Genomic DNA, 139,177 nt, shown 5'->3' on the forward strand with positions numbered 1-139,177 from the left:
ATTATATGTGACACTAAATACATCTTATTCTCTTTTATTTTATTCTCTTCTCTTCTATTCATTTATCTCCCCCAACATGTCAACTCAATGAAAACAAAGATCTGTGTTCGTTTTGTTCACTGTTGTGTCCTCAGCCCCTTGAACAGCACTCAGCACATAGTAAGCAATCTCAAAACATGTATTAATTAATTTATTAGTTAAATAAAGTGCAGGTATTTCCCTTACTGTACACCAGCCACAGTGCTGGGTTATCTCATTTTGATGCTCACAAAAAACCCGTAAGATAAGGAGTATTATTCTCCCCCGTTTTTCAGATAAAGAAACTGAAGAGATTAAGTAGCTTACTGAAGATCGCACAGCTCTTAAGAGGTCAAGACAGAGCCTTTTCTCAGGTGTCCAACCCCAGGGTATATTCCCTTGTGGAGGCAGGGTGCCAGGCTCTGGAACACAGAGATGAAGAAGACACAACCCCTGTCCCCAGAAGTCTCTAGTCCAGTGGGAGAAACAGACAAGTAAGCAGACAACTATGACATGAGTCATGCAGGGGGCTCTGAGGGCTAACACAACCTTGGGAAATCAGGGGAGACTTCTCGGAAGAGGTGACATCTCAGTCAAGTCCTGAGGGACCAGGATTCATTAGTCATGGGAGCTTCTAGGCTGGGGAGGCTGGGGCAACATGTGCCAATTTCTAGATGAGAGACAGGGCTGGAAGCTGAAGGCAGAGTGGGGGCAGGGGCCATGGAGAGGGAACTGCGAGGGATGAGACTCAGACGTTGGCAGGGGATGGGAGGAGCCCTTGCAGGGTTTCGAGCACACCAACTGCAATGCTGACCGTGAACTAGAAGGCATCGCTGCAGTGGTCCAGGCAGGGAAGGATGCAGCCTGAATGGGCCACGTGCCACAGGACAGAGAGAGGTGGGTGGAGATGAGACAGGGTTGTCTGGCAAAATGATTGGGGCTTGGGGGCAGGACCCTTGGAAATTCTGAAAGAGGGGCAGGCTTGCTGGCCCATCAGTTTTGAGAATGGACATTTAGTAAAAGGAAATAATATGTAACAACTATCATCTGCCACGGGTTGCCTCCCCACCCAAACCCCAATCCGTGGATGTTCACACTCATGGGTGCTAAGGGGACAGGAAGACAATGCGAGGACGCATCCTCTGCTGCCATCTGCCCCCTGGGGGCCACGGCCTTCTACAGGCCAGTCCGCATCCATGCCAGACCTTCAGCCCTGGGAATGTCTTGCTTTCATTCATCGCCTTGGAAAGGCGTCCACTCTGTTCCATTCCTTTAAAGGCCCCTGGCTCTCCTGGTGCTCATGGGAACGGAATAAACCAGCAGTTCTCAACCTTGTCCTACAACAACCCAACTAGGAACTAGGGTCTTCCGTTTGCTGCTACCCACCTCGTGGAGAATGTGAGTCCTGCACAGACACGTCAGCTGCAGGTTACATGCCATTCCTGGTGCGCCTGCTACACCCCAGGACGTGCTGGGATCGACCACCCCTGGCATAGGAAGCTGCTGTGGGCGGACACCTGCACTGCCGTCCAGGAACTGCCCCGGGCTGTCGCTGTCCTTCCCTCCACCCTGCCCCTCCTCACTCCACCGCTGCTATGCTTTCAGCCAGCTCTGTTTTTTGTTTTTTGCGGTACGCAGGCCTCTCACTGCTGTGGCCTCTCCCGTTGCGGAGCACAGGCTCCGGACGAACAGGCTGAGCGGCCATGGCTCATGGGCCCAGCCGCTCCGCGGCATGTGGGATCTTCCCGGACCGGGGCGCGAATCCGTGTCCCCTGCATCGGCAGGCGGACTCTCAACTACTGCGCCACCAGGGAAGCCCTCCAGCTCTGTTTTTGATTCCTACCTATCCTCTAACCCAGGATCCCCTACAGGTACAGAGAATAGGTTGGCCCGGTATAAGAAAAATCCAAATTGTCCTGCACGTGTGTGGCAGGCCTTGGGTGGGCCTGGGAGACAAACTTGGCTCCACTTCATGGGCTGCATCCTGGTCATCCTTACAGAGTTGCAGTGAGGCTGTGCATAGATGATGCTTACCAGGGTCTGTATCACCTGCGGGTGATGTAGCAGGACAGCACTGGGGCATTGCTAAGAAACCGTACCTGCAAGCTAGAAGTTAGATCTAGGTGTCACCGTTTCCTTTTCTCAACCACATAAAGTAACTGTGCTGGGTTTTAGAAGGTGGGGCTGGAGGGCTAAGAGGTTAGGCAAACCCCACTTTGGGACTTCCCACAACCTGGCGTCTCTCACCTGGCCTGGCAGAGGCTGTCAGGAGGACCTGGGTGAAGCCACTACCACCAAACATCCCAGCTTGCAGACAGTGCTGTCCTTGCCTTTCTCACGTTCACCAGTAGCTGCCGCTCGGTGTGAACGTGAAAAGGCTCCTTCACCAGCCTCCGACTGCGACATCTGCAGATGTCAGCGATTCAGTGATGGCCTCTCTAGACCGGGGTAGAGTTGCAGACCACCCCCAATTTCCGGAGCAGCCAGAAAGCCTGATTTTCATGTGAACATTTCTGAATTTTTAAGGACATAATTTAAACATATTTTTAAATTAAAAAACGAAACAAGAACTAAAATGACACACCATGGGGCCAAAGGCTGTTTGGGCCAAACCACACATGTTTATGGGTCACGGGCCACCAGCTCTGCATCTCCTTTGACTAAAATTCTGCTCTCTAGCCCATTACATGGGTAATCGATGTCAACTCGTGCCTGGGTGGTAGTCACAAGTCTCTCCAGAACACGACTTCTGCTGTCTGCAGGACACCAATCACCCCTACCCAGCAAAGCAGGTCTCCAGGACTTTCCCCAGTCACCCCGCTTTAGTTCCTGGTCACCACACAGCTCCGGGGACGGAGACCGGTCAGCAAGGAGGAAACTGCACTTATTTTTTCTTGGCTGTTTTCCTCTCCTGGTTTTTCTCCGCTGGCTACATTGTTATTAGGACCTTTCCTTTCGTTCACCACCCCATGAAGGTCACTGGTGGCAGGTCACCACTCTCATTGGCAAGGCTCAGGTCTCTGGGATGGCATTTGTCACCTCTGCCACCTTAGTGACCTTGTCAAGAGAGGACAGAGTGGAGTCTGAATGAGACGTGCAGTTCGTCACCACACCCTGGTGATCCTGAGCTTCTACCAATGAGAGGTAGAGGCAGATTAGTCCAAGTATCTGGGAGGGACTGGGAGACTCCAGTCTCTGCCCACCTCATCCACAGCACTGTCCCTGACTGACGTGACTGAAACAGAATCCAGGGTGGAGAGCTCTGCTTTCTCTCCATCACCCTGCCTTACCCCTGCCCTTGCATGGGCTTGTCCCATCCATCACCGCTTGGCTTCTTACCCGATAGAAAATTTTAACAACCCAGATTTTGGTGGTATCTACAGCTTTTGCAAGACTCCATTTATTTTAGCTTTTAGCCTTCCTGAGGCTATTCTTACAAATCTTGGCTTGGGACAGTCTTTCATTTATTTATTCAACCAAAAGTTTATTGAGCACCTACTATTTGCCAAGCACTGGGCAGTCATTAGGTTAAAACAGTGAAAAGTTACACAAGCCTCTTCTACAAATAGTGCTGGAACAGCTGGACATCTGAGCCAGCAATCACACTCCTTGATATTTACCCAAAGGATTTGAAAACGCACGTCCACACAAAAACCTGCACACGGATGTTTATAGCAGCTTTCTTCATAATTGCCAAAACCTGGGAGCAACCAAGGCATCCTTCAGTAGGTGAATGGATAAATAAACTGTGGTCCATCAGACAATGGAGTATTATTCAGTGCTAAAAATAAATGAGATATCAAGCCATGAAAAGGCATGGAGGCATCTTGAATGTATAATCCTAAGTGAAAGAAGCCAATCTGAAAAGGCTACCTACTTTATGATTCCAGCTCTATGACATTCTGGCAAAGGCAGAACTATGGAGATGATAAAAAGATCAGTGGTTGCCGGGGGATGGGAGGGTGGGGGAATGAATAGGCAAAGCACAGAGGAATTTTAAGGCAGTGAAAATACTCTGTATGATACTGTAATGATGGATACATGTCATTATACATTCGTCCGAACCCACAGAACATACAACACCAAGAATGAACACTAAGGTAGCTATGGACTGTGGGTGATTATGTTGTGTCAATGTAGGCTCACCCTTGGTAAAAAAAAAAAAATTCTGGTGAGTGATGTTGATAATGGGGGAGGCTATTCATGTGTGGGGCGGGGCAGGGGGGCGGTTTGAGAAATCTCTGTACCATCCTCCTTATATTCTTATAAACCTAAACCTGCTCTAAAAAAATAAAGTCTTAAAAAAAAATTCAACAAGTTCCTTGATCCAATGACACTTCTATTCCACTGGAGGTGATAACTGGAAATTGAACGAGTATTATGTGCTCCGAAGACATTAAAACAGAGAGAGGATACTGAGAATCTAGTAGGCAACTGCTTAGATAGAATACTAGGGAAGGTCTCCACGAAGAGGAGACATTCCGGCTGAAATCTAAATAAAGAGAAAAGGCCACCCATGCCAAGATGTGGAGGAAAAGCTGTCTGGCAGAGGTAACAGCAGAGACCAAGGTCCTGAAGCAGGAAGGGGCTCAGCATGTGAGAGGAACAGAGAAAGCAGGTCAGTGTGGCTGGATCTGAGTGGACGTGGGGCTGCGTGATGTTGGAGGAGGGTAGGAGCCAGATGCCATGGGGCTTTTAGGTCAGGGTGAAGGCTGGCCCTTAATCCAAGCGCACCACAGGGCTCTGTGGAGGGGAGGGCTAAGGCCTGATTTTGATGTAGTCTGAGGTCAGTCTCTGTCAATCTCAACTTACTTGTGGGCCCTCTATGGTGCCACAAGCCTTGAAGTTGCCCCCACTTCCTTCCTCATGATAGCATTTGCATAATCTGAATTCATTTGAGAGCTTCCTGTGTCTCTCAGGAGCCCGAGCAGTGGTTTACCCCTAGTTCAGCCACCATGAACCAGTCATGCCCGGACCTCCCTTCCCCGCCTCCACTGGGCCTCAGTCTCCGCATCCACGAAGTGGGCGGGTAGGACCAGATGATGCATACGGCATTTCCGGTCCCATCACTCTAACTTTGGTTTGTGATTGGAAGAGGATGCAGCAGAAGTGGGATCCAGGAGAGAAACGAAAGTGAAAGATGGAAAACACTCCTCCAGCCTCCAGGAAAGTAGGCAGAGCTGGGGGTGGGGGCAGGGTAATGGGGGGGAGGGAGATTTTTAGAAAGCTGGCCTGGCAGGGTCCCTGTGACCCAGACTTTCGCTTCTCCTAAACACCCCAGAACACCATGTGACGCAGCCTGGCCACAGAAGCAGCGAAAGGGGAAGCTAGGGGCTCCCAGAGTTTCTCAAGGAGCAGAGAGCTGGACAGAGGCTGAGCCCGAAGGGAGAGGGCCTGGGAGGGGCGGCAGGGGAGGCAGTCTCGGGAAGGCGAGGAGTGGAGGAGACAGCGGGGCGGTGGGGGCACAGGGAGCCCCTGTGGGAGGACCCTTGTCTCCGGAGTGTGGGCCAGGTGTCACCAGGGGAGGGGACAACGGTTAAGAAAAGACGACCAACCGGAGAGACCCGCAGGAAAGGAGGGGGAGGGGCAGAGACGAGGAAAGAGAAGGGTCGGCAGTGAGGAAGGGTGCAGGAAGGAAGAAGAGTTAGGGGTGGGAGGAGGGGAGAGGAGAGAATTAGGGAGCGGGAAGTAGAATCCGGGTAGCCCCAGAGGCCCCAGGGGGCGAGAAAGACAGGGAGAGGGGACAGGGGAGCAGAGGGGAAAAGGGAGAGGAAGGGGGGACCAAAAGGGGTGAGAAAGGAGGGAAGGGAGGAGAAGAGAAGAGGGAGGCCGCGAGGGAGGGCCGGAGGGCTGCGGACAGGGTGGGGGTCTGAGAAGCGCAGCGGGGGCCCAGGATGTCCGGGCCGCGCACCCCAGTGGAGCCCCGGGAGTCCGGGGAGCGCCGGCCGCTGCTGGAGCGCAGGCCGCGGGAGCCCCGACGGTGGTGGCGGGCGGCGGCGGCCGCGGTGCTGCTCGTGGAGATGCTGGAGCGCGCCGCCTTCTTCGGCGTCGCGGGCAACCTGGTGCTCTACCTGAACAGCGCCGACTTCCACTGGGCGGGCGAGCAGGCGTCCCGCGCCGCGCTGGTCTTCCTGGGCGCCTCCTACCTGCTGGCGCCCGTGGGCGGCTGGCTGGCCGACGTATACCTGGGCCGCCACCGCGCCATCGCGCTCAGCCTCCTGCTCTACCTGGCCGCCTCCGGCCTGCTGGCCGCCACCGCCTTCCCCGACGGCCGCAGGTCCTTCTGTGGCGAGATGCTCTCCCTGCCGCTGGGGCCCGCCTGCCCCTCGCACGGCTGCCTGCACACCTCGCCCACCCCCTACTGCGCCCCCACCCTCTACGCGGTGTTGCTGCTGCTCGCCCTGGCCGCCAGCTCCGTCAGGAGCAACCTCACCTCTTTCGGTGCCGACCAGGTGAGTGACAAGAGGGCCCGCCCCGTCGGGAGGCCCGGGGCGTGCGGAGGGAAAGCGATGGACCCGGGAGTCAAGAGGCCCTGGCTGCCAGCCAGCGTGACCCCTCTCCGGGCCCAGTTTCTTTATTTGAAAGAAGCTATGGGGTTGGGGGTTTGGGGGTGCGGGCCCCTACAACAAAAACGATGGCACGATAGTGATAACCATAGTTGGCCTTTGACTATGTGCCACTTTCAGTGTTTTAACTCATTTCGTCCTCTTAACTACTTAGAAGGTAGGTAGTATTTTTATGTCCATTTTGCGGAGTAGGACACTGGAGTTTCAGGATGTTTATCGGCCTGGCTGAGGTCTCATAGAGCAGGTCGAGGAGCAGGTTAGGGTAGCTGTACATCAGGCCCCACACCTTGGGCCCCATCTTTGTGTGTTGTAGAGATCTAGAGGCAGGCGGGAGCCTCTTCCTGCCAGCTGTGCCGGAGGTTGAGTCAGGCCCACGTGTTCAGACCCCAGCTCTGCCACTCACCAGCAAGAGGCACCTGGGCCAATACCTTAACTTCTGCGCCTTTTTCTGTACACTTTTGGACAGAACATGGCACATAGGAGAAATTCGATAGATATTTGTTAAATGAATGAGTAAATACTGTGTAATAACATGGCTATATTTTGATAGCTCTACTCAGTGGGCTATTAGACAGTAATTTTTAAAAATATGTAACGTGACTTGAACAAAACCACATATGGTGTTAATGAGCAAAAGCAACGCAAAATTGCCTACAGAGTATGAGTACAGCCGCGTGAAAAGAGCAGGTGTCAACAAAAGGGGGAAACTGGAAAAAATTGTGACAGTAGTGTGATCAGGTGCCACTGGACTAGTTGTACTTTTTTCCTAATTGCTTTAAAATGTTCTTTAATTGCATGTATTACAATCAGAAAGGGGACATTTTGGAAGGAATATTGCATCCAGCTGGCAACCACAATGCGGCATCCGACACAATCTCCGGAGTCCTTACCCAGGAGTGACTCATCCAGCCTGTTCGGATTCCTTTGATGATGGGGGATTCAGTGCCCCCAGGACAGCCCCGTCCATTTCTCAGCCACCACTGACCTTCCTGCAGACCAGGAGACCCCCAACATCTGCCAGTGGGAATCTCTCAGCTTCCCTTAATTCTTCTGCTCTTTCATTGACATCCCACTCCGCCCCCAGGTGCCCTTGACTTCATTGACCTCCAGAGGGCCTCAGCCACCTACTGCCTCCTGTCTGTCCCTCCTCTTGGTGGCAGAATTGGTCTCTCAGAGGCTCGGCCACTGGGTAGCATGGACTCTGGGTGGGGCCAGGCCAGGCTGGAAGGCTGCCTGGGGGTCTGGCCTGATCCCTAGGACAGTTCAGAAACACTAAAATGATTTGAGACAGGGATGGAATCATTAGATTAGATTTTTAATTCTTTTCTTTTTTTTTAAACCCCACATTTGTTTATTTATTTTTATTTTTTGGCTGTGTTGGGTCTTCGTTTCTGTGCGAGGGCTTTCTCTAGTTGTGGCAAGTGGGGGCCACTCTTCATCGCGGTGCACGGGCCTCTCACTATCGCGGCCTCTCTTGTTGCGGAGCACAGGCTCCAGACGCGCAGGCTCAGTATTTGTGGCTCACGGGCCTAGTTGCTCCGCGGCATGTGGGATCCTCCCAGACCAGGGCTCGAACCCGTGTCCCCTGCATTAGCAGGCAGATTCTCAACCACTGAGCCACCAGGGAAGCCCCATTAGATTAGATTTGAGTTCTTTAAAATGGCTCTGGTTACAGGGTAGGCAGTGGATGGGGGTAACACGAGTGGGCACACCAGAGCAGCGAGGGGGCTGCTGCAGAATTCGGGGGGGGCAGTCAGATGGGGGGTGCAGGTGGGAGGGGCTGCCACCATCTGGCAGACAGCCATACCCAGGAACTGAGTGTTTAACACACTTGCTGATTTCAGAAAGGGCCATCCATCATTCTCGACAAAGTGGCTGCTTATTTTGGGAGAGCTCATTTATATCCTGAACGGGCTGCCTGGTCCTCCCCTTACAGTTGCAACTGTCATATTCATTTATATCCAATTAATAAACGGAGTGCCTGCTCCTAATGGGACTTATTCAATTTTCTGCTTGAAAGTCTACAGCAAGGATTTTCAGTGAGTGAGAATTCTCAGCGAGTGGACAGGCCCCTCCCTCCTCATCCCCAAGAGGACCCCTCAGAATCTCCAAGGGGATGCAGTTTTAAGCGCACCCGTGTGGACTAAAAGTTTACATTTGGAAAATGAACACAATACCTAGTTACCTTTTTCCTCATGCAACTACAGAAATTAAAGCTTGATAAAATCTTAACTAATGGATATATGTATCTCTGGGTGGAAGGAGAATAATGGATTCTGAGATTTGGGGAGTTATTGAAATGGTGATGGGGTACAGAATCAGTTATCTAGAGAGGTGACCTCCAGACATCACTGCTTTTAAAACGTACAGATGCCCGGGCCCTGCCCCAGATCTGCTGAGTCAGAATCTGGGACCAGGGTCTAGGAGAGGTATGGGCAGCCAGTGCAGTTGATCCAAGCCAGCAGACCGGAAGGGGGCCTGGGGCCTGGCTGTCGCAGATTGATCCAAATCCTGGGTAAAGATTTTCAGCTTTACTGCCCTTGCTGGGGGGCCCACATTTTTTTTTTTGCATCAGGCCAGAACCCGCTCTTGGGGCCGTGTCTGGGACCACTTCTGCTTTCCCTGATTATGCCAACTTTGTCTGACTGGGAGGCAAGTTGCGGTGGGAGCACAATGGAAAACTCCATTTGCATCTTCAAACTGCAGAGGAAATTTTCAATTAGACTTTAACTGTCCTTTCAGTAATATGCACAAATCCTATTTAATAATGTGGAACAGACCTGAGACCTTGAGTGGCTTTTTTCTGACTATGAAGGTGACGCCCAGTATGGATTGCTCAAAGACAAAGGGATAAATCAGCTAGAAATGAACAAAGGGGCACCAGAGACATCTGTTGTGTGTACTAGTTAGTGACAATAAACAAGCAATGTGTGAGCTTCCCTGGTGGCGCAGTGGTTGAGAGTCTGCCTGCCGATGCAGAGGACACAGGTTCGTGCCCAGGTCCGGGAAGATCCCACATGCTGCAGAGCGGCTGGGCCCGTGAGCCATGGCTGCTGAGCCTGCGCGTCCTGAGCCTGTGCTCCGCAGCGGGAGAGGCCACAACAGTGAGAGGCCCGTGTACCGCAAAAAGAAAAAGAAAAAAGCAATGTGTGTCAAGGGCAGGAAGAAACAGCTGTGTCAAAATGTCCTGATCATTAACAGGTGACTCCCAAGAGAAGGGTTTATTCATTCATTCAACAAATATTATTGAGCATCTATTTAGTGATCAGGATGAGGAAAGGGCCAGAACACCCACCCACTGATCCAAGAAGTGTCTCTGTGGGAGAGGGGGTGCAGGCGCGCGGCAGGGCGCCCTCGCACCTCCTGGGGCCTCACTCTCACCCTTGCCCGGCAGGTGATGGACCTTGGCCGCCACGCCAGCCGCCGCTTCTTCAACTGGTTTTATTGGAGCATTAATGTGGGTGCAGTGCTGTCGTTGCTGGTGCTGGCCTTTGTCCAACAGAACATCAACTTCCTGCTGGGCTACAGCATCATCGTGGGCTGTGTGGGCCTGGCCTTCTTCATCTTCCTCTTCGCCACCCCCAGCTTCATTACCAAGCCCCCCACGGGCAGCCAGGTGTCCTCCATGCTCAGACTTGCTCTCCAGAACTGCTGTCCCAGGCGGTGGCGCCGACACTCTGCCAGGTAAGGGGAGGGCTCTGGGCGAAGAGGCCACATGATCCAGTTTAAAGACATTCTGGATCAGCTCCAGGGGTAGCCCTTTATGATGACCAGCTCCCCAGTGGGCTAGAGCTGCCCGCCATGACTGAGGATGCTGACGTAGGTCAGGGTGATGGTGGTGGTATTGGCAGTGGACTCACTGAACTCATAGAAAGTATGAGGATGTTAGTGGTCTTGACAGTGATGGTGGCGAGAAAGATAGGGATGGTGGTGTTATTAGCGACAATGAAGATAAATGCTGGCAATGGTGATAACCATGGCAGTAGAGTGGTGCTTATGAAGATGATCTGCCAGTGAAGGTTGTTGGGATAGCAGTCTACGCTACCTGGGTATTAAGTATAAGAAAGGCTAAGGTGTCAGCCAAACTGGCTCCCTTTCCCATTAGCTGGCATTCAAGGGAGGAAGGTTCTGAATGGCCTTGCATGTGCACAATGGCTTCCTTTTGCCCCTCTCTTCCCTGAGTTAATTGACTACTTATGCTAAGCAAACCTGTCTCCAGACCTTGGACCCAGTTACAGCTCCTGTCAGTGGGATCTAGATGGAAAAGGTATAGAACATGCTTTCCCCCAACCTGGTGCATTGCTGTAAGGTTTTGTTTGAATGGTCCATTGCTGCCTAACTAACTATCCCAGAACTTAATGGCTTAAGCAACCACCTTTTTTTACCCTTCAAAACCTTGTGGGTAACTGGGCTCAGCCGGACAGTTCTGCTTCTTATGGTATCACGGCGGGCTGCAGTCACTGAGGACTTGAAAGGGCTAGAACATCCAAGACGGCCCACATTCCCGGCTGGCAGTCAACGTTGTCTGTCAACGAGGACACCTCGGCTCCCCTTCGTGTGCCCTTGCCCCCCAGGTGGCCGGAGCCTCTCCCGGCAAGGTATCTGGGCTGCAAGAGGAGGGAGCATTCCAAGAGGGAATGTTCCAGAGGGCAGGAAGTGGAAGCTGTCGGTCCCTGAAAGGCCTTTTGGAGGTTTGGAGTCCCAAAGCATCACTTCCTCCTCATTCTGTTGGTCAGTGCAGTCACAGCCCAGCTCAGATTCAAGGGCAGGGCAGCTAAAATCCACCTGTTAGTGGAAGAACAACGTCACAAACTGGGTGGGGAGAAGCTGATGGTGGCTGTCACACCACACCGGTATCGTCCCTTTTGGAATCTCAAAGGATGAGGCAAGGCTCTTGGGCAAGTAGGGATTAGAAGCCTCTCAGGACAAAGGGCAAAGGGTAAAGGGTAAAGGTTGATCTTTCCTGTCTCCTGATAATGTTCCCTCCACCCCTACCTCTCCATCCCTTGTTCTGTAGGGAGAGGGCTCCCATGTTGCCTGTTGAGGAGGATGGACTTGGAGAGTGCGCTGGGGGGACTGGAGTGACAGCCTCTCTCTCTGAGTCAGGCACGGACTGGGGCTTCCCTGGCTCCCATGGCACACCAACACTACAAGCCAAAAAATCCCCCAAGACTCTGCTCGCCACAGCCTCTGGTCTTACTTCCCCCAGGACCCGAGAGGCCACAGCTCTAGGATGGAGTGGGTCTTGATCGCCAACTCTGCCACACGGATGGCAGTGATAGTATTGACAGTGGCAGAAAAATAATGGTGATAGAATGAGAACTCCACGGAGGGGATGGCTTTGGTGATGGTGATGACGGCAAAAGGGATGCCGATGGTGGAGCGGAGGACATGAGGGTGGGATTTCTGAGATGATGTCTGTGATAGGTTGTGATAGGTTGTGATAGGGGAGTGGGATTAAATAGCGGATGATGGGGGAGGTGGGAAGGCGGCCGTGGTGGTGGTGACGGGTGACGGTAGCAGCCATCTTATCTGCTGCCTCTATGGCCCCTCAGAGACCCTCCAGGCGCCCAGCTGCTGCCTCATCAGAGGTCTCCCCGGGCTGGCCCTTCCCCCCAAGAGGACATCGCCAACTTCCAGGTGCTGGTGAAGATCTTGCCCATCATGGTGACCTTGGTGCCCTACTGGATGGTATACTTCCAGGTCAGCACCCCCGCCCTTTCGCTCTGTGGGGACTCGCTCCCCAGGCCCCTCACTGGTCTCATCTCTCATGGTAGATGCTCAGGGTATGTGGAAAGGGGGAGGGGCTCACAAAGTGAACGGCTGCCACGTAGCAGCTGGGGTGGCGCCTGGAGCTAAGCCGTCCCAATAATTACACTCTGGGTGGTAGAGCACAAGGAACTCTGGAGACAGGTCTGAGGCCCAGTGACTGAATAAGTCACCCCATCTCTCCGGGCCTCAGTTTCCTGTTAGACTAGAGGCTCTAACAGTTCTGCAGCATTCAGATTCTCCGACTGGGCAACGGAGGCCCAGAGAAGGTGTGTTGGTTGCCCGAGGCCCCACAGCAAGTTAGGGGCAAGCTTAGTCCCCCGAGTGCTTTGCAACAAGTGGTTCCCCACCCTGGCCGCGCCTCAGAATCCCCTGCAGAGCTTTAAAAAATACAGATTCCCAGGTCCCACCGCAGACTACTGAAAGAGAATTGCTGGAGGAGTCTCCAGTGTAATAAACTTCTCAGGTGGTGCTGACGCTTAGCCAGGTCTGAAAACCGCTGCTTCCCGCCCACTCCCCAAGGGGAAGGTTACTGCAGTGAATGTGTGTGCGGGTGTGTGGAGGGTGGGCAGCAGCCTAACCCCAGCCTCTAATCCCCAGTCCACAAGGTCACTGCCTCTCACACACGCTCTGCAGGAACCTTGTTGCGAGCTGCAGAGGGTGAGGGTCATGCAGGGCCAGCCTGCTACGTGGGGGTGGCACAAAGGCAGAAGGTGTCTATGATGGGACATGCGTGTCCATGGTTGATCCCTAGTCGTACCAGTTGTCAGAATACTGACATCCTTCCATACCAGTCAGCAAACAGCTGCTGCCCTGAGCACCCCAAGTGCCCTCCTCTGGCCCCAGGCCCTCCTGCAGGATTCTCCCAGAGCCCCCTCCCTCATACAGCAACGAATGGGATAATGGCCGGTATGGCGGGGAGCCCTGGAGCCTGCCCCTGCTGCTGTCCAGGGCCATTCTGGCGGGTCAGTGCCTACGCAGTCCCCAGTTGTGTCAACCTGTGGGGCTCAGCTTGGCCTCAGTGTCAGATGAGCGCTCCCTGTGGGGACAGCCATGCATTATCTTCCCCATGTCAACAAATATTTATCCACACTTACTCCGTGCCAGGCCCTGGAGACAAGAATGTGAGCCAGACCAGCTGGGCCTGGGCTCTGGAGCAAAGCTGCACGCACAGCCCTCAGGCCTGGGAACAGAGCAAAGGAAACTCCCGGGGAGGGAGGAGGGTGGGAAGCTGGACGAGGGGACAACTGCCCGGCTGCCCTGTGCTTGCTGCTGCGGAGGAATGCCTGCCTTGGAGCTGGGAGCATCCTGGCATGGAGGTGAGGCGGCCACCTCTGTTCCAGCCTCACCTCCAGCTCTCTCGGCAGATGCAGTCCACCTATGTCCTGCAAGGTCTTCACCTCCAAATCCCGGACATCTTCCCAGACTACCCTGCCAACAGATCCGCGGCTCTGAGGGCCCAGGGCAGTGGCTACAAGGTAAAAGACACACATGTGATCAGCCCCCACTTCAGGCCGGGCCGGGGGCTTCCTCTAAGAAAAGGAGGAAATGAAGCTGCCGCCACACTCCCGTCCCCCAGCGGCACGGCATCCTCGGGATACAGGAAACGCACCTGGAGGCCCAGACATCCTGCCAAAAGGCTCAGGTGCATACAAGACTTCAGGTCAGCTTCACTCCCACCCACTGCTGCTCTGAAGCGGGCCTCACTGCCCAGTTTGCACCAGGCCCTCAGATCAGGCACATTCGGGGCACTCTCAGCTCTACCCTGCTCCCTCCCTCTGTGGGACTCCTGGATGCTCACATCTCGGCCTTTCTCCAGGACTTACCAAACCAGTTCCTTGGCATCTCAGAGACTCTTAAAATCAAAGACCTTCAGAGCTGGCAGATAAATGACATACCTGCTACTAGACCTCCCTTCCTTGCCCATGGCAGACATCACTAATCTATCATGGCATTCTTTCATGCTGAGCCCATGAACATTCCAGGCAGCCACTACCAACTGACAGAAGTTGAAGGAACCTATTTGCCATCCCTGATCTAATCCATCCCCTAATTACACAGCCAAGGAGCGTGTAATCAGGGGAGGGGAAAGGACTGACTCTGGGTCGCCCAGGGACAGTCTGGATGGAGTCCAGGTCTCCGGACTCCAGCCCAGAGCTCCTCCTGCTCTGCTAGCCTGCCTCTCTTGGTTCCTTCTTTCCCAGATCCCAGAAGCCTGGCTCCTCCTGGCCAACGTCGTGGTGTTGCTGATCCTGGTGCCTGTGAAGGACCACCTGCTCGATCCTTTACTGCTGCGCTGCAAGCTGCTTCCCTCGGCTCTGCAGAAGATGGCGCTGGGCATGTTCTTTGGTTTCACCTCGGTCATTGTGGCAGGTATGTCGGCCTGAGTGGAGGGCCTTGGGGAGGGGGCTGGCCTTTGTCTGGGGCTGGGGGGAGGCTGGCCCCACCAGGGGGCTGATGCTGAAGCTGTGGGCCTGGGCCAAGTACACCCTCCACCCGTGGGTGCCAGTCTTGGCTTCTGGAAGATGTGAGCTGAAAGAGACCCTCCTCCTTGAGTCCAGCCTCCCCTCGTTTTGACAGATGAGGGAACTCAGGCCAAGAGAGGAAAAAAAGATTTTCCCCAGTGGGATGTACGCTTTCTGAAGGCAGGGGATTTTTTTCTTTTTTATTCACTGCTATGAATAATGCACATGGGTGCTCAAAAAATGTGTTGAACGCATTTTCCAAAGACACACAGCCATTTAGCAGTTGGGGGACATTTTTCAAAACGTATCTATTATTTATTCTCTTCCCTCTTCCATTTCAAAAGGATTTGAAGGCTCTCATAAGAAAGCAGCTCTGGTAAAGAAGGCTTGCATGCTACTGCACAGACCTCAGCCCTTTTCACTTTGCAACTTAATAATCCTGAAGTTACTTAGTGTCTTTGAGCTTCATCTTTCAAATGGGGAGAGTAATTCATTCAGACCCTGTGCAGAGGCCAGGCTCCACCCTCATGGAATGTGGTCTAGCAGGAGTGTTGTGAGGATTAAACACGATGAAGTCAGTAAAGCACCCAGCACCATGCCTGGAACACAAGGAGCCAGAGGAACTAAAACTCAATAAGCAGTATTGTGTTGCCAAGTATGAAAACCAAACTAGATTCTTTTTCAGCTACGTGCTTCAGTGCATTTTGTCCTATTTCATCCTCACAATAATCCTGGGATTTTGATTCCTACTTCTTGCATAAGGGAACTGGGTCTCAGAGAGGTTAAGTGATCGGCCCAGGATCACACAGCTAGCCAGTGGCAGGACCAGGATTGGAACCCAAGTCACCTAATTCCATATCTGGTGTTCATTCCACTAGAGCACAGCTGTCTTCTAAGCAATGAAGGGGAAGGAGATAAACTAAACTTGAAAGCCAGGTTAGAAACGCTATTGTAATACTTGACGCTGCAGTAGAGGAGTCATATGATATCCTGGGAACGGGGCTGGCTTTGAAACTAGACACGCTGGGGCGCAAATACAGCCCCAGTTACTTATCAGCTGTGTGACTCACGGCTGATTGTTTAACCTAAATTTCTCTTTCTTACTTATAAGAATGCATATTAAATGCCTCGCCTATAACAGGCTCTCAGTTAACGAGAGCTGTTACGGTTATTGAGTGCAAACCTAGTTCTGAGCTTCCTAGCAGCCAAGGCAAAAAGGGAAGAGATGGAGGGCCAGTGTTCTTTTCCTTACATGCTGCCTAGTCAATGACTGGCTACTTAGCGAATACCCACTACATGCCAAGCTCTGTCATGGGCTAAGCTGCCTACAGTGGGCCTGACTGTAGCCCCTCTCCCCACCACCAGGAGTCCTGGAGATGGAGCGTTTAGAGTACATCAGTCACAACCAGACGGTGTCCCAGCAGATTGGGCAGAACACATATTATGCAGCACCACTGTCCATCTGGTGGCAGACCCCTCAGTACCTGCTCATCGGGATCAGTGAGATTTTTGCCAGCATCCCAGGTATCCTGGACCCCTCCCCTGCTCTCGCATGGGTGCTGGGCTCTGCCTGGTGGTGCCTCGAAGTCAGAGGTCTCACGGGCACAGCCTCTGGAGCTTGTCTGCACGGAGGAAGGCAGGGTTTTCTGAGCGGGGCTGCAGTCACCCCGTGGGGACTTACCAGCACTGGTTTGTGCCAGGCACTGCGACACGCAGTGGGGATTAGAGGTGAATAAGACATTCCCCACACCACCTGTCCCCACAGTCCCCCTGGTGCCATGTTCCCCACCCTCTGTGACTTTGCGGTTGCTGTTCCCTTTGCCTTCCCATTTCCCAGATTGGAAGTGAACTCCCATCTCCCCTTGAATTCCCAGTCTAACTGCCCTCTCCTCCATGAGGCCCTCTCCAAGGCCTCTGAGCAAAGGGGGTCCTCTCTGTCTTCCCTTTGTCCATGTGGCCCGGGGCAGAGGGAATGGGGCGGGGGAGACACTGGGAGATTTCTGAGGTTGAATCAAAATGATTTGATGATGGGGCTTCCCTGGTGGCGCAGTGGTTGAGAGTCCGCCTGCCGATGCAGGGGACAGGGGTTTGTGCCCCGGTCCGGGAAGATCCCACATGCCCCGGAGCGGCTGGGCCCGTGAGCCATGGCCGCTGAGCCTGCGCGTCTGGAGCCGGTGCTCCACAACGGGAGAGGCCACGACAGTGAGAGGCCCGCGTACCGCCAAAAAAAAAAAAAAAAAAAAATGATTTGATGATGATGCTGAAGGTGGGCAGAGAGGGTGGGCAAGAGTGAGGATGAGGACGGGGCTTCTGTCACTGAAATGGGAGACCCAGGAGGAAGGGGAAGAGGGGTGACAGAGCAGTGTGGGAGCATCCAGGTGGAGGTGTTCAGGGGGGATGAGCAGGGCAGAGGCAAGGGGTCACCCAGGGGAAGCCAGGAGGGAGGCTTGGCTGGGGGAGGGGAGGGCTGTGGCCCAGCAGGCTCTGCTCCTCCACCAGCCCCTTGGGTCGTCCTTCCTCCCTCTCTGCAGGCCTGGAGTTTGCGTACTCAGAGGCCCCACGTTCCATGCAGGGCGCCATGATGGGCATCTTCTTCTGCCTGTCTGGGGTGGGCTCGCTGTTAGGCTCCAGCCTGGTGGCACTACTGTCACTGCCGGGGGGCTGGCTGCACTGCCCGGAGGATTCTGGTGAGTGTGGGGGGCCTCCCCAGGAATGGGACATGGGTGGAGGGCGACTTGGAAAGGTGATGCCAACTGCCAAGTGCTTTGACCCCAGGCAGATGGAAATGGCACGCTAGACTCAGTACGGGGCACTCGCCCAAACCTGGCCCAGCGCCCACAGCATGGTCCTGTCCTGAGCCTCAGGTACCCTAACCGTCCAAAAGGAATCAGTGAACTCAGCAGACCTCCAAGGCACCTTCCTGCTTCCGGAACTCTGCCATTCTGGCTAAGGGTCACCTCTCTCTGTGGTACTTATGTTTTAAGCCCCTGAAAGAACAGCAAGCTACCAGGGCATTGTAGACACCACAGGAGACACCCAGGGCAGCCCGATGCTAGTGGGCTATCTGCCCTGTGTTTTCAGACCCCACCCGCTGCCCACTTTGGCTTCAGCTGCCAGCGCTGGGGGAGCCCTGCCCTGACCCGAATGCCAACCCTCCTTTCCCCAGGGAACATCAACAAATGCCGGATGGACCTCTATTTCTTCCTGCTGGCCGGCATTCAGGCTGCCACAGCCTTGCTGTATATCGGGATCGCTGGTCGCTATGAGAGGGTGGCCCAGGGCCCAGCCTCCCAAAGCTGTCCCAGGAGGGACAGTGGCTGAACACGGCCCCCACTCCCCGCTTGCCTCTCCCCCACAGACAGCCGCAGGCCCAGCTGGGGTTTCCTTCTCAGTTTATTCTGTGCCCAACATTAGGATGAAATGGTTCTCATAAATACGGGCCATGAGCCCTTCCTCATGACCATGGTCCATGACAAGGGGCAGGGCAGAGGGGGCCTGGGTGGGAGTCCTTGCGAGGGGCCAGGCAGGGGACTCGCATCAACAAGCACCAGAGGATGAGCAGGAGGCTGCCCAGGCGAGAGGCCGACGGCGCCGGGCCAGGCAGGCCGGGGAGGGTCAGGAGCTGCCCCGGATCCGCTCCATGTAGCTGCGCAGCTCCTCGGGGTCCTTCAGCCCCATGTCCTCACACACCCAACGGATGTCCTCCTCGCCTGCCACCAGGATGGACTGCACGGCAGGGGCCCCCCCGGGCTCCTCGGGCAGCTGGGCTGGGGGTGCTGGCGCAAACGTCACAAACTCTACTCGCTTCCGCCGCCCCCCCGCTTCCTTCCTGGCCAGGGTGCTCGAGGAGCTGGGGGTGCCCCCGGCAGAGGCCTGGGCCAGGGTCAGGGCCTCCCCTCCTCCCCCACTCTCGCAGGGGCAGCCCCCCTCCCCCTTGGGCAGGCCAGGGGACTGCCGATCCAGCTGGCGGCTCAGGTCCTCCTGGTCAGTGCCCAGCCAGACCCAGTTGTGGGGCTGGGGGGCGGCAGGGGCGGCAGCACTGTCGGGGGGCTCCTTGCGCTGGTAGCGCAGCATGAAGACTACACCGTTGACCAGGAAGATGAGGATGGCCAGACAGAAGATGCCCAGCAGGGCGTACATGCCCAGCTCTAGTTCGGTGACCCGCTGCGGGGCGGGGACCATCTCCTCGTCTTCTTCCGCCTCCTCCCTAGCTTCTGCCTTCTCCTTCCCGGCCTCCTCTGCTGCCTGCTCAAACTTGCGCCTCACATCCCCGCCGCCCCCCACACTGCCTGCCGCCCGCCGTTCTCCACCCACGCTGGCCTCTGGGGCAGCTGAGCTCTGAGCGGGGCTGGATGGGAGGGCAGGGGCTGGGGTGGGAGCGGGGGACAGCCCTAGCCAGGCGGTACCAGAGGCCAGGGACACACGGTGGCGGCCCCGGCGGCAGGGCTCAGGCGGGTGCAGAGCCACATGCAGGGGCAGCCCCTTGACGCCCGCCCCACTCACCACCACCCCGAGTTGGGCACCCCGCTCATAGGCTGGCAGCACAGCGCCGGGCTCCTCGGCCGAGACGGACAGTCCCAGGTCACGGTGGTTGTAGAGCTCAGCGGGGGCCAGGGTGTGGTCAGAGAAGGACAGCCATAGGGAGAGGGCCACCTCCTGTCGGGCACACAGACACAGGCAAAGACACGCCAGGGCACGCACGCATGCACACAGAGACCACTCCCACAGAGACAGGCCACACGGAGGAGGAGAGACCAGAGAGAAAACAGACACAGGCAGAGGGACAAAACACAGGGAGAGAGGGGACATGCGTCAATCACCTGTCTTCCACTCAGCCCTGGGGTCTGAGTCATCGGGAGGGTCCTCAGTTAGAGCCATCTAATAACCTCCCACTGCCACACTCCAGCCAGTCACTGCTTGATCACCTCCAGCCGCAGAGAGCTCACTACCTTACAGGGAGTCAGTCCTCATCCCGAAAACCCTAAGGTGAAGGGTGGAGGTACCTCCCATCCCCCTGTTATCAACCCCCAGCTGGAGATGTTGACCTCATCCCCCTGACCCCCCAGCTGTCACCTGCTTTGGGGCAGGAAGGGCTGACTGTGCCCAGCACGTGGCTGTGACCTCCCCGGGGTGGGCAGTGCCCCGGCTTAGGGCAAGTGAGATGCCCATCACTGGCTGCACCCGCAGCTCCAGCACCGAGACCTTGTCATCCGTCACGGCCAGCACCTGCTCCCCCAGGATGGAGTCAGACAGCGGGGAGCGCACCTGAGGGTGAGAGGGAGTTGGAAGTGTGTGGGGGGGGCCCTCGTACACAGACAGCCTCTGCCCTCTGAGAACCCAGCACCCTTACAAAGGGATCTGGTTTGTGCTCCCAGCATCTGCACAGGCTGCTTTCCCACCCGTAGCACCTCAAGACCTGGCTCCCACATACCCAACCCCAGCCCTTCATACTTTGAGGACTTCCTCCGTTACACATTCTGACCCAATCCCCAACCCCCCTGGGTTCATACCTCCCCAGGTACACCCTGGGCCTTCCGACACTCTTCACACCTGACCATTAACATTAGGGGAGTCACCTACACCCTTTTCAGGCCGTCTGCTCACCTCGATGGAGGTGACGCCGGGCTCCCGGCCCACCAGGACGCGGCCTCCCTCCAGCGAGGCGACACTCGGGTCCTGCACGCGGGCGTGCGGCGCCACGAGGTGGGACACGTCCAGCAGCCAGTCCGGGCCGAGCAGGTGGGTGAGGCGGCGGCCGCCGTCCAGCGGGTGGGCCGCGAAAGGGACGAGGAAGCGCACGCCGGCGCGCTGGTACTGCAGGCGGCAGCCGCGGACGCGCCGCTCGGCCTCCTCCGCCCCTGCCGCCTCGGGCTCCAGCACCCTGCGGGGAGCGGCGGCCCGGGGGCGGGGCGTCAGCGCGGGCCCCGCCCAAGGGAGGCCCCCGGCTCCTAGTGGGCGCACGTTCCCCAAGCCCCGCTCGCAGCTGCACCTTCGTGGCCAGGTCCTTCCACCCGCAGGCGCCGCGCCCCAGTCCCATTCCTGACTGGTGCCTTTGCCTATGCATCGAGCCGGTCTCGCCCTCCTCTTACTGCTAATTGGAACTCTGGTTATGCGTGACGAGACCCTCTCTTAAGGGGGAGACCCACGGTGCTCGCTCTCTGGAGGGCCTGGGAGCTCAGATTCCAGAGGCCTGAGGCCACCTCGTCCTTGCGCTCTGGTGGGATCCCCTCAATATTTACTAAGTGCCATCTTAGGCTTTGAGGACACAGCAGGCAACAAAATAGACAAAATCCCCTCCTTACATGCTAGGGGAGGAGTGTGGAGGGTAGTCAGACCACAAACAAGATTAATCAGATCACGTGGTATGTTAGAAAGTGATACGTACTATAGAGAAGTAAGGCAGGGAAGGAGGAGAGGAGTGGAGGTCGGCAATCACAAACAGCGGTCGGAAGCTGGGTGATGATGGGCGGGCAGGGGGAGAAGCAACCGCAGGCAATGGGGCAGTTTTTCAGACCCCAGCTCGGGCTTATGGCTGTGTCCCCTGCACCCTCAGTCCCAGAGCGACTTCACCAAGGCCTGCCAGCTTCCCCAGGGCTCCACCTACCCTTCCGCTGGGCCAGGTACCCTCCAGCCTCGGACCTGCTCGAGGGTGGTGTCGGTGAGTTCGATGTGCAGGGGCAGCAGCGGGGCCCACACGGTCAGCCGCAGCGAGGCCCGCAGCCGGCGCCACCAGAAGTCCACCCGCACCCCCCGAGCACCCCGGCTCTCCTTGCCAGCCACAAACACAGTGTCACAGGCCTCGGACACCTGTGGGAGGGCAGAAGACAGGGGGTGGGCGCAGCCACCCGGGACAGGTATGGACCGGGGGGCATCTCTTGACCCCCATACCATAAGAAAGGGGTACGGTTGAAATTTATTCTGTATTTTTCTGTAATGCGTGTCCTCGGATTAAGATTTCCCCACGCGGCCAAGATGCGTTCCCCTGGCAGGAACGGCCCTTCCCCGAGTTCACCTGGGGCTCAGCTGGGGGAACTGGCTATCTGCACAGGACAAAATCCTTCTCCCGGCAGAGGAGGGTTTGAATCCACAACTCTGGCTCCTCATCAGTGCTGGCCCCTGGCTTGGGTGCCGGAGCCACCAGGTACGAGTGGGTAGGCAGAGGCTGAGGGCAAGGCAGACCTATCCGTCCGTGAACCCTCAGGTAGGAACCACTTACACAGAGGCAAAGTGCTGGTACAGGTAGCCAAAGACACCTCCACTCAGGCGGCCAGAATCTAGGAAATGCAGGCCCTGGGCTGCCCCTCTGAGGGGAATTCAAAATGGGGAATGTTGCCCTGCCTTTTTTTTAACCTCATGGGTCATTATGAGGCTCCAATAATAATAGTTGTCTTTACTTTTACCATTCGATAATGATTATATTGTATTATGATTATGACAGCAGCCCCTGCTCTCCGCTGGATACTGTCTTAGAGTGCTTTTAATTCTTACAACATCCCTAAAATAGATTCCCATTTTAAAGCTTAGGAAACGGAGGCTCAGAGAGGTTGAGACTTGTCCACAATCACACAGCTAGCTGATAAACAAAGATGGGTTTCAAATGAAAACTTTCCCACCGTAAAGTACATGCTCTTAACTCTCCCACGTCAGTTCATTTGCCAGTGCAGTAAGAACGTGAAAGTGCCTAAGTTGGGGGTTTGGGGGTTGCACAGCTCCCACTTGACTCTGGAGAGAGTTGGTGGGACCAAAGCTGTGGTCCCCCTCATGAGGTTACTGGTGTCAAGAAAAAGCTGTTCTCTTGGGGACCTGCGTGGGGAAGGAGGAACGCTGTGTGCGCCACGTGTACACAAACGCATACGTGCCACTCACCTGCAGGACCTGTGTGTTGGCTGACTCGCAGCCGATGTGCTCTGTCACCTCCACCAGAGCTCCGCCACTGTCCACGGTGACAAGGCGCACAGGGACGTGCCGCGGCACTCCAGTCAACGGCGCCGTGTTCACCAGCTCCTCAGCCTGGGGGTGCAGGAGGAGCTCAGCCCCAAGCTCTTCACCTCACTTGGCCCCCAACCTGGCTGGGAAGAGCTGGGGACCCCTTACCTTGGCCAGTGGGACGAGGGCTCTTATGTCCCGCTCCGACACCAGGATCTCCCACACCATTTTGTCCTTCTCCGCTTCGGGGGCCTGGCCTGGGTACTCCAGCTGCCATGTGACAGGGCGAGTGACTGCCACGCCCCCACTAGTGCCATTCTCCACCAAAAAGTCCACCCACAGGAACTCGGACAGTTCAAGGGGGCTGCTGGCCAGAAGAGAGAGAATCTGAGTGCTTGAGAGCAGCCAGGCACTGTTGTGAGCACTTCCTGTATTCATGAGGTAGGTCCTACGATTATCCCCATTTTACAGATGAGGAAACTGAGGTCTGGAGGTTATGTAACTCGCCCAAGGTCACACAGCAAAAAGTGGAAGGGCTGGGATTAAACCCAAGCATCCTGGCTCCAGAGCCCAAGTTCTTATCCACTCAAGATCCATGAAGCCACTTTACCAACCCCTAGAACGCTCGCTGGCTCTCCTGCCTTCCTGGGCCCCCCGCACTCAGGCCTCTGTCTTCCACAGCCGTTGGGGTGGCATGAAGCATCAATGTCAATGTCTACCAAGTAGGAAGATTCACTTCCCGGTCCCAGAACTGCCACTTGACACCCTGAATAATAAATTACCTCACGGAACCAGCCTAGATGCTTGCTGGGTGGTACCTTATTTTCACAAACCCTAAGGGATGCATCATGATTCCCATTTCACAAGTGAGGAAACAGAGGCTCTGGTGGGGTAGGGCGGGGGCGTGCTGAACTGGCTTGCCCAAGTTATTTATTCAAAAAGTGTCAGAACTAGGATTCAAACAGGGGCTACAAAGCACATGGCCTTGACCCAGACTCAGGGCATGAATAAGAAGCGTTCATAAATGTTAAGAACTGCAACTGGGCTTTGGGGGGAATATTAATGGCCGGGAAAAAAGGGACCCATCTGCTGGTAGTGGGAGGCAGGGTAGCGGCAGTGAGGGTTGTGACTGGGCGGCCAGGATAGATTGTCATCACCTGGATTAAGACTCACAGACACTCACTGTACCTGGCACGTACCTGGGGATGGATAAATAGTAGCTGAATGAACAAAAGATATATCTGCGTTGTGCTGCTTCCTCGAAGGAGTCTGCTCTTGGGCCTGCCTACATGGGAATACGGGGGCCGGCAGCCCCCTCCCCTCGGGCCCCCTGGATCTGCCCACTAGCACTCTAGTACCATCCCTCCCCGCTCTACCCCTCGTGGGAGGGAAGTACCCACCTGGAGTCTGGCCCCGCGGGCCTGTGCTGATGGCAGGTGATGAGCGTGGTATGGTGCTTGGAGCCCTTGAAGCGGTCCAGCTTGGCGGTCCAGAGGGCTGGCTGGGCTGGGCGGGCAGCTGTCACATACAGCCCCTTCTTTACCTTGATCCTGGGGAAAGGGACACAGGTCCAGTTTGTCGGGGGCTGCTGAAGCGTGGACTGGATCAGAGCGGGAAGATAAGGGACTCCAGTGTGAATCTCCTCCTCGCCATCCTCTGACCCAGAAGGACCTCATCTCATTGCAGGTCCTGCCACACAGCTCTCCCCCATTCAAAGACCACTTATGACTCCCCACTGCCCACAAGGTCAAGGCTTAGCCTGGCATCCGAGGCCCTCCAGGGTCCGGTCCAGTTTCTTCTTTGGCTGTGACATCTCTCCACGCACTCTTAGCTTTAGCGGCACCCAAAGGACATGAGCACGACGCCCTTCATGCCTCTAAGCCTTTGCTCAGGCTGTACCTTCAGCCTGGTCTGCCCTTCCTTTCCTCACCTGCTCATTCTTCAAGTCTCCAGCAACACAGATACCATTTCCTTTAGAAAGCTCTCCCTGTGGCAGGATGAACTTCCCCTGCCTCCATCCCCCCAACCCCAGCCCCTGCAGCACTTTGTACCTTCATCAGAGCATATAGTTCAGTCCATGCCCATCCAGTCCCCTTCCCTACCACTAGGGGTCCCTTAGTGCCAGAGGGGGATGGGGCCTTGCTCTTTTCCGAAGGTCCAGAGTGGAGACACAGGGCTTGGCATATTTTAAGTGTCTAGGGAGATCTAACGATGATACGAGTGAGAGAGGAGGGCGTGAGAGACAGGGAGATGCGACGGGCACCTGTGAGACACAGGGATGGGACACACACAAACCCCATTATGGGGTAGGCAAGTCACGCCCTGCAAATCCTTGGCAGTAGTAAGATTGGGGTGGGGGGGACTTCCCTGGTGGCGCAGTGGTTAAGAATCTGCCTGCCAATGCAGGGACACAGGTTCGAGCCCTGGTCTGGGAAGATCCCGCATGCCACGGAGCAACTAAGCCCGTGTGTCACAACTACTGAGCCTGCACTCTAGAGCCCCATGAGCCACAACTACTGAGCCTGCGCACCACAACTACTGAAGCCTGCGCACCTAGAATCTGTGCTCCGCAACAAGAGAAGCCACCGCAATGAGAAGCCCGCACACCGCAACGAAGAGTAGCCCCCGCTCGCCACAACTAGAGAAAGCTCGCACGCAGCAACGCAGACCCAACGCAGTCAAAAATAAATAAATTAATTAAATAAATTAAAAAAAAAAAGATTGGTGTGGGGGATGGCTGAGGGTGGGGCACTTCCTGAAGAAACGGACACAAAAGGAGGGCCTTCCTATGGGGAGGAGCCAGCTCTGTCCAAAGGCTAAGGACCCGTGGTGAGGGTGGTAAGAGGGAAAAGATGCAGATGAATGGGACTAGGGCAAATACCTCTGCCGGGCATCTGAGCATTAACCACTCCCAGGCACTGCACTTTCCAGTTTTTAAGCCCTCTCCCGTTTCCCCTCCCTGGAGCCGCAACTGCCCTGTGGGTAACGTTAGCCCACCGGACAAAGGAGTCTCAGGGAAGCGCCAGGGGAGGGCAGCTTCCTCCTTCTGATTCCAAGTTCAGGGCCGTGCCCAGTCGCCGGGTCCTGCCTGCTGCCAGGACAATCACAGTGCTTGGCCTGGAGTGGGTATGGCGGACCCATGTTTTGCAGAGGTCAAGGATTCCACTGAAGACCCCAAGAGGAAGAGGTACCTGCGCAGTCTTCCTGCAGAGGTTCCGGCCTCTGACCCGCCCCCAGGGGCCCGGTGCTCACCGCAGGGTCAGGACGCTGGCTGTGAAATTGTGTTGAAGCAGGAGGGTGGCACTGAAGAGCTGGCCGGGCCGCACGGGCATGTCAGGCACCCGCAGAGTCACTGCCTCATCCAGGGGCACCTCTTGGTACTGTGGGGGGTCCGCGGGGCGCAGCTCCACGTCGCCCACTGGGAGGGCCTGCTCTCCAGGGTCCTCCTCGGTGCCGGGGCCGCAGCCCCCAGGGCCCTCGGCTGCCGGCTCCAGTGTGTAGGCCAGCTCGGCCCGCGTGGCCGAACTCTGGGAGAACCAGTGGGAGGGGAACTCCAGCTCCACTACACAGGCGCCCAGGGATGCCTGCAAAGACACAACGGCCATGGTCAGCGTGGTGGGGGAGGGGAGTCCCAGCACCCAGGGCGGGAAAGCCAGAGCTGCAGGGGTCCCCGAGAGCAGGGCCAGCGCGGGCCACAGGCGCATGACACGTGACACAGCCAACTGGCAACGCGACTGAGGCTAGGTCTCAGAACGCGTCCACTGGCCGTTCTTCCACCTTTGGGAGCAGTCTCATTCCCCAGGGAACCAACCCCAACGCCTGCCCCTAATCACGTTCCAGGATGGCCCTGACGACCACTCAGAATCCTCAGGCTTCTCAGAATCCCAGAGCCCACAGAACACCTCTCTCCAGTGGAACCCTGTGCTAGACCGCGAAAGAGCGGAAATTCCAATAATAAAAGAAATGCGAACAATAATACAACACTCGCTGAGGGATTGCTCTCGTGCCAGGCATTGGGCCAAAAGCTATTCTTGCACCCGTCTCATTTATTCTCCATTCCAACTCAATATGAGGTAAAAATTGGTATTATCCCATTTTACTGATGAGGAAACTGAGCCTCAGAGAGGTTACGTTACTTGCCCAAAGTCACGTACAATGGACTGAACTCCTTAAGGGGGCCTAAATAAGAGGGACCCGCGAAAGCCAGCAGAGCAGGAATGGAGTCAGGTGGTCCATGACCTCCAAACCTCCCGGGAGTGGTGAGCCCTCTCTTCCCTACTCCGGGACCACCCTCTGGTGGACACAGCAGCAGGGCCAGCCCCGGTGGGGCCCTCACACTCACCTGGAAGCGGCAGGCTTGGTGAGCAGTGCCTGCAGGGTGTGTGGCGTGGAGCCGGGCACAAGGCAGGCTGCCAGGCCCCGGGGGCCAATCCTGCCCTTTGAGGTGGAAGAGGACGCGGGCGTGGGGCTCCACTGGAGTCACAGCCGCTTCCACTGACACGGCCCGCACGTCCCACGGGACTGGCCGTTGGTGTGGCTCAGTGACCCGAGGGGGGACCACCTGGAGGGAAAACGGGGGTGCTCAACAAAGCAAGGGGTGGGGAGAAGCAAAAACTCAGGCTGGCAGGAGACAGCCTTTACGGGCCTCCATTTCCCCCCTCTGGAAAATGGGGAGCTCAGCTAGGGCTGAGCGACACACAGCAGACCTTGGCTCTGAGTCCGGTTAGCCCAGGAGACTCTGGTGGCCCCTCCTTACCTGCTGAGTGGCGAAGGGTGGGTAGGAGGCCCGGAGAAGTGGCTGGGCCCTGGGCCAGGGCTGCAGGAGCAGAAAGGTCTCAGATCGGGAGCCCAGAGAGGAGTTGGCAGGTGGATAGTGGCCCACCTGCTGCACACGGAAGTGCTCGGGGGCATCCAGGAGCTCCAGGGCCGCCGGCAGGTAGACTGGGTCCAGGGGGTCCTGGTCACAGGCCACTGAAGAGGGAGAAGGGGGAGGGATGGTGACAGCTTTAAGGCAGGCAGGGGCTGAACTCAGCTTTGTCCCGGGGCACAGCAGTGCTGAGCGATGGACGAAGAAAAGGGTTGTAACTGTCCCATCCTCCCAGGGTGTCGGGGGGAGTCTCCCCATTTCACAGATGAGGTAACTGGGACCAGGATTTGAATCTACATCCAGGACCGACTGCCAGCTTCCGAGTCATTCCTTCTTCTGCCTTCCACAGACCCAGGCCTTCCTCACGCCAGTAGAACCTTCCCAATGTCTCCTCCTCCCCCATTCCTGCCCCCTACCTACCTGCCTCTGACACCAAGGCATTTGTGGGGTACAGACCTCCCCAGACAGGGTCTCTGTAGTAAAAGATGGTGATGAGGTGAGCTTTGTAGAAGTAGAGACCCTTTCTCAGCCCCTGGGTCCTTGGCCAGACTTGGCTGGGCACCCACCCCCGCCTCCCTCCGCATCATCACCATGGCAACCTTGCACTGGTTCCCCGAACTTGCTGCCTTCTACCCCATCCCAACTGGGTATTGGAGGGCAAGTCTAGAATGGGGGAGGGGGGCGGGAACCATAAGCTTGGGGAGAGAGTCAAAGTATTCAACCAACAGTCAGAAGGGCAAAGGACCCCTAAGACCATATTAGGTTTGTATCAACTGACTATTAGTTAGCCCTAAAAATAATAGTTAACATTTTTTGACAGAAAGCTATATGTTGGCTACTATTGTAAATACTTTACATGTATTAACTCTTTCGGGTTTTGTAATAGCTCTGAGAACTAGGTTCTATTAGTATTAATCCCATTTTATGGTTGTAGAAAATGAAGCTGAGAGGTTCAGGGACTTGCCTGGGGTCCCACAGCAGGAACGTGATGGAGCTGGGCGTCAGAGCCCAGGCACCAGCCATTACACACCCTGCCTCTCCACCCTCCACCCTGGGCTGCTTTCCACCGTGCACCCTGTGGGCTTCATTCCCTAGAGTGTGGGTCTCTCCTCCTCTGCTGGGCAGCGCCTCCCTCCAGGGTCAAGAGTCATTGTCACCTTCTTAAGGAAGCCCCCCTCGATTGCTTGCCCTCCCACCAGTCCCCTCAGTCTTCTGCGCCCCTGGATTAGTTATCTTCCTGTCTGTCGGCTGGGGGCCTTGTCTTACTCATCCCAGCATCCCCCATCCCTGGAGAGGATGTTCTGGGAGTCTGGAGACCTGTGTTTACGTCCTAACTCTTCCTCGATTAGCCTTGGGTCAGTCATTTAACATCCTGGAGCCTCAGTTTCCTCACCTGTAGAGCGAGCGAGCATTTAGTGACACGGTGGACAGGGGAGGGCTTTGTAAACCGCGGTGCGCTGTGTGGAGGAGGGATTATTGCTGCTGCATAATAGATGTGACAAGGCTTTCCTCTTCTCTCTGTGTGAGGGGTTATTAGGGCTCCTGCTGGGTCCCCTGGGGAGGGGAGCAGGTGGCTGAAAGCAGCCCTAGAGCCAGTTCACGCTCAGCCCCACTGCTGGGCTGGGGGACTTGATGGTTTCAACCTCCTTCTGGGCCCTCCCCAGCAAGGAGCATGTGGCTGAGAAGCTCCACTCCCCGCGACCCCCACACCCAAGTGTAACAGGTGAGTGACTATGGCTCTCTGGGGGCCGACCCTGGCTTCTGGTTCTTCTCCTAGTCCACACTCCACTGCCTGGATAATTACAAGATGCTCTGTGGCCTGACTCCCACGGACTCGCATCACTCAGAGCTCAGATCTCTGGTGGGGGGAGGGGGCAGAGAATGCCTCGCTCCCTGTGGCATCCTCCTCCACCTAGCAGCCTCAGCCCACGACAAGGGCAGTCGGCCTCCCACGCAGGGGCACAGGGGAGGCGCTGCCCCTTCCTCCAGTGATCCCCATACTCAGAAAGGCACCGATGAAGTAATTCCAAGGTCAAAGAGCTCCTTGGGGCAGGGGGTAGGCGGCTGCGGATCTCGCAGGTCCTGGGCAAAGGGGCTGCTTCCCGTTCCATGGGGGCTGGGTTGATGGTTGCGGGGAGGAGGCCAGGAGCCACGGGGCTACAGCTCTCTGTACCGCAGATTAGGGAGCTGGTGTGTGCGGGACAGGGGGCAGCCAGGTTAGACGTCGCGACTGGAGGGGAAACTCGTGGAAGGTGCGGGGACACGGCGAGGATGGGGGGAAGACGGTGAGAGCCCGGGGACCCCGCTGGCCTTGGGTCAGGAAGAAGTTGCCAGGTTATGCAAGTGAGGAAAGCCAGAGGCGCGAGGCTGGGGGCCGGATCCCAGGGATAAGACCTCTCCAACCCTCAGGGCATGCTGCGGGGCGACCCGGCTCGGGGTTTAGTCCCAGAACTCGCGGGTTCCCGGCTCCCGAGCATCCCTCGCGCTCGGCCTCTGCTCGGGCCTGGCTGCCCCTCGCCCCGCCCCGCCCCTCCCCTCCCGCTGACCTCTCACGACGTCCAGGACGAGGGCCACCAGCAGGCAGAGCCAGGGGCCGCAGGGCCCCCGGGGAGCCGCTGCCACGCGCCCCGCCATCCAGACGTTCATCCTTCCCACTCAAGGCCGGGACTAGGCGGGCTGTTCAGGTGGCCGCGGTCCTCCCGGCATCTCCCGGCCCGACCGGGCCGGCTGGGTCCCCGCCGCCCGCCAATCCGCGGGCCCGCCCGCCCCGCGGCTGCAGTTCCCAGACAATGGAGCGGGAGCTAGAGCTGGAGCAGGAGGGTGGGAGGGAGCGAACACGGCTCACGGGCTGCCCCTCAGCCCTGCCGGGTCCTAGTGCCCTACGGATGCCGAAGCCCCAAGCGCCCCCGTGCTAGAGGTCGGGCAGAAGGCCACTTCCCCGGGGACTGACTTGCCTCTGCCAAAAGGGACACGACGACGTGTTCGGTTCGCTCCCTTTCGGAAGCTCCTGACCAATGAGGAAAAAGCACCTCCTCTGCCTCACCCCCACCCCACAAGCAGCTCTCCTATAAAGGCATCTGACTCTTGAACCAGAACCAGAATTGCGGGGGGCGGGGACGTAGAGAACCGAGCTCGGGGGTGGAGAGGGGATGAGAGGGGCCGAGAGGGGCCAGGAGGGCCAGGTGACAACTACTCTGACAGAGGAAGAGCCCCAGATGCAGGCAGCCCCATCCCTGGGAGAAACCTGTGGGTCTATGAAGAGGGAGGGCTGCTCTCTTTGCTGAGGGAAGGCCTGCCTCCCAGGTCCGGCCTCTGGGCGCAGCCTTGCCCGCCAGGCAGCCTTGGGAGAGGTCCAGAGCGGGGCACCTGGCTGCACGTTAGCCTTTCCTGGGCGGCTTAAAAAGGAAAAACCACACCCAGGCCCCTCCCCGAAATGCCTGATCCAATCTATGCACCGGGTTGAGAACCGCGGCGCAGAACTCCTGTCTGGCGGGGAAGCAGGGAGGGCAGGCAAGCCTCTCTCTGGCTGGGGGCCAGCCTTCGCCACTCCTGCACACAGGGCTGGACGGGGTACCCTCCTCCCCCTCCCCCACAAGAACACTATTGCCACAGAGCTGGTCAGTCCTGGAAGTTTGGTAATGGGGGCGCGTGCCCTCCTCATTCCTCACACCCCTGGAGGGAAGGGTGACTGGTACCAGCCTTCTTTCGCACTCCTTTCCTTTCTCCCGCACTCCCTTCCTTTCTCCCGGCTTCACACTACCTGACACCTGCAGGGAGAAGTCGTGAAAGCTGAGCAGCTCCACAGAAATGGGTTTAGCTGGAGAGAAGGCACTCAAAGCAAGCCAGACTTTGAGCAAATACATCTGATCCGGAACTAGATAATAAAATAGCGTGCACTTTATTTAAAACCAACCAAGCGCTGATAAAAATATATTTCACTGCAGCTGTGATTCCATCTCCAACCTCAACAGTAAGAACTGGGCATTTCTCTACTCTTCACATCACATGTGGGGCCTGGCAGAGGAGGCCACCCACCTCCACCAAAGCCTCGAAGGAAGCGTGAGCGCCCTGGTGGGAAGGGTGCAGCCGCAGAGCACGAGAAGGGAAGGGGCTGTGAGGCGCATCTCTGCTGTCTGCTCTGCGCTCCTCCTAGGCGACTCATCAGCGGACTCCCTGGTGGCAGTGATGGAGAGAGAGATGGAGAACCGCCCGGAGCTGTGCAGACAGGGAGATGAACCCTCCTTCCTCCTTCAGGGTCTCTGAAATCCCCACAGGGGATCTCATGGCCACCGCAGGGTCCTACTTGCAGGCACGAGCCTACGAAGCAGTCATCTTTTGCTCTGGCTGAAGGGAAATCAAGATTCTGAGAGGAACCACTTTCCTCTTGACACAAAGCAGCTACAGGGCAGTTTCCTACATACAGTACGGCAGCGGGCAAGCAGAGGGCCCTGCTGGCTCGGATTAAGGCACTTGTAACAGATTCAATGTACATCCCGGCCCACTTCCCTTCCCCTCAGGCCCCAAATGCCCTGCCTCTTCCCCACGCTGGGCAATGAAGGGGACAGGAGCATGCCCTGAGGGACTGTGGTTTGGTTGGAGTACAGGGCTAGAAGGAGAAGACAAGCAGGAAGGAAGCTGGGGATTTGGCAGGGGAGGAGCTAGAGAAGGACAGGAGAGCAAGAGCGTCGGAGGGAGGCAAGGCAGCCGCTGAGTCACAGGAGGCCCCTGGCAGTGATCAGAGGTGTCTGCCGAGAGGAGGTGCAGAAGCTGGCGGGAGGCCCTCCACCTTCCCCTGGCTGAGACAGGGGGGAGCAGAGAAAGGGTGAGGAGAACCAACCCCAGACAGAGAACCACAGAGGACAAGGCCCCTGAGGACCAGTGGGGGGGTGGTCTTTCTCTCGCTCTCGGCTAAGGGGGCTGGTGCAGAGACAGCATTCGGAGACAGAGCAAGAAAGGGGCAGGGGGCTGGGAGGAGGGCTGTGCGACCCAGAAGCAGCTCGGCTCTTTGGTATGACGAAGGTGGCAGCGTCCGGCGTCCTTCTCACTCCTCCTCCACGCTCCGGGGCCCCTTGGCCGCTCGCCTCTGCCGCCAGCGCAGCTCTTCCACCTGGCGCTCCAGCCCCCGCACCTTGGCCTCCAGCTGGGCCCCCGAGGCCCGGGTGCCAGTGAGCCGGCTCAGCAGGGCGTAGAGCGTCAGCAAGGCCAGGAGCAGCAAGGCCCGGGTGGAAGGGTCGGGCACTGACCTCACCAGGGCCACAAAAGCGGCCAGGAAGAGGGCAAGCTTCAGGCCCCACAGGATCCGCCCCAGCAAGGCCAAGACCAAGCCGAGGAGCAGGGACAGCAGCCAATAGGCAACCAGGGCCCCCGCTCCCCACAGCAGGAAGGTCTGGACTTGGCCGGGGCTGAGCTTCAGGCCCTGGGTGAGGTGATCTCCTGGAAGGGGAGAGAGTCACAGAATCAGCCCACCTGGTGCCGCGAAAGGAGAGGTTTGGTCAAGAACCAAAAGCGGGAGGAGCCAAACCCCCTCGCCAAGGAAAACTCCTTTCCCACGGGGTCGTGGAGCTTAAATCTCAGCTCCGGTCCCAGCTGACTGTGGGTAGACTACTTCCCCTGGTTGAGTCTGCTGCATCTATGAAATGGGAGTAATGCTCTGGGCTGTGGGTGACAGTTAGATGAGATGTTATGGCTTAGCACGAGGCGGCCGTTAGCAGCCTGCTCTTATGCTCGTCTCTGGGGAGACCTGGGAGATGCTGAGCAGCCGGGGAAAAGTCTAGACCCTGAAAAGATAAATTCCCACAAACAGGAAGGGACAGGCTAAGCTCCAGCTGACCTAACCATTCTCTGCCACTCACCTTCCAGCCCCAAGGCATTCAGCAGCTGTGCGGCAACCCCAGACAGCGTGAAGAAGGCCACAGAGATGGCCGATGAGACCGCCCACATCACCTGAGCCAAGGTCTGTGGGAAGAGCAGAGCATGAGTTGAGTCCGTGATTACTGATGCTCTTCTCTTCTGAGTCTCACCACCGCTGCCCACGAACATCTCCACCTGCCTCTCAGGGGTCCCTTCCACAGCCACCGTCCAGTGCATGGGGATGGACGGTGGGCCATTTCTCCTTCCTGTCTGAACTGGAACCCAGGACACTTGGGCCCTAATTCAACTGATGTGCTGGAATACTTTGGCGGTAGTAGTGGGTGAACGTGGGCATGTGGGGGTGACCATCCAATCCCTGAAGTAGTCACCCTGTAAAACTGGGGTCCTCCTAGCCTCCCAGGGAATCATGAAGGTGTGTGAAGTAACAGCAGTGGAGGGCTAGGATGTTTCAGTGAAAAAGAAGTCAATCAGCTCTTCTATATTATGCATTTTATAAATGATTGTTTCAGCCGTTTAGGACGACCTATCAGAAGTATGCACCAGCAGGCTTGGGACACCATCAGGCAGAAGAGACAGCCCTGCCTAAGAACCCCGAGTCATCCTCACCGCCACCTCTGAAGGTGAAAGAATGAACTCAGGTCTTGATATTTTGCCAATTTAAGCCTCTAGGTCAGATTTAGACCAAAGCCAGACTCTATAGTCACCGGTGACGTAGGTTGATAAAGATGGCTCATTTCCCAGCCTTTCTGGCAAGAAAGGGCAGGAATAAGGCAAAGATGGGGGTGGAGCTAAAGGCCCTGGGGTAGGAATGAAACAATGAGAGTGCAAAAGGCCGGGGCTGTCTGGCTTCATTCTGTGGAACTGGGGGCTCTCTCCACGAACAACGGCTCCTCTGTCCTCAGTGCGCGTAGCCACAGCAGGGAACACCTTCCTTACCTCGGAAACTAGGTGTGTGGTTTCTGGCCCAATCCAGGCATCCAAGGTTCCCCGCACAGATCGACCTATCTGGCTCAGGAGATCAACTGGGGCCTCCCTCTTCTGCTGGCCTGGTGGCACGAAGTCTCGATGGGACTGGGATGACGCTGAGTGGAGGAGGACGAGGGCCGCTAGGAACATCAGGACGACTTTGAACAGATGCTTGCCCCGTGGTGAACTGCTGCCTGAGCCTGCCATGGCTGGGTCTGCCAGAGAAGAAGCATGGGGTGAGCGGAGGGCCCGAACCGGCCGAGAAACCCACTGTCCCAAGCATGACGGGCCCCAGCACCCCCCACCGCCCCTCCCTGTTAGCTGACAAAGGCAGAACTCAGATGGGCACAACCATCTCATTCATGGGTTCCTCTCGTACACCACTTGCATATTAACTAGCCAGCAAGTATCAGTCAATGCCTTAAGGTGGATGAGAAGATCTCTCTAAGGCTTATTCCAGTTCTAAAACCCCGAAGGCCTGCCTTTGTGTCTTAGGTGCTTTGGGTATAAAAAAAAAAAATTATAAGACTATATGGCTTTGCGCTTTCCTGGCGGCGCAGTGGTTAAGAATCCACCTGCCAATGCAGGGGACACGGGTTCCATGCCTGGCCCAGGAAGATCCCACATGCTGCAGAGCAACTAAGCCCGTGTGCTACAACTACTGAGCCTGTGCTCTAGAGCCCACGAGCCACAACCACTGTTGTGAAGCCTGAAGCCCATGCGCCTAGAGCCCGTGCTCTGCAACAAGAGAAGCCACAACAATGAGAAGCCCTGGCACCGCAACAAAGAGTAGCCCCGCTCACCGTAACTAGAGAAAGCCCATGCGCAGCAACGAAGACCCAAATGCAGCCAAAAATAAAAACAAACAAATAAATAAATTTATTAAAAAGAAAAAGACTATACAGCTTTGTCCTCAAGGAGGTTATAATCTACTTAAGATAAAGCTGATATTTATATTTTAAAAAAACCTTAAAACATAGCACTCGAATAGGATTACCGCTATATAACGATGTAAAGAAAAGGGCTCAGGTGCTCAAATAAGAACCCACTGCACATAGGTCATTTGCTCTGCAGGACCATCATGTGAGGTGGGCGTTATCCTCCTCGCTAAGGGGAGAGAGGAGAAGAAACTGAGACTTAGGAATTCAGCATTTACCCAAGGACAAAGGCCAGGAGTTAAACCCAAGCTTCCGCTTCCAAAACGCAGAAGTGAAGGTGGTTGCTCATTGGAATCACCTGGAAGCTTCACAAAGTTCTGATACCTCTGCCCCAAGCCCCGAGCTTCTGATGTCACCATCTGGGTGTGGCCTGGGCTTTGACCTGCAAAAGCGCCCCAGGGGATTCCACTGTGCAAAGTTGAGACCCACTGATACAGAGATGACCTCAACTCCCCAGCCCCCAACGTAGGCAAGAAGTTAAAGCACAACTTTTACGGAAAGATATTATTATTATTAACAACAATTTAACCATGCGTCACCTATCTCATTTAATCCTCACAACAACCCATCAGTTAGGTGTTGTTCTTATCCCCCATTTTCCTGATGAAGAAACTGAGGGAGGATAAGTAGTAAGCGGGAGAGCCAGGATTTGAATCCAGGTGCATCTGACATCAGACCCGCTCACACACAGCCCTGCGTTGTATCCTCTCCAACTTCAGTCTCAGAAGCGACTTGGAAAGTCCTACAATAGATTATTCATGAGCTAAAACAGACTTGACATCTACCAATCCACTCCATGAATTACTGGTGACAATTCACTTAACCACTCTGTGCTCTGATCTCATCTGTAATGTGATACTGTAGGCAAATTAAGACCGAGCAAGTATCGACTCATTGAAGTACGCTGGATTTGGCCAAGAAAAACGTTTTCAGTTCCAACTTCTATTTGCCACCACGCTTGAGAAAAGTCAAATGGCACCAGCAAATCCCATTCTTTTCCAGGCTCAGAGATGAACCTGCAGTTCCAGGGTGTTTCTGTGATTCAGACCTGATGAGCGGAGAGGCTAAGCCATGTCGCTGAGGTAGGAGCAGCCAGGTGTTTGAAGTTTTTGTAGTTACCAGGGCACTACGGGAGTCAGCCAGAAATCTGGAGCCATCAGGATGGAGGAGAGCGAAGAGAAGATGTTCCCATTCTTGTTTAGTGGGAAGGAGCAGGGTCCAAGAAGGGGTTATAAAAATATCACACTCGGGGCACTTTCTGGCCCAGAAACAGCTGCTCTAAGTCCCTCCTGAGGCCTGTAGGTAAAGCAGGGCTGCAGAACATGCAGTTCACAGGGAGCGACCTCAGGCTGGGAAGCCTTCTCCTCCTTTTGGCACAAGTCGAGAACCAGATGGTTCCTGCCTGCCAGGGGTCAGAGACGAGGAAAGCATGGGTCACTTCCTGGTCTATCTGGGTCATGACCACACTGGGGACATAAAGAGCAGGGTTGCTATATTGGGTTGGATTCTATATCCAAGGACCTCCACCAGGAGGGATCAGATGTCGTGTCCTCCTTTCTGGAAGGTCAGGGTGACATGAGCTGCTGCCCCCTTGGCAGACTTCTGCATTCTTTGCCAGCCTCGACTTTCAGGCGGCCGTTTGCTCCAGTCGAGGGGAGCTGGGGGACCTTGAAATAAACTCTCCACGGGGAGGCTGGCATGGCAATGCCAGCTGACCTTCCAAAGGGCACCGGAAACCAAATCTAACAGGATTCTGGAGAGTGCCCTTTGCAGATAAGAGAGCAGATTACTGGTTCGTCCCTTTCATCCAATTGTTTTCTTTAACAGGATTCTTTCTCATTTCTTTTTTTTTAACATTTTTATTGGAGTATAATTGCTTTACAATGGTGTGTTAGTTTCTGCTTTACAACATCTTTCTCATTCTTTAGCAAGAGCCTAACCCACCGCCATTACGCCTCCTCACTTCAGCCCGATCAAATACTTTTTTTTTTTTTTTTTTTTTTTTTGCGGTACGCGGGCCTCTCACTGTTGTGGCCTCTCCCGTTGCGAAGCACAGCCTCCGGACGCGCAGGCTCAGCGGCCATGGCTCACGGGCCCAGCCGCTCCGCGGCATGTGGGATCCTCCTGGACCAGGGCACGAACCCGTGTCCCCTGCATCGGCAGGCAGACTCTCAACCACTGTGCCACCAGGGAAGCCCCGATCAAATACTTTTAACAAAGAGAAGCCATGGTAGTCAGGAGCCGAAGCAGTCTTGAGCTCTGAGAGGAAGGATGTCTTAAACGTCTTCACCTCCTGCAATGCCTGACCTCAGAAAAATAGCAGGCACTCAACAACCACAACAAACTGTGTGTGTGTGGTGTGTATAGTGTGTGTGGTGTGTATAGTGTGTGTGTTGCTTTATAATTTACAAAGTGCTTGTTCTTTCACCACCTCATTTAACTCCTCTAAGAATCGTATAAGATACTGCTACTCTCCACGTTTTACTCAGAAAACAATGGCTTGGAGAGATCAAGTGACTTGTTAAAGTACACGCATCGGGACTGGGACTTGACTCCAGAACCCAGGATCTAAACCTTGCCCTTTCGCTCCTTCCACACCTCCACTCTGCCTCAGTAAGACATGGCCCCTGCCCTCAAGGTGCTTCAAGTCCTGCCCCCAAATCAACAATCACAAAGTTAGAGGACTAACCATCCAGACTCCCACGAGGAGGCCACCCACCAGAAGATGACCCACGTGCTGGGCTCACACGCCACGGCTCTACAGCGAGACGTATGAGGACGGCAAAAAATTGGGACTAGACCTGCCACTTTTGTTCAGGCAGCTGCAACGGGGCTCAGGAAGGGACGGGCTGAGCCGGGGAAACTGAACTATGGTAGTGAGGAGCCACATGTGTTTAGCTGTGGTTTGCTAAGAGGGCGGGGTGGGGGGCGGTCCCCACTCCCCCTGCCAAGGCTCCTTCCTCCGGTAGCTTCCTCTTGCGCTATGAATCACGACGTGGCAGGAGGGGCAGCTGACTTAGTACCCTCTGCCGGCTCTGATTTCCCCATCATTGAGGAACTTGCCCCTTTGGAGCAGCGGTTCTCGACTCCGGTTGCCCATCAGAAGGGCCTGAGCCGGTTTAAGCTAGAGGGTCTGCCCCACCCCACCCCGGGGCTTCCTTACTCCGACCCTCCCCAGAGACGGGCTCAGGCTTTTGTTTTTGGAGCTCCCCGGGGATTTCTGATGCATAACGGGACAGCTGCCACAAATGGTCCGCAGCACAGGGAAGAGTCTACTTTGGGCAAAGCCCCCAGAGTGCAGCATTGGGCCGAGGACTCTAGACTTCCTTCTGTCCCAAGCTCAATTCTGCCACACACTAAAAGCCACTACCTTCTGTCTTATCACTTAACCTGTCTGAGTTTCAGTCTCCTCAAATGTAAAATGGGGTTAAGCAAGGTTAAGAGTTACCGCAAGGAGTTAACACGTTTCTGCAAGAACTTTGTAAACTGTAAACATCTATAGGAACGTTGCAGTACACAAATTGCCAATATACCACTCACTGCATTGTAGCATCATTTACCAGTTTCTATGCCTGGCTCCCCCATTAGACTTTGAGCACCTCCTCGTCAGGCTTAACTTTTCTTGGAATCTCCAGCGCCTAGCACAGAACAATGACTAATAAATGCTTGTTAAATGAGTATTAGAAGCCCGCCAAGAAGCGGTGAGGGTGGCAATGGAGAGCCATGGAGAGGTGCGGAGAGGAGGTTATTTTAAAGTTTATCCAAATATGCAGCGGCCACCCGAAAAGCACAGCTGCGTGGAAAGGAAGCTGCTAGACCGGGTGAAGCTGCCCCTGAGAAGAATGAAGTCAGCGTCCCAGCAGGTGGGGGCAGCCCCCCGCTAAACCCCTGACAGCTGCTGCTGCCCAGCAACTGTTTGGGGGCCGGGCGACGGGCAAAGGGGCAGCCTCCCAGGCGCACGACGCCTTCCCCAGGACCCAGCCTCCCCGAGACAGGGTGTCAGTGGCGTGCATGTGCTATTTCGAACCGCGTGTCCCCTGCCAAGCTTGCTGGGTGGCGTCACCGGCAAGGGATGCGGCGCGGCCCAGGGGTTCGGGGTATCCCGAAGGGCTCGGAGCGGGGCCGCGGGAGGCTGGGCCGTGGGCGGGAGTCGGGGGCGAGGGGCTCAGCGCTGGCCTCGTCCCCCAGCCTGACAACCACCCGGCCTTGACCGGACCTCGGCGCAGCGCTGGGAACTCTTCTCCCCGGAAACACGCGCCTCCCCTGTTACCTACTAACAACGCCCCCTGTTGCATAGCAACGAGGATCCGAGTCCCCAGTTAATCTCCCCGCCGCGCGACGTCGGAGCCCTCTCTACTGGTGCTCGCCAGGCCTCGCGGCTCCGCCCTGGTCCCGCCTGTAGCGGCCGCCGCCGCAACCCAGTCCCGGGTACAGCCCCGGAGCCCCGGTCTCGGGTCGCACTCACCGGGCTCCGGCCACAGCTGTTCTTCACGTGCAACTTCACTAAAACGCGCCACTAAAACCGCGCCACTAAAGCCGCGCCTCAATACTGGGGCGTTGGTTTATCGTCTGCGCACGCGCGAGGCGGGATGCGCCCACGGACCCGCAGGCCTCCCTCACAGCCCAAACCTGGTGCCGGTCAGCGCATGCGCCCTACCCTCTGATTACCTTTTTTTCCCAAGCATTCCCACGGAGAGAAGAATGGGGTCGGAAGTTCGAGCTGGGAACGGAAGTGTCTGGCAGGAAAGGGGAAAGAGGTGACTATATCTGGGCTATAGCGTGGATAAACTGGATCTTTGGATTTGGAGTGGAAGCTTATCCGCCTCTAAAAGGCCCCTTGGCATTTCGGGGAATGTAGTTCTCCAGCTACGTGGTGCCTCCTGGGGCATTGTGGGAAATGTAGTTCTAGAGGCGCCTCAGAGCACCTGGTCTTTTGAGAAACTTTTCGCGCTAAAAAAGCACAAAGGGAAAGGGTGTTAGAGGAGCAGTAAGAGGCGCACAACCGGGAAAATGCATCCTTTCCTTCTGAGAGCATTTCCACACCCAAACTCTGCAGATGGCTGCTAAATGTTCTCCGAATTTTAGAAAGGGAAGGGAACCTACTCCCAGACCCATTTCTATATATATATATATATATATATATATATATATATATATATATATATATATATATATATATATAAAGGCAGCATTATGAGGGGGAACGCCAGGGGATTTGGAATGAAGTGATCTTTGGTCTGCTTTGTGATTCTAGCAGGTCACTTCATCTCTCTGGATCTCCTTGTTTCAACTTTGCTATTGTTAGAAAGAAAACTATAGGCTCGAAATGGAGTCACATTGCTAGGACAAGCCCCCAAACCGGGGATTAATACCTGACCTAGCTGAACTTTCAACCTCCCCCAGAAATGTAGTCTTAACTAGTCGGTCAGGAATTTTTTGGTCAGCACCAATGAGGCAATCTGTCACATGGGCTTTCTCTTGCCCCCAAAGGAAAATGAGATAATCTGCTATATAGACGCCTTTCATTCCCCATGGATAGGTTACCTATGCCTAAAATAATCTCCTTTTTTCTGTTTATGACTTCCATGTCCTGCCTTTAAAAACCCTTCCCTTACTGTAGCCCTTTGGAGAGATGGCATGCTGCCTGATTCATGAATCTTTTATAGCTAATTAGATCTTTGAAATTTACTGGGTTGAATTTTGTTTTTTAACTGTATAAAGTACTAGAAGGTCCTAAAAATACCTCTTCAATGCACAGTAGGTGTGGCGATTCAATGAAGTAAGGGGGGTGAACATGTTTTTAAAAACATCCAAGTAGCTGTCCAAATGCTTCTATCACATTGGTTGCCATAGGCAGGCTCCCCTTTGATGTTAAAACAGTTCCTGAAACTCAACACTCTAAAATAGAGCTTTTTTTCCCCTCCCTCCCTGAACCAGCTATCTAATTCAGCCTTCGATAGCTCTGAGGAACTGACCCCAAGAGGTAGTGGGAGAGGCCAGTATATCTGTGACTTTGGCTAAATGGTATGTGCGATCCAGCATATGTCTCAGCAGAAGGTTACTGCTAGCCATGAGGAACAGGTATCTCAGTTCATGATTTTAGGGCTTTTCTAAGTATGGGAAGATGCAAGAGTTTGGGTTCATAAAAAATCTTCCTGTCATATTTAACTATCTAAGGGCCTGTTTTCTCAAAGCACAGATTGGATCATCCTGTCCTTCACCCTGAATTCCTTTCAGGGTGTACTGTAGGTCAGCAAGTACAGCAGCTAGTCCCTACTAGCAGCTACTACTAGTCCCTAGTAGCCTTGTGGAACTGGATGGTGAGTGGCATTCCTTGTTTTACAGTGCCCCCCTGTGGTCATAAATTTAACCAAGGTTTGGGAGGCATTTCATAACCAATTTGTCCCATGGGGCCAGTAAGGCTTATTTCTAGGTCAGGCGAGGATTTCGTGGATATGCCGCCTAATGTGAAATTACTGGACTAGACCCTGTTAATTGTAGCCATAGAAGTATCTGAACCACCTGTATTACTAGTCTGTTATGGTTCAGGAAATGATTCTCTCTTGTTGCTTCTTCCCGTATCTAGAGTTACACTGTTACCATCATTTTAATTTTTTATACAACTATATATTTGGTCAACTGTTTCAAGTTGCTTAGCCATCATTATTTTTGTTGGAGGCTCAATTACACGTTGGGTAATACAAGAAATAACAATCTTGTAGAATAAGCAGAGTACAAGTAGTATAGCTAGCAGCATTAATAAAGTCTGAAGTAGGAATTTAAACTAAGAACTTTCATTAGGTGCAGCCCCTGGTCATACCAGTCACTATATTTAAGGGTAATGATAAATTGGCATTGTTCATAAGGTACTCAGCCCAATTTCCCAATGTTATTAATCTTATTATCCTTAGTATAATTTAATTGTTCCCAACATAAGGGGGCTTTTAAATTTAAACGACTGTAGCCTGGTGTTAACCATAAAAATCCATCCCATAATTGAGGGACAGTCTCTCCCAATAAGCAGGTGGTTATGGTTTTTGACTGAAATTTAGCTCATTTTTCCAATTGAGCTTGAGTGAGTAACCTTTAAAAAAAATTTGTATTTTATGGCCAGGGTCAGAGCAGGTATGATTGATTGGCCAAGTGAGGGGGTCTCATCTAGTAATATCAAGAGTGGCCTGAACGGAACTATAACTTCTTTCTTCTAGAAAAAATTTCCTAAGGGCCATTCAATCAGAGCCTTGGAGTGGAGAAATCCACCAAGGTAAACCAGAAGTACTGGACACAGGTAATTGACCATAAACCCAACAATTAGATTGATTTTTAAACTCTGCCTAGGAGTTATGTACCGGTTGTAGAAACCAAGAAAACACTGTAATTGATCAGGCCCAGCATCTTGGAATAGCTGTCTACTTCTGGTGTTGTCTTTTTTTCCTGGTGCGGGTGTAGTTTCTCCTCTGAGTGTCGTTTTAAGTTGATGTTGAGGTCAGCAGTCCTCTCTATAGACCAGTCTGGTACAGAGGCCCTTTTGTTTTTTTGGGTTTTTTTTCTGGTACGCGGGCCTCTCACCGTTGTGGCCTCTCCCGTTGCGGAGCACAGGCTCCGGACGCGCAGGCTCAGCGGCCATGGCTCACAGGCCTAGCTTCTCTGAGGCATGTGGGATCTTCCCGGACCGGGGCACGAACCCGTGTCCCCTGCATCGGCAGGCGGACCCTCAACCACTGCGCCACCAGGGAAGCCCCCAGAGGCCCTTTTTAAAGTGGGAGATGAATCCAAGAGTCAATTCCCTTCAGTTTCACTGCACATGAGCTAGTTAAGAGTACCTGATAAGGATCCTTTCATCTAGGTTGGAGAGAATTCTTTAAATAATGTCTTTTCCAGTATGCACAATCTCCTGGTTGCAGGTCATGGGGCATCTGATCTTCATCCAAACATAACTAGGGTAAGCTTCAGAAACAAGATTAGAATGTCCTTTTAAAAGTTCAATTAAACCTTACAATAATGCAACTTAGTAGAAAGGAGCCATCTAGGAAGTGAGTCTTCGGCAGTAAATACCGAAACTCAAAGACCGCTAACAGCACTAGAACTTAATATCCGCAAAGGTATTACTGAAACATAATTCTTATCTCCAAAACCACCTTCATCTCTACCAAATATAGCCAAATTAAGACTAATTTGCTTGCAAAATGAGTGTGGTTTCAATAAACTTGGCCTGATTATTTACATAATTGATCATATATGCTCTTTTAAATTGGCTTTGTTGGAACTTTTCATAAGGAATCTCAGATTTGAACTTTAAAAGTCCTCTCAAGGCCAGGAAAGACATGCCAAGGACTTGCCATCAGATTCTGTTTGGAATACCTATAAATTTGGGTGAATCTCTTTCTTCTTGAGGTACAAAATATCTTGAGGTCCTTGCATCTGCCAGGAAGTGGCTTTCTTTATTCACCTGATAAGGCTGTTGGGGACCCTGTATACAAGATACCAGACTGTTTTTTCAACGGATTTATGGCCCCATAAAGTCAATCTTAGTTCCTTAAAACTGTCTGGTCATATCTGAGCCTATGCACATCTCTCTCTATTATGACATTCCAATCAAAGCCTTGATAGTATAATGAATGTTTCCAATTGTGTGCTGTTATAAGGAGAGTAGATTCTTATTGAACTTATGCAAATAACCATATTGCCATGAAAATAAGAATACTAAGAGTTTCCAAATTCTGGAGGGATCAGGTAGAGAGAAAAGATAAATGTTTCAGTTCTGCTTACAAAGGTATAATTTACCAAATTGCTGTAAGTCACAGCTTAAGGGGAAAGGTTTGCGTATATCTGGAAAACAAAGATTAAAAGTCAATAATATTTCAGACAAAAAGTCACGCTTGTTGATCTTGATACTTCATAGTTTTATGAAGCCATGAGATTTTCCATTCGGATTCTTTACTTTCTTACCCAATTCAGCAGTATAATCTGAAAGTTATCAGAACCCTGTACTTATCAGAAAGTCCTTTCTATGAATCTTCTTGAAAATGAAGCATTTTTGCAAAAGCATCAGAGCAAAACAGTAATTATCTATAAATGACAAGAGACTTTAAAAGGCATAGTTAAAGACCTGATTACGATGCAATTGTCAGAGAAATTTAGTTATTTTTGTGACATAGAATATTGAAATAATAACTAGAATTATGACTGATAACATATTATGACTGATAAAATTATTAATGTTATAATGTAACATTATATCTACATTCAAATTTTAGAAATTTCATATAATTTCTAGAACATTTATGTTAATAACAATTACCCATAAACTATAAGCTAAGAAGGTTGACAATGCTTCCCCTGTAATTTAACATACCAAGTAGTTGGGATTGACATATATACACTAATATGCATAAAATAGATAACTAATAAGAACCTGCTGTATAAAAATAAAATTAAATTAAAAAATTAAAAAAAAACAAAGCATACGAAATAGTATGTTAGATATTAGTTTAATATCTTTCTTTGAGATGTTTTAGTATTCTCTGAAGTATCCCAAAGTTAGCTAGAAGTCAAAAGAACTTTGGGAGTTCCCTGGTAACATCCCTCATGATGCTCGCACGGAAGTTTGTCAAAGATATCAAAAGATTTCAAAACACTTGGTCAAATAGGATCATCGGTCACTGTGAAACAATATTTATTCACTTAATCAAGTAACAATAGAAGATTTCAAAGGCAAATACAAAAAGTTGCAACAAATTGTTTAAAAGGTAGAGAAAGTTTACATTCTGCTATCGGAAGCAGATCAATATTCCAAGAAAACTTTGCCCCTCTTAACAGAGAGAGAAAACCAAATTCTAATTTTGTACCAGCTTATTTTTAATATTAAAACTCATTCAACCAATTAAATTCATTCCAGTCTTCACCAGTCCTTATCACATACAAAACTCTTTTCCTAGATAACCTTCTATAACTTTCTTTTATACCTTCAGATTTTGTCCTATGCTTTCCCTTTCTCTCTCTCTCTCTCTCTCTCTCTCTCTCTCTCTCTCTCTCTCTCACTTCTTTTTAGGACAAAATTACTTACTTTTCCCTTAACAAAATTCATTTCCATTCCCTAAACCTTCTTTTTCCTTTGCACACAAATATATTTTCCTTATTAATTTTTGGAAGTTTTAATTATATATTTTAATTACGTTCTTTAACCTTTAAAAACCTTAATTTCTAGTAAAAGCTAAGAGGTAAGCAATTATGAACTGTCTCTTAATTAGCATTCTGTAGAATGGCAAACTTATTAACTCTATTTATAATTTCTAAAAACATGTGCTTTCTTATTTTAAAAAGTCTCAATTAATAGTTCTAAATATTATTAGTTTCTCTGTAGAGGGAAGCCTATGTTACTGTTTCAGTATCTTATTTTATTTGTAAAGGATCTAGATAGTCAATAAACTTCTAGATATTCAATAAACTTTAACTTAACTTAGCAAAACTCTAAAGTTTCAAGTTACCAAAAACCTGGAAAAACTATTTTTAAGAAGACATAGGATAAAACGTAATTTTTCCTAAAGAGTTCATCTAAAAACTCTTATCTCATTTACATTTAATTGACTTGTAAAAATCTTACTACGGCAAGTTATTTTTCTTGCTGACAAATTTTGTAATAGAGATAATAAGATCTTATTTGACTTTTAGTAAACCTACCTACAATAAAAATATTACACTTACTGCTGATTACTTTAAAGACATCTCAAGTCACCAGTATTAATTAAACCAACAAACTTAAACTAACTTAATACCAAATATTAATTTAATACTGAATATTTCCCAGATCATATGAACCTGAAATCCATTTGGGTTAGTTTATTTATATTTCTGAGAATTTATATAAGTGCTTAATTTCACTTAAACCAATTAAATAGAACTCATTTACAAATTAATGTTGGCAATATCACCTGCAGGTAGAAACATATCATATCTATAACATACACACAAACATGTAGACAACACAACCAGAGATCTCAAAGCTTCACTTAAAATTTAGTCATGAATTGGATATTACAATATAAAACTCATTTGTTTATATAACAGAATAAGTTGTTTACTTGCTTGAGTTTAAAAAGGCCTCTTTTCCATTTTTTCGTCTCCAGTGTCAGGAATTGGAGATGGTCTAGATAGGTGAGAGTTCCTGAGAGCCCTGGTAGAACATTTACATCTCAAAGGCACAGGGAGAGAAATGCAAGCTCCTCCTAGAAGGACTTTTGTTCCGTTAGGTTCAGAATTTTGAAAAGATGTTTTATCAAACCGATTTCTCTAACAATGCAAAAACCAGTTTTGGAATGTTAAAAGAGCCCCATCTTGGCCATTTCAGGGTGGGATTTCCTTTAGGTCCCAATTAAGTAAGTACTTGCAAAAGTGTAAGTTCTGTGAATACATGACCCTGACTGGGGTGTTACTTGGAGGTTGGCTGTTTGATGCTCCTCTTTTCTTCTTTTGGGAAACTCTATCCCACATTTTAAAGTTGGTTTGTCAGGATAAAATTACTACAGAAAACTGTATGGTGGGCCCAGGTGCTGTTTGTAAGCTTAATTCCTCTAAGGTGTCACCTTAGGGTCATTTCAGCTCTTTTACCTGTCTCGGTTTCTCCTTCTAGCAATCTAAAACCCCCGCAGGTGCTCGGAGCACCGGACGGCCAATCCTTACGTGTGCATCCCTGGATGAGTGACTTTTTAAATTAATGAGTGGGAGACTTCCCTGGCGGTCCAGTGGTTAAGACTCCGTGCTTCCACTGAAGGAACCACGGGTTCGATCCCTGGTCAAGGAACCAAGATCCCACATGCTAGAAAGTGTGGCCAAAATTAAAAAAAATAAAAACAACAAGAACAACAAAGAACAAAAAAGACCCCAAAAACCTATAGGAAAAAAAATAACATAAATTAATGAGTGGGTTTCCCTATGGGGTTGCGGTACAGTATGAGGACTAACCTCCCCCTCTCCCATAAATTTCTCAGTTGCCTGAGAAAGCTGAAACCAGCTGGGAAGAGCTATGTCTCTTATCTTTGGAGCTGAAAGCTCTCATATGCTATCTTCACTTTTATTCTGACAAACCCTGTTAAAGTTTATGAAGCTGATTTGAGGAAGGACATCAGGTCAGCCTCCCACCCAATCACCCAGTCCAATCGCACTGAAAGACTCCTCAGTCAGTGTCTTTCAGCAACTGAGCAAAATCTTCCCAGTGTCTCTCAACTGGGGAATAAGGCACCTCTTCTTGAACCTAAGTTGAAGGATAACCCGCTCCTCATACCAAGGGGTTTAACAACCTCTGAATTAAACTCAGGATTGTCAACCAGGATGAGAGATCTGAGCTTAGGAGAGACTCAGATAAATTCATCTGGACACACCAAGGAGGCGGACGAGCGCAAGGGGCCCTTGCTGGTACCAAGGGTCTGGATCCTAGAGTTTACACAAAGGAGAGAAGTCTGCTCTGGGTTTCTCCCCTCATGGTCACCAAAACTCAACTGACAAAAAAGTGCACAACATACGAGCTGTGAGTTGAGTTTTATGCATTGTCTTACTGAGGACTAGAGCCCGGGAGACAGCCTCTCCAATAGCTCTGAGGAACTGCTCCAAAGAGGTAGGAAGAGAGGCCAGTATATGTGTGATTTTGGCCAAGGAGTATGTACAATCCAACATCTCAGTAGAAGGTTACTGCTAGTCACGAGGGACAGGTATCTCTGTTCATGATTTTTTTTTTTAATGTTTGGGATTTCATTTTAATTAATTAATTAATTAATTTGGCTGCACTGGGTCTTAGTTGCAGCACAGGGGATGTCGTGTGCAGGATCTTTGTTGTGGCATGCGGGATCTTTAGTTGTGGCATGCGGGATCTTTAGTTGCGTCATGTGGGATCTAGTTCCCCGACCAGGGATTGAACCCAGGCCCCCTGCATTGGGAGCGTGGAGTCTTAACCACTGGACCACCAGGGAAGTCCGTTTCAGTTCATGATTTTAGTGCTTTTCTAAAGTATAGGAAGATGCAAGAATTGAGGTCATAAAAATTCTCCTGTTACATCTAAGGGCCTGTTTTGTGCATTTTTCCAAAGCACAGCATGCCTCATCCTGTTCTTTGTCCTGAATTCCTTTCAGGGTGTACTGTAGGGCTGCGATTATAGTGGCTAATGATTTAATCCTTATAGGACTGGATGATAAGTGACATTCTTTGTTGCACACAGACTACACATGAGTAGCAATCAGTCTGTCCCCATGTCAGATTGTTTCTTTCCTTCAGATGTTTCTCAGACACATCCATCTTCCTCTGGACCTTCATCACTTCCTGCCTTGGCTAAGGGTCTCTTTCTTCCAGAACAGGCTCTGGTAGCATCCTGGGCAACACCTTCCAGCCTTTCTCACAGTTGCAACTTCACATTTGCTTGTGAGATCGTTTTTGATTTGTAGGACTACCAATCTCATGTCACTTGGATTTTCCGGTGCAGGAAATATAACTTTTTTTTTTTCTTATGACAAGTTAATTTCTTTTCAACTCTCTTTTCCATCTGAGTGGTAGGAACACTCTTAGACAGTTCAGGGTTCTTCCCACCCTTGATTTACAGGTTGTACACACCTTTTGGAGAATTAACATAGGGCCAAAGGGTGGAGGGGAAGAATTCACCTAATCCTCTTAGTTGTTTGAGCTACATTGTCCTGGTTAATCCTCTGTCAGTTGTCCACACAGGTTGCAACTAAATCTTCCTGGGATATGGAGCTTCTGGGTTATTGACCAATGTGTACCTTTGCTTCCCAAGGAGCAGCAGCCTTGGCCTGGGGGAGCAGGGCATAGAGTTCCAGTCTCAAGAACCCACTGACAGCTATGCATACAGCCCATTCCCCCACCTCTTTCCTTCCCAGCCTTAGGTAATCTTTATCTCCTTTGTGGGGAGATTGAGACTGGGGGCAGTGGGGAGGAACCTGAGATCATGTTCTCACCTGTAATAGTTACTCCAAAATCAATTGCCCCGAATCCTTTCTATTCCCTGAGGGGCTTGTTTTGAAACTCAGAAGCCTTGAAATGACTCCCCATTTCCTCCATCTTCTGTCACAGCCATAAGCTCCCCAGCACAGGGACACCTCTGGTTTTGCTCAGAGTGCTATCCCCAGTATCAAGTACAGAGCCTGACTAGCACATAGTGGATACTCAATAGATTTGTCCAACAAATGAATTATTGAGTCTTTCTCTCTCCCCCTCCAACCCATCCAGTTAATGTCTTCCAGAGGAATCTTCTGGAAATGTGGTTATCACTCCATAGCTGATCTGCTGTCCGGCTGTGAACCCAATCAAGTCTAACCACCTCAGGCTCAAGGTCCGCTCTAAACGGATCCATTTTATTTCCTACCACATCCAAGTACTTCCGATGCCTGACCTGTCACGCAGCCTGTTATTCAACCAACAATAGTTATGACGTTCCTGCTCTGTGTTGGGCACCGTGTTAGACTCTGAGAAACAAGAGTGACCGGAACAATCATGGTTTCTGCCATCACGGACTTTATGGCCTAGCGGAGAACCCAGACAGCAAACAGATACTTGTACCTAATTAAATAATTAAATGATTATAGTTATCCAGAGTGGCTCAGGGGAGAATTACAGGGCACCGTGACTAAAATTCAGTCAGGGGTCAAGAAAGACGCTCCAGAGGAAGTACCATTTAAGGTGTGATTGAGTTTACTTTGGAGCGGATGGGAGGGGAGGGAAAGAAGAGAGGGAGTTGAGGAAAGTGTTCTGGGCAAACATAACTGGAACCAGCCAGAGTGGGTAAGTTTGAGGACTTAAAAGGCCAGTGTGGATGAGCAGAAGATGAGGACTTGCCCAAAATCACACAGCAAATTGGTAGTAGAGGCAAGACCAGAACAGTTTCTTGGCCAGTGTTAGTTTCTCTACCTATCTGCACCTGCGCCTACTTCACTGGGTCTTTCAAAGCGTATTCCGAGAAACACTTGCCCGAGAATCACGTGGGGCACGCACTGACAACGCATACTCTCTAAAGTAGACCCCAGGAAGATGCATTTTAAGAAGTTCGTTAAAAATTCTCGCATACACCAAATTTTGCAAGACTACGGTCTCACGGTCCCCGCCAGCTCCGGTCTCAAAAGGGTGTCGCTGAATTGATTGGCTTCAAAGTCCCACTGCATCATGGGAAATGTAGTTTCGGAGCTCCTTTCCTATCCCCTGGGAGCGCTTTACGGAACGAGCCGAGAGGGCCCGGAAATAGCCGAGTAGTTCCTGGCGCGCCCTTTCCTGCCCGATTGCATTCTGGGAAAGGGCAGCTTCCGTTAAGTGCCCGAGGCTGAGGCGCGCGACCGGTTGCGGTCCCACGTGAAGCTCTAAGCGAGCGTCGCTCGGCGGGGCTGCTCCCCGCTCTTAGCGGAGCGTGCCGGAAGCAGCGGGGAACCGGAAGTGGCCCGCGGAGGCTCGGAAGCTGATCCCGGAGCCCGGTGTGAGGAGCCTTGGAACGCAGCGACGGCGCCATGTCCCTGATCTGCTCTAGTGAGTATTGGCTGCGGCCGATCTCGGGTCGCAGGAGGCCGGAGAGCCGAGCGGGAGGATATGCGGGCCGCTGCGACGCCGGGGTTGGGGCGGAGGTGAAAATGGGGCTCCCGGGAGGCAGGGCGGCGGCCTGTCAGCCCGGGGGTCCTCCTTCTTAAGTGTGAGGTGCATTTGCGCTGCGCTTCACAGTTTACATAACGCCTCAAGCGTATTGTCGCAGGCAGCACTGAGGCCACCCATCTTGTTTGCGCAGTGGAACTGAGGCCTGGATAGAGGGGAGCAGGTGCAGGGGAAACAGGAAACCCTAGGGCTTGTGCAGGATCCGCCTCCGCTGGCGCAGGGATGCGGGCCTCAGTTTCCCCATCTGCAAAATGAAGGCCTTGGCACTGGATGTTGTCTGAGGCGCCTCGCTTGGGTAGGCAGAACTTCTGCAATTTGCAGAAGTCGCACAGTAGGTTAGAGGCAGTGACAGGGCTGGAAGCCAGGTCTCTTTTGGTTTACAGCGCGCTTGCAAGACTGTGATCTCGTTATATCCTCATAAGAATTCTCCGAAGCAGAAATAAACATCTGGTTTTACAGATAAGGATGTAAGGCTCAAGGAGAATGTGGCTTTTGTAAAACAGTACAGCTAGTAAGTGGCAGAGCTGCATGATGGAGCCAGGTTCTCTGACCCTGAATCCATGCTCTTTTCAAATGCCTTGTCCTGTCTTTCCTTTAGGTGTTTTATTGAGGCGTGCAGAGGTTTTGCATTCTCATTGTTCATCCGGGTATTAGTTTCTCATTTTTCTCTCTCTTGGCTTCCTAACTCTCAAGCCCTTTACTCTTCTCAGAACCTCTCCATAAATCCAATACAAAGGGAAGAAGGAGCGAAAGGAAATGTGACTAGAAAAAGGAACCTTACGCCTTAAAGAGATGATGGTGTGCAAAGTATTTTCACATTCATTGTTTGAACCTTGAGAAAGATCTTTTCTGTTTTTCCCGGCTCCATCCTTCCTGTCATTTGCTCATCGGGTAGATGTTTACTGAGTGCCCGCTGGGCATCTGCATTGTTCTGGAAGGCAGAGACTAGCTATAATCCCTATCCTCAAGGGGTGTAAATGATAGCTCTGTTGGGGGTTGTTGTGAGGATGAGTTAAGCGGTGGGGAATGTTTACAGTCGCCCTTGGCACCTAGTAAACACCATGTAAGTGCTTTTTGTTATCATAGCACTTGGTACATCGCTTTGTAATTTCTTTGTTTGAGAATCCATCTAGGCTCAAGTTTGAGATTTGAATGGCTTCGTGTGTATCTCTCTGTCCTGCGGTATAATGGGTGCCTAAGCATCTTTGTTCAAAAATGAGATGGGCGGGGACTATTGACTGCTCTCTAGGTGCCTGGCTTTAGTAGTCCTGTAATAATTATTTATTGACTGTCTGCCTGTCAGGAGACTGATGGAGAAGCTAGTTAGGTGGCTGGGAAATGTTCTGGGTACCGTCCGAAACTGGCTCGGTGTCACGTCTTGATTGCTGTTAGCTGAGTGTAGGGACGTGTGGTCTTGTGGCGGCCAGCAGTAGGTGGAGCATCCCTGTGGCCCTTTCACCACCCCAGGCTCACTGCCTGCCTTTTCTCCGCAGTCTCCAATGAAGTACCAGAGCACCCGTGTGTGTCCCCTGTCTCTAATCACGTCTACGAGCGGCGGCTCATTGAGAAGTATATTGCAGAGAATGGCACAGATCCCATCAACAACCAGCCTCTGTCCGAGGAGCAGCTCATCGATATCAAAGGTGCCTGCTGGCGGCCTCAGTCCAGGGCCGTCCTAGCCCGGGGCCTGGGAGGGTGGGAGGGGGTGCCCGCGCACTCAGGGAGGGGACGGTGGTCCCTTAGTGCAGGCTGAAGGGGAAGAGCGGGGGAGAGGCAGAGCGCCCTGGGCTGTGGGTTTTCACATCCACCTTCCCTCTCTTGGCAGTTGCTCACCCAATCCGGCCCAAGCCTCCCTCAGCCACCAGCATCCCCGCCATTCTGAAAGCCTTGCAGGACGAATGGGTAAGGCCCTGGAAGAGAACTGGTATCTTACCCACTTGAAAAGAAGGGATCACTGGGGCTTCCCTGGTGGCGCAGTGCTCGAGAGGCCGCCTGCCAATACAGGGGACACGGGTTCGTGTCCCGGTCCGGGAAGATCCCACATGCCGCGGAGCGGCTGGGCCCGTGAGCCATGGCCGCTGAGCCTGCACGTCTGGAGCCTGTGCTCCGCAACGGGAGAGGCCACAGCAGTGAGAGGCCCGCGTACCGCAAAAAAAAAAAAAAAAGAAGAAGGGATCACTGGATTAGGACGTGGGGGTGGGAGGGATGGAGCATTACTTTCTCTTTTGAGGGGAGGGTGAGAGCAGAAGAGGAGCCTGCTTCTTGACCTCACACAGATCTGGGCTCCACGCTTTGTTCCTTGCCCACTTGCCTTGTCCCTGGGCAAGTTGCTCGTATCCAAGTCCTGCTTTTCCTGACCGTATGACATGGATTAGTGCCTGTCTCTCAGGGTTTGGGGAGAATTAGAATAAGATGAGAGTATAAACTTCATGATGTCAGGGGCTTATTTTACTCATCAGTAGAGCCCCAGCACTGAGAGCAGCGCCAGGTACATAGTAGGTGCTCTAAAGTGTGAATGAACGACTACATCTTGAGGATTGTCTGACGTAGTGCCTGACGCAGTGAGGGCAATCAATAAATAGCAGCTGTAGCATTTTTATTCCCTTTGACAAGGTGACGGCACGACATCTGAGATGTGCCGGTAAATTAGAGAAGATGGGAATGGGAAAGAATTGGCTCCCACTCCTGTCTGTGTGCCCAGGGTTTGGCGTGCGTAGGAGCTCGGGGGCATCTCCCAAAGCGTTCAGAGTTACTCAGATCTTGCTCGGGTCACCGGTACCGGTCTAGTCTTCTTATCAAGGGCTGACTCTTCTGCTGGGTGCTCCTCGCGCCTCCCCCACCCCCTCAGTGGCATCTCCCTCTCCCAGGACGCAGTCATGCTCCACAGCTTCACCCTGCGCCAGCAGCTGCAGACCACCCGCCAAGAGCTGTCCCACGCTCTGTACCAGCACGATGCCGCCTGCCGTGTCATCGCCCGTCTCACCAAGGAAGTCACTGCTGCCCGAGAAGGTAGAGCCTCTCGCCTGCCATGCCCCACTCTGGGCTGGGCCTGTTTTATAATAGCCTGTTTCTGACATTGTCTTCTCTCCCAGCTCTGGCTACCCTGAAACCGCAGGCTGGTCTCATCGTGCCCCAGGCTGTGCCGAGCTCCCAGCCTAGTGTTGTGGTGAGTGTCCCCCCAGCCTCGCCAGCAGCCCGCGCACACGTGTGTATGTGTGTGTGTATGCGCACACGCGCACGGTGGCTCACACAGCCCTCCTCTGCAAGGCTCTCTGGCATTTCTGTGCTCCTCACCTTCACCTTTCTGCTCTTCAGGGTGCAGGCGAGCCGATGGATTTGGGCGAGCTGGTGGGAATGACTCCCGAGATTATTCAGAAGGTATGTCGTGCTCTCACTTGGTGGGAAGGCTGATGGGTCCTCCCTTTTCACTATCTGCCTGGAGTCCAATACGAATAAAAATCCCATCCATTTGGAGATGAAGTCGAGTGGTACAGAGCACAGACTCCGACTAGGCTGCCTGGCTTTGTGTTTTGATATCACCAGTTATAAGCTTTATGACCTTGGGCTGACTTAACCAGTCCTGTGTCTAATTTGCCTTCTAAAGTGAGGATAATGGTACCTGCTTTATAGACTTGTGGGAATTTTAAAGATTTTGATTACTCTTAAGTACCGTTTGTTGCTCTCATTACGGTTCTTTGCAGACTAAAACATTTTGTTACACGTTTTCTTTTTTTTTTTTTGAGGGAGACAGAACAGGAGTGATCATTTTCATTTTACAAATGAAGAATCTGTAAAGAATGTGAGGTTCAGATTCAAAGGCACAGCTCACAAGAGGCAGAGCTGGCCCCTGAGTCCAAGTCCAGTGCTCTGTTATACTCAGGGGATCCTCCTTAGTACGAGTTGATAGTGTGTGTCTTTTCCAAGCCGTTCAGGTTGTCAGCATGCATCTCAGCTCTCATCTTAGTGGTGCAGGCGTGGTCTGGGAACCGTGCCATTTATTGCCTCTGGCCTTGGGCAAGTGACTTCACTTCTCTGAGGCTCAGTTTCCTACTCTGTGAAATAGGGTCATCAGCACCCACTTCATAAGGTTGGAATGAAAGTAAACAGAGATCGTGCGCAGAAGCCTTTAGCACAGAGCTCGGCAGGTGATGAGTTCCTGGCGATGCTCGTGAAAGCGTAGATGTGACAGCATTCGCCGTGTTGTTTTCCTGGCAAAATAATTTGTCTCACGTTGAGCCTATTCCCCTCTCTCTTCCCCAGCTTCAAGACAAGGCCACTGTGCTAACCACAGAGCGGAAGAAGGTGAGTCCTCCCAGGGTCAGGGGCGGGAGCTGGCCTGGAGGACGTGGCTGGCCCCTTAGGAGGAGGGGGGATGGCCGAGTCCTGCACTCACTCCCTCTTTTCTTGGGGGGCTTTTTCTTTCTCTCAGAGAGGGAAGACTGTGCCTGAGGAGCTGGTGAAGCCGGAAGAGCTCAGCAAATACCGGCAGGTGGCATCCCACGTGGTGAGTGGCGGAGTCCTGCAGACTTGGAGACACGGCTCTCCCAGGCTGTTTCTGGGGTGGGGCAGGTCAGCGTGGCCTCTGGCCCTGCCCCATTTCTAGTCTTGGCTGCTGAGTTGTCAGGCTTCTCTTCCTGCCCAGCTCTGGCTTTCCCAATAGCCAATGAGGGACTGACTGCATCCAGGCAGAAGTCCAAGTGCAGTGGATGAGGAACAGGAGTCACTTATGTTCCCGGGGGCCGGGGCCGGGGCAGTTGGGCGGCTTTGTGGCCTGCCTTGATTCGGCCGTGACTGGGTTTGATGTGGCTCTCTCTGCACAGGGGTTGCACAGTGCTAGCATTCCCGGGATCCTTGCCCTGGACCTCTGCCCCTCCGACACCAACAAGATCCTCACTGGTGAGAGCGGGCCTGGGGACAAAAGTACCTTCTTCAGCAGAGGGACTTGGGTGGGCCTGACGCATTTTTGGATCTCATTTTGGTCCTCTTCAGGTGGGGCAGATAAAAATGTCGTCGTCTTCGACAAGAGTTCTGAGCAAATCCTGGCCACTCTCAAAGGCCATACCAAGAAAGTCACCAGCGTGGTCTTTCACCCTTCCCAGGTATGGGCTCTCCTAGCACCCTCAGCCCTCATTCCTGAGCCCTGTTTCAGTGGTTTAGGGGCCCAGGACCAGACCCCCACCCCGTTGCCTCCTTGGTGAAGTGACATGGGCCTGAGAAGGAGTGCCGACTCTCCAGCTCAGGCAGTTAGGGGCTGGGCTTGGGGTCGTGGGGTTGCCCTCTGCTCTGTGTCAGAGCTCCTGAAGCGTGGCCTTCAAACCGGGGGGGAGAAAGGAATTGTGTAGTTTGAAAAGCGTATTCGTTGAAATGTTTTATGTTAGAAAAGGGAAAAAACCCTACAGTGTTTATAATACAGACTGTAGGAAATAAAGCTCAACAGGATCTTGCCTCGTGTATCTGAGGAGGACAGGGGGGTCTGTCTTCCTGCGGTCCTCCAGGCTGAGGGTGGAAACGCGACGTTAACCGCTGCAAGGGGTGTGGGTTAAAACAGACGGAGAGCTGCTGCTTTAGAGGGTAAGCAGCTCGTTTGACCAGATTAATGACATGGGATTTGAGTTTTTACGTCTAGGACAGTTTGGGACTGTAGAACAAGTGGCTGGATGGATCAGCTCTTCCCAGAGTCTTTTCTCTGTACCTTTAAGGAAATTAGAAATAGAAAAATAACATGGTGAACTTTTCATTAAACTAGATATGTTCCAATTGAAGCACTGTTTTCCTGCTTACTGCGAGTTAATGTTATTTCTCTCATGCGAGTTCATTGATGGAAGATGGTAGTTGGTTTTACCTTATAGTTTTTAACGTCCTAACTAACCAAAATAATTGGTTGGTGACACCACGTAAGTTTTTCTGGGAACTAACTTGCCCCCGGAATCCTTAAGTGTGGGATGCACTGGAACATGCCCTTGCAGCCCCTCCCGGGCCTGGTACTGTTCAGACCTGTGCCACCCCAGACTATTTAAGTAAACTGAAATTTAAAATTCAGTTTCTCAATTGCACTAAGCCACATTTCTCTCTGGTCCTGGAAAAGGGTTGTGGGAAATTTCCCTCTGGTGCAGTTATCCTTTTTACCACTAGATGGCAGGGCCTCCCGCCGTTGGCCAAAGGCTGCTTAATTTCCCATTCTAATAGCATTTACCCTGGGGTCCTCTTAGGCATCGTAGGGGCGGATGGGTGGTTCCAGGCAGGGCAGGGCTGTGGCTGTCCCCAGCCCTCTTCACGGGCCTCTCACTGTCGTGGCCTCTCCCGTTGCGGAGCACAGGCTCAGCGCCCATGGCTCACGGGCCCAGCTGCTCCGTGGCATGTGGGATCCTCCCGGACTGGGGCACGAACCCGTGTGCCCTGCATCGGCAGGCAGACTCTCAACCACTGCGCCACCAGGGAAGCCCCTGAGCCCTCTTTTGTAAGATGGTTGTGGTCCATCTCTTCTCTGTCTGTGATCATCTGTCTCCTTGCGTTCCTTTTAGGAGCTGGTGTTTTCCGCCTCGCCAGATGCCACTATCAGGATTTGGTCTGTTCCGAACGCCTCTTGTGTACAGGTTGTTCGGGCCCATGAGAGTGCTGTGACAGGCCTCAGCCTCCACGCCACTGGTGACTATCTCCTGAGCTCCTCTGATGACCAGGTGTGGTCCCAACCAGGGCCCCAAAGAGGCTCCTGGTCCCCAAACTCCTATATCCTGGGAGGAGGGAACATCTTACCAAACCACAGCCGGTTCCGCAGAACCCCAAGGAGAATGTTCCCTCTACCAAGAGGGGCTGGCCTTGCCAGGGTCTGCCGGCCTAGAGTCTTGCCTTCCTGAGGGGCCACCAGAACCTGGGGACCCACTGTCTTACTGGCTCCGTTGTCTCTGTGTTTTCAGTACTGGGCCTTCTCTGACATCCAGACAGGACGTGTGCTCACCAAGGTGACCGATGAAACCTCTGGCTGCTGTAAGTTGCCTCAGAAGCGCTGGGCTCTTCATTTGCTGTGTTTTGTGTATTTTAATGTCTTATTTAGTCATTTGCTCATTTGTTCTAAAAACACACTTAACCACCAGTACCTGCTGAGAGCCAGGCGTGGCGCCAGCCCGGTGAGCAGTGGGAAGAGCGAGGAGCCTGCCTTGGCTGCACTTAGTCTTAGTCTCCCCTGGGGCACTGACGCATGGCTGTCTCCCTCTCCGCAGCCCTCACCTGTGCGCAGTTCCACCCTGACGGACTCATTTTCGGGACAGGAACCATGGACTCTCAGATCAAGATTTGGGACTTGAAGGTAGGACGCGGTGACCTCCATCTGCGGCCCAGGGCTGGAGCTCTTGGAACTGTGCAGTGTGGTGAAGTGTTTATGGTACCTGGCCCCAGAGGTGTCCCAAGAGTGGACAGTGGCTCTGTGTGTGTGTGTGTGTGTGTGTGACAGTAGGTGTGGTCTGGGGGCCCCAGGCTGGGCACCACCCCTGCTATTCCTGCTGGTTGTCCTCCCTGAAGGATGGAAGAGGACATCTCAGAAGTAGGACTTTGATGAGCTCCATTTTCTCCCCCTGACCAGTGGGTGACATTGTACTCCCTGCCCCCCAACTGTAGGAGCGCACCAACGTGGCCAACTTCCCTGGCCACTCGGGCCCCATCACCAGCATCGCCTTCTCCGAGAACGGCTACTACCTGGCTACGGCGGCTGATGACTCCTCTGTCAAGCTCTGGGATCTGCGCAAACTTAAGAACTTTAAGACGTTGCAGCTGGATAACAACTTTGAGGTGCGCCCCCTCCCTCCCCCCAGCTCTCTTGGTCGCCTCTCCTCCTCATTTGTTGGTTATTCACTGAATTACTCTAAACTGCCTCTGTTTATCCCCAGTTGCTCATAGTTGCTGCTCTCATGTGACCTCTCTCCTGATTCTGGCAGGTAAAGTCACTGATCTTTGACCAGAGTGGAACTTACCTGGCCCTTGGGGGCACGGATGTCCAGATCTACATCTGCAAACAGTGGACGGAGATTCTTCACTTTACAGGTAGAGGCTGGCCCTGGGATGCTGAGGTCTCTGGGTGCCCTGGCCCAGAGGAAAGTGGGAAGATCTCACTGTGTTAGGAATTTCTAGGGGTAAGCTTGCATTTGCCAAGGCCGCTTTTAATCACTATCTGAGGCAATAGAGTTTAATGGCTAAGACAATGAACTCAAAGAGTCAAACTGCTTGGCTTTAAATGCTGGCTCTACCACTTGAATCTGTGTGACATTGGGTAAGTTACTTAACCTCTCTGGAGAATGATAATAGTACAGTTGATCCTTCACAGATTCAGCCAACTGTGGGTCGAAAATAGAGCAAAACTCGAATTGGCCACACACTGGCAACTGTTAACATTTATCTTATATTTACAGCTATTTACATAGAATTTATGTTGTGTTAGGAATTATAAATTATTTAGAGATGATTTAAAGTATGTAGGAGAATGTGTGTAGGTTATATGCAAATACTACACCATTTTATATAAAGGGCTTGAGCGTCTGTGGATTTTGGTGTCTGCAGGATTTCCTGGAACCAGCACCCCTCAGATACCAGTGGGGTTGTTGTGAGGTTTAGCTGAGTTTATATATATACATGTGTTTAGAAGAGTTTATATAAATATATAAACGTATAAAATACAAATGTACATAATGTGTAAACGTATAAATACAGAATAGCAGTACACATAGATGTATGTGTTTAGAACAGTGTCTGACACATAGGAAGGATGTGCTACTGTATCATTCAATATTGTGTCTTAGTCCACGGTGGATTAGAGCAATAAATAAGGCAGGCCCAGGGTTGCACTAACGGAATTTCTGGTCAGCTTGGGAAGGCAGATGTAGAGTGACTTCACCAGTGATTACTTAAGTGTGGTGCTAAGTACTAGAGAAGACGAGCGTGAGATGCTGAGACAGTGGATAGCAGGGTTGGCAGCCTCATGGTCGTGTGGCCTCGGGTATGTGGCTTGCCCTTTGGAGCTGCAGGTTCTTCATCTGTCAGCGGGCGTCCTGACACTGCAGGTTGTGCCAGCCGGTGCTGCGGAGGCGCCCGCACGGTGGCAGGGTGCCTCTTGCACCCTCAGGAGCTGGGTGAACGGCGGCTGCTGTTGTCTTTGTTGATGAAGTTCTTGTCCTCATTAGCAGGTTGTGGGCAGGGCACAAGCACCTTCTCCCACCCCAGATTCTCCTCGGTGTGTGTGTCCCAGAGGTGGCCAGGCCTGACTGTGTGGCCCACGAGTTTTAACCTTCACTGGGCCCTGGTGCTTTGGTTTGCAGCAGAGTTAGGTGGAGTGGAGGGCTGGAAGCACAGGGTGGCTTTGTAGTGGGGAGCTGGTGGGCCGGCTGTGATCCTAGGAATTTGCACTGATGCCCATGAACTGCCCGAGCCTCTTCTGCCCCTGCCCCAGCCCTGCCCTGCGCCAGGGGCCCAAGTTTCCTGGAGTTAACCCCATGAGCTAGAACCAGCTGATAGAATATTCCAGTTACACACAGGGAGTCAGAACTAAATACATACCAACCAGCCTAGCTCCCAGTCAGTTCTCGGACTTGAATCGAGCCGAGCAGAGCCGAGTTGTAGCTGCTCCAAAAGCTTAGGTGGGGGAGACTGGCGTTCCACTCAGCCCAGCCACAAAACCTGCGTGCCTGCCGTGGGCCAGCACCGAGTGAGGCCCTGGAGCTCAGTGCTGTGCGGGTCAGACTAGAGCCCTGGCCTCGGGGGTTGACAGGCCACGGGGAGGTCGATACGGGCAGAGGCCCGCAGGATGAGGAACACTGACGGGGGAGGACTAGATGGGTTGGGAGCGAATCATCAGGGGTCAGTGCTGAGACCCCGAGGAAGAAAAGCCTCCTCACCATTGTCTCTTGTCTCTCCCCACAGAGCATAGCGGCCTGACCACGGGGGTGGCCTTTGGGCACCACGCCAAGTTCATTGCTTCAACAGGCATGGACAGGAGCCTCAAGTTCTACAGCCTGTAGGCCCCGGCCCTCCTCACAGGGGCTGGGCCTCATCTCAGTAGTGGGGTAGCGTTAGGGGTGGGGGGTGGGGACAGGGGAAAAGAGACTACTGGGGGGTGGGGGGTGTATGGGGCGGGACATTCGCATCATTTCCCTCTGGTCCGGGCGGCGGGCTGAGAGCCGCGGTGGCATGGACACCCTCATCCGTGCAGCCTCCGGGCCCGATGGGAACAGCCGTGGGGCAGAGTCGGGGTGAGGCTGAGCCACGGGAACTGTGAAGGGGCTGGGCCGAGGGCTCAGCAGGTTTTTGTAAGCAGCGATCTAGTTTTCATTAAAAAAAGAAAACACCAACACAGCCACCTTCCTCTGTGTGTCTGTAGCAGGGAAAGTCAAGGGGAGGGGCACCAAGGAGGACTCTGGCCACCAGGATGCCCATCGTTCTTTTTTTTTTTTCAATTGCACAACGGAAATAAACAAAAAGAAGCCTACAAGCCACTTGCCGGAATGACTCTTCCCGTCCCTGCAGGCCTTGACTTTGTGTTCATAGGGTCTCACGTCACTTGCCTCGTGGGGTTGGCTCCCACGCGAACCTGGAAGGGAGGGGGAAGGGCTGAGGGGCTGCCGGCACGCCAGGAGGGATTCCTCAGCCGTTTAGTCCGAGGTGACAACATCTGTCCCAGACTAGCTTGAATCAGAAGGGTTTCTGTAACTCTGGTGTTTGAAGATTTGAAATAGAACTGGTCCCGGGGAGACAGCCAGCAAACAGTAAATAAGCAAAAGGTCAGCGAATGCCCTATTTAATTAGGGAAATGAGGGTGGTCAGTGCGGCTGCTTTGGGCGGTCAGGGACGGCCTCTTGCAGATGACACTTAAGTTGAAGCCTGATTGACGGGAGCTAAAGGGGAGGTGGAGTGTTGCAGACTGAGGGGAGGTCCTAAGGCTGGAATGGAATGGTCAAGGTGCGTGGAGCAGGGGAAGGAGGCCAGTGTGGCCGGAGTGCGGCGCCACTGGGTGTGGCGCCGGGAGCGCATCAGTACCCTTAAGAAGAGTGGTCCCAGTAGAGCGTTGCGGCGAGAGAGAAGTGAGAAAGTGGGAGGCAGTGATTGTAGGTAAGGAATCGTGCCAGGGAGGGGAGCCAAGAAATGGGGTGTCCCCTTGGGGTGGCGGTGGGGTCAAAGCATAGCAGTCCATGTTGACACAGCAGAGCCCTCCGCGTGTGCTTCGCTGGGTCCGTGCTGTGTGGCCTTCTAGGAGGGTCAGAATGCCTCTTAGCTAGTAAAACCCTTGAAACTCCTGCAGCAAAGAAACCATTTAACTTTTTGACCCAGTTTCCTCATAAATACTTGACAAGGAGAGCCTCTGTGTATGTGTGTGTAACCCCTGGTGTTCATGAAACTTGCCTTTTGGAAAACATCCCAGAGTTTTAGCTGTTTTTAAACAGTGTGCAGTGAGCATCTTCAAGTATGCAGCCTTTTGCTAACTTAGGTTAGTTCTTACAGGTAACTTTCCAAGAGTGGAGTGGTAAGGCAGCGTTTGGAAGTTTTCCCACATTTGCCAACCTAAGTAGTACCAATTTGAAGGTGTGGCTCGATGTGTGACGATAGTAATTTTATGTATCCTCAGCCAATTTGGGGTATTTCTTGTGATTTGAAAAGAGTATGGGTCTTCAGAAAAGACCCATCATGTAGTTCTGAAGCAGGACCAAAAAGGAGAAGGGAAACTGCTGAGTGAAAGATGGACCTGTAGAGCTGTCCGCTGTTGTTTGCAGGTGGTGGAGCAGCGTCATTCAAGGTGGGGGTGGCTGAGGACCCTGGGGGTGTCCTGGGGCCAGCACAGCACCAAACCATCTAATGGTTTCTGGCTAGATACTAAGATGCATTCTTAAGGTTTGCCTCCGTTTCCAGGAAAACTGGAAACTGCGGGACATACGGACAGAGGTTCTTGGGGGACCTGTGGGTTGGAAAGGGCACCGTGGTCTCCCTCAGATTGTGTGAAGCGTGTGTTGTATCCATGCAAATGTGCACTGGGGGCGGGGCTTAGAGTATATCTCAGAGGGACTATAGTCCCACCCCCACCCCAGTCAGTTCCAGACCACTGCCCTAGAAGGACTGGTATGCGGATCGTAGCGCTCTGAAGTGCTTCCAGCTCTCCTGCCCTCTTTCCACTCTCCCGGGCAGAAGGGCTGTGTGCCAGACGCTCTACATACGTTTTCTCATTTCATGCTTGCAGCAACCTTGCCTTTAGCTGTCCAGCAATGGGCAGCTTCCTGCACCCGCACGGGGCTTCATGTCCCTTTGCAGTCCAGGGTGGGAGATAGGCTCTGGGACTCTGGGGACAGACTCTGGGTTTTGAATCCCAGCTCTGGCGCGTAGTAGTGAGGGGCCTCGGTCAGATTATTTAACTCCCGTCTGTTCAGTGCCTTCATCTGGAAGACGGGGATAGTGCACTTATTAGGGACGTTGTAAGGCTTAAGCAGGTTAGTGTGTGAGCAGTGCTTAGGGCAGTGATGGACGTGATGAATGCCGTACACATTCTAACAGCTGCTGCTGCTGCTACTTTTACTTCTACCACTACACTGGTTGCTCTCCCCAGGGTCCCTGCCCTGCCAGGCGAGTGCCCTCACTCAATCCGGGTTCATGCCTCTGGCATAGTTCTAACCACGTTACCTTGGAGGTGTTTATGCATTTGTCTCTCATAACTAGGTTTTACTCTCCCGAGGGCAGGACCGTGTACTCATTGCTGGCATTCAGTTCACCGCTGCTGAGGGGCAGACAGATTCAAACCTGGGGCTCGGACCGAAGCCCAGGCTCTGTCTCTCCGCAGAAACAAAAGGCGGGGGCGGGGAGGGGTGGGGGGGAATGGATGACAGACTTCGTTTTTTCAGCCAGAATGGAATGGAGAGCTGTCATCCCTGCCACGTCTCCCCAGATCTCAGCTCAGCTGTCTTGCAGGTGAACCTTTTGGAAGTAGGGCTCAGTTGGTAGATTCTAAAGGGCTCACCTATTCCGGACCCCTATTAGGCTCATGAAGTTTTGTAATTAATACTTATTGCATCCTACATGAGCTTGACCCCTTTGACGATCCATTCCTGGATCGTTCATGCCTGAGGACCCAGTCCCCAGACCCACCCTTGTCCTGTCCACTGTTGAAGCTTGCTTGGCCTTGGAGCACTGACCAAGGTGGCCACCTGGGGGCACTGTAGTTACACTAGTCTCCCCAGTAACACTGGCCCCAGGACCGAGCTCTCAGCACCAGGGCTGGGCCCTGTTTTCCCCATTCTACAGACTGGAAACCATAAGTAGTAGAGCTGGGATTTTAAGCTGTCTGGCTACAGAGACTGCTCCATCATCAGCTGAGACAGGAGCGGGCAGCTCCACGGTGTTCCAGGATGTAGTGCTATGGTTAGGCGTGGGCTCTGGAGTCAGAAGCCGGTTTGAATCCCAGAGCTGCAGCTCTCTATGACTTGTGTGTTTGTGTCTCAGCTTCTGCACCTGTAAAACTGAGTTAATGTTGCCTACTGCACAGGACTGTTGTGTGCAGAGAGCATGGGAAGCACTCCACAGCTGGGTGCTTTTTCCCTGCTCCTGTCTGCGCTGGCATCCACTGACATTGCTGGGGTCCCGGTGGCCCTTGACCCTCCACACCTGCGTTATAAAGGTGAGGGCTGACATGGCCTTCTTCCTTCATAAATCTTACGTTTATAAGGCTCTGATAACACGAAGTGGAACGTGATTAGGCAGGGAGGTGAGAGCACACAGGTGATACAACCGTGGGGCTGTAGAGTTCTCATAGAGGTGCCAATGCAGAGGGTGGGGTGCAGCTGTTATGAAAGGTAAATCTGGGGAGAGGCGACATAGGCACATTTTGGAGAAGTAAAAATTCACTAGGTGGACCCAGGGTAGGGGTGGTTTGTGGAAGGAGAGGCTCTGGCAGACCCACTGCCTTGCTGAAGTGAGGAGGGAGGAGAGAGCCAGAAGGGGAAGACAGACAGCGTGGAGGGTGGAGGGCAGGAATGGTGGAATAACGCCCAGCAGGTCGTCGTAAGGCAGGTTGGGAGGTGGCTGGTTTCAAACCAGCAGCGTGAAGTCTAAGATCTCATCTGAAGTTTTTCAAAATTTGGAACAGGTCTTTAACCAACATTTTAGAAGTTTTTTTGTTTTTTATTTTGATACATTCATTCAGAAGTGTCTAAAATATATCTTTTCAGCTTAAAGGATAATAAACACCCTTGTATCCACCACTCAGCTTAAGAAAGACAGCATTGGGGGCCCTCTGTGTGCCCTTCCAGGAATGCATCCCTCTTTCTCCCCCCCGCAGAGGAAACTGCTACCCTGAAATAGGGGTTGATTATTCCTTTGCTTCCATAATTTTGTCACTATATATTTTTCTTCCTTTTTTTTTTTTTTTTTTTTTTTTTTTTTTTTTGCGGTACACGTGACTCTCACTGCTGTGGCCTCTCCCATTGCGGAGCACAGGCTCCGGACGCGCTGGGCTCACGGGCCCAGCTGCTCTGCGGCATGTGGGATCTTCCCGGACCGGGGCACGAACCCGTGTCCCCTGCATCGGCAGGCGGACTCTCATCTGCTGCGCCACCAGGGAAGCCCACTATATATTCTTCTTCCTTTTTTTTTTTCTTTTTATCTTTGAACTTTGTATAAATGAAATCATTCAGCTTGCTTTCTTTGACTTCATTTGCTCAGCATTGTTCATAAGACTTAGCTGTATTGATACACATAGCTGTAGTTCTTCACTATCGTGCCAACAAAGGCAAATGGCCAAGCAGACCTCCCCCTAGGTTGCTGGGACAGCACTCACCAGAGACGGGGGGCAGCCGTACAGACGTGCAGGTCCCACACGCGCATTCATCCTGGGCAGGGCGCTCTGGGGGGCGATTCCCACCATCGGGCTAAGGTGTTTTTGAGCTGCCCGATTGGGAAGCACAGCTTCTCCTTTGTTGTCCTCACGGGAAGGGAGACAGTAACAGGATGATGTAGCAGAACCTTGCTTCAGGCCCTAACCTGCCAGCTCCATGTTTTGTGGTGGGTGGGTGTTTGTACCAGCTCTTTCCCTTGACGTGATCCTGGGTCTAGGGTCCAAAGGATGCCGTTGCAGCTGTTTGATGTGGCTCGTGGGCAGCAGGACTCACTGCATTGCATTCACTGTTGGAGAAGCACCAGCCCCTCCTCTGACATAACTCAGGGGCTGGGGTCCAAGCTTTGGAACTGATCAGCGCCTTAGGCACTTGGCAGTCAGTGGCTGGATCCCATGGAGCCTTATAAGAGGGATAAACTTGGACAGGTTAACCCTTACTTCTCGTTCACTGTAGAATCCCATTATAGGAATACCCCGCACTGCACTTATATGTCCTATTGTTGGTAATGGATATATGGGTTTCCAATTTTTTTGCGATTATAAACAGTGTTTCTGTGAACATTCTGGTACAAGGGTTTTTCCTAGGATATTAACCTAGGAGAGGATTTATTATATAGATCATATTATAGGTAATGACAAACTTTTTAAAAATGTATTTTATTCAAGTATTGATTTCCAATGTGTTCATTTCTGCTGTACAGCAAAGTAATTCAGTTATACATAGATATTCTTTTTCATATTCTTTTCCGTTATGGTTTATTATAGGATATTGAATAGAGCTCCCTGTGCTATACAGTAGGACCTTGTTGTTTATCCATCCTGTATATAATAGTTTGCATCTGCTAATCCCAAACTCCCAGTCCATCCCTTCCCCACCCTCCCTCCCTCTTGGCAACCACAAGTCTGTTTTCTAATGACAAATTATTTTTCAACATGGTTGTACCAGTTTACACTCTGATTAGCCATGGATGAGTGTACCTGTCTCCATACCCTTGCCAACCCTTAATATTTTCTGATTTTTAAATTTTTCCTCATCTGGGGGGTATATTATAGTATCTTGAAGTTTATTTTCACATCCACGATTACTAATAAGGTTGAGCATCTTTTTATCCACTTACAGGCCATTTGAGTTTATCTTTTGCGAAAGCCCTGTTTGTGCCTTTGCCTATGTTCCTATTTGGGTTGTCTTTTTCCTTTTGATTTGTGGCCATTTTAAAATGCGTATACAGTTTGGATAGTAATCCCTTATTGTGTTGCAGCTATCTTCCCAGTCGGAGCCTTGTCTTTTCGCTCTTTTTTTTTTTTTTTTTCGGTACGTGGGCCTCTCACTGTTGCGGCCTCTCCCGTTGCGGAGCACAGGCTCCGGACGCGCAGGCTCAGTGGCCATGGCTCACGGGCCCAGCCACTCTGCGGCATGTGGGATCCTCCCGGACCGGGGCATGAACCCGTGTCCCCTGCATCGGCAGGCGGACTCTTAACCACTGCGCCACCAGGGAAGCCCCTTTTCACTCTTTTTTATGGTGTCTTGTGATTTGGGGTTTGTGAAATGCTCATTTTATCTGTGACTTTGAGAATTCTTTGAGACTTTGGCTGAAATCGTGTCTTCTTTTTTCAGTCAGGGTTTGCATTTGCTTCTGCTTGAGCCCAGACCACTTTAATTCTTACCCTGGGATCACTTTAAATTAAATTCAGCCCTTGAGGTTTTCTCCAAACTGAACTTTCAAGAGTCCTCACGCCTGCCCTAGACGAAGAATCTGGACCAGAGAAGAGGGAATTGTACTCTTAATCCTCAGGGTAGATTTTTTTTTTTCATCCATCCAGCACCATAGTCAAGATAGGCAAGATCCCTTGCTGCCCGCTTCCATTCAGTGGTTTATTTCTCCTTCACTCTGGCCTGAAGATGAAGCCCCCTGAGTCCCAGCTTGGACAGAGGCCTACACTAGGCTTCCCATCTCTGGCAGCCTCTGGGCTGATCTGCAGTTCCCTGTGCTCATCAAAGCAGAATGTCAAGACCTCCAGGCTTCTGCAGAAATCCCAGAATAGAAGCTGAGCTCACTTCCCAGAGTTTTTGTTTTTACTTTATTTTTGGCCTCTGTGCATGACTTTTTTTTTTTTTTTAATATTAGCTCAGCAATGTTTTAAACATGTTTTTAAAAACACACACAAATAATCTGGGATTTTAGTTGTTTGCTTCTGAAAGTTGACCTGGGTATCTGGTCTTCCTACTGCTGGAACAGAGTGTACTTTTTCTTTTTTAAATTTATTTTATTCATATTTAATTTTAGCTGCGTTGGGTCTTCGTTGCTGTGTGCAGTCTTCGTTGCTGCGTGCAGGCTTTCTCTAGTTGCAGCGAGCGGGGGCTACTCTTCATTGTGGTATGCGGGCTTCTCATTGCCGTGGCCTCTCTTGTTGTAGAGCACGGGCTCTAGGCGCACGGGCTTCAGTAGTTGTGGCGCATGGGCTCACTAGTTGTGGCTCACAGGCTGTAGAGCGCAGGCTCCGTAGTTGTGGCGCACAGGCTTAGTTGCTCCGCGGCATGTGGGATCTTCCCGGACCAGGGCTCGAACCCAGGTCCCCTGCAATGGCAGGCGGATTCTTAACCACTGATCCACCAGGGAAGCCCCAGAGTGGCACTTTTATGTAAAACACCCTTACAGAAATGTCTGGGCATGGAGTCACACTTTACAGAGTTGAATTTTGCTTAAGTTGAAGAAACAGGCTGTGAAGTATTCTCCTTTTTATTTAAGGCAAAGCGCCATGATCTCAGTGTAAAGATGAGGGAGCCAGGGGTAGATGGAGAGGGAGGAGATCCCCCTTGAGTATCCCCTAGCTGCAGTCACGGCCCCTGTCCCTGTCCCCAAAAGGCAGGAAGAGAGAAAACCTGACAGGCGCCGAACAGCTCTGCTTCCTGCCACAAGTCAGCAAAAGTGGTTTGTTAATTATCCCCATCAAGTCTGACTCAACTGTTCTCAAGGCTCAGCTGCCTTCTTATACCAGGAGGTGGTTTCAGGTGAGGGAAGAAGTTTTAAATTGGGCAAATTTGGACTGGATTTTGATATCCAGGAAAGTCAAAACTTAGATTGCTTCCCTCCAGGGAAAGCACAGGGAGCTTAGTGCTGCAAGGACCTTCATTGTTCACATACTTTGTACATTTGTTTCTGTAAACAGGACCCTTTGACGTGGAAGTGTTGACAGAAATCTATGTACAATGGAAATAGCGTTTGCCGAAGTTACCTATCAAAATCATGAGCCTGTATACATGCAACAGCAGGAGAAAAACACCTGCATTAACTTTTTACAAAAAGTTAATGGATACTTTTATGAGCATATAGGGTAGGGAAGGTCTTTGCTACATTTAAAGATAAAAATAGGACGGAAATAATATTCATCATTACACAATCCTTTCAAACAGCAGGATGGAAGGACCCCATGAAGAAAAACCAATGGCCAGGGCTTCCCTGGTGGCGCAGTGGTTGGGAGTCTGCCTGCCGATGCGGGGTACACGGGTTCGTGCCCCGGTCCGGGAAGATCCCACATGCCGCGGAGCGGCTGCGCCCAGTGAGCTATGGCCGCTGAGCCTGCGCGTCCGGAGCCTGTTGCCCCGCGGCAGGAGAGGCCACAGCAGTGAGAGGCCCGAGTACCGCAAAAAAAAAAAACCAATGGCCAACTCAGTGGGAAACTTGAAACATGAGGATATCCACCCCTTGACGTGTGAAAGCTCTTTACAGACAAGGAAACAAACTCAGGAGAATAGATAAGAGACACAAAGAGGCAATTTATAAGATATAAGCGGCTATAAAGATGCTTGGCGTCTAATCAAAGAGGTCCATGTTAAATCAGCAATGCTGTTTACCCAATGATGCTCCGATAGGCAAAGCCGTAGAACGCTACTGACCTGTGGTGGCAAGAGTGTGGGGAACAGGCACCCGTACGTTCCCAGAGCCCTACGGTCAAGAGGGGTGTAGCTTTCAACCCAGCAGTTCTAAGAATTTCTTCTGAGAAAATGGTATACGAAGAATTACACGCTTACATAATTGTATTCGAAGATCAGGAAGTTCCCTGGTGGTCTAGTGCGTAGGATTTGCTGCTTTCACTGCCATGGCGCAGGTTCAATGCCTGGTCAGGGAACTAAGATCCTGCAAGCTATGTGGCCCGGTCAAAAAATTTTTTTAATTGTTTTTAATAAAAAAACATTGTTTTTAAAAAAGGAGATCAAATATATAGTTCAACCATGATACGAAGGAGAATGCAGCTGTTACAAGTAATAGCTTGTAAGGTGTAATAGCTTACACAAGATGTCTACCTTCGCATGAAAAAAAAATTAAAGAGAAAAGTTGGTTACGTGATGTGATTCCAGTTGGCATCTATAGACTCATGCTTGGTTTAAACACAGCATCGATGCCGTTCCCAGAACCACCCTTCCGTGCTGTTTAAACGCTCACCATGAGCTCGTGCAATGAAGGCAATGGTAAGAAGAGTTGGCCCTGGATGGAACTGAATCCCTGACCCCTCAGAGCCTGTCAGCCTGGCTCCTCCAAATAACATCCAAGCTGAGAATCCTCACTTATTTCACACTAACCCTGAAAAGTATATCCCGTAGGCCCTGTACAAGCCAGGAGGTTGGACAGAACAAGTCATCCCTAGTCACAGGTGGAGAAACAGTCCCAGCTAAGGGGAGTTCCTTAACTAACTTCCATAGCAAGTGTCTGGATCTTCCTGCCTAAGTGCTCTATTCTGCTAGAAGAGCCTAAGGCAGCTGCTTCCCCTAGCCCCTCCTCATCCTGAGCTATAAGCTTGTCCTCATATGGGGAAGAAAAAAAAAATTTAGGTAAGCATTAGTTTTGGGGCAGGAGGAGGAGAAATTCTGGTAGTTAATAGTACTCAGTAAATGTTGGCTGTTATGTACTATTCTAAGGATTCTTATCTATTAATTCATTTTATCCAACACCCCTATGGGGATAGGTATTATTCCCATTTTACAGATGAGGAAACCGAGGTCCAGAAGAGTTCAATAACTCAATATCACACAGCTAGTAAGAGGCAGAGCCAGGGTTATAATCAAATAGCTTGGCTTGTATTCGACCAATATCCTGAAAACAGAAAAGATGGAGCTGGCCAGGGCTGGAGAGTGCCTGCATGGTGTCAAGGCCACGGGCCTGACTCAAGCACTGTGGTTCCCTTTACGCCACTTCTCTAACTCACGCCCTACCAAAGGCCAGAGAGGTATCTGAAACCAAGTTTCACTTCCCCACCAGATTCTCCAGCAGCCAGCTGCACCCAGCCCATTCCGCCTAGGTTGGGTTACCTTTCCCACCCTAGAAGCTCTACACGGCAGCAAAGACCTTTCCAGACCAACAAGTCAGAGATGAAGGTCCGTGTCATACACGAGCAGACGGTTGGCAGCACAGCCAGCACTGGTACTGACCTGTCTGGCAGCCGTGCCTACTATGGCATCAGGCAGCATCAGGGCCAACAGGCCGCCATTCAGCCTGTGCCGACCATCCCTGTGTGGACCAGTCCCAGGGGCCAAGTGAGTGGGAAGGGGGGCTGGTGAGGGGAGGAGTAGCCAGCATCCTCTATGGGAGGCTGGGAGGCTCGAGGGGGCCTGGGAGGAGCTTGTTCAAGTCAAGGTTAGTTCTTTCGGCCCCGGGAGCTCTGGATTGCCTCATCCATGATGGCATGGTGGCATGCTTCGAGGACGCCCGGTCAGAACTCCTGTGGCTGTGAGAAGGTGACAAGCCCTCACCCGCCATTAGCCCCGCCAGGCTCCCGATTCCCAGCTACTGCTGTTCTTTGACTCTGCCGTGAGTTGACCTCCCCTACCTTCTCGTCCTGCTTTCTCTGCCTGGAACGCTGCCTTTCCTTGCGGAGAGGCAAAGTCTCCTAAATTCAGTCCTGGGAGGCATTGGACTCTACCCAATAATAGAGGCCGCAATTCTGGAAGGACAGAGCTGACTCTGAAGCGCAAGTGTCTAAGCTGAGAATGATTCTGCCTAGTCACCACAAGTAGCTTTTCCACACCTGCTTTCACTAGGCTTGAAACAAGGGTCTATTCAGCCTGTTCACCTTCTGTTGCCTTCCAGGAGCTTCTGGGCTTGGCCTGGCTCAGGTCCACAAAGACGCCAACCTCTCGGACCAGGGCAACAGCCAACAGCAAAAGAATTCCCCAGAGGCGAGGTCTTGGGTTGCAGCTCATGGTGGAACCTGCCAGACAAAAGGGATCTGAAGGATGGCAGGGCTGGGCAAGGGCCCCTCCAACTCTCCCCAAACCCCAGCCCTTGGTAATCACACTGGGCAGAGCTGAAGCTGCCCTTTTGCAGATGAGGTGGACCCCGGCTAGCTTCGCTTAGTTCCCCAATGAATTCAGTTACACCATCTCCTGCCCTCACGATAGCCAGAGCTTCCCCATTTTGTCAGCGCACCCTGGAGGGCCAAGGCCTGAGGGGCCTGCCCACAGCCTCATACCTGCAGGCCCCAGCATAGACTCCCACCTGTAGGAATCCTCAAAGCCCAGTGGCCTGGGAGAGCTCACCATGCTCTGGGCCTGGCAATGTCATTGTGGTGACCTGAGGCTCACTGCCGTCCTGCTCCCCACGTGGCTCAGAAGCCAGGAACAGGCCTGCAGACATGAAAGAACAAAGAACCCCCCTATTTTGTCCTCCACCCTGGACTGACCTGCAGCCCCAGAGCTACATGTGGTCGAGTAAGTCTTTAGCCCTGAGGGGCAGCAGGCAGAGGTGCCACAAAGGAAGTAAACCTGGCGGGATGAGGATAAGATCAAGGCATGGGGCTGGCTTAGAGCCCTGGGCACGAAGCACTGAGGCAGGGACATGGCGTCTGGAACCCAGCCCAGGTCCACACTGCTGCCGGCCAGGCAGGAGGGAAGAGATCTGGGCATGCTGACCAGCCCAAGTCCCACGAGTTACAGAGTCATAGGTGCTGCTTCCCAACTTGGAATCTGTGCCTCCCTCGTTCTGGATGGCTCACGTCTGCAGTAGTAGACCCTGCGGGAGGGAGCCGCTCTGCCGTGTAGAGCCCTGGCCCCGGCCTTCAGAGTCCCCCTGGGAGGGCCGACTTGCTCCCTTTGCCACCCGACAGATGGGGAGAGGGGATTCCGAGGACGTGGTGTTAACTGGGCAGCAGGAGAGCAGATGTCTAGCGCCCTCTCTTCCTGGCCCTCAATGACCAATGACTGGGGGGCAGGGTTGGGGGGTGGGTTACCATGGCTTCCAGAAACACAAAGCCACGGGCAGCTCCCAAAAGGTGTAGAAGCAGGGACTTCCCTGGTGGTCCAGTGGGTAAGACTCCACACTCCTAGTGCAGGGGGGCCGGGTTTGATCCCTGGTCGGGGAAATAGATCCTGCATGTGTGCCGCAGTGAAGATCCTGCATGCTGCAACTAAGGCCTGGCGCAGCCAAAATAAATAAATAAATAAATTAAAAAAAAAAAAAGGAGTAGAAGCAGGAGGAACTGACCTGAACCGGCACCCAGCAGCGTAACCAACAGGTACCCCTTCATCCAGCAGGCGGGGGTCTCTTGGCTCAGGAAGAGGCATGCAGCTGAGCTGGTTATTCAGCTACCCTCCCAGGTGCTAACCAGTGACATCTGTCTACATCTGATGGAATGTCATGCATCTATTTAAAATATATAGAGGGCTTCCCTGGTGGCGCAGTGGTTGAGGATCTGCCTGCCAATGCAGGGGACACAGGTTCAAGCCCTGGTCTGGGAAGATCCCACTTGCTGCGGACCAACTGGGCCCGTGAGCCACAACTACTGAGCCTGCGCGTCTGGAGCCTGTGCTCCGTGACAAGAGAGGCCGCGATAGTGAGAGGCCCGTGCACCGCGATGAAGAGTGGACCCCGCTTGCCACAACAGAAGAAAGCCCTCGCACAGAAATGAAGACCCAACACAGTCAAAAAATAAATATAAAAATAAATTTAAAAAAAAAGACTGGGAAATATTTTTTAAATATATATATAGAGAGAGATCTGTCTATATTAAGGTGAAAAATTTATATTGTTCAGTAGAACGACAGTTAAACAGTAGTGTGTGGCCTGTGGTGCCATTTATAGAATATGTAGAAGATCCTAAATGTATCCATACTTACCTTCCGCAGAAGCTGAGTTATAAAAATTCAAAGCAGAGGGACTTCCCTGGTAGCGCAGTGGCTGAGAATCCGCCTGCCAGTGCAGGGGACATGGGTTCGAGCCCTGGTCCGGGAAGATCCCACATGCCGCGGAGCAACTAAGCCCATGCACCACAGCTGAGCCTGTGCTCTAGAGCCCGCGAGCCACAACTGCTGAGACTGCATGCCACAACTACTGAAGCCCACGTGCCTAGAGCCCGAGCTCCGCAACAAGAGAAGCCACCGCAGTGAGAAGCCCGCACGCAGCAATGAAGAGCCAACGCGGCCAAAAATAAAACTAATGAATTAAAATAAAATTCAAAGCAGAATTATGCTGAACACATCATTTCTAGAGTCAGAAGTGAGGCCACTCTGGAGCACCATGCCTGGCTCAGGTTAGGGTTGATTGCCTTCACGATCCGGCATTTTCCTTCCTCCCTCTGGAGTGGTTTGCAGGTCGGGGCTCACTGCCCTGCACAGCACTCAGGAAGACCAAGCCCCGTCCGGGGACCTTTGTCCGCATTAGCTCGCAGGGGGCTGGAGGGATTCGGTGACCCGCTCATCCCCGCTTAGCAGACGGGGAGCAGGCAGGAAGAACACATGCTTCTGAGTGGTCCCCCGCAGCCCCTCCAGGAGCCAGTGTCCAGGGGGGCGAAGGTGGCAACAGTGAAGCACTGGTAGTGAGAGTGGCAGGGCAGAGCTACCCTTCCAAGGCCATCATTCAGGTCCTGAGCTGTCACCGAAAGGACACCTGGGGAGGAGAGAAGTCAAGGAGTGGGAGGGGAGGGGCAGATCCAGCACCACCGCCACTCATCCGACTGGATGGGCCACTGAGGATACTGGAAGGGGTTGGCGCTGGGAGCGGCCCAGTGCTTATGCAGCACCAAGACCAGAATGGGGTTTGTCCTCTGCAGGAGCCAGACCTCCATGGGGTCAGACTCTTGAAGCAGCCCCACAGTGGGGTGGTCCCCCTCCCTGTGGTAGGAACTAAAAGCCTTGTCTGCAGGGAGAGGGGCTCATGAACTTCAGTTGGCTGTATGTCTGGGAAGTGGGGGTGGGTAGAGAAAGCACAGGGACACCGTACCCTTCACCCTTGTCGATCTGCAGCTGAAGCCTCAGGGGGCTGTGCTGGGTCACAGTGGCTGGATGGGGGAGGAAAGAGGGACGCCTGGAGGGGCAGGAAGTCACTGGCATTGAAGACACAGTGGATGTGAAGCCTGAAGTCCCAGGTGGAGAGGATGGAGGAGAGAAGACACAGAATCAGCGCATCCAGATCACTGTACTGTGTGGATGCGACACACGAGGCTTGGTCCAGGGTGGGGAATGGATGCTCCCTGCAATCACCTGGGTGATGTGCATCGTTGCCCGTCCTCTGCCCACCACGTCTTGTCTTCTCGGGACAGTTCGAGCCTGCGGTGCCAGGCCATCTTCTGGATGGAAAGGCTGGAGCCCCATGGGGCTGACAGATGCCCACCCTGTTCGGAAAGCTCTGTCATCTCACAGACCCGGGTTTGAATCTTATCAGCATTTACTGGCCGGTTAACCTAAGCCTCAATTTCTTCATTTGCACAATGGCGCTGACCCCCTCCCTCCAAAGGCTGTGCTTAAGGATCAAGTGAGGTCACGAGATAGCGCGCTGAGGTCATCCTTGTCCTTGCAGTTGTGGCGGGTCTGCCACTGGGTCCCGTGCGCCTGGCTGGCCTGCGTGGCACTGCACACACCCGGTGGGGGTAGGGGCACGCCGGCACCCGGAGATGTTCTTCAAGAAGAGCTGACCCACCCTACCCCAGCTCCTCAGCGCTCGACCTTCACTTCTACTTGTGGCAGAGCCCTGGGTTCGGGCCTGGGCCGGTGCCCTTGGGGAGGACGTCCTACCAATGGAGACCAGGGCCTGGCACAAAGAAGGTGTCAGTACACACGAGTGATTCCACCCCGACCGGAAGGCCTTTCCTCTGCGGGGCCCTCCAGCTCATTCCTGATGGCCTACAGCTGTTTCCCCGTACGCTTCCCTTCTGTGATGAATTCTGGCTAGCTCCCGTAGCTTTTAAATCCTGATGTCCAAAGCGTGACAGATTTGTCCCCGGTCCCCCTGGGAATACATAACATTTTAAAGGAAAAGACATTTGAATCCTTACGCCAGCAGCCTGCCCCAGCCCTCATGGCAGGAAGGGTGGGAAAAAAAGACATCTGGAAACCCACTCAGTGCCAAGCACAGAATTCCTACACCCCGTGGTTACCATATTAGTTCAGGCTGAGGTTGGCGCCTGGCGCCTGGGGTTCAGAGACAGGTGTGACAAGCTCAGACGTCCTCAGGGGTTACCCCCTGGCATGCTGGGTTCCTGGCTTGTTTTGCCACCTGAGTCAGCAGGTGCCGGTGGCCCCTTTCAGTGAGGGGTTCTCCCTCAGCTCCGCCCCCACCCCACCCCGTACCCTCAGGGCTTCAGCCCCAGCCATCTCCTGCCTCATCTGCGGCTTTGTAACCTCTGAGGTCAGGAGGTGGCGACGGTCAGGCACAGCCTTGGCTTCTTCCTGGGACCTGGAAGGGGACTTTTCAGCTTGTGAGGCTTGGTTTCTCAGCTCAGTTCCTGGAGGGATAAAGGTGAGGGCTCTCGAGGACTCCGGGCCTCTCAGGCCCGGCTGTGGCTTCCGCCTGCCAGGCGTGGGCAGGCCCGGTCTAATGCTCACATCAGCTCTGGTTGAGAGGCGTTGCCCCGGCCTGGGGGGCCGGTGGTGCTGGGAAGAGGTAAGTAGTCATCCGAGGTCACACCGTGGGTGATAGCAGAGCTTGGCCGTGACCCCAGATGGCTCCAAAGCCTGTGCTCCCTTCACACCCAAGCCCGTGGCCCAGCCTGTGTGAGGAAGGCGCCGTCCCACACGATGGAACCGTGTGGCCCCATCCAGATGCCGATGTTGGACACCGACTGGTTCTGCTGGATGCTGTCCACCTGTAGGAAGAGACAGCTGGGCGAGGCCCTCCCAGGGGGTGGTCATGGGCACCAGTGTGGCCCCCACTCTACCTGGACTGTGGTGTCACAGCAGGTGAGAGGGCCAGCCGTGGAGACCACGGAGGATCCCGCCTCCTGGTTGGGGAGCAGCTGGGGGGCGGTGCAGACCAGTTGGACATCGATTAGTGTCCTGCACACCAAGGCTGTTTCTTGGGACACCACCAGGACGAAGTGACTGTTTCTGAAGCACTGGACCGTCACTGGGACGAAGGCAGATCAAAGAGGAGGGTCAGTGCCTTGGGGTTCAGGGTCCATCATAAACACGGTATGGGGAGGGCCTGGGCGACCGTCAGCATTTGAGGGCTGACCTGGCTTCTCTCACTGCCCTTTCTTGCAGTGGTAACTCCAGCAAAGCCTTCACAGACCAGACTTTCTCATGCAGGCAACAGACAGGCAAACTACCCTCTAAAAGTAGGGTCACCATTTAATTTATCATCCACGCTGGAATGTTCTAGATCTACGGGTAGGGGGACATGTAAAGACAGATTAACTGTTATCAGGCTGGGGCAGGTGGTCACCACGTCTAAAGATCTCTTCTGCGGTCCATTCTGGGGGCCAGGCTCTCCTGGGAACGGGGTGCGGAGCAGTTTCATCACTGGTGAGTGGGGTGGGGGAGGAAGCCCTCCTATTCCTTCAGCATTCAGGGGACAAGGGCCTTGCTTGGTTTGGAAAGTGGCACCTGTGTTGCCATAGTAACAGGGACCCTCTGGTGTTGTCATGACAGCAGCCAGCTGATGGGCTTCCTTTGAACTTCTTCTCACTCTGCGGGGGATGTGCCTGGAGGCCACCTGGCACTGTTCCTGAGTCAGAGGGTACCTAGGGCTGGCGACAAGCGCGGTGAGGACATGAGAAGGAGCCACATGGGCTGCAGACCTCCAGAGAATGGAGGGCAGTGGCCTCGTAGAGCCCAGAAAAGGGCTGTCAGGTCCCCCGATCCTCAGGAAGTCTCCTGACAGAGTGTGCGCACACGGAGGACTCCTCCGTACCTCCGTAAGCTGGCTTGTCAGCGGCTCCCCACCGTGTTCCAAGGTGCCCCGCTGGGGTCGAGCTAGGGTGGCAGGGGTTAAATGGGCTAAGCTGTCCTCTGGGGTAGGGCGGAGGGGATGCGGATGAGGGGCAGGAAGTGAGAATGTGGTGGGTGGTGCCAGGTGGGAGTCTAGAGTCCAGGTGTGATCAGGTTTGGGACAGATGATCAGAGTGACCACAGCTTCCACGAACACCCTCAGGTGGGAGCGCCCAGCCTACAGGAGAGAGGGCGATGGGAGCAGCATCCGGGCAGAGGAAGGATCAGTGCCCAGGACTTAGCCTTCCTCACCCACCAGCCCGCTGAGTGGCCTTGGCTTCCGATGTGTCCCTGGTCCTGGAGGGGCCTCTCTAGCCTGACACTGTGTTAGGGCAAGCTGGTTCCCAGCCGGGGGTCTCCCCCAGAGCGGTGAGATCCCTACCTTCTCCAGCACATGGCAGTCTTTGTAATTGGCAGAAAAAGACGGGCCCCTGGGGCTCGGCGGTCACCCGTGATGACAGATGGAGCAGCTGTTCACCTCAGACGGGTTCCCAAATTCATCTGGAATGGGGGGAGGGGAGACAGGGATGGAGGGAAGGAGTCACGGATGCTGAAGGGGGAAGCCAGAGGCCGTTGGACTCTGCTGAGAAGACTCCCAACTCAGGAGAAGAAGTACCTCCTAGAGGTCTCCTGCGGGATTAAGGGCCCATAACAAACAACGAGAACAGACAATTAGATAATGTGGCCTCCTGGCTGGGATCCTAAAACAGAAAAGGACCTTAGGTGAAAGCTAAGGAAATGGACTTTAGTTATAACAATGTGTCAACATTGGTTCATTAATTGTAATAAATGTACCATCCTAACGTGAGATGTTAATTACAGGGGGAGCTGTGTGGGGTATATGGGAACTCTCTGTGCTATCTTCTCAGGTTTTCTGTAAATCTGGGACAGTTCTAAGAAATAAAGTCTATTAACAACAACCAGCCTGGTTCACAGACAGGGGCGCTTCCCACGCGCCCAGCAGGGTCCCAAGCCTTGCTTGTATTAGCTCATCAGGGGCCGTCCTCCGAGGGAGGGGCTGGCCCCGTCCTCAGTCCTCATCTCCTGGAAGCCTTACCGCAGGGTCTGGAGGAGCCCAGCTCAGCCAGCGTTAGTCCCCACAGGTTGTTATAATTCATAGCAGCGGGGAGAGCATGTGGCCTGGTAGGTAGAGTCTGGTTCCAGTCCAGCCCCCTGGTCACTTTCTGGCTGTGACCTGGGACACATCATTTTTCTGAGCTTCGGTTTCCCGTTTGTGGATTGGGGTTGATATTGCTTACCTCGCAGGGTGACGGGAGACTGAAAGAGACAAATACTGGGGGTGATAAGTCATTTGTGACAATGACTGAACACTTGGTAGTGATCAACTTTTACTGCGGTTAGTGCCGAGGTGGGGGAAGCTCTGTGTGTTAAGGGCCCTGGGAGCAGAGCAGGTAGAGCCTGCGAACCCAGAGGCAGGGCAGTTTCTGGAGGGAAGGCTGCCTGAGCAGAAGCAGAGGCGCCAGTGGGCACAGGGGGTGCCGTCGGGGAGAGCGGTATTGTGCCGAAGCGGAGGGGATTTGGGGGGTGGGGAGGACAGGGCATAGAGAGGTGGGGAAACATCGGACTTAAGCTGGGCTGGGAAGGGGAGGAGATGTGGCTGGAGGGGGGCAGGGGCTGGTGAGGTGACCTTCCTGCGGGACGATGGGAGGTTTTCAACTTTTTATTTTGAAATACTTCCATTCTTACTGAAAAGAAGTTCCAGATATCCTTCACCCAGATTCCTCAAACGTTCACTGTTAACTTCTTTTTACATTTGTTTCAGCGCTCACCTTCTCTCTGATTGTATGTACGCGCGCACACACATACACACGCAATTTCTTCCATTATAGCGTGAGAGAGCTGGTTGCAGACGTGACTGACTCTGAACACTGCTGTGTGTATTTCTTAAAAAACAAGCAACCACAGTTAAAAGATCAAAATCAGGGATTCAACCTTGGTATGACACGACTGTCTAAGCTATGAACCTTATTCAATTCACCTATTGTCCTCATGCTTTTACAGCAAAGGAGAAAGATTTTTTCCCAGGCCAGGTCCAGTCCAAGGTCAGGGTCCTTGGGCCTCTTCCAATCTGGGACAATCCCTCTGTCTGTGTCTTTCATAGCGTGAATACTTTTGAGGAGTACAGGCCAGTTATTTTGCAGCATGGCCCTCATTTGGGTTTGTCTCGTGTTTCCCCCTGCTTAGACGCAGTTTATGCATTTTTGGTGGTGTGGGTTGCTAGGGCCACCAAAACAAAATACCATAGACTTGGTGGCTGAAACAATAGAAATGTGTTTTCTCACAGTTCTGGAAGTTGCAAGTCCAAGATCACGGTGTCAGAAGTTCGGCTCCTTCTGAGGCTTCTCTGCCCTTGACTTGCAGGTGACCGCCTTCTCGCTAAGCCCTCACATGTGCGCATACACTCCTGGTGTCTCTTCATGGGTCCAAAATTCTTCCCCTTCTAAGGACACCAGTCTGATTGGATTAGGACCCACCCTAATGGCCCCATGTTAACTTCATCACTTCTTAAAGACCCCATCTCCAAATACAGTCACATTCTGAGGCACTGGGGATTAGGGCTTCAATATATGAATAGAGGCACAGTTCAACCCATAACAGGCAGCAACACCCCAGAGGTGATGTTGTGTCCTTCTAATTGCATTCAAACCAGAGGTCATCGTACGGCTTGTCCTATTACTGCTGATAGGTCTTTGATCACTGGGTGAGATGGGGTTGGCCAGGTTTCTCCACTCTACAGCTACCGTGTTTCTCTTTGGAAATAGAAAGTATATTCTGGGGAGATATTTTGAGACTACTTAATTATCCCGCCTCTCAGCAAACATTCACCCGCTGGTGTGCTGGTTCTCCAATCCATCATTCCTTCTGTCAATACATTGCTTCGCATTCTATTGTAACAGAGAGCTTTCCCTGATGGGGGGTTTTAGGTGCCAGGGAGAACACCAGACAGAGGAGTTGAGAGACCTGGATTCTATCCTGCATTCATCTCTCAGGAGCCAAGGGACCTTCCCCATCTGTAAAATAGGCATGGAATGAGATAATACTCAGAGAGGTGTTTTCTAATGGATCACGGACCTTACTCGTGAGGAAGGCGTCTCTCCCAAGTCCCTGGAAAGGCAGAGAAAGAGCAGGGGATCTTCCTCATGGCCAAGGGCAGAAGGATGCCTTCGAGAAAAGTGGTGCTGAGCTGTCCTGGAGAGAGAGGGCCCTGAGACCTTGGTCATGACTCTACATTCTCGCAGAGACTCACGGGCACCAGAGCTCATCTGCCCGATGCTGGGTGGCCTCAGCCTGCAGCGGCTTGAAGGAGGGTTTCAGTTCCCAGCCAGGGATTGAGGTCAGGTCACGGCAGTGAGAGTGCTGAATCCTAGTCACTAGACCACAAGGGACAAGTGGCCAGTTACAAAGCCCATCAGCTGTGTAGAGACGAATTTCCATATAGAGATGGAAAGTAGTGAAAAAGTAAAGTGTTTATTAGGAGGAAAAGGGTTACGTGTGGATAAACACACGGGAGGGCTGAGAGAGAGAGAGAGAGTCATGCCCTTGTGATAGTTTGAATCACTTATATGGGGCATTCCTTCCCGGTTTCCTTTGGCCAATCATCTTGCTTTGCCTGGTTCTGAGGCCGTATTTAGTTTATCTCAGAGTCCTCCCATGTGTGCACACGCATCTCTTAGCCAAGATGGATTCTAGTGAAGAGAGCTATGGGTAGGATGACATCACTTACTATGAGATGATGCCCCCTCCGTTTTGACCTCTGAGGAGCCTTTCTGCACATGTAGAGTTGGGAAGGACTCCTTGACTTCAAGAATGAGGACTATTTGGTCTTTTATCTCTTTTCTGGGCACGGCTCAGCTATTCTTTTTTTTTTTTTTTTTTGCGGTACGCAGGCCTCTCACTGCTGTGGCCTCTCCTGTTGCGGAGCACAGGCTCCGGACGTGCAGGCTCAGCAGCCATGGCTCACGGGCCCAGCCGCTCCGCGGCACGTGGGATCTTCCTGGACCGGGGCACGAACCCGCGTCCCCTGCATCGGCAGGCGGACTCTCAACCACTGCGCCACCAGGGCTATAGCTAAGGGCTATTCTTTTGCTCCTCATCTTGGAGTATCTGTCGCAGGCAACAGACTCTGGCTGCTCAGCCTGGGGCCCATCTATCTCCTGCCTCAAGCCTGAAGCTCCAATGCTCACCCACTAGAGACCTTGGGAAAGTCACCTACCGGCTTGGTGACTCCATTTCCTCATCTGTATAATGGGGCTAATAAGGGCACATAACTTGTAGGGTTGCTCTGAGGATTAAATAAATAACCCATGTAAAGCACTGAGAACAATCTGCATGTGGTAATCATTTGAACGTGCTAGTGATGAAAACCACCATAATTTTTTATGGTTGAGGACAGAGGGTCAGATCAGGGTGACTTGACTTGGAACTTTGGCTTCCCTCTTGGCCTCTTTCTAAACCTCAGTTTGTTTATCTCTTTCTCACCTTTTTAAACTTAGTCCTTTTGATTTTTGAAAATTGGACTTGAGTTTCTGAAACTGTAAAGTGGGATTAAAAATAAGGTCAAGGGTCTGTCCTTGTGGCGCAGTGGTTAAGACTCCACGCTCCCAATGCAGGGGGCCCAGGTTTGTTCCCTGGTCAGGGAACTAGATCCCACATGCATGATGCAACTAAGTGTTTACGTGCCACAACTAAGGAGCCCGCCTGCTGCAAGTAAGACCTAGTGCAACGAAATAAATAAATAAATATTAAAAAAAAATAAGGTCAAAGTCACTGAGGTTCTGAGAATTCCATGTCAGTTCTCCACCCCATCTGTTTTTTTGTTTTTTGTTTATTTTTGGTTGCACCACAAGGCGGTGGAAATCCCCAGACCAGGGATCACAGATCAAGCCCGTGCCCCCTGCAGTGGAAGTGCGGAGTCTTAACCACTGGACCATCAGGGAAGTTCTCACCCAATCTGTTCTGCTAATAAAAGCCAGGGATGGAGGGAGGGTGCCAGTGGAGGAAGGGGCCTTTCTAGGCTGGAAAGACGAGGCTGCCGGGGAACGGGATACTGTGACTTATGATAAGAAATATATATTTGGTTTTTGTCCCCATCCTGGCAGAGCTCCTAAACACACTTGGAATTTCCTGGGAGGAGAGGAAAACAAAGGTGTCTTTTGTTATGTTGTTGAGGTTCCTTTAGGAAGGCACCTAGCGACGGGGGCTTGCTGCCAAGGGAACCAACCACATGGTTAGAGGATTAGAACACATCCCCCCTTCCCCACCTCTTGGGAGGGAAGAGGGGCTGGAGATTGAGGTCAATCACCAACAGCCAATGATTCAATCAATCATGTCTATGTAGCGAAGCCACCATAAAACCCTCAAAGGACGAGGTTCAGAGCTTCCACTTTGGTGAACATGTGGAGATATGGAGAAAGTAGCACCGAGAGAGCGCGGAGGCTCTGCGCCCCTCCCGTACACCTTACCCTGGGCATCTCTTCCATCTGGTTGTTCCTGAAAAACGTTTCTCTGAGATCTGTGAGCTGTTCTAACAAATTAATCAAACCCAAGGAGAGGGTCTGGAACCTCAGACGGATAGCCAGTTCAGATCAGAAGAAGAGGTGACACCTGGACTTGTGATTGGTGTCTGAGTAGGGGGAGGGGACAGTCTTATAGGACTGAGTCCTTACCCTGTGGAATCTGATGTTATATCTCCGTGGAGATAGTGTCAGAATTGAATTGCAGGCCACCCAGCTGGTGTCATGGGGAAAAAACCCCACACAAAATCATAGGGACCAAAGCATGTACGGGACCCAGCAGGAAGCAGGTCACCTCACCCCAGGGGCTTGCAGACAGACCCAGGGGAAGCCCTAGCCATGGTCCCTGTGTCATGGGGAAGAACAAATCTGACTCCATATTGGATCTGTTTCTTTTACTTTAACCTTTGTGTTCTTTTGCTTTTGCTACAAGTTAATCACTAAAGGGATTTTGCCTATAAGCTTCAATTATACATAATGGCCCATCTCTGGGAACCCTGCCACCCAGGTAATGAGTGTTAAGCTAAAATCCCTTTGGTTAGCTCACAGGAAACATCCTGACCGAGCCCACCTGTGAATGGCTGTAGGAAAGAAGAAATTAACACATCCCCTCTGGAGTCTGGCTGGAACCAGGAAGTGTTCGACTTTACACCCCCCCCCCCCACACACACACACCTTTTGGTATAAAAGAAGCCTGAGTTCTAACTCAGGCAAGATGATCCTTTGGGACACAAGTCCACCATCTTCTTGGTCTCCTGGCTTTCTGAATAAGTCGCTAGGCCTTGCCCCAACAATTGGTCTCTCAGTTTACTGGCCTGTCCCGTGGCAAACAGTACGAACTTGGACTTGGTAACACCTGTGGATCCTGCTGGCTGCAGAGATGCTTCCCGGAGCTCGTGGACCATGTTTAACAGCAGAAAGTCAGCCCTACTTATCCTGCAGAGCTGATGACAATGAACCTCAGAGAGTCCAGTCATCTGGGAAGTGCTGGGTTCTGGTGCTGGAGCACCTTCTTCTTCTTCTTTTTTTTTTCCTGGTTTATTTATTTTTTACTTATTTATTTATTTGTTTAGGCTGCACCACGTGGCATGCGGGATCTTAGTTCCCTGACCAGGTATCAAACCCATGCCCCCTGCAGTGGAAGCATGGAGTCCTAACCACTGGACTGCCAGGGAAGTCCCTGGAGCACGTGCTTCTGAGTTCCAGCTCTTCTGCCCACTGGCTGAGTGGCCTTGCCTGGGCCACTCAACCTCTCTGTTTTCTTCTCTGGGAGTGAGTAAGATAACAGTCCCTACCATCCTGGATTATCTGGGTGCAGCATATATATGTAATGCATATAAAAAATATATATGTATATATTTTTTGGTGAGGATTAACTGGTATACATGTGGGTCTGAGAAAAGTTATTAGTTAATAATAACAGAGAGTTACTAGTCCCCAGGGTTGTACCCACCACAGGTGAAAACAGAGTCTGGGAGAATTGCATCAGGCCATGAGTAACAGTGGACCCGGATTGGTCACCGTGAGGAACTGGGGGTTCTTTTTGGGCCTAATCTCCAATACTAGAGACTCACACTGTGCAGCAAACGTTCACTGAGAGCCCTCCCACATGTCAGGCCCTCTGCTTGGCTTTGGTGATGAGGAGATAAAATAGGAACTGTCTCTGTCCTCCAGTTGCTCGTGATAAGGGTGGGGAACAGTTGTGTGAAAGTTACCATGGAGGGCAGAGGTGCAGAGGCAGGGGTGTGGGAGGTAGGGTCTGAAAGGCTCAGCAAAGTCTTCCCAGAGGAGGTAACCTCTGAGCAGCATTTTGAAGGATGAATAGGAGTTCACAGAGAGGCCAAGGGAGGAAGTGGTATTCTACAGCAGGGAGCAAACAGCACAAGGGGACAGAAACAGCCTGGTATGTACAGGGTGTGGGGCTGCAGTGACGAATGCTGACTGATGATAGGAGGTGACTAGGGAGAAGCAGAAATGAAGGTGGAGGCACAGGCAGGGCCAGATCACTGAGGGGCTTATTGGCCATGTGAGGAGCTAAGCCTCCACCTGTGGGTGATGGTGGCATTAGGGTGCTCCACCCGGTGCAAGGTGTCATGTGGGGTCCTGCCCCTCTGCTTTGTGTGGCCAACTCCAGGGCCTCCCACGTACAGGAAGCTGGAGGGTTCCAGGGCATGCCTCACCTGCTTCCTGTTGTGCATCTCACTTCCTGTTTTATTGACTCTTTAAAGAGGACAGAAATGAACATGAAAGCCTGCTTCCTAAGGCAGGGCCGGAGGGAGAAAGCCCTCCTGGGCTTGGCCCCATGGCTGGGGAGTAGTTGGCCCATTCCCTTGACTGTTCGTTAAACACACTTGATGCCATGATCATTCTCTTGGGAGCCCAGAGACACTGATGATCACAGAAAGGGGTCTTGCCATAGAGAATGGACTTGAGGACACGGGGTGGGGGAAGGGTAAGCTGGGGTGAAGTGAGAGAGTGGCATGGACATATATACACTACCAAACGTAAAACAGATAGCTAGTGGGAAGCAGCCACATAGCACAGGGAGGTCAGCTCCGTGCTCTGTGACCACCTAGAGGGGTGGGATAGGGAGGGAGATGCAAGAGGGAGGAGATAGGGGGATACATGTATATGTATAGCTGATTCACTCTGTTATAAAGCAGAAACTAACACACCATCCTAAAGCAATTCTACTCCAATAAAGATGTTAGAAAAAAAAAAAAAAAAGAAAGGGGTCTTGCAAGATGAGTGGGGGAGGGAAGAGGCATTCCAGGCAGCAGCAGCTGCGAGTGCAGAGGCTTGGAGGTGAGCCGAGAGGAATGGGGCAGGGACTGGTGGCCGGTGTGCTGGATCCCGAGAGGACTTGAAGGCTCTTTGAGAACCTGGACAGTTCCCACAGGCAGCAGAACCCTGGTTCGTCTCCTCCAGGGCAGTACGTGTGGTTGATGGGGAGACAGACCTGACTTTGGCTCTTTCAGGCTCTGATGTCAAGTTGCAAGCCATGGAGAAGGCTGTGCTTCAGGGCCTATGGCCTGTGCTCTGGGGTGGCTGCATCTTTCTCCAGGTCCTGGGGGGGGGGGGGTCACTGGACAGCCCCCCTCCCCCCCCCAGTGCCACCAGGACCCAGCTGCCGCTCCCCGCTCCGAGTGCACCAGATGCAAGGAACCCGAGTTCTCCATCCCAACCAAACCAGCAGCATCAGCATGCTCTGGGGAACTTGCCAGGAATGCAGATGCCCAGGCCGCACCCCCAGACCCTCTGGATCGCACGCACTAGGGGTGGGGGACCCAGCAGTCTGGACGTCACAAGCCCTCCAGTAGATTCTGAGGCACATTCAAAGTGGGACTGGCTGGTCTATTTGCCAAGGCCCTGATCACGTCACTCTCCTCCGGACTCCGAGCGCCACACGGGCCCATCTGGCAGCCTGGCTGTCCTCCTGCCTACAGTGCCCGCCCGACACTGCGAGGGGCTCTGCAGGGTTCTCTGATCGCATCTTCTCCTGGAGGCGCCTGTCCTCTGCTTTCAGCCAGGGAGCCCCAGCCTAGAGTCCCCACGGCTCACGAGACTTTTTCTCTCAAGTGTCTGGTGCGGAACATCCTCCCCGTGCCACCTCCTACCCCAACTCCAACTCCTTCCCGCCCAGGCCGCCTCCATGTGGAGCCTGAGGGACTTGTGTGGGAGGCAGTTTACACGTGGGAGTGCAGCCAAGGGCCCTACAGGAACAACATCCCTGCCTCATTGTTTAGAAAAAGCCTTAGGGCGCTGCTCGTCTGGAGTACTTTCTTCCTTTGTTTTAGTAACTTTTCATAAATTGTCCTTGGGGATGGTTGGGAGACAGTCACCACAGTGATTACAGGATTGGAAATGAGGGTTGGGGGAAGGGGCAGAGGAGTGAGCGTTGCAGGTGAGCAGGGCTGCCATCAGGGCTTGTGCAGAGTGTTCACTGCTCAAGGATACCTGGTGGAGGGGGTGAGGGAGGGCTGAGAGCCAGGAGGAGGGCTGGACCCCACCCCAAGCCTGATGCCCTAGAGCTAAGGTATGTTATAGGAGGAAAGGAGGGATTCTTTTTGTTGTTTTTTTTTTGGCCGCACCACGTGGCATGCAGGATCTTTGTTCCCCGACCAGGGATCAAACCCATGCCCCCTGCGTTGGGAACATGGAGTCTTAACCACTGGACTGCCAGGGAATTCCCAAGCGGGGATTCTTTCTAAGTCCAAAGAGCAGCCTGTGCACCACTTTGGGGCAGGGACCGTGCAGAAGGAGCACCTTTAAAAAAATTCATATTTTATTGCTGTGAAGTTACTTGCCCAAGGTCACCTGCCACACTCCACTGCCTGCATGGCCTTAGAGGATGTCTATGGCTCAGCAGGTTGGGTGTGGAGGGGGGTGGATGGGGATGAAGGTACTTTCCCCCGAGTGGAACGGAAACATCTACCTAGGGAGGGCTGTAGGCACTTGTCTTCAGAAGACGGAGACCCTCTGTCACTAAGAGGAAAGGGGACGTTGCCCTAGTGCTACTGATTTGTTTAATCAAGGCTCTTACTGATCCTCCGTCTTGGATGACAGTGACAATAGTTTCCCCCTCACATTCTTCACTCAGGATTGCAGTCTGTCAGCAAATGTATCCAGTGCCAGGCCCTGTATTAAGTCTGTACCAAAATGGAAGAGTTTTGTGGAGTCAATCCTATGGGGGTGCCCTGGCCCTGATCTGGGGGTACTGAGTTCTTAACATGTTTTGAGTATCCTGGTGGCTGGGATGCTGAGGTTGGAGGAAAGGTCCCAGGAATCTTGGTCAGCGAACACGAGTGAAGACTTAGGGAACAGGTCCATGCAAATGTGTACAGTTCAATCATCTCATCCATGGGCTCTGAGTCCAGCCCATTTTATTATTATTATTATTATTATTATTATTATTATTGGCTGCACCACATGGCTTGTGGGATTTTTAGTTCTCTGACCAGGGATCAAACCTGGGCCCTTGGCAGTGAGCTCGTGGAGCTCTAACCACTGGACTTCCAGGGAATTCGCAGCCCATTTAAAATAAAAGCTGTATTGCCTTTGCCCTGCAGCCTATACCCATTTTTCCCCAAGAGGGAAGAAACCTGATTTTTATGAGTACCTACTGTGTGCTGGATGCTTTGTGAATGAGGACACCTCACTCAGCCTGGGAGGTGACACTGTCGCTCTGGTCACAGATGGCCAAGTGGGGCCCGGCAAGGGGAAGTGGCTTACCTCCCAGCTGGGCATGCGGGCAGCACGGACAGCCAGGCCTGTGTTCTTACCACGGCCCCGCCCCGCCTTCCTGGCCATAGAGCCCCTGGGGGCCCTCGCAGACGGGCCCCCCCTGCTGCCCGGGCACATGGGAGGAGCCGCACCAGTTTCTTTCCTGAGGGTGATGGGGTCAGGGGTGGGCAGTCCAGGACAGTGGACAGACGGACAGGACGCCCTCCTCCTCACTTCTCCTACAAACCTGTCGCTCTCAAAAGCACCCCCCATGCACACTAGGGCTCACACTTTCTGGCTCACACCTATGTCCCCATGTGCACTCGTACTTGACCTTGGGCTTTTGCAAAATCTCCTTCGTAAAGGGAGGTAGGATGAGCTGGGCTGCCGGCAGTTACATCCAGTCCGCATCAATGGAGATGGATGTTACTTGAACACCAGTGTGACAACTCACTCTCTAGCTGTCCCCGCCTCCCCCCACCCCACCCCTAAATACACACACACACACACTCTGGGGCTGACATCTATTTCCTCCCTCAGCCTCCCTCCCCTGCCTCTGCCTGCCCGCTGCCTGCAGAAGCTGACTGCCTCTGGGGCTGGAATCCTGTGCTCCCTCTGTGCCCGGGTAAGGAGATGGTGGCCCCAGGGCTGGGCAGCCTCAGTGCCCTCTCTGGACCCGGAAGAGAAGGCACAGTTTTATCAAAGGAGAGGGCTGTTACCAGCTAGGATGGCAGAGGGTTGGGTTTACCAAAGACTGCAGGGGACTTGCTGCTCTGAGGAGGAAAGGACTACATTTTCCTAGGGAATAACTAGATGCCAGGTGCAGTGGTCAACCATTAAAGCTTCTCTTTCCAGACTCAGGAGCGATCTGGGGGGAGGGTTACACGAGCAGTCCTAAGGTAAACGACCCAAGTGCACCCAGCCAGGAAGCCGAGGAGCTGGGATTCGAAGCCAGGTCTCTGACACCAAAAGCTGGCATTCTCTGACCCCAGCCCTCTGTCAAAACAGGACCTTCTTCTGGGCTCCCTGAGAACCCGGGGAGGCTGGAGGCCGGACTCTGTCAGCCAGGAAGCCCATACTGGGTGCTTTGTGAACGAGGACACCTCACTCAGCCGGGGAGGTGACACTGTGGCTCTGGGCACAGACGGCCAAGTGGGGGCCGGCAAGGGGAAGTAGCTTACCTCCCAGCTGGGTATGCGGGCAGCATACTCAGTCCCCAGGGCACAGTCTGAGCATCCCCATGGGACTTAGATGGGGCTCAAGGGAACGTTTCACCACAGAGAGGGGATGGCTCCTGTGTGTTTGCTGGGAGTGGGGTTCTCTCTCTTCCACTGCAGCTGAGGGACCCTGGGCAAGTTGCTGTGCTTCTCTGAACCTTTGTTTCCTCTTCTAAAAAATGCGGTCTCACAGGGTCATTGTGAATGTAATCGCTCTGCAGACCCTAGAGCTTGGGAAATACGAGCATTTTCAGGGAGCACGGGGACAACAGCTCCCCTCCCCCCACCTGCATGTCCCCAGCTCCAAGCAGCTCACCTGTCAAGGAAATTCTAGTTTGATATCCGGCACCCTCACCCTACGAAGGACCGAGGTCCCTGGAGAAGGGTGTGGATTTTCTCATCCTGGCCAACAGTGCCTCCCGTGGAAAGACGAATACTGAAGAACACCTCCCCCACCCCACCCCACTTTCCTTCTCTTCTTTCTCCGTCATCTCGTGCTTAGAGCAGAGGTAGAGGAAAGAGAACAGGCTGAGTGCTAAACTGTCCTTCCTCCACATGCCTGTGTTGTTTGGGAAGCTTTGGGTAAGTGATTTAAACACTTGAGTTTCAGTTTCCTCATCTGCAAAACGGGATGGAGAGAAGTACCAGCAGTTTTCTTCTAGAGCTGTAGCAAGAGAGTACCTACGTAAAGGATCTACCACAGTCCCTGGCATGTCATGGGGGGCCCAGGACAATCCGAGTTCCCACCCCCTGCTATCTGTCGGTCCCCATCTCCTGCAGGCAGGCTCCCACCCTGACCTCCTCTGCCCTCACTGATCTCCACTGGCTCCACATCAGATGGTCTCAGGTTATTTATTATTTTTTTAAAAAATAAATTTATTTATGTATTTTGGGCTGCGTTGGGTCTTCGTTGCTGCGTGCGGGCTTTCTCTAGTTGCGGCGAGCCGGGGCTCCTCTTCGTTGTGGTGCACGGACTTCACATTGTGGTGGCTTCTCTTGTTGCGCAGCACAGACTCTAGGTGCGCGGGCTTCAGTAGTTGTGGTGCGCAGGCTCAGTAGCTGTGGCGCATGGGTTTAGTTGCTCTGCGGAGTGTGGGATCTTCCCAGACCAGGGCTCGAACTCGTGTCCCCCGCATTGGCAGGCGGATTCTTAACCACTGCGCCACCAGGCAAGTTCCAGCCTCAGGTTCTTGATGAGGCTGTGGGTCTGCACATCTGGCCAGGGGCTGGCTTCTCCAGCGCTTAGCTGAGTAGTCGCTCAATAAATAGCTGTTGAATGAGTATGAACAGGGCTGGGTTTCCTGTGGCTGCCCCTGAGCAGGGGAGAGGTCTTTTGGCCCTACTGGGCCTCCGGAGCCCAAATCTGGTAGTTCCTTCTGCCCAGCTCTCTCCCTGCTCTTATCTTATTTCCTCTTAAACTACCAAAGGAGGGGCTGGCTCCACTGCTTGCAGTCAACACATGCAACCAGCCACCACTCTGGGAGCGAAGGGCCACAGGACGATCTGCAGAGAGGCAAGGTCCGGGGGTGCCGTGGGTGGGTGCGTGGGTGGGTCATCCCTTAAATGCACGGACTCCGCCTTCCATTCCCATCCTCCAGCCCAGCTGAATCCTCCTGCCCTTCAGGGGGGCCTCGCTCACACCCCAGTGCTCTGGGGATTGGGAAAAGGAGCCCTTCGTGGCCTGACCTTGGTTCCTATTTCTCCAAGTGATCTGAGGCCATCTGCTTAATGATAATCACAGCGCCATTGATGCAGTGCTTCCTGCACGATTACTCTTGCTTGAAATGCTTATATATATTATTCATTCATTTAATTCAACAACCAACAACCCTATGACCTAGACCCTGTATGACAGCCATCCATGTTACGGAGGAGCAAACAGGCTCAGAAAGGTTAAGTGTATTGCCCAAGGTTGCACAGTGAGCAGGTGGTGGGGCTGGGATGTCATCCCCCACCTTACTGCCCTTGCTCAACTTCATTGATCTCCAGGGGCCTCACCTATAACTGTCATGGGTCAGAGTCCCATCTCCTGGCCAGGGTTGCCCGTTTCCTGGCATTGCTCACCGCAGTGCCTCTTTCTCTCCGCCGCAGAGCCCACGATGTCGGCCAACGTCACGATGAAGCCCCTCTGTCCCCTCCTGGAGCAGATGAGCCGTCTCCAAAGCCACAGCAACTCCAGCATCCGCTACATGGACCACGCGTCGGTGCTGCTGCACGGGCTGGCCTCGCTGCTGGGCCTCGTGGAGAACGGGCTCATCCTCTTCGTGGTGGGCTGCTGCATGCGCCAGACCGTGGTCACCACCTGGGTGCTGCACCTGGCACTGTCCGACCTGCTGGCCACCGCCTCCCTGCCTTTCTTCACCTACTTCCTGGCCGTGGGCCACTCCTGGGAGCTGGGCACCACCTTCTGCAAGCTGCACTCCTCCATCTTCTTCCTCAACATGTTCGCCAGCGGCTTCCTGCTCAGCGCCATCAGTCTGGACCGCTGCCTGCAGGTGCTGCGGCCCGTGTGGGCGCAGAACCACCGCACGGTGGCCGTGGCTCACAGGGTATGCCTGGCGCTCTGGGCCCTGGCCGTGCTCAACACCGTGCCCTACTTCATCTTCCGGGACACCATCCCGCGGGTGGACGGGCGCATCATGTGCTACTACAACGTGCTGCTCCTGAATCCCGGGCCCGACCGCGATGCCACGTGCAACTCGCGCCAGATGGCCCTGGCCGTCAGCAAGTTCCTGCTGGCCTTCGCTGTGCCGCTGGCCATCATCGCCTCGAGCCACGTGGCCGTGAGCGCGCATTTGCGCCACCGCGGCCGCCGGCGGCCCGGCCGCTTCGTGCGCCTGGTGGCGGCCGTGGTGGCGGCCTTTGCGCTCTGCTGGGGGCCCTACCACGTGTTCAGCGTGCTGGAGGCGCGGGCGCACGCGGACCCCGCACTGCGGCCGCTCGTGTGGCGCGGGCTGCCGTTCGTCAGCAGCCTGGCCTTCGTCAACAGCGTGGTCAACCCGCTGCTCTACGTGTTCACCTGCCCCGACGTGCTGCGCAAGCTGCGGCGCTCGCTGCGGAGCGTGCTGGAGAGCGTGCTGGTGGACGACAGCGAGCTGGGCGGCGGGGGCGGCAGCAGCCGCCGCCGCCGCCGCACCTCCTCCACCAACATCTCGGCCTCCTCCTTCTCGCTGCGCGGCCGCGGCCTGTCCCCGCTCGGACCCGCAGGCCTGCTCGGCTGGCTGCGGGGTAGCCGCGCGGCGCCCCCGCAGAGGGACCGGGCCCAATCCCAGGACGAGCGGGGCCCCCTGAACCGGGCGCCGCGCACCACCTCGACGTAGGAGGCACGGGCCGGGGATCGCCAGGCTCGGACCATTCTCCCCCCACCCCGCCCCCGGGAAGCAAGAGCAGGGAGCGATCGCGCGCAGCGGCTTCCCCAGGGCCCGGACGTTTAGTCGGAGGCTAAGGAATCTGCATGTTAAAGCGCCCCACGTGACTCAGTGTATCCTTTTCAGAAAAGAAGTGAGCTAAAGCCGTGCTTCTCAAACTTTCTTATGCGAGAGTCACCCAGGGATCCTGTCTGCTTGAACGGGCCGCCGGGCGGGTGTGCGGACGATCTGCATTTCTAACAAGCTCCCAGGAGGCGATGGGACCACACTCTGAGTGATGCGAGGTTAAAACGCTGACATCTCAGACTAGGGTAGTGGACGGCCCAAGGTACACAGGACGCATCTCCCTGAAGCTGTTTTTAGCAGATGATGGGTGGGGTGGATTTTTACATTAAACCAGTGATGTAGTTTTGGAGTAGAAAGCGAGAGAGGAAAAATTTGGGAAGCACTTCCAGTCTAACCTTCTCGCTTTGGTCATTTAGTTGCGCATTACTTAACTACACGCTTTATCCCACAATCTCCAGGGGCAGGTTCTATTAGCCCCACTTTTTACCATGTGCAAACTGAGGTGCAGGGAGGTTAGGTAACCTGCCCAAGGTGCAGGGACTGCATACCAGCCATTAGGCATTACCTGTTCAATTACTATTAGTACGTGAAAAGGCACCCCCCACATACCTAAGGTCCTTCAGATAGCAGCTGCATGGGAGCCCCCATCTCTACCTGTCCGACCCAGCATTGCCCGAAGTGGAAAGAGCAAGGGGTGCTATGGTCAAAAGTTTGGGAAACCTGTGCTAATCAGAGTGCAACGGACATCCTTATTGAAGGTCTTTAGTGTTTGGATGAGCCCTGCAACCTCCGTGACCACAGCCGGTGATATTTCCTCGCTCATCTGACACATGTGGCAGCCTACAGTTCCCTGGGGCGCCTTCTGAGCAATGCTGGTAACCCCTAGATCTGTACGGCACCCACCTCCCTCCCGACCGCACAGGGCTGCAGCACTGACCCCCAATTCGTAGGCGTGAGGGGTAACTTACCGTAGCATCTCCAGTCTACCATGTCTGTTTAGCTCAGCACCCCGGGGCCTGGTGCAGTTGGCGCAGTACACGTTTGGTGGATGGAACGTCAGTGGACGAGCCAGGGGAGAAACTCTCCTGGGATCTTGGTCCAGTGTTCCCTGTGCCACCACTCGCAGCTGGGCTCCCAGCGTTTACTCTCAGTGCCAGGCAGGGCCCGGCCCACAGCAAGCGCTTGGCAAACGGAGCGGTCGACAGACAGCTGGCTGAGCAGACATCCTGTCTCGACCTCGCCCGTGCCCCCTCCCACCTGCTCCCCTGCTTCACAGAGCACTCGGCGCCAACCGACACACAGTACACTTTACTTGTTTATTATGTTTTCTCCACCAGAATGAAAGATCCTTGAGGGCAGGGACTTTTGTCTCTATTCCCTGGCACCTAGAATTCTGCCTGTACCCAGCAGGCCTTCAATAAATATTTCTGCTGTAGACTGGATGGCATGAGTTAATCAGATCTCTCGGGCTTCTGCAGAGTCTGGTACAGGAAAGGGGGAGCTAGAGAGACCCTGCCCCCTGCAACCTCCCCATTTTAACCTTAAGTGTTGAAAAGTGGGGCGGAGCTGGATTCCGTCTGCTGGGTGGCAGGGTCAGTGGGGTGCAGAGGGAGCCAGAGCAGCCTTTGGGGAGGTGTCAGGGGGGAGGTGGATTCCTGACTTCCGGCCTCCTGGCCCGGGTTAGACCCAGGACTCTGAGACAGAACATACATATTTTGGGGAGTCACCCGCCAGTCACCAGCTCCCTGAGGAACCAGAAATTACTCTTCGTGGTTTGAAGGCACTTGGAGAGGAGGGGGGAGGGGGAGGGGAGGGGCGGAGGAGCGAGCTGACCCTCCTCCCTCCTCCAGTCTCTGCCAGGTCCCAGGCTACCTCTGGGTCTCTGTGCCACAAAGCCCTGCCTGGGAGCCCTTTTGAAGGCTCAGAGCCCCGTCTCGGGTGGCGCCATGGAGCTGGAGTGCTGGGTCCGCGGAGGCGCGTGGCCGCCACGTGTGACACGGTGCTCGGCCACAGGAGGCCCCGGCCACGCTGAGCTCAGACCTTGGCCGCCGGCCGCCGTGGTGGCTGCTCCTGCAGCTGGGCCAGCGTGTCGCGCTTCTCAATGGAGCGCAGCTGCTGCTTCTTCGCTCGCCTGAGCTTGGCGGGGTTTCGGATCTGGGGGAGGTTGAAGGGAGGGTGTTATTATGGCTGGAGTCTCCGCCCTGCTCCCCGGGGAAAGGGAGGCCACCGCGGGGGCCGTGAAGCAGGGGTGCCGGGGTGTCTGGAACACGACATTCAGGCTGGCCGCGTCCCGTCCCGCAAGCAGGGCAACGCTCACCACTTGGACGATCTCCGCCTTCCGCTCGTTCTCCAGGCGGCGTTTCAGGTTCTCGGCGCGGCGCTGCTTCTTCTCCTGGACACACAGGGGAAGGGGATTGGGTCTGGGAGCCGAGGCGGCCCTGGTCTCCCAGGCAGTGAGAGCTGACAGAATTCCCAGGGAGGAGGGCAAAAGGCCCACTTATCCCGGCTCCGGGTTGTTCCTGGTGCTGGGGCGTGGAGAGGCAGCAAGGAACCATCCCTGTGCCCCTGGGACCAGCACCCAGAGGCCCACTCTGGTCGGAAGTTCCTGACTTCACCTGAGAAGGGGGGCGCCTGGTCAGGCGGCTGAGGACACTGCGGTTGGAGGGGGAGGGGCGGGGTAAGACACAGGTCGCACCCCACCTGGAAACTCAGGCCCATGTAGACAGTGGTTCCTCTTACCACGCCCCTCATCAACTGCCCGGGGAGAAGGGGTGGCTGGCCCTTTCCCTCATTCCCGTCCTCTCAGAGTCTCCCCTCTCCCCCTGAAGCCCACGAGCCCCTAGAATGAAGGGCTGGGGTGAGGGCTGGCCTCCTAGGTTCACCGTGGCGCAGGGCTGGGAAGGGCGGAGGCTGCAGAGAAGAGGCTCCGGAGCGTCTGGTCCCGGTTTGAATCCTGACTCTGCTACTTCCTAAACGTGTGACCGTGGCCAAGTGGTTTAAGCTCTGTGCCTCAACCTCCCATCTTTAAAGTGACGATAATTACATAAGATTCTTTTGAGGACTAAATGAATGAACACACATACAGGGCTTGGAATAGTACCGGCCCACTGGGAACACTTAGAAGATGAGTGTAGACGGAGTCTTCCTTGGGAATGGCGACGCTGACTGCTGTCCCTGGTGGGGCAGGGCAGGGACGGTGGCCCCAAGGCTGTGCATGGCCAGGGGCCTCCCTCGTCTTTGGCAACACAGGGTAGAGGTGGCTTGGGCCCGGAGGGAGAAAGGAGAAGTGACACTTGAGCTCCTGGAGGTGCAGGGGAAGGTCTGGACTGGGGGCTGGGCAGGGGCACCTCTAAAGGGGACGGTGACAAGAAGGTTCTCTCTTTCCCAAGAGGGAGCCACGGCCACACAGGAAGCTAGATAAGGCCTCGGCATGAGGCGGAGGCCACACAGTCTGCAGGGCCTCGGCCATAGGCTGAGCTGGGGCAACTCAAAGCAGGGGACAGATGACCAAGTGGCTGACCCCCCCCCCATGGCCAGGCAGGGACTGCAGGCTGGGGGCAAGGTGTCTGACTCCTCCGGTGGCCTGGGGACCACAAGGCGAGTGACGTCCCACTGAGAAGTCCGCTCCTGGTGGATCTCCACCACCACCTCCCTGTCTGCCTGCTGGGGCTTCCTGGAGGCTAGAAAGGTTGGGCGTGAACCTCTAACAGGGCACCTGTGTCCCTGGGATAAGCGTGAGGGAGCGCTGGAGGAACGCACAGGCCGTCCCCTCCACTGATGTGTAGCAGCTGTGTCTTGGGGAATGCCAGCAACACCCGGATGAGGCCTCCAATCTGTATGCCCTTCCCACCCTTCCCCGGGGCCCCGAGGCTGGAGAACGGCTTTTTTTTTTGCAGTACGCGGGCCTCTCACTGTTGCGGCCTCTCCCATTGCGGAGCACAGGCTCCGGACGTGCAGGCTCAGCGGCCATGGCTCACAGGCCCAGCCACTCCGCAGCATGTGGGATCCCCTGGGACCGGGGCATCGGCAGGCGGACTCTCAACCACTGTGCCACCAGGGAAGTCCTGGAGAACGGCTCTTGACCAAGCCCCTCCCACCCCAGCCTGGCCGACCCCTCACCTGCCGGCGCCTTTCCTTCTCCTCCTGCAGGTGCCGGGCGAAGTCCTTGGCCTGCTTTCTCTCCTGCCGATCCTTCATCTTCTGCTGCCAGGATGTGCGCAGGGGCTTGTCCTGAACCATCTGGGAGAACCTGAATGGGGGAGACTGGGTGCTCTTGGAGTCCGCGGGATGCCCCGGTGCCCTCCCTCTCGGCCTCCTTCCCTACCTGCCTGCTTGCCCGGCAATCGACCCTCCGGGTCTGTAGAAACTTGGAGCAGGAAAGGGTCCTGATCACGCCCACTGCCATTTCTTAAGCCCTGGTTACGTACCTGAGGTGGGAACTCCTGTTCCCTCCAGTTTATAGAGGAGCAAACAAAGACTCAGAGAGGTTAAGTAATTGCCCAAGGTCACCTTGCTCCTGAGCAGCGGTCTGTGACCAGAGTCCGGGCTGCACGGCCTCCACCGCCAAGCTCCGCTGCTCCGGCGGAGTGCAGAGGGCTGGGCGTGGACGCCTCTGCAGAGGGGGCTCACTCCCTACTGGGGCGCCCATTTCATCTCAGAACAGCGCAGATGGTCACGGTCCCCTGCAGTGATTCAGAACCTCTGTCCCAGCAGGGGAAATGTGAAAATGGAGTGGGTGCTAGGGAACAACAGGGAAGTCTTGATTTTCTAAAGAGTGATAGTGACACGGTCACAGAAGCGAGGTTACCTCTGTAAGAACGCCCACCGCCAGGACCTAGGGGTGGATGATAAATCTAGGACGTGCTGTAAAACCTTCCGGGAAGATGGAAAGATGTCAAGGAGCAAGAGGACACTAGACCAGGAAAAGGCTGAGGGCTGCTGAGACTGGTGATGGGGCTTGGGGGTTCATGCAGCCGTGCCCCCCCTTTTCCGGAAGCTTTCTCCTTGAACGATTTGAAGCCTGTTCGGGTGTCCCACGGGCCTTCTTTCCCCCTCAGCACTTCCTTTCGTAGTGGACTTTCCACCTCCCTCGATAATTTCTTGACTTTCAAAAGAGCTCCTGTTTACCCACGTCCACTCTACCATGCCCCAAGCGGTCACAGCAGTGGGCTGCAGTGGGCACCAGGCCGAGCCCACTCCCGCCCCTGGGGAAGGTCAATACGGCTCTTCTGGTTCATCTTTCCCCTTTCTTGCTCCACAGGAGTCTGCACATACAGCCTGGACCCTGACCCCACGCCTGTCTGTCCTCAGTCTGGTTCTGCCTACCCCCCGCCCCCGCTCCCCAGTTCTGCCTGCCTGCCCCCAGCACACACCCCACTGCTTCTTCTCCCCCTCCCCTTACGTGGAGACAAGAACTGTTCCCATCACAAAGGGTGGTGGGAGGATTAATGGCTCACGGCCCGAGAAGCGCTCAGCACAGTGCTCTGCATATAGTAGGTGCTCAGTGAATCCACCCTTCAGAGAAGGGAGACGGTGCACCCAGGGAACACTGGGCAGAAGGTGGCATTAGGCCTGGGCACGGGGGGTGGGGCGGGGTGGGTGGGTGGGCGTGTTCTTCCCAGCCTCGGCTCCCTCCCCCTGCATCCCCCCTTTGCTGGGGCACCTCGTGCAGCAGGTGCTGCCCCTGCCTTCTCGGGCCTCACTCACCAATTGCTGAAGCTGCTTCCTCAAAGGTCCCAAACATCCATTCAACAGCCCCTCTGGCCCTTATCCACAGGCCTGGTGCCGCTTCTGAAGGTGCTTTAATTTTACTGCAGCAGCTTCCCTACTGGTCTCCCTGGTCTCCCCTCTGCCCTCCTAAAGGTCTGTTCTCCACAGGCCAGACCGGTCCTTGCAGAGGTCAGATCGCATCACTCTTTTGCTCAACACCTCCCATGGCTCTCACGCTCACTCAGGTCCCTGCAAGGGCCCACGTGGGCCCACGTGACCTGGCCCTGTGACCACTCTGACCTCACTCACCTCCTACCGCTTCCCTTGTGCCCAGTGACGAGGCCTCTGGACTTTCTGTTCCCCTTGCCTGGGTACTCTTTCCCAGTATGTTCATTCAGGCCTCTGCTCACATCCCTGTGGCAGTGAAGCCATCTGTAATCACTGTGGCAACGCCCTGCACCTCTTGCTTTGTTATTTTCCTGTATTGCCCTAATTACTGATATATGTATATATTACGTGTTGGTTACCCATTTCTCACAACTAGAATGTTTTGTTTATAGCCATGTTTACTCCCAGATCCTAGCTCAATGAAATATAAACTGGTTGAACGAATGAACTACCTTCTGTTCTCATTCATCTACTTGTTTGACTCAGTGCCTACCATGTGCTGGGCTCTGGGGAGAATCTAGCCATTGTAGGTAAATCCTCACTCTCCTGGAGCCTCTGGTCTAGAGGGGAAGCTGGCAGCCGACAAGAATCACACAAGTAAACAAGCATTTGTGCAAATGGGTGTGTTACAAAAGATACAAGGTACAATGACAACACATAGCTTGAGGACTTAACCCTGGTTGGGTTGCACATAGAGGGCTTTTCCCAGGGGGTGCATGTTTAAGTGGAGCCCTGGAAGACGAGCAGGGAATGGCCAGGGGAGGAGCCTTTCAACAGAATGAACAGCATGTGCAAAGGCCCTGAGCTGGGAGGGAGCATCACCTACAGGGGGCACACAGAGGGGAGGTCAGTGTGGGAGACGCTTAGTGATGGCAGAGATGGCAGGGGAGAGGAAGACGTCTGGAGCGCAGCTCCAAGCAAACACCAGGAAGCTGGGAAGCATTTCAGCTCGGGCAGGAAGCTGGGACAAAACGCCCTTTCTCTTGCTTCTTGGTGTCCTCTGCTGACCCTCTCTTCTCCTGGCCTGTGTGTCGGAGCAGCCTCCTCATGTTCAGTGAGCTCCTCTCCCCGCCGTCCACCTCCTGAGTACCAGGACTCCAGGCTCCCATACTCAACTTGCTCACCATCCTCTCCCCACCGGAACCAACCTCTTCATCTGGTCCCACATGGCCATCAGTGGCCCCACCATTCTCTGGGACCTGCTGGGACCGAGGTGGAGGGGCAGCGCCACCACCCACTTCTCCAACAGTCGCTCCATCTTCAAAGTCTCTGATTGGTGACTTGTAGGAAATCACTCCCTCAGTTTCAGTTTCTTCTCTGTTTAAGGGGGGAGGGGCTTGGGGGAGGGGAATAATGCCCACCGCCTTGGGGTTTAGGGGGTCAGCAACATGACAGCTGCAAAAGGCCTAGCACAAAGCACAGTCATCCCTTAGTAAATGTCCGCTTCTTCCATAAAATCACTGCCTTCCCCTATGGGCCCTCACAGCCACGAACTCCTGTCTGCCCAGTGGTTCCCAGTAGCTAAAACATGAACTGGACCCCACCTCTCCTTCCCGGCAGCCTAAACATTTCCTTCTTCAGTTGCGCCTCTTTGTTCCTTCACTCAACAAGCATTTAATTGAGCACTTACTGCCCGCGGCACAGAAAGACAAGACCTCACGCCTACCCTTTAGAAGGGATAGTTAGGGAGTTTGGGATGGACACGTACACACTGCTGTATTTAAAACAGATAACCAACAAGGACCTACTGTAGAGCACAGGGAACTCTGCTCAATAGTATGTAACAACCTAAATGGGAAAAGAATTTGAAAAAGAACAGATACATGTATATGTATAACTGAATCACTCTGCACCTGAAACTAACACAACATTGTTAATCAACCATGCTCCAATATAAAATAAAAGTTAAAAAAAAAAGAGGTTGCAATTCAACGCAAGGCGGTTCTACAGAGCACGGGTAAAGGGCTTTCACGCACACTCTGGAATCAGATCTGTGTTCAGGTCCTGCCTCACCACACATTTGGCCGCCCTGAGCCTCAGTGCCCTCATATGTGAAATGAGGATAATCCTAGTGCCTGCTGCTTCATTGAGCTGACGGGCTGATTAAATGCCAAGAGGCAGGCTGCTGCCCGCTTGAAAGGCCCTTCCCCTGGCCAATCCGCACCACAGTGCTTAGCAGCGTCCTGTAACTCAGCGCTTGGTAGTGCCTTTTATCAAAAAGGCAAACAACTGTAACAGATAATGGTGGATGAAGACCTCACCGCTGGTGTACTTGCTTCTGCCCCCTTCCCAGAGAGGGCAGAGACAAGGATAAATGCGTGTTGAATGAACACACAGATGAGGTGCTATCCAGGGGTCCTTTAAGGGCACCCCTCCCTGAGATCCCAGTGCGTTTCACCACATTCTGGTTATAATTACCTCTTTGTGTGACTCCCCCAGTGATGAGAGATCTCTCCAACCTACGGGCTATCTCCTGGCTGCACCCAGGCTCCAGCACCACACAGAACCCCATCCCTGCCCAGCTGTCCCCCACCTCACCTCTTCTTTGAGCGGTCCTTCCACACCCGCCCAGACTTGGGCTTCCCCTTCGGGATTTTAGGAACCTCCTCCTTCTTCGGTTTCTTGGACGCTGCGGCCTGGGCTGAAGAACCTTCTCGCTTCTTTGGCCCGAGGCCGTCTCTCTCCGGCTGCCTGGCCGGCGGTGGCTTGCTCGGCTCACGCTGATCCCGTGGGGAGCCGGGCGACTGGGGTGTCAGCTCCTGCAGGGGCTGAGAGGGCTCGGGACCCGGCGCTTGCCGACCGGGGTAAGGCTCTAGTGACCCTGGGCTCGGCTGCAACTGATGTCGGGGGGACCCCGGGGTCGGCTCCTCCTTACTCTTGGGCGACTCCGAATCCGCTTCTTCTCGGTCCTGGGAAAACTTTGGTGACTCCCCACTTGGCTGTGGCTGAAGTCGGGAGAATTCAGGACTCGATTCCGGCTGTCTTTGGGGCGACTCCAGGCCTGGGTCTCGCTGACGCTGGGGCGACCCTGGGCCCGGCTCTGGCTGCTCTCGGGGGGACCCCAAGCCTGCCCCCTCCCGTAAACTGGGTGATTCAGGGCTTGTCTCCGGCTGATGTCTGGGAGACTCCAGGCCAGGTGGCCGCACACTCCGAGGAGACCCGGGCTCCCTCCTTTCTTCTGGGTTCGACTCGAACTCCACAAGGGCCCGTCTCGCCCGCAGAACTGAGGTGGGGTTCTCGGGGGATTCAGGCTTTAGTCCTTCCAGCCGCCGGCTGCGCCTCAGCGGCGTATCCATGGCCCGGGCAGAGTTTCTAAACGCGAGCCCACGTGCAGTCTCTGGGACTACCGGCGCCGTCCTATGACGTTATAACCCCGCTACGTCTGCGCCGGGCAGGAGGGGCTGTTGCCTCGGAGGCCATGTTGGTGATGGGCGAAGAGGCTCAGGGAGGAGTCCGGGGAGAGCGGGCGTTGGGTTTACTAGGCGCATGCGCAAAGCGCTTTGGCGCATTTACCTGTGATTGAAGAATGAGTCCCAGCTTGAGATCCGTATTCACCTTGCCTGCGAGCCCAGTCTCCCGGGGGGGAAAGAGAGTGTGCAGGCGGAAAAAGGTAGAAGGGGTCCCATTTTCGGGAGAGAAGAGGATTGGAAAAAGATCCAGGGAGCCTGTAGGCAAGGCTGGATGGAAACTTTGCTGCTCACTTCTTTACTGCTAACTCAGCTTCAGCGCTGAGCACAGCCACACCTGCTGAGTCACTGCGGACAGGACACAGCAGCAGGAGTGAGAGTATCAGCGTATCAGATGGGCCCCAGGGTGTCCTGACTGCTGATCAAGAGGAGGTGAGGAGGAGGAAAACCCCGGCAAGGTTCCTGGAGGACAGAAAAGTGGATTGAGGATTCCTTAACACCTCTCACCCCTTGGCTGGTGCCACACAGCATCCAAAATGCACCCCGATGAGTTTAGCCTGTTGAAATCACCCCCCCAAGGGTAAGGCGATGGCAGGCTTCTTCAATAACCTTAGAGGTTGTCAGAATTAGTTGCACCCTTGTGCTGTAATCCTGTGTCAGTCCCTGCCTTCCTGGCCGCTCTCAGAGACTCCATCTTCAGGCTCAGCGGCCTTGGGCCCCTTGCTCCTGGACCAAGGAAATCCTTGCAGTGAGGCTTTGTCTCAGTGCCCCAGCGCAGCAGTGCAGCTCCCCGCTGCAGAAGCAGCTCAGACCCCTCCTTGGCCAGCTCTTCCAACCCCCCAATTCTCAGTTCCTTAAATCCCCTGCCCCAGCCTGGACGCCTAAATGGCCTGCCACTCAGATCCACACCTGGCATGCATTACCAGGGCTGTGGAGACGGCACACCACCTCACTGCCCTGCCCTACCCTGGGTCCCCTCAGCTCTCCTGGCTTCCTGAGCACCCGTCCTCAGCTGGAGGGATCACTCTCTAATGCCAATTGGATCGTATCCTGGTTCTGCTTAAAATACTTCAGAGGGTGATCTCAGGTCCCTGCCAGGTGATGTAAGAGCAGGGGATGCTTTACAGACATCCTTCAGATCAGGTGAGGAGACCCCTAGTCAGTGGAGGCATCAAGCGATCTCTGGCCCAGAACCATCGCTTCCACCCAGGCTCAGTTCGTCATTGTCATTATAAATGGTGTGCAGGGGCCCAGGGGACATTCCTGAATTTTCCAGAAAAGGTTGGTGTGACAGTTGCTATTGGAACTCTGTTCTCATATGCTCTTTGTCTTTCTACTGCAGGCATCCCAGCCTCCTGCCCTTGGGGGAAAGGATGCTGAGGGGGGTGGGTGTTCTACAGTCTCCCAGAGGCCCCAGCAGGATTGAGCCCCAGTTTCTACGAAGGCAACCTTGTCATTCATGCACCTCCTTTTGGCTTCTCCCCTGTTCCTGTCTCAGCTTCCCACTCCCTTATAGGTGCTTGCTGGGCTCGTTTTCTTTCTTTCTTTTTTGGGGGCGCCGTGTGGCGTGTGGGATCTTAGTTCCCCGACCAGGCAATGGAACCCGTGCCCCCTGCATTGGGAGTGAGGAGTCCCCTTGCTGGGGTCATTTTCTGAATAGACTATTTGCATTTAAATCCTTGTGTCAGAGTCAGCTGTGGAGGAACCCAGCCAAAAACACTGGGACAAGCATTTATTGGACCAGGCATTCTTTCAAGTGCTCTATATGTACAAACCCACTTAATCCTCACAACCACCCTGTGTGGCAGGTGCTGTTGTTATTACTCCCATTTCACAGATAAAGAAAACTGAGGCACAGAGAGGCTGGGACACATGTAAAGGTCACACAGCAGAGAAATGGTGGAGGCGGGATCCACATGTGGGCTTCTGACTGCAGAGCCACAACACTTAAGAGTAAATCTCCCTGTTATCCGTGTAAGAAAACCAAGGCACAGGAAAGCTAAGCTGTTTGCCTAAAGTCACACAGCTCTACATCGACGAACAAGGACTACATTTCCGGTGCTGACAAGCTTAGTTGCCTTGCAACTGTCCCTCCCGTGGGCCTCCCTCAACCGTTCCTCACACTGATCTTGGTCTGCGCACTGGGAGATGCTCGGTGCCAGGTCGCCTCAGGGGCCTGCCGAGGCTCTGTGTGCGCACGCGCGGGGCGGAGTACGCTGAATCAGCAATATCGGGCTTGTTTATGTAACCTGAGATCTGCTGACTGAAGGAAACTGTGTGCCCACAGATGACAGAAGATACGGATCAGGTGTTCTTCTCAGAGCCATTGAGCCTCCGTCCAGCCACAGGTGCTGCGGTTGAGAGGGTTTGAGATGTCAGGCACCTGTATCCCTGTATCCTCTGCTCAGCACCAAGATCAGAGATGGCTGGGGAATGGGTCCTGGCAGTCACCAGACGCACTCCTTGAGCACTTGCTCAGTGCCGGGCCTCCCCTGGGTGCTCATTAATCCCCCGGGACGTCGGTGCAGGAGGGTGGTTGCAGCGCATGCTGGATGAGTGTTTGCTGTGTAAGTGAACGGGCAGGGAGGAACATCTGGTTTACCAACGAGGAAATCCAAGGCTGGGACAGGCTGTGCTCTGGCATAGGGTGACCCAAGGAGAGGGTGCAAGGTGCAAGGTCAGGGCTGGAGCTCGGGGCTTCCTGATCTAGACCCAAGCGCTCACTCTCACGTGCACTGTGCTCAGGACTAGGAGACGGGGGCTGAGGATGTGTAAGGACTTCCTCGGTCTGGGAGGGTGGATCTGGCGACTGGGACATCGCTGAGTGTGGCTGGTGTGAGAGCACGGCCCCGATGAGGCCCCGACGAGGCGGAGGCGTCACTGCACTTGATCTGCCCATGCCTGCCCTTCACTGGGTCACGTGGGTCCAGGCTGCTGTCTGTTCCACTCAGGGTTCTCAAGTATTCGAAGACAGTTTTCCTGTAGCTTCCCCAGAATTGTCTTTTATCCTGGCTGACCATCTGCTCCTCCAGCTGTCTCTCCCACAGCGGTCAGTCTCTGGGGAAGACACTGGTTCTCTACAGCCTTCAGACTGTGGTGTCCAGAGCTCCTGCAGGCACCCAGGGTTGACTGTCCCACAGAGAGCCGAGTGGATTTGTCACCTCCCTGCTCCATGGTCCCTCTCAGTATGGCCAGGCACCCACCCTCTCTTCTCAACAGTGAGCTGCCAATTGAAACACTGTCTGGTTCCAGCTGCTGATCCCGGGATCCTGGACGTGAGCTGTTGGCTTTTCTAGACAAGTGCGGAATGTGTCATTTGGCCGTGCTACATTTTGCTTTGACCTCTCTGGAGACCCAGTTCTCCTCCTTCAATCTTTGCTGCCCCCTCCTCCTGTGGGCGTGTGAACAGCTGCTCTGGGCACCGTGAATCAGGCTTTCCTGAGAACCTGCAAAAGAGCGAGGTTATCATGTCTGTTCTTATCATGGGCTCTTTCTTATCTTGGATGTTCATCTTTTCTGCACATTCCCAGCAGCTCGCAAGGAGTTTCAGATCCTCAAGAGGAGGGGGCAGAGACCTCAGCGGAGGGGCCAGGGGGAAGGACGGGCAGGAGTGGCACCTGGGACCCCTGGGCGTTGCCAGGGTGCAGAGAAGCTGACTTGATTGCGAAGGGACCCCTTTGCAAAGCTCTCGTGAACCCGCAAAGCTTATCTCCTGATCCCCTCGCAGCATCTGCAGGTTTTGCTGAAACAGGAAGGGGTGGATGTGCTACTGCCGGTGCAACAAGACCTCCCTCTGCCCTCCCACACCCCCGGGCCCTCACCAGATTCCACAGTCTGGTCCGCTGCCCAGGAAGGGAGCGCAGGGGTGGGCTGGGGAATAAACACCTGTGCCAGGTGGAAGGAAGATACCCCAAGAAGCGGGGCATGGCAACTCATGCCGCATCTCACCCTCACCCCAATGTGTCCAATAGCAATGCTTCTCAAACTTGGGTGGGCATCAGAATCACATAGAAGACATGTTAAAAACCAGATTTCTGGACCCAAACCCCAGACATGATGATTCAGTAGGTCTGGGGTGGGCCTGGGATTCTGCATTTCTACAAGCTCCCCAGTGATGCTGCTGTTGGTACATGAACTACACTTAGGGGAGCTGTGTCCTGCTGGAGGGAGTGAGAGATTTCCTGTCTCACCTTCGTGGACGGGGCTGGGGCTGAGTTCCCCATCATCCTACCGCTTACTCATTCACCAAATACTGACTGAATATTTACTCTGAGAGGCACTAGGAGTAGAGCAGGGGGCAGGGCAGTTGTGGTCCCTGCCTCCATGGCACTTACATTGTCTTGGGGCACTTGTGTGAAACACTTGAATCTCAGAACTACCCTTTGAAGGAAGCTGAGCAAGAATCATCATCCCTATTTCACAGGTGAGGAAATAGCATCACAGAGAGGTTACGTGCCTTGCTGAGAGTCACGTTAATGTTAAGTGGCAGGGCCTGAACTCAGGACCTCTCAACTCAAAATCTGGCCACCATCCCCTGGCTGTGAAACATCTCAGTTTTCATGGGGCTGGATTTCGATGGCAGAGATACAGACCCTGGACTGTCACCCCGTGTCCGTGGGTGACAGCTGGGGGCTTCGTTCTTATGGATGGAAGGTGAGCTTGACACACACCCACACACACAGGATAACTGCGGAGTTTCACGGTGACTCGCTTCCCCTCCCTTCCTCGCTGTTCACTTACCCCTCTCCTCTCATTTCCTCTAACATCTGGTTCCTCTGCAGCTCTGGCCCCTCCTCGGTGCCATATCTGCTCCAGCGAGGGTGGTCTCCTCCATCCAATATGGCAGCCTCATCTCCATGGCAACCCCTGGAGACCTTGCCTTGGTGACCAAGGCGCAAATTATGAGGCCCCTTTTCTGAAGCACAGACCAACGAGGCCCCTGATTTGAGGATGGGAATCTGCTGGCCCTCTGGCAAGGGAATCTCTGCTCTCTCTCCCCCTCTGCACACTCTAGCAGTGAACAAAAACCAGCCCTGTATCAGACTGAGCTGGTAAGTTGAGGTTTCCCTTCAGTCAGTAGTCTTGCTTCTCCATACCTCTCATGCTGCATCCAAAACCTCATGCTCCGGGCTCCCCTGGTGGCGCAGTGGTTGAGAGCCCGCCTGCCGATGCAGGAGACGCGGGTTCCTGCCCCGGTCCAGGAGGATTCCACATGCCGCGGAGCGGCTGGGCCCGTGAGCCATGGCCGCTGAGCCTGTGCGTCCGGAACCTGTGCTCCGCGGGGGAAGAGGCCACGGCAGCAGGAGGCCTGCGTACCGCAAAGGGAAAAAAAACAAAAAAACCTCATGCTCCTGGAGCCCAGTGGATCAGCCAGGCTCATTCTTCTGGACCCCACACCCTAAGGCTTGCTCTACCGAAGGATCGTTATAGAAAGGAACAGATCATTTCCCCCTAAAGACCCTTTCATATGCTTACAGATTTAAAAGCATAGTGTCTCTGGTAAATTTTAAGGACATAAAAATTATAGCAAATTTGATGAGAAGACATTTTATTGCTGTGGATTAGAGAAACACAAAAATATACCAATTCCACTGGCAGTTTAAATGATAGAGATTCTGTCCACAGTGGCTACCAAGCATGGAGGGCGTTTGCAGGTATTATCTCATTTAATCTCAGGCAACCTTATGAGGAAATTAATCCTACTGCCCTGGTTTTTAGAGGTGAAGGAAAGTGTTCAGGGACGGGCAGTTGGAGACAGGCAGAGAGAGAATTCAAATCCACGACTCTGCCTCCAAAGCAGGTATACCTTCACCTATACCACTCTGCCTCTGTGTTTTAGGCATTTGACCTAAACAAAAAAGAAATCCTTTCTTTAGCCTAGGCCTAATTTTTGATTCTTTAAAAATAAGTCCCGAGGCAGAAATTTCATGTTGTTAAGAAACTGTATGCCTTCCACACAGAGCAGGACTTATCAATCAAAATTTTTGATTATAACTTTGCTTACTTGGTTATTCTGCTGCTCCTTTATTTTCTCTTCAAAATAACATATTACACAACACTCAGATATTATCACTCTCTGCTTGTTTTAGTTCTCTGCCTGTGAGGTGACTGTGGGTAGATCTAGATACCCCACATTTTTGTTCTTGGAAATCAGACACAGAAGGTGTAGGAGATTACATTTTTAAAAGCTGGCTGTGGGACTTCCCTGGTAGTCCAGCAGTTAAGACTCCATGCTCCCAACGCAGGCGGCCCGGGTTTAATCCCTTGTCAGGGAACCAGATCCCACAGCCACAACTAAAAGATTCTGCATGCCGCAACTAAAGATTCTGCACGTGGCAAAAAAGATCCCTCGAGCCACAACTAAGACCCGGTGCAGCCAAATAAATAAATATTAAAAAAAAAAAGTTGGCTGCAATGGTATCTCCCATACATGTGTTCTTCTTCCAGTGTGACCTTGACACCGTTTCCCTTGAGTAGTAGGACCTTTGTGATTGCCTTGGCCAAAAGAGTATGGCAGAACTGTTGCCCTGGGACTTCTAAGCCTAGATCATAAGAATGCCACATGCTTCTGCCTGGCTATGATGGGGTGCTCACTCTTGGAGCTTAATTGCCATGCAGTGAGGAAGCCCAAATCATCCCATGTGGAGAGACCACACAGAGAGTCCAGTGAAGGTGTTCCAGCTGACAGCCCAACTGATGTCCTAGCTGACAACCCACATTGTCTGACAGGCATGAGCAAAGATACTTCCAGATGATTCTAGCTTCCACCTGTCAGATCACTGCCAACTTTGAGTCTTCTTAGGAGAGGTCCCAGAAATCATGGAGCAGAGACAACCTCTCTCCACTATGCCATGTCCAAGTTCTGTGCCACAGAATCTGTGAGCATAATGAAATGGTTGTTTTGCACCATTACGTTTTGGGGTGTTTCTTACACAGCAATAGTAACTGGAACCAGGAGATATTTTCTCATAATCAGGAGTCTACCTCAAGGTGGCCTCTTCTGCACCTTCTCCCGGGGCAGGTGTGATTGGCAAGGACGACACCCAGTTGTAGCCCCATGACTTTCTTAGAGGCAGATTGATGGCAGAAGCAGATTCCTTGTTCTTTAGTCTCAGTATAGTAATACATTTTACTTGTTTACTTGTCTATTGTTTATTTCCCACTGACTAGAATGTTAGTTCCCCATGGACAGGATTTTTTTTTTCTGTTTTGTATGTTACTACATTCTTTTTTTTTTTTTTATAAATTTATTTATTTATTTTTGGCTGCATTGGGTCAACATTTTGCGCGCGGGCTTTCTGTAGTTGTGGTGAGCGGGGGCTACTCTTTGTTGCAGTGTGCGGGCGTCACATTGCCATGGCTTCTCTTGTTGTGGAGCACGGGCTCTAGGTGTGCGAGCTTCAGTAGCTGTGGCTCGTGGGCTCTAGAACACAGGCTCAGTAGTTGTGGCTCATGGACTTAGTTGCTCCACGGCGTGTGGGATCTTCCTGGACCAGGGCTCGAACCCGTGTGCCCTGCATTGGCAGGCAGATTCTTAACCATTGCGCCACCAGGGAAGCCCTGTATGTTACTACATTCTTAGAGCCCAGACTAGTACTTGGTACTTAGCAGTTGCTCAGTAAGTAATTTTTGAATGAATGAGTGAATGCAGATGAAACATCAGGTGAGCACACTTCTTGATAATGATTTCTCAAGAGAATTTAGTTAACATTACCAGGTTCTAGTTATTATCATAATAGAAAATTATTTTTTGGATAATGGCAAGCTCACATTGTAGTGGGAATTTCTTGTGAATCATAGTAGAGAATAGACTAGAGAAGAGGCGAGAATAATATGGAATAGTTAAAAGAGTTAGGAATTAATAATTCATAGTTAAGAGTCCCAACCTCTTCTTGAAATAAAGGAAAAAAGAATCATTAAATGTATGATGAGCAGTTGGATTTCAGGTCTGTGCTAAGCAGTCTGTTCAAGGAATTTGTTCCTGGACACTCTCTAAAGTGGTTTAGGATCAATCATCAAACAAGAATCGATTCAGATGATCTTTGTTGCCTGGTGTGTGCTGAGTGTCAGGGGAACCACAAATAAGTATGAGGTGGGGATGCTGTCCTCAAGTTATGTTGAGTCCAGCTGGAGAGGTAAGACTGAAGTCTGTGAGACCACCAGCCCAGTAAGGCAAGCTAGGCCCAGTGGTAAACCTGTAGGGTTTTACCTGCTGAGGCTTCTGAGGGTGAGGGAATGCCTAGGAGGACTTCCTGGAGGAGGCAGGTCCAGGGGGGATTGAAAGACTGGCCAGGTGGGCAGCTTCCCCAGCTGACTCAGAGGAACACTGAAACTTCACAGGGGGTCATCAGAGATCAGCTTTCCGTTAACTTGGGTTTCTATCTGTAAATCCTCACATAGCTGGTGGAAAGGAAGTTAGTGTTCCTTTTACCCTAATACCCTTATGTAGATAATTAGGTAAGTACCTAAGTAGATAATACCCTTAAGTAGGAAGAAAAACTTCTCCTCCCTAGCACCAGCCAACCTCCATAGGGTCTTTTTTGTGATGCACCTTGCAAGATTCTGTGCCTACAGGCCTGTCCGGCCCTGAGACCAGCCAGCTGACAGCCCCTGGAGTGGGCAATACCAGGCAGCTCAGATTTTGAAACCAAATAAGGCACAGCAAAGGGCTGTTTACCAAGAACGTATCTGCAAGCCTTTAAAACGTCTCCTAAAACGCTGTTTGGTTGCAAAAGAAAACTACAGAGAGAATAACAGCTACAGAACATGTGGAAACACCTGGTCACTGTAACTGGAAAAGGATTTGTTATGATCCCCCAGCAAGTCACCTCTGCAGTTTGTAACTGTGTGAGGAATTATGTGACTGTGTATGTAGAAAAACCTAAAGATTCCACAAAAAATGTTAGAACTTACAAATGAATTCAGCAAAGTTGCAGGATACAAAGTCAACATATAAATATCATCAGTTGTGTTTCTGTGCACTAGTAACTACCAATCAGAAAAAGAAGTTAATAAAGCATTTCCATTTATAATAGCATCAAAAAGAATAAAGTACTTGGAAATAAATTTAACCAAGGAAGTGAAAGACTTGTACACTGAAAACTACACAACAGTGCTGAAAGAAAATTAAAGAAGATACCAATAAATGGAAAAGTAGCCCATGTTCATAAATTGGAAGACTTAACACTGCTAAGATGTCAGTACTACCCAAAGTGATCTACAAAGTCAATGCAGCACTTATCAAAATCTCAAAAAAATTTTTTCAGAAACAGTAAAATAAATCCTAAAATTCATGTGAAATCTCAAGGGACTCTGAATCATCAAAACGATCTTGAAAAAGCACAGAGTTGGCAGTCCCACCCCTCCTGATTTCAAAACTTACCTCAAAGCTATAAAATCAAAACATTATTAACATTAAAAAGATAATAAAGAAATACTATGAACAACTTCAGGCCCACAAATTTGATAACTCATATTGAATAGACCACCTCCTTGAAAGACACAATTTGCCAAACTCACCCAGGAAGAAACAGAAAATATGAAAAGGTAATGCCTATGAAAGAATTTTAATCAATAATTAATAACCTTCCAAAACAGAAAGCACCAGGCCCAAATGGGTTCACTGGTGAATTCTAGTAAACATTTAAGGAAGAAATTATACCAACTGTCTGTTATCTTTTTCAGAGCATAGAAGCAGAGGGAATACTTCCTAACTCATTCTGCAAGACCAGCATTACCCTAATACCAAAGCCAGAGAAAGATATTACAAGAAAACTATGCACCAAGATCTCCCATGAACACAGATGCAAAAATTCTCAACAAAATATTATAAAATTGAATAAGAAATGTGTAAAAAGAATTATACACCACAACCAGGTAGAATTTATCCAGGTATGGAAGGCTGGTTCAATATTCTAAAATCATTCAATGAGATTCATCACATAAATAGGCTAAAAAAGAAGAATCACATGGTCATATAAATAGATGCAGAAAAGGAATTTGACAAAATCCAATTACCATTCATGATAAAAACTCTTAGTAAACTAGGAATAGAGGGGAACTTCCTCAACTTGATAAAGAGTACCTACCAAAAAAACCACAGCTAATATCATACTTAATTGTGAGAAACTCAAAGTTTTCCCACTGAAACCAGGTAAACGGCAAGGAGGTCCCTTCTCACCACTTCGTTACAACATTATACTGGAAGCTTTAGCTAATGCAATAAGACAAGAGAATCCAGAAGAATTGACGGAAAAACTACGGACGCTAATAAGTGATTATAGCAAGATTGCAGGATACAAGGTTAAAAGAGAAAGGCAATTTCTTTCCACTGGCAATGAACAAGTGGAATTTGAAATTAAAAACACAATATTACTTCCATTAGCACTCAAACAAATGTAATACTTAGGTATAAATCTAACAAAATATGAACAAGAGCTATATGAGGAAAACTACGGAACTCTGATAAATGAAATCAAATGAGAACTAAATAAACTGAGAGATATTCTATGTTCATGGGTAGGAAGATTCAATATTGTCAAGATGTCAGTTCTTCACAACTCGATCTATAGATTCAAGGCAATTCCAATAAAAATCCCAGCAAGTTATTTTGTGAATATCAACAAACCGATTCTAAAGTTTACATGGAGAGGCTAATACCCCAGAGTCCGTAACACAATATTGAAGGAGTAGAATATTCAGAGGACTGGCAGCACTTGACTTTAAGACTTAGTATAAAACTATAGTAATAAAGACAGTGTGGTTTTGGCCAAAGCATAGAAAATAAATCAATGGAACAGAACAGAGAAACCAGAAATAGACCCACACAAATATGGTCAACAGATCTTTCACAAAGGAGCAAAGACAACTCAATAGAGCAAAGTTAGTCTTTTCAGCAAATGGTGCTGGAACAACTGGACATGCACATGCAAAAAAATTAATCTAGTCACAGAACTTACACCCTTCACAAAAATTAACTCAAAATGGATCACAGACCTACGTGTAAAACATCAAATTATAAAACTCCTAGAAGATAACACAGGCAAAAACCTAGATGAATTAGGTATGGTGATGACTTTTTAGATACAACACCAAAGGTATGACACATGAAAGAAATAACTGACAAGTGGGACTTCATTAAAAGTTAAAACTTCTGCTCTGTAGAAGACAATGTCAAGAGGATGAAGAGACAAGCCACAGACTAGGAGTAAACATTTGCAAAAGACACATCTGATAAAGGACCATTATCCAAAATACACAAAGAATTCTTAGAGCTCAACAGTAAGAAAACAAACAACCCAATGAAAAAATGAACAGAAGATCTGAAGAGACATCTCACCAAAGAAGATAAACGGATAGTCAATAAGCATATGAAAAGATGCTCCACATCATATGTCTTAAGGAAACAAAAATTAACACAACAGTGAGATACAACTACACACCTGTTAGAATGGCCAAAATCCAGAACATTGACAATACCAAATGCTGATGAGGATGTGGAGCAACAGGAACGCTCATTCATCGCTGGAGGGAATGCAGAATGGTACAGGCACTCTGGAAGACAGTTTGGTGGTTTCTTATAAAACGAAACACACTCTTACCATATGATCTAGCAATTGCATTTTTCGGTATGTATCCAAATGAGTTGAAACCTTATGTCCACACAAAAACACAGATGTTTTTAGCAGCTTTATTCATAACTGCCCAAACTTGGAAGCAACCAAGGTGTCCTTCAGTAGGTGAATGGATAAATAAACTGAGGTACATCCAGACCATGGGATATTATTCAGCACTAAAAAGAAATGAACTATCAGGGCATGAAAAGACATGGAGGAAACTTAAATGTATATTATTAAGTGAAAGAAGCCAGTGTGAAAAATCTACATACTGTTTGATTACAAGTATATGACATTCTAGAAATGGCAAAATTATCGAGACAATAAAAACTTCAGTGATTGACAGGGGTTGGGTGGTGGTGGTGGTGGTGGAGGATGACTAGGTGATGCTCAGAGGACTTTTAGGAGAGTGAAAAATACCACGTGTGATATCATAGAGATGGATACGTGTCCTTATACATTTGTCAAAACCTATAGAATGTACAACACCAAGAGTAAATCGCAATATAAACTATGGACTTTGGGTGATTATAATGTGCCAATGTAAGGTTCATCAATCATAAAAAATGTACCATCCTGGTGAGGAATGTTGATAATGAGTAAGGCTATTCATTTTGGGGGCAGGGTGTATATGGGAAGTATCTGTACCTTTCCTTCAACTTTGCTGTGCACCTGAAAGTACTTTTAAGAAATTAAAGTCTTAATAAAAAAAACCAAACAATGAAACAAGCAAAAAGCCCAATGTGGTACTGGTATAAAGATGATCATATATACCAATGGAATAGAAGGAGACGTCAGAGATAAACCCTCACATATATGGCTAAATGGTTTTTGTCAAGGGTGCCAAGACCCTTCAATGGGGAAAAACAATCGTTTCAAGAAATAATGCTGGGAAAACTGAGTATCCACATACCAAACAATGAAGTTAGACCTTTATCTTACATCATATGCTAAAATTAACTCAAAATGGATCTAAGACCTAAATGTAGGACCTAATACTATAAAACTCTGTAGTGTAAATGCCTGACATTAAGCTTTTTGATTATGATATAAATGTTTGACATTAAGCTTTTGATTGCTCAGGTATCCATTTCAAAGACATCCCTCTCAAATAAACATATTGCAACTGTATTGACATAGCATCTAACAAAACAACCAGATTAGGAACCAGGCCACCTCCACCTATGAAATTCTCCTTTTAGAAAGCCTTGGGTAACCTAGAAAACTGACTGCGTGAGAGACACCTCTTCTCCCTTCTCATGCCCTAATTCCTGCTGTTATGCTTTAAATTCACCAGTAGTAGTGAACTCATGAAACACTAGACATTCCACCCTAGGGCTCTAATGAGGCAGAGCCCCAGGTCCAGGCTCCCTTCCTCTGTCTCCGCCCACAACTTCACTGTGTGCTCCAAGGCTTGCTCTGTAACCTCCAGGACCTGTGAGTAATAAATCTTGTTCTTAAAAGTTCCCTGACGGTATGGTACTGGCACAAAAACAGAAAGATAGATCAATGGAACAGGATAGAAAGCCCAGAGATAAAGCCTCGCACATATGGTCACCTTATCTTTGACAAAGGAGGCAGGAATGTACAGTGGAGAAAGGACAGCCTATTCAATAAGTGGTGCTGGGAAAACTGGACAGCTACATGTAAAAGTATGAGATTAGATCACTCCCTAACACCATACACAAAAATAAGCTCAAAATGGATTAAGGACCTAAATGTAAGGCCAGAAACTATCAAACTCTTAGAGGAAAACATAGGCAGAACACTCTATGACATAAATCACAGCAACGTCCTTTTTGACCCACCTCCTAGAGAAATGGAAATAAAAACAAAAGTAAACAAATGGGACCTAATGAAACTTCAAAGCTTTTGCACAGCAAAGGAAACCATAAAGAAGACCAAAAGACAACCCTCAGAATGGGAGAATATATTTGCAAATGAAGCAACGGACAAAGGATTAATCTCCAAAATTTATAAGCAGCTCATGCAGCTTAATAACAAAAAAACAAACAACCCAATCCAAAAATGGGCAGAAGACCTAAATAGACATTTCTCCAAAGAAGATATACAGAGTGCCAACAAACACATGAAAGAATGCTCAACATCACTAATCATTAGAGAAATGCAAATCAAAACTACAATGAGATATCATATCACACCAGTCAGAATGGCCATCATCAAAAAATCTAGAAACAATAAATGCTGGAGAGGGTGTGGAGAAAAGGGAACCCTCTTACACTGTTGGTGGGAATGTAAATTGATACAGCCACTGTGGAGAACAGTATGGAGGTTCCTTAAAAAGCTACAAATAGAACTACCATATGACCCAGCAATCCCACTACTGGGCATATACCCTGAGAAAACCATAATTCAAAAAGAGTCATGTACCAAAATGTTCATTGCAGCTCTATTTACAATAGCCCAGAGATGGAAACAACCTAAGTGTCCATCATCGGATGAATGGATAAAGAAGATGTGGCACATATATACAATGGAATATTACTCAGCCATAAAAAGAGACGAAATTGAGCTATTGGTAATGAGGTGGATAGACCTAGAGTCTGTCATACAGAGTGAAGTAAGTCAGAAAGAGAGAGACAAATACCGTATGCTAACACATATATATGGAATTTAAAAAAAAATGTCATGAAAAATCTAGGGGTGAAACAGGAATAAAGACACAGACTTACTAGAGAATGGACTTGAGGCTATGGGGAGGGGGAAGGGTAAACGGTGACAAAGCGGTAAAGAGGCATGGACATATATACACTACCAAAAGTAAGGTAGTTAGCTAGTGGGAAGCAGCCGCATAGCACAGGGAGATCAGCTCGGTGCTTTGTGACCGCCTGGAGGGGTGGGATAGGCAGGGTGGGAGGGAGGGAGACGCAAGCGGGAAGAGATATGGGAATATATGTATATATATAACTGATTCATTTTGTTGTGAAGCTGAAACTAACATACCATTGTAAAGCAATTATACTCCAATAAAGATGTTAAAAAAAAAAAAAAAAAGTTCCCTGATGGTTTCTTGCTGAAGTGTGCCCTGTGATCGTAAGAACCGCAAGGGGTGGTCCAGCTACAACATGGGCCCCAGTGGGGGTGGGGTGGGGAATGTTTGTGGGGCTCACTATGAGTACATCTGGGCCCAGAAATTGTCTCAGATATTCCCAGCTAAGAATGTAACTATCGATAGGCTGGGACAACACAACATTCTTAGTAGAAGATACAGGAGAAAAGTTTCATGATACTAGATTTGGCAATGACTTTTTTGCATATGAGATTAAACACACAGGCAACAAAAGAAAAGACGATAAATTGAACTACATCAAAATGTAAAACTTCTGTGCATCAGAGGACATAGAGTAAAAGGCAACCCACAGAACTGTATAAAAATTTTCAAATCATGTATCTGATAAGGAGTAACTATCCGGAAAACATAAAGAACTTCTAGCATTCAATGACAACAAAAACATACAACCCAATTAAGAAATGGGCAAAGGACTTGACATTTGTCTAATGAAGATATACAAACGGCCAATAAGTACATGAAGTGATGCTCAACATAACTAATCATTAGGGAAATGTTTATCAAAACCACAATGAGATATTACTTTACACTTATTAGGATGACTACCATCAAAAAAGCAGAATACAACAAGTGTTAGAGAAGATGTGAAGAAATTGGACCATTCATGCACTGTCGGTGGGATTGTAAGATGGTACTGCTGCTATGGAAACAGTTTAGTAGTTTCTCCAAGGTTAAACATAGAACTACCAATCGACCAAACGGTTCCATTCCTAGGTATATGTATGAAAGAACTGAAAGCAGGGACCTGAAGAGATATTTGTATCCCTCTGTCCACAGCAGCATTATCTACCATAGCCAAATGTGGAAGCAACCCAAGTGTCCACTGACGGATGAATGGATAAATAAAATGTGGTTATATACACAATGGAGTATTTCTCAACCTGGAAAAGGAAGGACATTCTGACATCTACTACAACATGGTGGAACCTTGAAGACATTATGTTCCCTGAGCTAATCACAAAAGGGCAAGTGTTGCACGATTCCACTTATCTAGGCACTAGTCAAATTTATAGAAACAGAGAGAATGGTGGTTGCTAGGGGCTGCGGGGACGGGGGAATGGGGGAGTTATTGTTTAATAGGTATAGAGTTTTAGCTTCTAAGATGAAAAGAATTCTGCGGATGGATGGTGGTGATGATAGCATAACAATGTGGATGTACTTAATGCCCCTGAACTGTACACTTAAAAATCATTTTTGATGGTAAATTTTATGTTATGTGTATTTTAGTACAATTAAAAATATGTATTACTTAAATCTTCTTTTTCAGCAAATCTTCTCTGATACTCTGCTGGCAAGGGCACGGGGGCAGCCTTGATACTGCTGGGTTGGGTAGATTCCTCACTCAGCCTCCATTGACACTGGTGGGTGGGGGTAGGAAGAGGGGCACCTTACTTAGGGTTCACCACTAGGTGACACCCCCATGGCTCTTTGGGATAGGATCACCACATTACTGCTCCCCCATGTAGCCTATACTGACACTGGGGAGGCTGGGAAGGGTGCTCATTTCTGCTGAGAGATGATGAAAGGCTCAGCCTCCCACTTGGCTGTCTCTGGCACTATCCTGGGGAAGGGGAGGGGTGTCTTGTTTATAGCCAGGTAATGGTGGAAGTCTAGGTTCCTACATGGCCTTTGTTTATGGAGGTGGGGGCCATAGATTTTCCTGTGGTGTTTGGGTAGAGTGGGTCAGTTATTGTCTGAAAGTCTTCCTCGATCTATGGCTGAGAAAATAGGGTTTTCTTGGTTTTGTTTTTATTTTTTTGTCTGTGCTTAATAGTATTTTTGGGTTATAGGCTTCTTAAGCACCCAGTTCAGGATATTTGAAGAAAAACAAACAAACAAACAAACAAACAAAAACCTCAGGAAACTCACCACCAGGTCATTCTTTGGATGCCAAGGTCCCTAGCTCTTCTGCCTCCTCTGCACCTTGCAGTTTCCTTATATTTATCCAAAGTTTTAGCTGTAATTAGTGGTAGGAATAGGGAGAAATGTATCTACCTTATCTTGTCCAAAATTGCAAAGTAGAATGTTTTCTTGACTGAAATGAGACCTAAACCCTTGGATAATGGTTGGTATCATTAGAAGGACAGTAATGTGGCCAGTAACAGACATATTCTCAGAAATACTTTATTCCTTCTCAATACCCAGATCAGATTAGTGGAGAAGTGGATTAGGAATCCAAGTCTTTAACACCATAAAACTGGGAGTGAGGAGAGGAAACTTTGGGTTCACTGCTTGCTTTACATAAGGCTCTTAGTACAATTCTTGTAGAGGATCAGGTAGATCTTAAATAAGGGAAGGCAATAATAGACTTGAGATGCTGGGAATATTCCTGGACCAAGCTTTATTCCTGCTGGTTTAATTCCTAGTCTGGCTCCATCATCCAACAATATGGGTGGCTAATGCAAAAGGATATAACCTGCTAGATGTGATGGGAGTTGATTGGGAAAACGGTGCCATGTCTGGGGGATGATGTCAAGAACATAGTGCCATTATGATCATCGTCCACAAAGCTCTGTGGTCTGCAGCTTCTCCTGAATATAGTTCCCACAATCTTGACCACCTCCTTTGGGACCATGTCATCATCAGCTCAGCTTACAATAATTTATAGATGCCAAAAAGGGATTTTATACCCATTTCCAGACTCAGTATATTTGCTGGGAGTACTACTAGGTTGTAGTGGTTTTGGGGTATTTAAATGTAGCTGACAGATCGATAATTTTTGCTTTATTGAACTTTACCCTAATATATAGTTGATACTTTCAGGCAGCATGTAGAGAATGCAGATATTATTACGTAACCATTTCAGGACACTTTAATTACATCTCTTTAATTTGGGGAGTTCATAATAGAGGTGGTTAAAGTCTTCTCCTTTTTATATTTAGAAACTGCAACACTATAGTCATTTATTCACTCAAGTAGCCTTTAGTTCTTACCCCCAACATTCTTGTTTCCTCTCTTATCCACACACGATTTCATGGCATTTTTCACTAAGATACAATAGAGAAATGAAAAGATAAATGTTTCTTTTCTATAGGAAAATATGGAAACAAATAAATATTAATTATGTTCTTGGGTAAGATACTTAAAATTGAGGGAAATCTAATCCTAGAGCTGCTAATTTTTCACAGCTTCACTGAGAGATGTTTTTCATCAAACCATCAATATTACCATCTTGAAAAATCCAACAATTAGTTCTCACGTAGTTTTGTTCATGTGACAACCTTACATTGGACTGTAGCATATGGTGGCTGCTCCCATCCGTCAGTCCCTCTAGAAATTACCCACATTCAGAAAACTTGGACTTTTTCTTGCTATGGTTTATTCTCTTACACCATATTGTCTCCTTCCAACTAAAGTCTGGTGCAGGGACGCCTGACTGGCAGAACACGTATGTCTACATCAGCTGCACAGGAGGCTAAAAAGTAAAGTGCTATATATTCTACTTTGTAAAGGTGGGCTTCCCAAGCTGGGGAACCTATGAAAATGTAGGAAAGGTATTCAATAGATAAGACACTTGAAGCTCACAGACAGCTATCATTAAAGCTGTGGATAACCTCTGGGATTTCTGTATAACTCATTTCAGTTATCCTTAGACTCCATATTTAATATCCATGAGAATTTTTCCTTAGTCCTAGCTAGCTGGGCCAAAGGTGAACATCTGACTCAAAGTGGGATCATAATATACTCTTTCTCAGGTTGTTTAGGCCGATTTCTTGGTGGAAAGATGTAAAACCCTGGGAGCAGTGGTGTTGCCGTGCTCTACCCTAACGGACAGAGTTGTAGAGACAGTGAGTTTGGAGAGTGAGAGAAATAGAGAGGACACCCAGAGAAAAGAAGAGATGAGAAGTAGCAGACCTTGCTGAGTTTCGGATGGCTTTCAATGTTCTAGTTCCAATTTCTTTTGGAAACCTGGCTAACTTCTTGCCCTTACATTATATGATCATATCTGTTCATATATTACAACAAATATACCTTCATTTTGCTAAAACTAGTAAGAGATAGCTTCTGTTTCTCGCAACCAAAATGTCTTTAAAAAATTCGCTTTGTCTTCTAACTTTTCTCGCATGGAGTCCACTCTCACAATCTCCTCTCCTGAATCTCCAATGTCTGCCTCTTTTTATGTTTTCCCAGCCTCTTCTTTATAGCCATATCTGAAATTTAAGACTTTGTCTTTAAATTCTTCACGAATAAACTTTTCCTTCCATTTACTGGAACTCTTAAGGTTTGAGTTCTCTAAGCAGGCCTGTCGACGCCTGAAACTGAGAAGAGGTAGAAAGGTATAGTGGAAAGGGTCAAATCTGAGTTCAAATCTTGTCCTTACCCATATCATTTATTCTTTCAAAGGGTGTTTCCTCAGCGGCCAAAAAACCCTGTAGGATTGTGTTCGGGAGCAAATAAGAGAAACTGGTGCAAAACTGAAGCTCAAGAAGAACTTGCGTTGGGAATGCCTGCCCTCAGGGCGGTCTACACCGACCACGGATCCCTGCATTCACTTCATCACAGGGCTAGCTAGAGGGGCGTGATCTTGCAGGTGATGCCCTCAGTTCCGCACTTTTCGGCTCCGTAAGTCCTGGCGGTAGCACTTGCCGAGTGGGTCCTGCTTCCTCGGTTGTGCCCCTCATCGCCCCCCGCGCGGTTCCAACGCCGCAGTTGTGACCAAGAGCTCGGCTTCCGGGCGTGGTTGCGCGAGGAGCCCCGCGGGGACACCTGCGCGGTGGGGGCCTTGGAGCTCTGATGGATCTGCAGGTTCCCAGGACACGGATAGGGAATGAGATGTTGGGGGAGGGAGTTAACATAGACAAAACCCTTTGCTGCCTGTATTAGCATCACCATCTGGGCCATGCCTGATTTCCCTGGCTGCCTCTGCAGGGACGTCCATCAAACACATGCCCTCCTCTCCACTTTTTTTTTTTTTTTTTTTTTTTTGCGGTACGAGGGCCTCTCACTGTTGTGGCCTCTCCCTTTGCGGAGCACAGGCTCCGGACGCGCAGGCTCAGCGGCCATGGCTCACGGGCCCAGCCGCTCCGCAGCATGTGAGATCTTCCCGGACCGGGGCACGAACCCATGTTCCCTGCATCGGCAGGCGGACTCTCAACCACTGCGCCACCAGGGAAGCCCCCTCCTCTCCACTTTTCTGCTAGGTTTGTATCAGCGAAAGTCTTTCTACCTTTAATCTTCACAAGGTGTAGAGGGAAGAGTACTGCTCAGCAAACCTGGGCTATAGTCCTTAACTCTCCTTTTTATTAGGTGCATAACTGCTTGGGCAAAATATTTATCTTCCCTGTTCCTTAGGTTGTTTTTCTGTACGATGAGATAATATATTTTCTGTGTATCTCCCATGTTCACACTAAGTTAAGTTAGTGTGAACTAAGTTCACACTAAGTTCACACTCTGAGAACTGAAATCGGGTTATACAAGTTTAAAATATGCTGTAATCAGGTCCCCAAACCGAATATATTAGAATCCTAACTTGAGAGCCATGTCCATGATTCCATACCAGGTCCCGTGGAGAACTTTTTTTTTAAAAAACAACTCAATAGTCTGTAAAGGCACTGTGTCTGTGTCTGACACATAGTAGAAGTGAATAAATGAACAAAATGTTTTCTATTCAAACTCCCTCGTTTATACTGAGTCCCAGCTTAAGAGTGTAAATGATTTGCTTTGATGGCTAACTAAAGACAACCTTATGGTAAGGGAATGTAATTAGCGTTTGTTGAGGCTTTAGGTGCTTGGTCTTTTACATATTGTATAATTTATTGAACAAATTATCTGTTAAGCATCAATGTGTGTCAGGTACTGGTCTGACATATTGGAGATAAAAGCAGTGAAGAAAAAATATATATTTCTGTACCTCATGGAGCGTACCTTGTGGGAAGGTTCAGGGTGAAGGGAAGTGATGAGTATTAGTGTTAGGAGGTCAGGGAGATGAACAGGATCCAGCGTAGGAGGTAAAGAGTGGCCAGAAAGGTACCTGAAGAGCCCTGGAATCTAAGAAAATTATGCTAAAATTATGCTAAAAGCCTCCTGGATGGTAAATTAAGATGAGGACTGGGCTCCCCTGGTGGCGCAGTGGTTGAGAGTCCGCCTGCCAATGCAGGGGACACGGGTTCGTGCCCTGGTCCGGGAGGATCCCACATGCCGCAGAGCGGCTGGGCCCGTGAGCCATGGCCGCTGAGCCTGCGCGTCCGGAGCCTGTGCTCCGCAACAGGAGAGGCCACAGCAGTGAGAGGCCCGCGTACCGCAAAAAAAAAAAAAAAAAAGATGAGGACTGAGCATTGCTCATTAGATTTTGCAATACGGAGGTCACTGCTGTCACGGACAAGAATAGTTTTAGGGGCAAGGTAGAGGCCAAACCCTAACTTGGAATGGATTCAAGAGAGAATGAGGGGAAATAATCTGTGAATAGTCAATATGGAAAATTATTTTTGAGTTTTGTTTTTAAGGAAAGGAAAGAAATGGAGTCATAGGTAGAGGGAGAAGTAGTCAAGACGTTTTTGTTTTGTTTTAAACAGGAGAAATATTAACATGCTTTACACACTTGTGGGAGTGATCCAGAAGAGAGGGAAAAACTGAAGTCATCAACGGAAGTGAGGATACAGTGGGACTGTGTCCCCTGGAATCTGCCTTTTATTGGGCACAGTCGCCTTTACGTCTTTAACCTCTTCACAAGAAACATTCTGTGCCTCCTTGGCCTGAAAAACCTTGCTTTGTTTTGAGGGCAATACTTTTCTAAGCACTTGGTTCTCTGGAACCAAGAGTCCTTGGGTAGGGTGAATGCTGAATACATTTTCTGTGAATTCTGCTGAAACTTCAAGACCCATGCTGCCCAAACCAGCAGCCACTAGCCACATGTGGCAGTTAAGCCTCTGAAATGTAGTTCGTCTGAACTGACATCTATTTTAAGTGGTGTGTAAAATGCACACCAAATTTTCAAGACTTGATATAAAAAGAATGTAAAATATCTAAATAGTTTTGAGATATTTGGTTAAGGAAATATATTATTAAAATTAATTTCACCTGTTTGTTTGCTTTCTTGTGTGGCTACTAGAAAATTTTAAATTACACACATAGCTCATATTATATTTCTATTGGCTAGAGCTATTCTAGGTCTTTTCACTCTCCTGTAAACCTCTTCCCTCTTTCAGCTCATTTTCTTGATGCCTTTTCTCTACATTTACATAAAATCTTAACAAGGCCAAAAAGGCACTACGTGAGCTGGTTCTGCCTATCTTTCCAGCTTCATCCTTAATCACCTTCCTTTTTAATCAATGAGTTCTAGACACACCATCCTCTCAAACCAGCCAATCCTTTTGCCTTCTCAGGATTTTGTTCTATTTCCTCTGCTCAGACAACTTGTCTTCTGACTCGGAAAATGGCTTGAAAAATCACCTTCTTAGAAAAGCATTTATTTCCTATCTAAAATAGTGCCAACTACCTACCCCACCTCTCTTCCCATCATCCTGTTCATTTCCTAAAATGCATTTTCCAATGCCACACTTCCAAAATTCTCTTGCTAACTCATTAAAAAACAAACAAACATATGTATCATTTATCTTCTCCTTCAGCTCCGTTAGAGTCGGGGTCTTGTCTGTCTTTGTTTACACCCAGGGTCTAAAACAAGGGTGGATGCCTAAATAGATGCTAAATGAGCGCAAGCAATAAAGATTGATTATATATATGATAATATAGGAATATTTACTTTTTTAGTCAAATTTAGAACATATGTGGCTGGGTAGTATTAGAATCTATGCTTAAGTGTTACTGTAAATTATAGAAATTAAAAATAAACGATTAAAGCTAATTTAAGTAATTATGGCTAAAACAACTTGCTTTTTCACCATGTCTGTCTTTTCCTTTAGTTTCCAACATTTGACTCTCTCCTAGTTCTCTGTGTACTCCTTGTGGACTCCTTTCCATGGCCTTATATTTTGGTCTTAAATGATATTCTTCCCTAGGGTCCCTTCTATTTTCCCTCTTGTAAGAAATCACAATTAGAAAGACCCTTGGACTAAACAATTTAGTTTACAAACTTTAAGAGGTTTTGTTATTTGACTAATATTGTGATTTGGTTTTTTTTAACTCTGATTTTAAGGCTGTTAGATGGGGCCTGGGTTCTCTGAGACACCATCTGGCCATTCCTTTGTAATATTTTATACCTGGTTTCTGGTGGACATTTGATTGCTGGATCTGAGCTTTTTTGACTGGAAATGCCATTTGTATATATGGAGTGCACTACCTTCAAAGCTGAATTACTGCAAGAGGGAAGAGATATGGGATTATATGTATAACTGATTCACTTTGTTATAAAGCAGAAACTAACACACCATTGTAAAGCAATTATACCCCAATAAAGATGTTAAAAAAATAGAAAAATAAAAATAAAAATAAAAGCTGAATTACCATGTTAGAATTCTCTACTAAATTCCTAGTCTCATATTTACAACTTCCTAATAAATGTTTCTACGTAGATTGTCCAAAAGCACCTCAGATAAAGAATAATCCAGTCTAAATTCATCATTTTCCTGTAAAGCTTTTCTTTTCCCTCTATTCCAGCTAACTCCCAAACCCCAGCACTGGTGTCACTTGCAAATATAACCAATCTCCAAATCCTGTTGATTTTCTCTTCCACGTACATGGCCAGTGTTTCCTCCTTGTCTTCATCTCCCACCATTCGAGTTGTAATATGCATCATCTCTCCTCTAGAAAACTGCAGTTATTGTCTAACCTATATAACCCATGTTTAGTATAACAGCCACCTCAGATCCTCCACATTCCAGCTACAAGGAACTAACCAAAAGCCTGATGATGCTTCTTACTGTGTTTCCACAGTGGGCCACCACGGACAGGCTGAAATTCCAATGCCTTAGCGTGTCATTCAAATTGTATCATATTCTCCCCTTGTCTACTGTGTAGCCTCGCTTCCCACCTTCTCTCCAACAGACACCATGGTTCATCTTCATCAAACTACTTGCCGTCCTACAAATATGCCATGCTTTCTTCCTTTGGTTAGCACAGGTCAAGTTGCCATTGCAATATGAAGTCATTTTGCCTAAATCTCTATTTTTGAATGAGTCTCATTGTCTGGTAAGTAGGAAGATACCATTATCAGACATTAGAACTTCTGTGTGTGTGTGTGTGTGTGTGTGTGTGTGTGTGTGTGTGTGTGTGTGTGTGTGTGTGTGTGTGTGTGTGTGTGTGTGTGTAGCATTTATCTATTTTCCTTTTTCATTCAATTTCAGAGGCTGGCTCTTAATTTTTTTTTTTTTGGCGGTACGCGGGCTTGTCACTGCTGTGGCCTCTCCTGTTGCGGAGCCCAGGCTCCGGACGCGCAGGCTCAGCGGCCATGGCTCACGGGCCCAGCCGCTCCGTGGCATGTGGGATCTTCCCGGACCGGGGCACGAACCAGCGTCCCCTGCATCAGCAGGCGGACTCTCAACCACTGCGCCACCAGGGAAGCCCGACATCTCTACTTTAATATCTCATAGTTATCTCAAACTCAACTTATTCTGAATGGAATTTATCACTTTATTCAATCCTGTTGTGTCTTCTACATTTTGTATCATTGCAGGTGTCACCCAATCGAGAAATGGGGGGGGTCATTTTACATTCTTCTTTTTCCCTTCGTACCTTATGTTTAATCAGGCAACAAAACTAAAACTTACCCTTTTTTCACTGCTTGTCTCAGTCACTGCAGTAGTTATACATTACTCTCACACACACTCTAGTTGTTCTTATCAAATTTGTCCTTTCTAATGCATTTCCGTCTATTTAATACTTTTTCAAGCATAAATCCAAGCTTATCATTTCCCTCCTTAAAAGCTCTTTGCAGGGGACTTCCCTGGTGGTGCCGTGGTTAAGAGTCCGCCTGCCAATGCAGGGGACACGGGTTCTAGTCGTGGTCTGGGAAGATCCCACATGCCATGGAGCAACAAAGCCTGTGTGCCCCAACTACTGAGCCCGTGCTCTAGGGCCCACGAGCCACAACTACTGAAGCCCACATGCCTAGAGTCCATGCTCACAACAAGAGAAGCCACTGCAATGAGAAGCCTGCGCACCACAACGAAGAGTAGCCCCCGCTCACTGCAACTAGAGAAAGGCTGCGTGCAGCAATGAAGACCCAACACAGCCAAAAATAAATAGATTTATTAAAAAGAAAAAAGCTCTTCAGTGGTTTCCCCGTCTGCGAGGTACAGTTCAACACTTTAGTCATCGCCTTTGATGATCTGACTCTATCACCTGGTCTCTTCCTACTTCTCCAACTCTCACTCTTAACCTATTCCTCCCTGTTATTATGTTTTAATGATATATATTTATTTTAGCTACTGGAATATACTACGATCTTTTTCACATTTCTGTTTTTGCATGAGCTAATCTTTCTATTCCAAATGTCCGCCCACCTTGCAATCTGCCTGGTAAACTATGATTAATCCCCTGCTCAGAGGTCACATTCTTCGTAAAACTTTATTCCTTATTTCCCAATAGAAGGCTCATTATCTTTTCTGTGCTACTTTTCTCATACTTCTGTTAATACATGTATCACACTGCAGTACTGATTTGTTACCTGTTTGTTTCCTCCCTTAAAATAAGAACTCTTCGTGATGAAGCACCTTATTACTTTTCGATACGCCAAAGTTTAATATATTCATTGGCACACTGTGGACACTCAATTAATGTATGTAAGCTAAGCTTAACATTCTTAGAACCACAAAAACTTAATTTGTATTATTAGATAACAATTGATGAAACCTCTTGAGAGACAAGGCAGAAAATGAACAAATAAGAAACAGCAGCGCATTTAAAGGAGAGCTACACACATTCACTGGCATGAGTCGTATTGCTGAGCAAGGCTTTCTGAAGTTCTTTTCTACATATGAAGAAAGGATGAATCTGAATTCACAACAGATCCTTGGGACATTTTCCTTAGTATGGAAAAGCAGCCTGTTTGCTTTGAAAAGCAATTGAACAGGTGATCCAAGCAATGAGAAGAAATAAGGGGGAATGAAAGGGAAGAAAGAACAGCAGAGACTTTCAGGGCAGAAAGGAACTTTAATGAGAGGAGCAGTCAATGAAGGGACTGAATTGGATGACTTCTGATTCCTACTTTGCTCAGGTAGCTAGCTCAGGTAGAAGAACTCAGACTGAAATGTACTCTTTACGTGTAGAGGCATAAATTATTTAAAATTCTCCTGAGAATTATACAATATCATGCTCCAAGCCTGTGTAGCTTGTACTCTAGAGACAGTCGCAAATCTTTTTTTTATGGTCTCTTACAAAAGCTCCATTAGGAAGAGGTGACAGCTCTTCAGAGTACCAGGAAAATAAATTCTTCCTTGTAATAATACCATATTTAATTAGGGAAAAGCTTTCCAATAGGAGCCTACAAAAATATGTGTGAAGAATTTTCTGAAATACTGAACAGAAAAATTCAACTTGGTTTGTATTTTCTCTTGCACAAAATCTGTGGACTTCGTAGCAGCCTTGTTACACAGATATATCATCAGGGCTCACATCAGGTAAGAGCACCGGGAAAATTCTCACATTCCTAAGGTTTTTTTTTTTTGTTTTTTTTTTTTGCGGTACACGGGCCTCTCACTGTTGTGGACTCTCCCGTTTCCGAGCACAGGCTCCGGACACGCGGGCCCAGTGGCCATGGCTCATGGGCCCAGCCGCTTCGCGGCATGTGGGATCTTCCCGGACCGGGGCACGAACTTGCGTCCCCTGCATCGGCAGGCGGACTCCCAACCACCGCGCCACCAGGGAAGCCCCTCTAAGGTTTTTAAAAAGCACTCTCAGCTTCCTCTGTAACAGTTGTATGATCATCTTCATTTTTGTGACACTGAAAAAAAAAATTAACTTCTTATAAATCACATTATGATTCCTAAAATCATACATGTAGTAAGTACTTAGTTTTTTAAAAATATAAGCAATACTGATGTTTATAGAATAAAACGTTAAAGTGCCATTTGTCCTCTTTCTGTTCCATCTCTACCTCAACCCACTCTCTTACTTGCTGTTGAACCACCTGTAACTTTTGGTACACTCCCAGGCTTTTTTTTTTTTTTTTTTTTTTTTGGTACGCAGGCCTCTCACTGTTGTGGCCTCTCCCGTTGCGGAGCACAGGCTCCGGACGCGCAGGCTCAGCGGCCATGGCTCACAGGCCCAGCCGCTCCGCGGCATGTGGGATCTTCCCGGACCGGGGCACGAACCCGTGTACCCTGCATCGGCAGGCGGACTCTCAACCACTGCGCCACCAGGGAAGCCCCCTCCCAGACTTTTTTTTTCCTCCCAGACTTTTATAATAAAATATTTATGGTCTTCTGCAACATGAACAGATGCCGGCACCCCAAAAGTCACCTTGTCGTGACATTCCCAATTATTACCCATTCCTTCCCTTGAAAGTAATGCCGTTTTGACTTTTAGGTAATCAATCCTGTCTTTTCTTTCTAATTTTACCAACAGCTTCCATCCCTCCCTAAACATTATAGTTTAGCTTTAGTTTTGCCTGATTTCAAACTTCCTATGAATGGAATAAAAAAGTATGCATTCTTTTGAATTTGCCTTTCAATATTCAACATTATATATATGAGATTGATCTATGCTGTTAAGTGTAGTTATTGCTCATTTTAATTTCTATGTAGAATTGTTTTCTCAATATATTCACCTCTCACTGAATGCATTTCCACTTTGGGACCATTATGAATAATACTGATATATATGTTTATTTTTTCCCTGGAAGTATATCTTGCTACATGTGTACACACATTTCTGTTGGGTATATAACAAGGACTGAAATTACTGATCGGGTATGCACAGCTTAACCTTCAGTAAATAATGCCCCAAAGATTTTCAAAGTTGTTGCAGTAATTTATATGCCAATTAGGAGTGTGTGAGAAATTTCTTTTATCCATAGTCATTACCATCACTTAGAACTGTACTTTGAAATTTAGTCATTCTGTTAGGTACTTAACATCTCATTGTAGTTTTATTTTAATGTTATTTTTGAAATGGCTGGATTTACGTCTGATGCTTTGCTATTTTCTGTATGTCTCATGTCTTTTATGTTCTTCCTTGTTTTTTTTTAAATTAAATACTTTCTGTGTATTATCTTAACTTTGTTAATTTTATTTTGCTATAATTTTGGGAATTTTCTTAGTCACTGGTCAGGGATTACAATATGCATTTTAACTTATCACAATCTGCTTCAGAGGAATGCTAATTTAATTCCAGTAAAATACAGAAACTTTGTTCACATGTAGCTGTATTCCTTCCCCTTCCTCTGTGCCTTTGTAATCTTTGTGTATGTCACCTTCATTTTTGAAGGATAGTTTTAAAGGATATAGAACTCATGCTTGACTGTTTTTTTCCTCCAGTACTTGAACATAACATCCTCCTACCTTTAGGCCTCCATTGTTTCTGATGAGTCAGCTGTTATTGTGGTGACACTGCACATGAAGTCATTTTTCTCCTGCTGCTTTCGAGATTTTCTTTTATCCATTTGACTCTGAGGCATCTAGGAGTGAGTCGTTTTGTGTTTATTCTAACTGGAGCTCACTGAGCTTCTTAGATGGATAGAATAGAATTTTTCTTCAAATTTGGGAAATTTTGGGCCATTACTTCTTCAAGTTTTTTTCTTGTCCCCCCACCTTCTGGTATTCTCATTATGCATATGTTGGTGCACTAGATGGTGTCCCCCAAATCTCAGAGGCTCTGCCCATTTTTGTTTTCTGTTCTTCAGACTGGATGATCTATATTGGTCTATCATGTTTGCTGATTTTGCTTTCTGTCAGCTCAGATTTGCTCTTGAGCTCCTCTAGTGGGTTTTTCGTTTCAGTAACTGCATTTTTAAATTCCAGAATTTCCATTTGGTGCTTTTAAATAATTTCACTCTCTTTTATTGATATTCTTATTTATTAAAAGATTAACAGCTTCGTTGAGGCATAATTGATATACAAAGAACTGCCTATATTTCATGTGTACTATTTGATATATACAAACAGTGATACCATTGCCACAATCAAGGTAATAGACATTGACTCTCTTATTTGATGAGTCATTGCATCATCCATTAATTCTTTAAACATGTTTTCCTTTAATTCTTTGAAGTCTTTCTTTGTGAAGTCCAACATTTGTTCTCCTGTCACCTCAAAAAAACTGTATCTATTGATGACTTTTTTTTTCAAGTGTACGGGACACTATTGCCTGTCCTTTGCATGTCAAATGTTGTTGTTGAAAAATGAATATTTTAGATAACATATTTTAGTGACTGGATTCTGATTGCCTCAGCTTCCCTCTGGAGTGGTTGTTATTGCTTTCCTTTGTGACCTGCCTGTACTAATTCTAGTGGAGTCTGTGTCCCCTGCAGTGTGTTGGCCTCTGATATGTCTGCTTACTTTTTTCTAGTTTTTAATTATTGTTTTTATTTTTAACCCTGGTCTCCTAGGGTTCTCCCCTGGGTCAGAATAAGTGGTCAGCCAATGACTGCTTAGAGGTCATGCTTAAACACCTTGTTATGGGCTGAACTGTGTTTCCTCTCAAGTTCATGTTAAAGTCCTAACCTCCAGTGCCTCAGAATGTGACTGTATTTGGAGACAGGGTCTTTAAAGCAGTAATGAAGTCATAATGAAGTCATCAGGGTGGGCCACAATCCAATATGATTGATGTCCTTATAAGAAGAGGGGATTAGGACACAGACACACACAGAGGGAAGACCATGTGATGACACAGAGAGAAGAAAGTCATCCAAGAGGCAAGGAAAGAGGCCTCTGAAGAAACCAACACTTGCCAACACCTTGATCTTAGAATTATTCCAGCTTCCAGAATTGTGAGAAAATAAGTTTCTGTTGTTTAAACCATCCAGTCTGTGGTAGTTTGTTATGGCAGCCCCAGCAAAGTAATATACATCTTAAGCTAGTCAGACTACCACACTTTGTCAATGAATCAGTAGAGCTTAAGGAAGGTATTCAAAGTTTAGGCCATTTGTAAATCTGTCACAGCTTTTATTTTGTGTTTGCGAGGCCTCTTATTCAGCCAGGAGTGAGAGCTTACTGGGGCCCTCTCCAGTCTCCTTAGTGCATGCCCACTCTCACCCAAATTTGTAACATTCCAGGCCACAAGGGATAAATAGGGTACTATCAAGGCCCACTTTGGCTATCTTTTTCTCAGAATCTCCCTGTTAAGTTTCTGGCTGGTTGCCAATTTCTTGCCTCAACAAACACCGCAATCTTAGTTAGGCTAGGTGTTATATTGGCTTTTCCAGATTGTCTGCAAAGGAGATCATTATTGTTTTAATACCCCTGGTCATAAAACTTTCTTTGCTCTGCTCCAAATAAAATAAGCCCTCTCCAGCAGTGGTCCTCACAGTCTGACTCACCCAGGTAAACTTCTGCAAAAAGGAACCTGGGGCTGAGGGGGCAAGCTGGAAGGAACTAGAGCCGCTCCAAGCTAAAATGTCACAGACATCCACTGTTCTTACCCAAGGTTCAGTAACTTTTCCTAAACAAACACTTCTCAATTTGTTATATTCTTTGGTAAATTTCCAGAATCTTTAAAAGGTCGTTTATTGACAATTTTGTCCAGTTTTTTTTTTTTTTTTTTTTTTTTGAGGCACACGGGCCTCTCACCGTTGTGGCCTCTCCCGTTGCGGATGCGCAGGCTCAGCGGCCATGGCTCACGGGCCCAGCTGCTGCGCGGCACGTGGGATCTTCCCAGACCGGGGCACGAACCCATGTCCCCTGCATCGGCAGGCAGACTCTCAACCACTGCACCACCAGGGAAGCCCTATCCAGTTTTATAATTTCTTTTTAGGGAAATCTGCCATGTCCTCACCCAGCCATTCTGGAAGCCCCACCATTCCCTTTTCTTAGAAAATCCTTTTTCATGTAGTCTCATTGTTACTTATGCACTTCAGTTAGTCTCTGCTCAGAGGGTCTTCCCTTACCATCCTATGTAAAATAATCTTTGCCTTACCTCCTTACTGTGTTTTGTTTTACTCTACAACACTTTTCCGCTTCCTGAAATTATTATATATTTGTTTGTTTATTGTCTTTCTCTCCCACTGGAGTGCAGGCTGCTTGATGGCTGGGATGTTGTTTTGTTAATCACTGCAACCTGAGTGCCTATTACACTGCCTAGTAAATAACAGGCCCTCCATAAGTATTTGTGAAAGAATGAATGAGTGTTAGATATCTCGCTTTTTTAAGGTTGAGAGGAAACGTCTCATCAACTTTTGTGGGATTGTGAATTAACACAGCATTTTGAGATGTTATTAAACTTGCAATTACACTTCTAGGAAGCAACCACCTACAGACATTACTAGCCTTGTATGCAAAGATATATGTAGTGGGATGTTCACTGCATCATTGTTTGTAACTTAAACTGGAAAGAAGTTAAATATGCAGCAGCAATAAAGGAAATGTTAAAATAAATACTAAGGAAAACTATGATGCTATTAAAAGGCATTGTTTACATATGCTTACAATGGAAAGATGTTTATGATAGCTGAGGAAAAAAGCATGTAACAAAATAAGATGATCACACAATTAGTAAGAAAGAAAAGTGTGTGTATGTGTGTGCATGCCTTTTTGTATAGATTTTGATACGTGAGCATGATGGGGACTATATTAAGAGGAGAACAACATTTTACTCTACAATTTTTTTACATTTTAATATTCAGTTTCACATGTTACTTTTGTAATTTTATAAACAAAAAAGAAAAAATTTAAAAAGTAAATATTATCACAAATTCTATTTTTATTAGTTCCAAACATATTGCATCAGAACACTTCATCTCCTCCTAGAGTGTGCTTACTAGAAATCTACATCTCTAGATTTGCCAGAGGGTTACATCAAAACTTACCAAACCAACACAGCCGAAGATCGTGTATGTGAAAGCAATACACAATTCCAAGGGGTAGAGGCCCAGTAAAACACGTGAAATTTCTCTCCCAAGTTTCTGAAACCAGAAAATAGGGAGACATCTTGCATTATCATCTTTTGTAAAAATTAGAACAATTTTTTTATTGAAGTATAATTTACAATGTTGTCTTAGTTTCAGGTATACAGCACAGTGCTTCAGTTATATATGCATATATGTGTGTGTGTGTATATATATATATATATATATATTCTTTTTCAGATTCTTTTCCCTTATAGGTTACTACAGAATATTAAGTGCAGTTACCCATGCTACACAGTAGGTCCTTGTTGGTTATCTACTTTATATTTAGTAGTGTGCATACATCAATCCCAAACTCCTAATTTATCCTTCACCCCCTCCCTTTCCCCTTTGGTACCATAAGTTTGTTTTCTCTGTCTGTGAGTTTATTTCTGTTTTGTAAATAAGTTCATTTGTATCTATTGAGATGATCGTATAGTTTTTACTCTTTAATTTGTTAATATAATGTATCACACTGATTGATTTGTGGATATTGAAAAATCCTTCTATCCCTGGGATAAATCCCACTTGATCATGGTGTATGATCCTTTTAATGTATTGTTGGATTCAGTTTGCTAGTATTTTGTTCAGGAGTTTTGTGTCTATGTTCATCAGTAATATTGGCCTGTAATTTTCTTTTTTTGTGTGGTATCTTTATCTGGTTTTGGTATCAGGGTGATCATGGCCTCAAAGAGTGAGTTTGGAAGTGTTCCTTCCTCGGCAATTTTTTGGAATAGTTCCAGAGGATTAGGTGTTAACTCTTCTCCAAATGTTTCGTAGAATTCACCTGTGAAGCCATACGGTCTTGGACTTTTGCTTATCGTAAGTTTTAAAATCACAGATTAATTTCAGTATTTGTAATTGGTCTGTTCATATTTTCTATTTCTTCTTGGTTCAATCTTTGGAGATTGTACCTTTCTAAGAATTTGCCCATTTCTTCTTGGTTGTCCATTTTATTGGCATTTAGTTGCCTGTAGTAGTCTCTTATGGGCCTTTAAAGTATGTCTGTGGTGTCAGTTTTAACTTCTCCAATTTTCTAATTTTATTGATCTGGGGCCTCTCCTCTTTTTTCTTGTGTCTGGCTAAAGGTTTATCAATTTTGTTTATCTTTTCAAAGAATCAGCTTTTCATTTCATTGATCTTTTCTATTGTTTTCTTAGTCTCTATTTCATTTATTTCTGCTCTAATGTTTATGATTTCTTTCCTTCTACTAACTTTGGGTTTTGTTTGTTCTTCTTTCTCTAGTTGCTTTAGGCATAAGGTTAGTTTGAGATTTTTGTTTCCTGAGGTAAGTTTGTTTCACTATAAACTTTCCTCTTAGGACTGCTTTTGCTGCGTCCTATAGGTTTTTTGGATCGTCATGTTTTTGTTTTCATTTGTCGCTAGGATTTTTTTTTTATTTCCTCTCATTTCTTCAGTGATCTGTTGGTTTAGTAGCATATTGTTTAGCCTCCATGTTTGTGTTTTTTGCAGTTTTTTTCTTGTAGTTTATTTCTAATCTCATAGCCTTGTGATTAGAGAAGATGGTTGATATGATTTCAATTTTCTTAAGTTCACCGAGGCCTGCTTTGTGGCCCAGCATGTGATCTCTCCTGGAGAATGTTCCACGTGCACTCGAAAAGAATGTGTATTCTACTACTTTTGGATGGAATGATCTATAAATATTAGTTAAGTCTGTCTGGCCTAATGTGTCATTTAATGTTCATGTGTCTGGCCTGTTTCCTTATTGGTTTTCTGTCTGGGTGATCTGTCCATTGATGTAAGTGGGGTGTTAAAGTCCCCCACTATTATTGTGCTACTGTCAATTTTTCCTTTTATGTCTGTTAACATTTGCCTTATACATACTGAGGTGCTCCTATGTTGGGTGCATGTATTATATATTTACAATTGTTGTATCTTCTTCTTGGATTGATCCCTGGATCATTACGTAGTGTCCTTCTTTGTTCCTTGTAACTGTCTTTAGTATAAGTCTATTTTGTCTGATATAAGTATTGCTACTCCAGCTTTCTTTTGAGTTCCACTTGCATGGAATCCCTTTTTTCCATACCCTCACTTTCAGTCTGTATGTGTCTCTAGATCTGAAGTGGGTCTCTTGTAGACAACATATATACAGGTCTTGTTTTTGTATCCATTCAGCCAGTCTATTTCTTTTGGTTGGACCATTTAATCTGCTTACATTTAAGGTACTTATTGATATGTTTGTTCTTATTGCCATTTTGTTAATTGTTTTGGATTTGTTTTTGTAGGTCTTTTTTTGTTTTGTTTCCTCTTTTGTTCTCTTCTTTAGCATTATGTTTGGATTCCTTTTTCTTTTTTGTGTGTATATGTATTATACATTTTTGGTATAGCAGTCTATGTATATATCCACGATTGTTTTAAATTGCTCACCTCTTAATTTCCAGTGCATTTAAAATATCCTCTATTTGTACTTTCTTTCTCTCACAATTACTAGTTTTGATATCATATTTGTGTGTGGATGATTTCCTACTTTTACTGTATGTTTGCCTTTACCAGTGAGCTTTCCCATTTTGTAATTTTCTTGTTTCTAGTTGTGGCCTTTTCTTTTCTGCCTAGACAAATTCCTTTAGCCTTTGTTGTAAAACACGTTTGGTGGTGTTGAATTCTTTTAGCTTCTGCTTGTGTGTAAAGCTTTTGATTTATCCATCAGATGTGAACAAGAGCCTTGCTGGGTAGGGTATTCCTGGTTGTAGGTTTTTCCCTTTCATCACTTTAAATACATCATGCCACGCCCTCCTGTCCTGCTGAGTTTCTCCTGAAAAATCAGCTGATAGCTTTACAGGAATTCCCTTGTATGTTATTTGCTGCTTTCCCCCTGTTGCTTTTAATATTTTCTCTTATCTTTACTTTTTGTCAATTGATTACTATGTGTCTTGGCATGTTCCTCCTTGGGACTCTCTGCGCTTCCTGGACTTGGGTGACTGCTTCCCTTCCCACTTTAGGGAAGTTTTCAGCTATTATCTCTTCAAATATTTTCTCAGGCCCTTTCTCTTTCTCTTTTCCTTCTGGGACCCCTATAATGCAAATGTTGGTGCATTTGATGTTGTCCCAGAGGTCTCTTAAACTGTCATTTCTTTTCATTCTTTTTTCTTTTTTCCTTTCTATGGCAGTGATTTCCACCAACCACTCTGTCTCCCAGCTCACTGAACCGTTCTTTTGCCTCATTTATTCTGCTTTTGATTCCTTCTAGTATGTTTTTCATTTCAGTTATTATATTCTTCAACTCCGTTTGGTTGTTCCTTATATTTTCTTTGTTAAAAACTTCTTGTAACTTTTCCCTCTGTACATACTTTCCCTGAGTTTTTGGATCATACTTACAATCATTATTCCGAACTACTTCTTGTGTGACTGCTTATCTCCACTTCACTTAGTTGTTCTTCTGGGGTTTTATCTTGTTTCTTCCTCTGGAGCGCACTCCTTTGCTGTCTCATTTTGTTTAAATTTCTATTTGTATTTTTATGTACACGGTAGGTTAGTTACATTTATCGACCTTGGAGAAGTGGCCCTCTGTAGGGCATGTCCTATGTATCCCAGCAGTACACTCCCCTCTCATCATCCAAGGGCCAGGGGCCAGCTGGTCCCAGTGTAGTTTCTGATCTGTGTTGTGGAGTCATTTCTGCAGGCTGCAGAATCATAGTTTTCTTGCTTCTGGTGTCTGCCACCTAGTGTGTTAATAAGCTGGTTTAGAGGCTTGTACAGGCTTCCTGGCAGGAGGGGCCAGTGCCTGCCCACTGTGGGGTGGAGCTGGCTCTTGGCCCTCTGGTGGGCAGGACTGTGTCAAGGGGCATGTCTAGACGTGGCTGTAGGCTCAGGATGTCTTTAGGCAGCCTGTCTGCAGGTGGGTGGGGCTGTGGCCCCCGCCTAGTTAGTTGTTTGGCCTGAGGCATGCCAACACTGGAGCCTACAGGCTGTTCAGTGGGGCCAGGCCTTGGCACTAATGACCAAAGCAAGATGTTGCCTAGAGGAGCGCTCATGCAGATGAATACTCCCTGATATGTCTGCCACCCGCTTTTATGACCCCAGAGTGAGCCACAGACACTCCCTGCTTACCGAAGAGACCCTCTACGACCAGCAGGTAGGTCTGGCCCAAGCTCCTATGAAGTCACTGCCTTTGACCTGGGTCCTGGTGCATGCAAGGCCTTGTGTGTGCCCTCCAAGAGTGGAGTCTCTGTTTTCCTTAGTCCTGTGGAGCTCTTGCAATCAGGCCCCACTGGCCTTGAAAGCCAAATGCTCTGGGGGCTCCTCCTCCTGATGCCAGACCCCGAGGCTGGGGAGCCCGATGTGGGGCTTAGAGCTCTCACTGCTGTGGGAGAACTTCTGTGATATATTTATTCTCCAGTTTGTGGGCCACCCACCTGGGTGGTATGGGATTTGCCTATATTACGAGTGTGCCCCTCCTGCTGTCTCGTTGTGGTTTCTTCTTTATGTCTTTTGATGCAGAATATCTTTTTTGGTAGGTGCCACTCTTTTTTATCGATGGGTGTTCAGCAGTTAGTTGTGGTTTTGGTGTGCTTGTGAGAAGAGGTGAGCTCACGTTTTCTATTCTGCCATCCTGTCTCCTCCAAGTTTTAAGATACCTAAAAGATCTTGGAAACTGTCTTTAAGATGTGTAGTTATGGTAGAGGTTTGTAGTGAGGTCCAGTCTTGAGCCAAGTCACAGCACCAAGAGAAGTGCCCAGTCCTTATGCGGTTCTCTCAGCTAAGAACCCAGGCAAACCTGAAGAAGCAGAGAGGAAGCACATGGAGATCGGCCCTCTGCCCAGAT

At 50.5% G+C, this 139,177-nt stretch overlaps 7 protein-coding genes across 17 annotated transcripts; 3 read left to right on the top strand and 4 right to left on the bottom strand.

Moving 5' to 3' along the window:
• The first annotated feature begins 5,912 nt into the window (after positions 1-5,912).
• Positions 5,913-23,535, top strand: SLC15A3 (solute carrier family 15 member 3). Of its 2 annotated transcripts, XR_009542350.1 has the most exons (9): positions 5,913-6,470; positions 9,979-10,268; positions 12,140-12,287; positions 13,721-13,831; positions 14,558-14,726; positions 16,184-16,342; positions 17,350-17,505; positions 17,985-23,185; positions 23,426-23,535. XR_009542350.1 is itself a non-coding variant. In XM_060159051.1 (8 exons), the coding sequence occupies exons 1-8, from the start codon at positions 5,913-5,915 to the stop codon at positions 18,137-18,139; spliced, it is 1,746 nt and encodes a 581-aa protein (XP_060015034.1). In that variant the 3' UTR covers positions 18,140-23,535. The 2 variants fall into 2 exon arrangements, 1 of the variants encoding a protein (XP_060015034.1); XM_060159051.1 differs by having other exon boundaries at positions 17,985-23,535.
• Positions 15,125-30,584, bottom strand: TMEM132A (transmembrane protein 132A). Of its 4 annotated transcripts, XM_060159050.1 has the most exons (13): positions 30,158-30,584; positions 27,501-27,715; positions 27,087-27,305; positions 25,997-26,328; positions 24,145-24,294; positions 22,913-23,111; positions 22,685-22,828; positions 21,423-21,625; positions 20,423-20,699; positions 19,892-20,083; positions 19,322-19,474; positions 16,303-16,440; positions 15,125-15,417 (listed from the first exon to the last, which is right to left on the bottom strand). In XM_060159050.1, exons 1-13 carry the CDS (start codon positions 30,255-30,257, stop codon positions 15,394-15,396), a joined length of 2,346 nt encoding a protein of 781 aa, XP_060015033.1. In that variant the 5' UTR covers positions 30,258-30,584; the 3' UTR covers positions 15,125-15,393. The 4 variants fall into 4 exon arrangements, with proteins under 4 accessions (XP_060015033.1, XP_060015031.1, XP_060015032.1 ...); XM_060159048.1 differs by lacking the exons at positions 15,125-15,417; positions 16,303-16,440 and having other exon boundaries at positions 18,194-19,474; positions 30,158-30,567; XM_060159049.1 differs by lacking the exons at positions 15,125-15,417; positions 16,303-16,440 and having other exon boundaries at positions 18,194-19,474; positions 22,913-23,108; positions 30,158-30,566.
• A 902-nt stretch (positions 30,585-31,486) lies between these two features.
• TMEM109 (transmembrane protein 109) lies at positions 31,487-40,181 on the bottom strand. 5 transcript variants are annotated; one of them, XM_060159055.1, is made up of 5 exons: positions 39,852-39,992; positions 35,446-35,555; positions 34,419-34,663; positions 33,464-33,566; positions 31,487-33,044 (listed from the first exon to the last, which is right to left on the bottom strand). In XM_060159055.1, the coding sequence occupies exons 3-5, from the start codon at positions 34,653-34,655 to the stop codon at positions 32,653-32,655; spliced, it is 732 nt and encodes a 243-aa protein (XP_060015038.1). In that variant the 5' UTR covers positions 34,656-34,663; positions 35,446-35,555; positions 39,852-39,992; the 3' UTR covers positions 31,487-32,652. The 5 variants fall into 5 exon arrangements, with proteins under 5 accessions (XP_060015038.1, XP_060015039.1, XP_060015037.1 ...); XM_060159056.1 differs by lacking the exons at positions 35,446-35,555; positions 39,852-39,992 and adding an exon at positions 40,055-40,181; XM_060159054.1 differs by lacking the exon at positions 35,446-35,555 and having other exon boundaries at positions 39,852-40,009.
• Positions 40,182-50,678: 10,497 nt separating this feature from the next.
• PRPF19 (pre-mRNA processing factor 19) lies at positions 50,679-70,021 on the top strand. 2 transcript variants are annotated; one of them, XM_060159059.1, is made up of 17 exons: positions 50,679-50,899; positions 52,513-52,662; positions 52,845-52,921; positions 53,887-54,028; positions 54,112-54,185; positions 54,335-54,397; positions 55,280-55,321; positions 55,449-55,523; positions 55,840-55,915; positions 56,009-56,118; positions 57,541-57,696; positions 57,934-58,003; positions 58,237-58,322; positions 58,631-58,801; positions 58,948-59,053; positions 69,283-69,305; positions 69,522-70,021. In XM_060159059.1, the coding sequence occupies exons 1-17, from the start codon at positions 50,881-50,883 to the stop codon at positions 69,552-69,554; spliced, it is 1,473 nt and encodes a 490-aa protein (XP_060015042.1). In that variant the 5' UTR covers positions 50,679-50,880; the 3' UTR covers positions 69,555-70,021. The 2 variants fall into 2 exon arrangements, with proteins under 2 accessions (XP_060015042.1, XP_060015041.1); XM_060159058.1 differs by lacking the exons at positions 69,283-69,305; positions 69,522-70,021 and adding an exon at positions 60,923-61,074.
• A 1,898-nt stretch (positions 70,022-71,919) lies between these two features.
• Positions 71,920-79,181, bottom strand: ZP1 (zona pellucida glycoprotein 1). The gene is given in 17 exon segments (XM_060159991.1): positions 71,920-72,074; positions 72,336-72,407; positions 72,410-72,446; positions 72,535-72,627; positions 73,110-73,123; positions 74,621-74,696; positions 74,699-74,727; positions 74,730-74,746; positions 74,806-74,995; positions 75,087-75,142; positions 75,144-75,218; positions 76,858-76,940; positions 77,013-77,200; positions 77,680-77,800; positions 77,987-78,241; positions 78,446-78,564; positions 79,121-79,181. Coding segments are annotated over 17 exon segments (1,641 nt in total).
• A 10,192-nt stretch (positions 79,182-89,373) lies between these two features.
• Positions 89,374-93,467, top strand: PTGDR2 (prostaglandin D2 receptor 2). Of its 2 annotated transcripts, none has more exons than XM_060159061.1 (2): positions 89,374-89,445; positions 92,129-93,467. In XM_060159061.1, exon 2 carries the CDS (start codon positions 92,137-92,139, stop codon positions 93,355-93,357), a length of 1,221 nt encoding a protein of 406 aa, XP_060015044.1. In that variant the 5' UTR covers positions 89,374-89,445; positions 92,129-92,136; the 3' UTR covers positions 93,358-93,467. The 2 variants fall into 2 exon arrangements, with proteins under 2 accessions (XP_060015044.1, XP_060015043.1); XM_060159060.1 differs by lacking the exon at positions 89,374-89,445 and adding an exon at positions 91,327-91,555.
• A 1,301-nt stretch (positions 93,468-94,768) lies between these two features.
• On the bottom strand, positions 94,769-102,711 carry CCDC86 (coiled-coil domain containing 86). The gene is made up of 4 exons (XM_060159062.1): positions 101,887-102,711; positions 97,591-97,720; positions 95,789-95,863; positions 94,769-95,625 (listed from the first exon to the last, which is right to left on the bottom strand). Exons 1-4 carry the CDS (start codon positions 102,642-102,644, stop codon positions 95,506-95,508), a joined length of 1,083 nt encoding a protein of 360 aa, XP_060015045.1. The 5' UTR covers positions 102,645-102,711; the 3' UTR covers positions 94,769-95,505.
• Positions 102,712-139,177: the final 36,466 nt, after the last annotated feature.

Source organism: Lagenorhynchus albirostris, chromosome 9 (assembly GCF_949774975.1).
Source record: "Lagenorhynchus albirostris chromosome 9, mLagAlb1.1, whole genome shotgun sequence".
Lineage (NCBI taxonomy): Eukaryota > Metazoa > Chordata > Mammalia > Artiodactyla > Delphinidae > Lagenorhynchus > Lagenorhynchus albirostris.

Bases quoted from the DNA above. Each gene is read 5' to 3' on its own strand.
- SLC15A3 (XM_060159051.1), top strand. From the start codon at position 5,913: ATGTCCGGGCCGCGCACCCCAGTGGAGCCCCGGGAGTCCGGGGAGCGC. The intron at 13,832-14,557 runs GTAAAAGACACA...CTTCTTTCCCAG, and splicing joins CCCAGGGCAGTGGCTACAAG to ATCCCAGAAGCCTGGCTCCT. The intron at 17,506-17,984 runs GTGAGTGTGGGG...TCCTTTCCCCAG, and splicing joins GCACTGCCCGGAGGATTCTG to GGAACATCAACAAATGCCGG.
- TMEM132A (XM_060159047.1), bottom strand. From the start codon at position 27,869: ATGGGGAGACTCCCCCCGACACCCTGGGAGGATGGGACAGTTACAACC. The intron at 23,112-24,144 runs GTGGGTACTTCC...TCTTCTGGCCAG, and splicing joins CCCGCGGGGCCAGACTCCAG to CAGCCCCCTTGAACTGTCCG. The intron at 21,626-22,684 runs GTGAGTGGCACG...GCCCTCCCACAG, and splicing joins CCAACACACAGGTCCTGCAG to GTGTCCGAGGCCTGTGACAC.
- PTGDR2 (XM_060159061.1), top strand. From the start codon at position 92,137: ATGTCGGCCAACGTCACGATGAAGCCCCTCTGTCCCCTCCTGGAGCAG.
- PRPF19 (XM_060159058.1), top strand. The intron at 57,697-57,933 runs GTGTGGTCCCAA...CTGTGTTTTCAG, and splicing joins TGAGCTCCTCTGATGACCAG to TACTGGGCCTTCTCTGACAT. The intron at 58,323-58,630 runs GTAGGACGCGGT...CCCCAACTGTAG, and splicing joins TCAAGATTTGGGACTTGAAG to GAGCGCACCAACGTGGCCAA.
- CCDC86 (XM_060159062.1), bottom strand. From the start codon at position 102,644: ATGGATACGCCGCTGAGGCGCAGCCGGCGGCTGGAAGGACTAAAGCCT. The intron at 95,864-97,590 runs GTGAGGGGTCGG...CTGTGTGTCCAG, and splicing joins AGAAGGAAAGGCGCCGGCAG to GAGAAGAAGCAGCGCCGCGC. The intron at 95,626-95,788 runs GTGAGCGTTGCC...AACCTCCCCCAG, and splicing joins AGGCGGAGATCGTCCAAGTG to ATCCGAAACCCCGCCAAGCT.
- TMEM109 (XM_060159053.1), bottom strand. From the start codon at position 39,681: ATGCAACAGGGGGCGTTGTTAGTAG. The intron at 33,567-34,418 runs GTAAGGAAGGTG...CTCTTCCCACAG, and splicing joins CCACACACCTAGTTTCCGAG to ACCTTGGCTCAGGTGATGTG. The intron at 33,045-33,463 runs GTGAGTGGCAGA...CTCCCCTTCCAG, and splicing joins GAATGCCTTGGGGCTGGAAG to GAGATCACCTCACCCAGGGC.